Raw genomic sequence first — 110,118 nt, 5'->3', positions numbered from 1 at the left:
ACTTCCCTCCATTTGCTGATTTTATGTTTTTTCTTCCTCATGTTAACATTTTACTAAATTTTAATGGGAAATGTTAAGCTCTTATCACAGCTACCCTTACAGGAGGGAATGTGTTATAAAAAAAAACAATCAACTTTCTAAATTGGAGAGAGGATCTTCCCCAGAGACTGTATTTATTTATTTAAACTCATGGTTCAATTTTTTCTAAATTTTACAGTGTGAGGTTATGGTATAAAAATATTTACTATATATATTTATTATTTATTAAATATTTGTATTTTTTTATTATTGAAAACCTGTTACATTTTTAGCAACAGCACTAAATATGGAGGGAACTGAGTTGTTGATTTTTTTTCATTTTTAAAGGAAAATAGGGGTGAAACTAGATATTAATACACTTTATAAAATGATGCATGATCGTTTCCTTTCTAACATTAAATCAGTTTCTGATATTATATCCGGTAGGGTCACTAAAACTATTGATATTTGCTAAATGCCCGCATAATTATATATATTTTACTGATAATTCTTGTTACTTTATTCAAATCTAACTTTGCTGTTTCTTTAAACTATTTGGGAAAGCTCTGGTTATGATGTCATTGCTTCCTAAGCTCCTGATTGGTTCAATCATATCATTTATGTTAAATGGTGGCGCAGCAGTGAATGTGTCTAAAGGCAACACATTGAATCCACTGCTTCCTTGTGTGACATCATGGAAAATGAGTAGAGATGATCTCTTTGGGTATTTTTTTTATAAGTAAGTTTAAACCATCATGTGGTCCAGAAAGATGTTAGCGTGAGAGGTGCAATCAACTCTAGAACAAAAGCTACAAACTTTGTGAAAATGCTGGCAGAAGCCAGTAAGGAAGTGACATTATCCACAGTGACATGAGTCATTTCCTACCATGGCCACTCAGGGAGGAAGAAGCCATTATCCCTAAAGCAGTAAATGAAACAAACAAACAAGCAAAAACAAATATCTAAAGACTTTGTTTCCTGTCATCAAATTCTAAAATATGGCTCAGTGCTAATTTTTGCAACCATAACTCACTCAAAACAATGTAACAAATAACTATTATTTTACCTTTCACAAGTAAATTAAAACTTATTAAAAAAAAATAAAATCCAGAGCCAAATCAATGAAACTTGAGTCTTTTTAATTACATTTTACTGTCATGACATACTACAAAACATCACTTGCATCATCACTCTGTTGAACCAAATTTCCTCTCAAATTCATCTCCTCTAAAATATTTAACGCATTTTAAGACATTCAATTGCGTAAGCAGCACATAAAATGAAATAACTATACCCTCATGCATTTTCAGTTTTGTAAAAGCAAATAAGTAGCTCAGCGGAAAAAGATTGGCAGCATGTACTGTAACTGGCCCAAATATGCAACAGGAGAAAACAGCAGAGGAAAAAGGTATACAAAATCTGATATGGACCTCACGGAGTTTTATGAAAATATATAAAAACACTTGTTGCTGGGAAATCCAATAAAAAGAGTTGTAAAAACAAAAGCAGAAGTTTTCCAGTTTAATCAATGTTTCTACAAATGTTATCAATTAAAATGGTGTCTTGAACCACCCAAAAGTTTTACACGTTTCTATATAAAAGATATTGGAAAAAAGGTAGAGTTGTGATTCCTCAGGGTGCTTTTCATTATGCAGTTTCCTTGGTTCTTAAATGTTACTTCGTCTTATTACAGATATCAAAAGAAAAAGACGTGTAATATTGGAGACATTTGCTCCAGATACCTACACCTATGAGTAGTTGTAGCGAGAATACAAGGAAAAGAAGGTCTGGATGAGGAAAAGCACCCTGAGTGTTCAAACAGAGGTAGCTTCTAACCTGCTGTGCCCAAGTTTAGTGACATTCGCATACCAAATTGTACCTTGTCCAAAGCTTACCCTTTTAGATGGGTAAGCTTCATGCCTGCCAGGCCAGAAATGCAGTTAATATTGAGATTCCTGTTTGAAATAAACCAAAGATTCTTGGTATTCAGCTATTCAGCATGTATTGTATGTGCTGTTTATCTCTTAACAAAGCTGCTTGCAAAGGCGCTCCAAGGTCCAGCAGACCAAAATCATTCATAAATGTTCAATTAAGACACAATCCGGAGAGGAGCTTTTGGTGGAACCAAAAACAAAAACCCCAAAAAACACATGGGTTTAAACAAATTTCCCAAGTTAGGATTTCAGATTTGCACACAGCAGATTTGATCAGATGTAAGCTCAATCGTTTTTTTTTAGTGATGTTTAAGTATCTAAGAAGCTTCCGGATTGAGGCTTTAGTTTTTAAAGCTCAATAAAAACTGCCTTTTTCTGGCGAGGCTAGTGGAAGTAGGACTCCAGGTTACCACGGCGGCGGACATCGGTTGTCCAGCAGTGGAAGCCACCGCCAAGTGAGTTGGCATGGCGAATGTTCACCTTTATGGTCTTGATACCTACTCGAAACAAAAACAATATATTTAGGTTTTAAAATAAAACACACCAGAATAATTTAAAAGTGTCGCACTCACCGAGGTTTTCAAACATTTTATGAATTGTGCCTTCATTGGCGTCAACCATGACGCGCTTCTCATCCAGCATCAGCACATTCATGGACAGCCATTTGGAGGACATCCACAGTGGATGATCTGCAGAAAGGTTTGGGTTTTTTTTCAGTAATAAAAACAAACAAAAAAAACAACAACTTTTTTTCAATTCAAACCAAGCTTTAGCTGAAGTACACACCATCAGGAATCAAAGGTGTCGGAGGTTTCACAACAGTCCAGCCGGCTTTCTTGAACATGTCAACCTGAGGTGCAGATAAAAAATTAAAATAGCAATGGTCAACATCGAGAACTGTCATGAAGAGTTTATTTTCACATCCACAAGAGGGCAGCAGAGTATTCTCTCTGAAAATACCTGGCGACATGGGCGATCAGGGTTTGACAACACCAATCCGGGGCCGATGATGTTAAAAGTGGCATCAATGTGCATGGGGTTGGGATCCTTGAATGAGATGATGTGCACCTTGTAATCTGGGGCCAGATGGCGCCTCATCCACTCGATTCCCATGTAATTTGTAACCTGCGTCGGGGCAGTATGCAGAGAAAAAGCCTCATGACCTACCCCAACCGTGCATTCAGTTCTGATTCCCTGTGGATTGAATCAGTGCTGCTTGGCACGAGAGCAATGCTTCGAACCTGACTCCTCTGGACGAAAAGGTCCCTCCCGGCTCGAATGAAGTCAGCAGCATCGAAGCAGGGCTCGTGCTCCGTGGTCACAAACTTCCCCTGGGCAGCCAGCTTGTGTCTGTCCTCCACAGTGCGGATGGGGTAGTCCTGGTTGACAGGAGAAAAGAATGATTTACACCAGAGCAATTAAACTGTGGGGCTTGGTCTCTCTTCACGTACGACGACTATAAACGTCACGGGGCAAAGAGTTCAGAGGCGATATGAAGAACCTGATCCAACAGCCTTGCTGCTGCTGTTTGAGTGCCTCACCTGGTCATACAGGTCATCAGCCATGGTTGGCTTAGGAGCTGTGGTCCACTTTGCACCTTTTCTAAAGTACTCCTTGATCAGAGGCCTATAGGCACGGTACTCAAAGAACCGAGCCCTCCAGGCCATTGGAGCTTCTATAATTTCATTTCCGACAACCATGAGGATGTCTCTTGGCATGGCAGCATACATTCCTGCAACATGTTCAACAATGCACACTCGTTATAATAATAGCTATTAAGATAATAATAACAGTCAGATCACGACAGCAGCACCTGTCAATGTTACACGACGCCTTTTTCACCTGTGGACTTGAAGTCTGGAGTTTTGTATTCGACGGACCAGTCGATGGGTTCTGGCCTCTTGACAATGACGCCCTCGTGACGCAGGATATTGCACATTTCTTCAATCTCAGCAACGGCTTTTTTCAAGTGGTCCGCAGGAAAAGACTGGCCCCCATGCTTCTGGTAGAAGGGCCAGTACTTCTCGTATGTGTTGGCCTGATCAGACGGTCACGACGGGACAGTTAACATCACCGTCACACTTTTACAATTTGCACTTTGTTGGACGGGTCAGAGGAGACGCTTACTTTCACTTCCACAGTAAACGGAGGGACGTGGGCGTTTTCGGCTCGCCCCACGATCACCTCCTCAAGAGGGTCCCATTCATTGTAGCTGCAGACGGGGCACTCCTGCTGAATGGGCTCAGTAACAGGTTCCTCTTCAGCTGCTTGGCGTTGAGCAGCAGCTGCTGCACTTGAAGTGCTCTGGAAGGTCCTCTGCACCCAACCTGCAACTGACCGGCCAAGCTGAGCGAGAAGAAAACGGATCAGCTTTGAGCTCAGGCTTCGGATTACATAATTTGTGAGAAAATATTTGCAAATAAATAAATAAATAGCCTTTTTTTGTGGAAAATGCATCAACTGTTTGATTTTAAAATACAGTCGTTGGTCATCAGCGCAGAGCAGTAAGCTGTTTCAAAATGAGCATATTTATCAATGAACTTGGTTTGATTTTGGTGCAAGACAAATGTAAACAATTGGAAGAAAATTTTAAAACAACATAGCTTAAAGCAAAAAAAAAAAAAAAAGAGGATCAAAGAAACACAGCAAAGATGAAACTGCTCCAAGACGCCGAAGAAAACTGATCTCAGTGGGATAGATTGGTTGGGTGCCAAAGTACACGTGTTATTAAGAAGCCTTATCTCTTAGAGATAGAGGTTACAGTATTGGCCCCGCTGGCTCCAGACCAGCTCCGGAGTCACAGAGTTTGAGAGCCATCTGCTGTGAAACAGCTGTTCGCTGTCGCTCAGGCACTAAACAAAATAGAGGGAAGAAAACATCCTGCGCCGTTAGGAAAAATCCAATCTTTCTTGTTTTACTTTCTTTGAAGTGATCAGTGCATTTCTTGTTTTAGTTTTGCACTTCCAGACATCTAAAGGGTTGAGCAGACAACCAACACATCCATAAATCAATTAACCTGAGTTTAACCCAATCAGCTCAGATGTCATGAAGAAAAAAGTCAAACAAAATGTCTTTATTCACCTTTAAAGACTTGTGTTTTCATTGAAACAAAAGATCAGTGAGACGAAATAAAAGCATGATTTCTCTTTCTTGCTGAAAAACAAAACAAAACAAAACAAAGAAACAACAAAAAAAAGAAAAAAAAATAAAACCACCAGAATACAAACCATGGCTCCGATCAGATGGGCAGCCTCGGCCCCCCTGCTACCTCCTCTCAGACATCTGACTCGCAGCATTGTCCACAGAAATAATGAGCGAAACCAAAGGGCAGCACCGGATCCAACTTTCTCTCTCTCTGTTTGCTATTGAAAGGAGACGCTTCAGCTCACAGCCAACTTTATAGGAGCAGAGACTACGTGTCTCTGAGGTCATTGGTCGTTTTTCATGTTGTGAGGCAACGTGACTTGAGAAAAAGCATTTCTGAAACACAATCCCTTACGCCAGCAAATTCTTATCAACTGGGCTTTTGGCGTCCGAAGCTTCAAAGACATCTGAAAATGGATGAAGAACCGGTTCGGTTCGGCTGGCTGTTTCTGGATGCGCACGTGGAGCGCTCAAGGATGTTTTGCAAGCAACAACGTTTTTATAAGTTTGATGGCAGTCTTTGAGTTTAGCTTTAAAGAGTTGCCTTCAGGGCTTCGTGTATCAGACTACGAATAGTGCTAAAAAGCACAAATCCCAAATGAAATAACTTGACAAATGACAAAAATCAATCAAACATAATACATATTTTGAGTATTATATTTAATCTAATACACAGCAGCTGGTTTAAGGTGATCTGCTTGTGTTTCTTTAGGACTGATGACGTCCTGTATTCTTTGTTGTGTGTTTTGCATGAACGCAGCTTCGTGAAAATCTTTAATCAGTTCTGTTAGGAGCGGTGTGGAAGTCAGAAAGGTTTGAGCAGAGCTGATACAATTGGAGCGATAGAGAGAGCTGTGCACAGGCTCCCACAGCACATGCTTCACTGGACTGTGCTCACATGAGTTTCACAACCGCCCCCTCCCACCCGCAGACCTCAGTGACTTCTGATATGCTCTTGCCCTATAAAGAAATCTTTGACTGATTCCTGCGTTTCAAGGGCTACATGGTGAAGAAGATAGATTTTCATCTCCTAGTGAACTTTTAGGATTTGTGTAACCTTTTTATTATGCTCATAAGTAAATGTGGGAAAGGTAGAAAATGTGCATTTTGTCGATTGTGTTGTTGTTTGCTACAACAATGCTTAACAGCAACCAATCAACAATGTTGGAAAGCCTCATTATTTTTCCCAATTGTAAGGAAAAATGCCAAGCAGCATTTTCTGCTACTGACTACTTTGTTGTTTTTATTGTATCAAATGATTGATAAATGACTGATATTTGACAAAAAAAAAAAAAATCGGTCAAGTACAGCATCCTTAACAGATTGCTTTATGGCACCATTCCTGCTTTTCTGCACCATTCCTGCACCATAGCCTGCTTTACCAGGCTAAACATAGCCTGGTAAAAAAAACAGTACCGAGCTGGCTCTCGGCTATTGAGAAATGATTTCACTAAATTGCTAATGAGCTTACCATAAATTCTGTGTGCTGTAAACAACTATGTCCCACTGAGAAGAGAGACGTGCTGAGCTGAATGAGGCGGCCATTCATGTTAATTCAATATTCGGAGGCGTCACCAACATAGACTGGACTGGCTTTGTTCGCCTCCTCTGACCACTGCCAAACTATACAGGCAGTCTACAGCTCTAAAACAGCGCTTACAACTGATGTCGCCGTTCACAACTTCTCCTTCTGTTTCCTGATTGGCCCAGTTGAATTTCTACCCGAGAAATCAAGGTCGACGGGAGAAATCCCAGACAGAGCACTGAAGTGAGAAGAGAATCAAGCGGAATTGCATAACAGAAATTCCCAGGCAAAACAAGCGACGTATAAAGCAGATAAGCGTGTAGCTTATCTAAACAGTGTAGTGACTTATGCAGGTGTTGTGCTTTGCAGGTTGATGGGTACATCGGCATCTGTCGGGGTGTACGTGATTCATCGCCATCCCAGGGGAGTTTCAGGGACAAAGGGAACGGTAATGCCACATCCACAGAAAGAGGCTGAAACTTTCCATTTGTCTCAGAATTATGCATGTTTTTTTTCTCTCTCTCTCAACTTTCATGAGTTCAACTTTTCTACAATAAGCATGCAGGATTCGTTCTCATCTAACACAGCACAATTTGAGATACCAAGCCACTAAAAGAGTTCTTAGGTCAGAGCAAGACCTTAAACAGGACAGTCTCTTTTGTAATCGTTGTGGGTTGTTGAATTTGTTGCTTAATATTTGACTGTTGCGCCACTACCTAAGTTTTTTGATAAGAATAACATTGGAGACCAACATGCCTCACTGTGTGAAAGTGTTACATTAAGCTTATGTGTTTACCACATGTCACCATCTGTGTAACTGGAATGTACTTTTTATATCTTTGTGAAATTGAAGGACAGCAGGAACTGTTTGAGATAACCTTGGTACAAAGTGGCTCAGAGTGGCTGATAAGAGACGGGATGAAGGAACCAGAGGAGGAAATGTGGCAGGTAATGTGTAGTTATGAAATATAGAAGTCTGTGATAAAATACAGCAATAAAGTGCTATTAATGAAACAAGGGAAGGAGATGCCCTTTTTATGTCTAAATGGAAGTTCCAGTGAAGTTTGTCACTCAGTTCTAAGATTACCTCCCTGCATTGTCCTGCCTGTATAATTCGCTGTATAAATGCACCTCCGTGTTATTTTAGTCTTCTCCCTCAATTTGTACCACAAATGTAGCTGAAAAGCTCTTTTAAAACTTTGGTTTTAAGCTGCTTCTGAAGCCAGGAGAACTGAGGTGACCAAGAGTTACTAGAGAAGCATCTTCACCCCTTTTGTTGAGCAAATCTGAACGAACCTAACACTACCCACTACCTACCAGCCTAAGCTGAGTCCAGCCTAAGCTGGACTCAAAAAGGGGAAGAAAAGAAGAAAAACCTCAATTTGAAGCAGACTGCTTGAGGCCAAAAGGGCATTTGAAAAAGATTTCCCACAAACACACTAGCATAATCTATACTGCAATGCTTCTGAAATGTATTCATGCCTGTGGATGTTTCATGATTCTTGCTGCTTTTACAAATCAGTCATGAGCAACAAGATCTGGCTAATTGGCAGAGTTACACGTAGTGCACCTCCTCATTCCATACATTCTTTAGGTTGTGCGTGGATATGGGGGAGGATCTCTGTGAAGAATTGTGTCTGCAACCAATTATAAAAAGATTGGTGAGCCCATCAATGAGAATATGCTCTTCAAGTGTGGCTCGTATCGCATCAGAAGCTCACTGCCATCCTTGGCCTCTTCCGTCCACTGGGGTTAGGGTTCTCTTCCTCTTCTCTCTGACAGCACAATTCAAATGAGAAAAAAAACCTCACTGCAGAACGTTCTCAAAGGGGCACAAACTAGAGTGCCTTAACGTGTGTGTGTGCGCGTGTGTGTGTGTGTGTGCGTGTGTATGTGGGGGGGGGGGTACCTAATCAGTATTGTGCCTCTGTTATTGATATTATTTACACAGGCACAAACAGCTGTAAAAAACAGAAATTGCCGACTAGAAATGTTTTTTCCACCGTCTAGCGTGGTGCCCCTTATGTGTCGCTTATGACACTTTTTGCGCCAGTGTTGACCCAATCTAACTCCATGTTCTTCCATCGTCAGAAATGTTACATTTCATACTTCCCAGTTGATAATTTATGAAATGTACCTTTGAGCTATTTCAGAAAATCTGTTTGATTATTGATTGAGCTAATATTTCACACATTAACCTTCACTGACAAAAGTCAGGATTAATTTTGGAACAATTTAACCAACTTAGGACAGTCTTGGAAAAACAAAGTCTAACAGAAATACATAGAAATATGACAACTTGTTCAACCATTTTGCATATGAAGTCTTATATGGCAAACTAATTCTTAAATGCTTTGGGGTTGGGGCTATTCAACAGAGACCCACGTAATACATTTAATCAACGTAACACAAGAAATTGATAATGTAAGAAACAAAAAATTGTACATGGTCATTCGTGTGGACGTACCTAAGCACTTGCAATGACATGAGGAATTGCTGTTGTGATGTGCACAAGTGACAGACTGGAGATCGAATAAGTAGCTTTGAGAATTTTAATTCTGATCTGAGAAATGTACCACAGCAGCTGAGCATTTATTCTATTACACTCATCCTGTTAGTTTTTTTTGTAAGTCTGTTTTCATTGTGAAAACTATTCCTGTTTGTTTGCATTTGAGTCCCACCAAGCCGTATATGTAGATGTATTCCAGAAAAGCATGCAGGCTGTTTTAAACTGCATAACTTTTTAATTTTTACCTGACTCAATAGTGAAACAGAATACACAATAAAGGAGGCCCTCATCTGCAGAGCGGCTGGAATCGCATTTAAAGGTGGAATGTTAAAACCTTCCATCCAGCACCATGGTCACTCCTTAAAACCAAAAGCTGGAATGATTCAAGTATATCTTGATGTACTCATAGTCTAAGGGATTAAAATTAAAGATTACAATGCTGGAAATAAGTATGTACCCATTCTAGATTCGTTCTGCTTTTTTAATTTCCTTTGATACATCTACATTTTTCAAATGATCAAACCTTATGTTTCAATGTTTGGGCTAACAAAGATGTTTTTCTCACCATATTTCTTTAAGGTGAATGTATGTATCAAATTAAGAATCCCTGTGATGCCATTACATTATTAAGTAAAGGCTGCCCTGTTTTCTTTTTCTTTTTTTTTCTTTTTTTTTGGTCCTATCCCGTCCTACTGGCAGCACGTAGCAAAAAATAATAAAAATGTTCGACAGAGGCTGTGGTGTGAAAAGGATGGGGGCCCTGGACAGTGTCCAGGGTTAGGACAACAGTGGTGGGAAATAACGAAGAACAAGTACTTTGTTACTGTACTTAAGTACATTTTTCGTGTATCTGTACTTTACTTAAGTAGATATAATAATGGGTACTTTCTACTTTTACTCCACTATATTTTACAGTAAGTATCTGTACTTTCTACTTCACTACATTTCTACAAAACTGTCGCGTTACTCGTTACATCCAAGTCCCGTTGCGCTTTTTTTTCTGTTAAAATGTGAAGTTCAGGGGCTTAAGGTGGCGCCGTAAAATCCAACCAATAACGTGACTTACGTGTCTGCTTGTAACCCATCGCCTCCCCATTTACTCGCACGCGGTGCTCCAAGACATGCGCAGTGGTTTCCTCTGAGCGGGAGAAGATGTCTGTCTAATCGTCAGTAATATAATAGCGCTGCATAAACCATAATATATGGCGACATGTAAAATCAGCAGCGCTTCGCTTTCACAGACGGTGGGGATTTAGTCCAGCTTTTAGCGTCACTTGGAAGGAAAGCTTAAAGAAAGGTAAGATCTGTGGACGTGATGCTAGCAAAGCTAGCTGTACTGAGGCACATGTTGCATCTGCGATGAAAAAAGTTGTCACTCATGCGCTGAATTATTGTGTGGAGCTGTTGACTGACCTGTCACATATATGGGACAACGCTGTGACCAAAGTGCAATATAGTAATATGACATTCAGGAACGATCCGATTCTTCTGGACGGATCTTTACTAAGGTTGATAGGACTGAAGCCTCACTGAGAGCCATTCTTTGTTCTTGTAATTCTCTGTGTACACTGCAGTAACTATTATTTTATTTCATATATATATATGAAATATATATATATATATATATATATATAGATATATATAATTGGGGGAATAAATAAAACAATGTAGGAACACAGAGCATGCTCATTGCTCTTTGTTTTCGTCTCCTGTCATGGTGGCAGACATTGCAGCAGGAGGGAGGATGAGAACAGTCAAGGTGCTCCTTCTGCTTGGTTACTTCTTGCTTATTGCGCCTTGGACAGTGTTCATAGTTGAGCGTTGCTTACCATTAATTGCTATGTTTAATGGTGCAGTTTAATAGTCCAGACAGTTGTGGTTTCTGACATTGGCAATATGGGCAACCGCCCAGGGCATTATGGTTTTTTAGGGATGGCATGAGACCACTGTGGATTGTGGCACAGAGATGAAAGCAAAACAGAATGAAGAAGAGTTTGAATTGATACTGGTTCAATTTATTTCAGCTCTAAGTATTTTATATCTAGGTGTTTTTATGGGAATGTGGATCTATCAGATCAATTTGAGAAGCAATTTTGATAGGTGCACTTAATTTTATTGTGTCATGTAGCATGGGGTGCTGGTCTTGGTCTTGATTTGGTCTCGGGTTTGGTGGTCTAGACTACATCTCTGCTACGTGGCTCCTTGGTTTCATGTCCTCTCCTGCCTATCCTTTCAGTTGGATTTCTTTCAAAATAAATGCTACTAGTGGCAACAAAAAGTGAAGTTCATGCTGTATTAGGACAGGAGACAAGATGTTTCCATCCCTGAAATTATGATGCATAGAATCCTAAGTCTAAACTATGTTACGGAGTAAACGCAATAAAAACATGGTTTATCTGTGGCATTGTTAATTAAAATGGGACATTTCTGATGTATTAAAATTAAATACGATCGGTACACTTAATGATATTAGCGATTAAGTATTTTTAAAAGTCAGTACTTTTTTACTTTTACTTAAGTAAAATGTTAATGTGGTACTTTTACTTTTACTTGAGTACATTTTTGTCTGTGTATTTGTACTTTTACTTAAGTACATTTTTTGAGTACTTTCTCCACCACTGGGCAGCCCCCTCTCAAACCAAGTACTTTCCCAGGAAAACAATAACAATAAATCAACCAAAAACACACACCCTAACTCATAATATATTGCAAATTTCATTCACCAACTCCGAGCTGGACCAAAAGCAGCTTGGAGTGTCTCCATGTGATTTTCTTTTCTAAACTTTTTGACCTTAAGTTCTTTGCATTATGTCTACTCCATATGACTGTGTTCATTCAAAACATAAAGCGTTGTACTCTCTTATTCTCTTTTAATAATACTGATCACCTAAATGTTGTTTTTTCAAAGAAAAAAAAAGATATATTGATGTTATAATGCCTAGTCAAGTCAGCTGATCCCCGACAAGCTGCAGATTGATGCATCAACTTAAGTAGATTGACCTGTTTTCCTCTGAGTGCCCTTAAATGCCTCACGCTGGGGGATTTGGAGGTTTATAAATAAAACTAACTATCCTCGCTGAAAATCTGTGGATCTGTTACATGTATCCAATGTCTTTGTGTCTACAAATACATTTCCATTTCATTCCGCTCATTTCAGGAACTTCTTGGAAATGCTCCGCCCCACTTGTCCGCCTTTTCGCCCTCGTTTTGAATGTTTTTCCCAGTCAGGACTGGACATTAGAACTTGTGGAGAAAGTTCACCATGGAGTTGTTTTTCCTCTCTACCATTTTAGCGAGCGCTTTCATCGTCCCCTTCGTGCTGAAAACCCTTTTCCCCTATTTATGGTTGGATCTCCGATACGCCGGAGTTCTGGTGCGGATTTTAGTCAGCTACGTAGCGAACCGAAGAAGGAGACCTCCGTCCTTCGCGTTGGAGCGCTTCTTGGAGCAAGCCGCTGCGCTGTCAGACAAGCCCTTCGTCAAGTTTGGAGACGAGACCTACACGTACGCGGACACGGACAGAGAGAGCAACAAGATTGCCAACGCGCTCCGGTTTCATCCCGGGTTCGAGGCTGGAGCTACCGCCGCACTCTTCATGGGAAACGAGCCCAGGTTTTTGTTTACTTGGCTGGCTCTGGCTAAACTTGGCTCTCCCGTCGCTCTCCTGAACTACAACATCCGGAGCAAGTCTCTGCTGCACTGCTTCAACTGCTGCAAGGCCAAGGTGCTGGTTGCAGCTGCAGGTAAGGGGAGCTGCTGGGAGAAGTGGTTTTTAGCGGCTCGGTCAGGATTATGTGACAGAAAATTAAACCACTGAACAAAGCAAATCTTGATAGAGTTAAAAGAAAAAGAGAGAAAGAAATTGCATCAGTCACCATAGCTATTTCTATGATGGTGCATGATGGTGCAAGATAACAGTGTTGTTGTTTACGTTTATAATCTTATCAGTCAAATGAAATTCGTATTATGCCAAATTGCATTAATGTGAAAAGATGTTGCATATAGTTTGAGAAAAATACTGTAATATTTTAGTAGTTTAATACCTAGTTTTATTAAGACTCTCTGCCACAACTGGCCCTTTGAGGAAATTCATGATTGTGATGTATTCTTTTCTTTTGTATTCTGTTGTTGCAAAGTTGTTGTGGTTATTTATTTGTACATCAGTTGTTTGGCTTTTATCTGTGTGTTTTGGGGTATTTTGTATGTTAAGTACTTATGGGGATCTGTAAAGTAAAAAAAAAATATCACTGCAATCTGCTAAAAATGTGATAAACACAACCTTCTCTTGAGAAATCATCATCATATTGCTCATCTTTTGGGAGCTGAGGGTTTGATTTGTTTGAAATAAACTAAAAGGCATTATTATACTGCTGTCTTTACCTTAGATGTAAGGTTACAATAAATCATAATTTCTTAATACATTTTAATCTTTACATTTTCATTTTATTATCTGTATGCACAGAAAGTTTTAAAAACAAACAATGCAAATTTTTCTTTACCATATTTATTCACTGGGGAGAGAAATCCTACACTAATAAATAATTGTCTTTAACTAAAATTAGCTGTAACACAGCTGAAGGCGGCTGCGTTGTTGAATTTGTGAATAACGGAAATGCACCTTCATGTCGCATCATGTTTCTGCCTAATGAAACCAAGAAGTCATTGACTCATAATTTAAAGCTACCAGAGGCTCTGAGTTATTAATAATTTGGTATACAACAATTAAATAAAGCAATTTTAGGTATTTCTTTCAATAAATTTGTAGGCTGCTGTTAAAATAGATTGCAGCTAGAAACTAATGCTTGTAACTTAAGATCTTTCAAATAAATGTTTAGTAATTTGTCTGTGCCTTCTATGAATATTAGTGCTCTTTCTTTTTTTTTTTTTTTTTTTTTTTACAGAGCTGAAAGAGGCAGTTGAGGACGTGCTGCCCTCACTGATGGACCAGGGTGTCACGGTCCTCCTCTTGGTCAAATCTTGCGACACTCCAGGAATCGTGAGCTTCTCTGATAAGGTGGAAGAAGCCGCCGACACACCGCTACCTCGATCCATCAGATCACACGTCACATTCAAAAGCCCTGCCGTCTACATTTACACCTCTGGCACTACCGGTATTTCAGCATTTGTTTTGGTATCTTGTGGTAACCTGTTCCTACAAGTCGTGGAGTGAATCCTTTGGTTTTCAAACACCACTTATGTGCGTGTTGCTGTATTTCAGGTCTTCCCAAGGCAGCTTTGGTCGATCAGAATCGCCTACTATCAGCTCTGGCTGTTATAACTGCATACGGTGTAAAATCCGAGGATGTCATGTACGTCAACCTGCCGCTGTACCACACAGCAGGGTTTCTCGTTGGATTTCTCGGTTGCATTGAAACAGGTGGGAACACAAAAAATGTTGTTAACATGGGTTGTATTTTATTTAACTGGCTATTATTCGGATTATTTTAATCATTTGTCACATTTGGTGAAAAATAATAACATTAAACATAACATTAAAGAGTGCTAAAGTGGTCATGTGGCGTTTGTTCAGTCATGTGACTATCAGTGACGCAGTGCAGGATGTTTATCTGAACCAATGTAAGCAGTGTGGACACTTTTACACTGTGTCTAAATTGCAGGGAAATAAACATATGAGATATTGATCAATTTTAATAAAACTGCCCAAATTTACTCTGTTAACAATCTGAATTGAAACACAAAGTTAATAATTTTGAAATCTTCGAAACTGCTTCTAAGAGGTTTCTTTAGGATTTCAACAAGTATACTTAGCAAAATAATAATAATTTTCTCAGAAATTTATGGTTTTTGTCTTTTTTTGTCTGCTTTGGCTCTGCAGACTTGTTTCTACTTTTCATAGATAATTTTTAAAATAATCTTTTATTTTTTTAGCCCACCCACCATAATCTTTCTTGTCTTTTTTTAACCTGTTTGCTCAAGGCCGAAAATACAAGGACCCCGGTCCCTGAAGCCATTTTTGGTGCCCTATCCACTAAGGAGAAATTCTTCTACTAATGCAATAAACAGTATATTAACACACAGTCGTTTACATCAGCAGGTATGAATTGAAGCATGGTACGCTTAATGTGTCCCACAGCTAATAAGTCCATGTTGGTCCCAAAGAAATCAACTACAACTTCATAAATTTCAAATACCTGAATGTTGTTTATATTCATAAAAATCCCCAAAATATTAATGCAACTCACCTAATTTGGGCCTATGAGTTTTAAAGTACAATGTTTGCTAAACACACAATCAGTAAAAATAAATAAAAGTCTTTGGGACCGGCTGCTGGCCCTGTCAGGCCTTTCTGACGTCTGCCCCAGCGCACGCTGACCTGGCAGCTTGACACACAGATTGATGGTTCTGGCTAGTTTCACAATCTTCAAAGTATTATAAAAAATTCTACCCATTCAATTTGCAAATAAAGAAATTTACCTAAACCTAAGGATCATATCAATTATTTCTCTGCAATTTGTGCGATGTCTTAACTTAAGACAGGTAAACCTGACAAATCTTCTCTGTTACACAAAGATGAGATTTTTCACATGTGATGTAAAGCTTTAGTTGTATAACCCAGGATATAATCACTCATCAGTGTCGATAAACAATCAGAGTTGTGGTTATTTATGACCAGAGCAATTCCAGATCTTCTAAAGTCTTCTTTAAACTCAGGTTATTGCTATGAATTTGCAAACTGCAGATGGATTCTGTTTCTTTGCACACTGCACAGACCCTGATTATCCTGCTCCTATTCAGTCCCAGTGAAAGAGTCTTTTGTCACAAGGAACCAATAATCTGTTCTGATCCTTCTCTGGCTGCGCTTTCTCTAAATAGGCAAAAGGTCATGCAGAGAGTGCATGTGTGTGTGCAAGCATTGTGCGTATTTGATGAAGTTTGACGCTGTGCAGAATTATCACAGATTTGTTGTCTGAATCATTCATTTATTTGCCGCACAGTTTAAAAATATTAAAATTCAGGTGCTGTGGTGGCACAGGGGCAAAGCACAACCTATGTATTGAGGCCTTGGTCCTCATGCCGGTGGTCCCAGGTTCAATTCCCAGCCTGGTTACATTTGCTGCATGTCTTCCCCCTCTCTCAAAATGTGATAGTTCTTCTATTAAATTAACTGAAGATGAATGGTTAAACTAAAAACTCGAGTACTCGCTGCATTGTTATTTTTATTTTCATTATTAAATTGAATATAATATCATATTTTTCAAAAGGTGAGCTGTTATTGTTGCAGGTTAATTTTCTAAGCAACAGGAAAGTATTTGTTAACGATGCACAAACTTTTCATTTATCAGGTTGTAATGTTTGTGCTCTGTGATGTTTTATTTTGAAGGGTCAACTCTAGTTCTGAAAAGAAAGTTTTCTGCCTCTCAGTTCTGGGACGACTGCAGGAAGTACAATGTGACTGTCGTTCAGTATATCGGAGAAGTAATGCGCTACCTCTGTTGCACACCAAAGGTAAAATTTAAATGATGACAATATTTGTAATACACTCAAAGGTAAACCATTACTGCTTTGCATACTGTGTCCGAGGAGCCAGGCCTCCTTTAAAGCAGGAAGCGTGGGTCATTTTCATTTTGGGCCAAATCAAACATCTGAATGTTCTTAAAGGGCCGGTTGCGCCAGATTGTATTGATTAAAACCCATTAAACTGTTAAAATATCAACACATCTGTTTGTTTCAGCATTCAGTAAGTGTTTCTTAAATTTAGACAATATTGAACATCTCTTCACACTGGTCAGTCCATCCAGGATTTTGTATCACAGATTTTGTGGTGCTAATTTAGAAATATTTGTAAGGATTTTTATTTGATTTTATTATTTTTTTTACAATATTTGCACTAACGTATGATGTTAAATGAGACTTTTTAATAATCGCTGCATCAATCACGGACTATAGTGTGACATCAACTAATCCTGAGGCAGCAGTCACTTAAACCCAATGTTTTTGGCCAATTTTAAGAAAGAAATGTCAGTAAAATCAGAAAAAAATTTGGGGATCTGTTGATTTTGTGTGAATTTTGCAGATTTGTTAAAAAACTGGAAGCACTTATTGATGTAATTTAGAGTCCGGAGGCCCACATGAAAAGCTTCGGTGTGCCAGATTTGGCCCCAGATTTGTTTTTCACTTAGTTTGAGTTTCATACCTTGACCAGGTTCAGGGGATTATTTTTGCTTCATGGGCTGAATGACTAATAGCATGAAAGGCTCCTAACCAAGTCTTGTGTTGACATTTAACAAACATCTTAGCAAAACAACCCATTTTAACTTGGATCAGAGATGCAACCATTAGGCTTTTATGGGCTGATACTGGTTTCTGGCTTTACATGCAGGGACAGAGTAATAATCTCTCAGAATTTAACTTGTGGATCCCAAGTCAGAGCCAATTCAGAAAAAAAAAATGTCTGATTGATTGGTGCATAAATCCACTCAATCTCTAGGCTATTTCCTATCAGGATCCAGTCTCAAAGATACAACTTTTCCCTGAGTTTTTAGTTAAATCTAGGGAAACTAACAAAAATCTCAAAGTATCAGGGTGACGTTATTGTTCTCCAGACTGGTCTTGGTTTGGACTACGTTTTTCCTGAGCTTGTTTTAGGATTTTCTCCTAAAGTCCACTTCCGTAACATCCTTTTTCTTAAAGTACTTTTTTACTGAAAATCTTTGTGAAACTCAAATGCAACAAATTTTGTCATGTTGGTGTAACAAATTGACCAAACCTTTCATTTTTAATGGCTTTAACACTCATTTTACTTACTGGTGCAGCTGCAACAAAAAAACAAGATTACCCAGGAGCTTTTAGCAGGATATTCTAGACACTCCCCTCCTCTTGGCAACCTTAATCACTGTAAAAAAAAATAAATAAATAAATTAAAGCTGTAAGCAGCCTCGAATGGCCCTCGCAGCTCAGCGCCGCTCCGGCCTATTAGCCACCGCGGGGGTTCCAGCACCACCACCCACCAGCCCTGCTGATGCTCTTGCCCAGTTCCTGCACCTGTCCACCAGGCAATACACATCTATGAGTTCTGCAGTGCTCCTTGACGACTCACCAAAAATCTGGTGCAGATTGGCCGATGTAGCGAGGAGATCTAGCTGATGGAATAACCTAGGGGCCGCATTGGAGTCAAATTACAATTCAATGGTGTTGGGGTCTTTAGCAGTGAATAAAGGTCATGCGTATCCAGTTTGGTGCCATGACGTGTGTGATTTAGAGACAATCGTATGTATATAGCAAGGGACTGCAACTCACCATTTGGCCACGCCCACACGGTTCAGCCAGCATTGACAGAGTTCATCAAAACATGACACTTCCTGTTTCCTAGGAAATGTAACCGTTTCATATCTCTTGGCAAGTAGGTGAACTTTGACCCCAGGTATCACCCCTTCAGCATGCACGAAAAGTCCCTGTTTTGATAACTTTTAATCGGGCATGCCTTTTGAACCAACTGACCACGTTTGAAGCCGATCGATCGAAATTCCTAGGAGGAATTCGATCAAATGCGAAAGCTGTAAATGGCCAAATTGGGTCAAAATTGGAACTTAAATCCAAAATGGCCGACTTCCTGTCATACTTGCACATTAATTGTATTTTTTGTGCATCTTGGAGAGCTCTACAAGTGTGCCAAATTTGATGTCTCTCACCGATAAACTAAGGTGAATGGGAGAGTGTTTTGAAATTTTCTAGGGGGCGCTGTTGAGCCATTTCTTTTGCGATTTTTGCATCAACCATGAAATACGTAAATTTTACACAGGATGTATGTGTCTGCCAAGTTTGGTGAGTTTTTGAATATGATAAAGCCCCCAAAAAGTCAATTCATTTGCGCCAAGAAAAATAAAAATAAGAAACAGGTGAAAAACAATAGGTCTTTGCAGCGCTTTCGCTGCTCGGGGCTAATAATAATCAACATTTGAAAAACAATACGCCTTCGCAGCGCTTTCGCTGCTCTGGCCTAAAAAATCAGGCAGAGGCAGAGCGCTGCGGAGCGGCTGCAACAAGTAGCCACACAGGCAGGTCTTGTCAGAGGGAACTTTCCAAATCTGTACATTCCCAACGCAGAGCACAACTGGCTCTCCAAAATAGAAATCATTAAATCTTCACTATCGTGTTCCAGTCTTCACCCACTTCACCTACCTCGTTCGAGGCAGCATAAAAATAAGACCTTTTTTTTTATATTTATTTATTTAAATGTCTGAACTGACATCATCGTAGTTACATGTCACATACGCTTATTTGTATTTGGTAGTACTGCATACATAGTTTGTGCCTGTATGCCATTCAGAGCATCTTATTACATCACATGGAGCGGAGTGTCAGTTTGCAGCGCGCACGAGTCGCAGGAGTCACCAGATTTCTTTATCTGGTCATCTCTCGGAATAGATGCTGGCCTTTACTTTGGAAGACATATCAAGTAGCCAAGTGGCCACATCTTCCTGTGCTAGTTTACAGTTCAAGTCGATGGTCATTCTATTTAAGCCACATGGGACAAAGGTCAGGGGATGGACATATTTCCACTTGTTTCAATTAGTCTTGATTCTTATATTTAAGGAGTAACAACATGTCCAAAAATTGTGTCAATTTTAGCTAAAACTGATCACATCAGTTTGCAAAAAGTCAAGCTTTTCTGCAGTGTTGCAGAAAAGCGAGCCTGTGTTTGATTCTGTCTGAAAATGTAGCTGATAGACCCACAGCTTCTGTTTTTCATTGTTAAAATCTGTTGCAGTCACGCTCCCACGCAGCGTCACAAAGCGTAGAAAAGCATTGAAGTTCCAGATCTAGATAAGTACGAGAAAAAGATCAAACCGAGTATTACAAAAGGTTTTACAGACTTTTTTTTAACTCTCAAATTTCAAAAGTAACAAAATCAAATAATTTCAAAATAATCTTAAAATAACACACACACACACACACACACACACACACACACACACACACACACACACACATATATAATATATATTAGGGCTGTAGTGATACAATAATCTCACGATACATGATATTCTGCTCATGATACGATATATATTGCGATATTCAGCAAACGATACAATTCAATGCACTTTTCCGATTTTCTGAAAGATTTTAGAGGGACAGAGTGATTTTGGTGACATTTTGTGACTGTTATAGAGTTGGATTGAATTAATTTAACTGAAAACTGATTAAAAGCACCAACTACACAATACCTGGCTCTGGTTGGACATGGATGTAGACTTAAAGTCGACAGCTGGACAAAATGAATCAAAGAAGTAGTGAGAAAACATGTTTCTTTTAATTGAAACAGTACAAACTGTAGCTTACATGCCTTTGTAAAGTAAATAAAGTGCACCAAGTACCCTGCTCTGAATAGTTTGATACCTTTTTAACCTTGACACTTAACATCTGAAGGAATCACTCTAAGCCTGAATCACTCTAAGTGATTCTAAGCCTGAATCACTCTCCTGGCGAAGCAAGCAGTGAGTGAGCAAGGTGACAGTTGGATGTTACGATACTTGCGGATGAATATCGATTTTTTTCTAGGAAAGAAAATATCAATATATATATTGCAAAATTAATATTATTACACAGCCCTAGTAAATATATATATATATATATATATATATATATATATATATATATATATATATATATATATATATATATATATATATATACATTAATTTGTATTCATAAAAACATTCTTTTTGCTGCTGGCTTTACTCAATAAATGCACATATGATGGAAAAACGTTCTAGTTTACAACTTTTTGGATGTTTCTCAACTTCAAGTTGTGGTTTAACTGGATATAAATTAGGACAGATTAAAGTGCTAAGCACTAAAATTGACTCTATTTTTATTTTTAAAAATAAAAGTGACTGCAATAAATATTAGTTAACTATTTTAACCATAAGCACAGCATTTAGGCAATGCTAAGCTTGTAATATATTTGAAACACAAGAGAAGGTTGCCCATGTTGGTGAAACTTATTAAATCCAGCATCAGGTGGTCAATTCATTTGGGAAACTGCAACTAAGTTGTCTGATAAGCAACAAATCAGATGTCGGCCTGAAACAAATATTTCAATAAAATCTTGTTGAGATGGAAATAATAAATTTCACTTCTTGCTTTAGTTGTGTAGACTACTCATTTTCTGGACTCTGTTTGCTATGACTCAAACCAGACAGACATTTGATCGATTTATTATTAATTTGAAGTCGCAACATTCACCAGTGTTACTGTACATCACACATTTTACTAACATTTCCTTGTCAGGCAAAGGAAAAAAAAATATAGATTTTGTATTAGACTTGGTCTGTGTCAGTACAGATGCTAACAAAGCTGTAAAATAGTTTATAAATCAAAAGCCTGTTTCAACATCCTGCTGTTTTGTGTTTGTCAAACCTGCAGATAAAACTACTATTTCATAAAAATGTCAATAGAGAATAAACACTTGGAGCCTGTAAATTAGTGTTGCATTTACATTTTACAAACTGCTCAATGTTTCCTTTTTTTGTTTTGCATGAATCCGTAGAGGGACAATGACAAAGACCATAAAGTCAGACTGGCCATTGGCAACGGACTCCGAGCAGAAGTCTGGAAAGAGTTCCTGAGTCGCTTTGGAAACATCCACGTTTTCGAGTTTTATGCCTCCACGGAGGGAAATATAGGATTCCTGAACTACACAGGGAAAATAGGAGCAGTTGGACGAGTTCACTTTTTGCACAAGGTAAGGGTGAGAATATGCATCGCATAGCTGAACTGTGCACACACGGCTTTATGTGCTCAAATGAGTTTTTAACACATAAAGCCACGTTTGAAGTGTTAAATCCATCAAACATAGTTTTTACTGGGGGGAATGTTTACAAAGGCAGCACATTAAAAGCAATTTTTCTAACTGGACTCTAATTTCAATACTCTTTGCAGAGATTGTTTCCCTACACACTTGTGAAGTACGACACAGAGCGCGACGAACCGGTACGAGATGCTAACGGTCTCTGCATTGAGACCTCGAAAGGTGAAGAGTAATTACAGCAGTGACAGATTTTTTTCTTTCTTTTTTTTTTTGGTCTTTTTATTCTGAACTTGGTCTTTTCGTCCCAGGTAAGACGGGACTGCTGGTGTCGAAGATTACAGACATCGCACCTTTTGTTGGATACGCTCAAAACGAAGAGCAGACGGAGAGGAAAAAGCTGCGCAATGTCCTGAAAAAAGGAGACCTTTACTTCAACACCGGTGACCTAATGAGGATCGATAAAGACAATTTCATTTACTTCCAGGATCGTGTCGGGGACACCTTCAGGTATACTGCCCTTCTCCTCACAGTGGACTTGTTGATTAGATAAAACAGCAGAGAGGACACGCTTTTCTTTTACTTCTACCTATAATGAACCAGAATTTCTTTTTTACCAAATCCTTAATTGGCTTTTATTTTATGTTTTACTAGATGTCTAAACCAGAAAAAAATAAATAAATAAATACAGACTTCAACTGATTGCAAGTTATTTTGAGGACATAGGTGGAAAGGTGAGAACGTTGCGACAACTGAGGTCTCCGACATCCTTTCGATGAGTGACTGTCTGCAAGAGGCCAATGTTTACGGAGTGCAAGTGCCAGGTAATACTCACTTAGCAAATATCGTTTAGCATAATTTTCTTATTACAGCTGAATTTTTGTTTGAATTTATGTTATTTTATTTTCATTCAGGGCACGAGGGGCGCGCGGGAATGGCAGCTGCCACTCTGAAGAACGACGCACAGTTTGACGGAAGTAAACTTTATGACCACGTTGTTAGCTACCTGCCCTCATACGCACGGCCTCGCTTCATAAGACTGCAGGTAAAATTCAGTCGAAACGAGCGCAAACAGACGGGCTTTGTTCTGCTGTGAACGCGCGGCTGTGATCAGTCCCTTTCCTCTCGTTCCAGAGTGCAGTGGAAGTCACAGCCACTTTTAAGCAGATGAAAGTGAAGCTAGTGAATCAGGGGTTTGATCCGGAAAACATCCAGGAGCCTCTTTACGTCCTCGACGACAGAGCGAAAAGCTACGTACCGCTGACGGCTGAGGTCTACCGCTCCATCCTGTCAGGAAGCGTCAAGCTGTAACGAGCTCCACTGGCCGAGCGAGAGACGAAAATCATTTGTTGTTTTTTGTTTTTTAACGAATGATTTACAGCTCAGGGAGACAAATGTCATTTTAAATATCCTCATGTTTTTTCTTTTTAAACATACACAGTAATCAGTGTTGTATTCCGACAAGCACATTCACAAGGTAATCATAAGACTACGTTGCTCTAAATAGCATAATAACTGCTTGCCATGCTGCATTAACTGCTTAGACCTTTTTTTTTTTAACTCGGTGTCATATTTGCATTTAGATTTATCTTTTCAGAGATGGAATGTGGTAAATCCTGTTACAGCTAAAACATGGCATGGATAATGTTTCATAATTTCTTACAAAATGTGACCTTTTTTCCATAAGTATTGCTTTTATATATATGCCTTGAAGGGCTCAGTTGAAGTAATAATCTGTAAGCTATAAAAAACATATAGATAACATCCTTATTTGAAATTGATGTTATCAGCCAGTGTCTGTGAAAATAAGTCAAACTGCCAAAACTTAAAGTTACTGTTGCAGTAAATTGTGTAGGTTTTCAGTATTTTTGCCCATCAGGAGCCTGATGTTACGAGTCCAGATGTCAAAAGAGAAGGAGAACACAAGGTGGCGCCAACGCCCCTGTTCACGCTTTGACTCTTCTCTTACTGCTGACATTTTTTTATTTTGGTGAACGAGACCAAGAAGTATTTTAAAAGTGTTTAGTTGACTGACAATAAAGGTACAGTTGCTAGCAAAAAACACATCTAATCAAACCTTTATTACTTGATTTGAACTTTGCTTCACAACTAGAGTCTGAAAATATCGTGATATGTTTAAAAAAAGTCAAGTTATGTTTGTTTTTTTAATATACATTTACTTGAACTTTTAATTTAAACAGTGATAATGAAGCTATTTGTATCACTTCCTACTTTTATATCATATACGTTATTAATATGACGTGCATCTCAAAAACAGTATTTTCGGAAACATTTCTGGTTGAGAAATTTAGACAAGATGTAGTTAAAATATTAAAATGCTTTTTAAAGAAATAGTGGAAGAGATTTGCATATTTATCTCTGCAGTGACTATGATGTTTGTAAAGAGTCTAAGGGATTGATAAGTTATTCAGTTTATTTATAAAGCGTCAATTCACACAAATGTCAGATTTTGGTATTTCTAAAGACAAACGGACAATTCATTTTGTAGACATACGAAATGAATTGTCTACATAATTACCAGAAATCTCAAATAAACCCAAAACAGTGGAGTCCAATTCCATATATGGGGTGAGAACGACAGTCTGCGACTTTGTCCTGGAAAGAGACAGAGATAAAATCAGAACTTCTGTCTTGTCTAAGGACATAATCAGAAACATGAAAGGTTTTAGAGAGTTAGTATATCGGTTTATAAAAACAGGAATTGACCCTGTTTTTAGGGTCAATTCCTGCCCAATACAAACAGGTTAAACCTGAGTCCAGTTGAGTGGACTCAGGTGAGTCCAGTTGGACTCACGTCATTTCATTCCATGACGTGCTTTCATTTCATGGAGGCATGTCATTCTTCCGTTCTTTTTTTAGGTATTATATCATTTGTTACTCCTTTATGGACAGTTTGATTAGTTAGATAATGAATATATAGAGCAATGAAAGTTAATCTTTGATTTCCTTTTTTTCCACATGTAGGGTTACTCAACAGACTATTAAGATTCATAAAAATGTTTCTCATACCCTCTAAAAAGAAAATAGTTGAACCAACTTAATCGAATTGCTTCTGTGGGTAACAAGCAATTCAATTAAGTTTATCCAACTTAATTTATTAAGTTTAACCAATTCAATATATCATAATCATCCAACTCAATTTGTTAATTTTTTAAACAAATTTATTAAGTATGTTTAAGATAACAGATTTAAGTCAGTCTTACTCAAATCATTTAGTTTACTTCAAAATACGGTAAATGGACTGAACTTACATAGCGCTTTTCCCGTCATTTTGACCACTCAAAGTGCTTTACACTACAATCACATTCACCCATTTGCACTCACATTTATACACAGATACGCAGATCAGTAGGCAATTCGGGGTTTCAGTTGACTTTCTGTAGAATTAAGTCGAAGAGATTTTAAATGTTTATTAGAACAAAATAAATGATTTGAGTAAGAGTGACTTAAATTTGTCATGTTAACCCCCCTTATGAATTAAGTTATAAAATCTTAGCAAATTGAGTTGGAAGGACTTAGTGAATTGAGTTGGATGATCATAATAAATTGAGTTGGTCAGACGTGGGATACGAAACTGGCATTGAACTCAACTGTTTCAAGTAAAGTCAAAGTGAAAAGTTCCTTCAGGTTCAAGATTTGTAAGTTTTGAGTTAAATGAACACAAAAAAACCAAGTTGTCATAGCAAAAGCAAAAGAATTAAGTGAAATTAAAGTCCATAAGATGAACTGCAGCCCAAATACAGTTTTTAGAGTGTAGCCAATCTCAACTACAGTTTTATTTATTTTAATTTATTTCAAACTGTTTAAAAAACAGAGAGAGAGAGAGAGAAAACAAGTAGCCAGTAGGACAAGAGAAAATATGTGCATACAAAACCAAGAACAAAATAATTAGCTCACCGCTACTTTTCTCTTTGAAAAAAAAAAGTTTACATTTGATGCGTTTTAAAGGCACTGGTTGCTATAACAATGCACACATGAGCATTTTCATATGACTGTCTCAATGTGTTTGCACCGTACGAAATGAATTGTCTATATTGCAATGTTCGGATACATTAAAAATGTTTCAGCTGTTATTTTTAAATCTTCTTTTCTATAAAAATGCTACAACTAACAGTGTTTAAGAAATGTGAGGTCACTGTGAATTTAGCTGCTACACCAGATGTTTGCATACATTGTTAGATGAAAAAGTTAAATGAAAATAAACCTCTGGGTGTATGTTAGCACATCTTTCTTGTTTATCAAACGTCGGGAAAATTAAAAGAAATTTGCCTGTATTGCAGAAACAAATTGTGGGTATCAACAGATCCGGCTCATTTTGTAAATGGATTTCCAGAAGCCTGCAGCTCATCCGTTCTTTAAGCATATGCGAGTGTGTGGAGAGGAGACATTTTCTGTATTTTGAAGCTGTGCCAATGTTTTTGAGCGAAATGCGAGGATCGAATCCAGAACGAAAACATAAGACAAGTCCTGTATCGATGTGGGGCTGAAATACCAACTCAGGTTGTCATTTAAAAAGCAACTCAGCAAATGCTTCCAGATGTACAATGTAACTTCAGACAACGACTAAGTTTTGGAGTGGCCATCAAAAGCCCTGAGCTAAGTGTCATGGTGAGAATTTAAACTCAGAAATGCATGAATACATTTCTGAGTTTAAAATATGTAATAAAAATGCCAACAAAACCACTGTTAGTCAGGCATTTAACGTGTAGAAACTATGTTGTTAATTATAATTAAATTAGTTATATATAACTGATTTAAAACAGGATCAGCTATAAGATTGGTCTGAATTAGAAAACCACACTGAATTAGTTACTATGTGATGATTTCAGTGTTAAATATTTAAAAAAACTGATGATTGATCTCAGTCAGTGATCATAACTATAAATGGGAAACATGCACATCATCCCACTGACTACTTTTTCAACAAACTTCCTTTGCTCATTGTCATGTTTTAAACAATGATCTGACGTTTTAAGCCCAAATGATTGCGCTGCACCCCTGAAAAATAGGACCCTGGGACCACATGCTTTCCCTTTCATCAGTGGTTGGTCAGTGAAAACGTGTGTGGACCCTTTTTTTCTTCTTTTACAACCAGAAGAGGTGGGAGTTGGGCAAAGTTCAGGAGGCGTAAGCGAATCAAAGCTTTTCACCGCAGTGGTTGAGGCTCTCTTAACCCTCAGGACTGAGTCTGCAACCCGGAGCACAATGATTGCATACATCCTATTTGCCGTTTTGGCAATTTTGCCAATTTTGCCATTGTTCATCTATTTGCGAAATCCCTATGTTCTGGGGGATCTAAGATACACGGTCACTGTAATTCGCATCGGCATCCGAATGAGCAAAATGAAGAAGAACTTTTCCAGCCTGCTGGACTGCTTCTTGGATAGAGTGGAGAAGCATCCAGAAAAGACCTTTCTGATCTATGAGGAGAGCTCCTACACGTACAGCCAGGCCGACAGGGAGAGCAACAAAGTAGCCAGAGCTCTGTCGATGCACGCCCAGCTGAAGGAGGGGGACACAGTCGCTGTGTTTCTGGGCAACGAGCCCCACTTTGTGTGGCTCTGGCTGGGTTTGGCCAAGCTGGGCTGCGTGGCGGCGCTCCTCAACTCCAACATCAGGTCCAAGTCTCTGGTCCACTGCTTCTCCTGCTGCGAAGCCAAGGTCCTCATCGCCGGTGCTGGTAAGCTGGAGCCACTTTTCAGAGGGGGTCCATTTGTAGAATTTTTTCAGGTTTTTTTTTTTTTTGTTTGTTTTTTTTTCTGTATCCCATCTTTCCGAGACCGTTTTTTTTACTGTCACGTGACTTGCTGAGAAATGAATGATTTTGTCCAATGAGCTTTTTTTGTTCCTGTTTTTGAATGTCTATTGAAGCCAGTGCTAATGTTATAACTCATTTGTGTTTATTTTGAGACAAACAGAACATGAACTAATCATTGGGTAGATGAAATTAGTTAGACTATGGTTCTCAAACTGTGGTTCGAGTTCCTCATGTGGTACGTGCTTCCTGTTGAGCTGGATCTCAGGTCTGGGAATAACATTAAGCCCAACCTAATCTTGCTCCAGTTTGATGCTGGAAAAACGGTGGGCTTTGATAAGCTAACAACAGTGTATTTCTCTGAATTTTGACCTTTCAATCACTAACATAATGTTCACTAAAGGATCTTGTAGAATATGTGTGATTTGCGACACGAATAATTAGAAAACAAGATAAGCCATTTTTTTTTATCTTTATTTGAGCATTGAATTATATTCAAGGTGGCCATGTTGGATTTTCAAGTCTCCACTTGAAATTTTGACTTCTGACTTGTCATACAAGCCTGTACATTTAAATTGTCAGGAAAACAATGGAATACAGAGTTTGACTGCATTGTTCAATCAAATATGCAATGGCAATAAACATGATTTTTTTTTCTTCGTAGCAACACAGCAAAACAGTCCAGTCTGACTTTTAAAATATGCACTTAATTTATTTTTGGTGGTTCTTGCAACAAAAAATTTGTTTTCAAAAGGTGTGACTTTCATCACAGAAACCAAAAGCCAGAACAGAATTTAATTATTTTTATATTTCTACTGCTATATACAGATTCACGGGCTGCAGAAAAGGGAATTAAGGTTAATTTCACCCTCTTTTTGTTTTTTCAGAAATAGAAAAATGAACCCATCATATCCAAACTGACCACTTTATTCTGTTTGAAAACCAGCTTAGCAGTGAACTGTTAGCAATGCAAGCGGATAAAGATAGACATTTTACAGCACCATGTGTGAAAAGTGCTATAAAATAGCTTACAGTGTCATGCAGTTTCCTGTTTGCTCTCCCCTGCCCCGTTGTGTCACAGACAATAAATCAAACAGCTTTAGATTAAACTACACGTGCAATATTTGGATTTATTTGTAACTTCCTTGAGAACTACCGTTCATATTTGCACAGACCTCTAATGCCACTTTTCTTCTCGCTTTCTCTCAGACTTGCAAGGAGCCGTAGAAGAGGTTTTGCCAGCTCTGAGAGAGCAGGGCATACGCGTGTTTATCCTCAGCGACCGCAGTGATGTTGAAGGCATTGAAAGCCTCTCCGATAAGATCGAGTGGACCTGTGACGAGCCTCTGTCGCCAGAGCTGAGGGCAAACGTCAGCCTCAAAACTCCCGCTGTCTACATCTACACATCAGGGACCACGGGTAATCAGCCGTCCTGGTCTGACCTTGACCTGTTCCTTCCGTAGTGTTTCTTGGTGGCTGTGGCCTTGAACTGCACCCAAAAGGCTTTTAATAGCAATGTTATCTTTTAGGACTTCCCAAGGCAGCTGTAGTTAACCACGAGAGGGTATGGATGTCAGCTTTTCTCCTGGCTATAATTGGTGTGCACTCCGGCGATGTTCTCTATTTGTACCTGCCCCTCTATCACTCCTCTGGATTTCTGATGGGACTCTGCGGAGCCATAGAGCGAGGTAATCCATGAGAGACTTCAATCAGACATGTCGCCTACGACTATGAAAGAAAGAGTCGATGAGTGAACCATGAGTAGCTAGAGCGATGGTGAGTGTTAGGAGAAATGTGGAGAAGAACCTAAAAGAAAGTGAATGAACTCAATATCTTAAAAATGTGACGATGTCCAGTAGCTATTTAGTCATTGTCTGTCTGCTGCTTTGTGTCAATAATGATATCAAGATTATGTAAGGTTAAACCTCAAGTAACAGGTAATCTGGTTCTGGTTTCCAGTGTTTGTGTCTGAAAGACTCAAAGCTCAGTTTACAAACCTGTAAACACTACTGAGCCCTCAGCTAGCCTCGTGTCTCGTTTTCTGCTGTTATCTGTGCGTCTTCCTTTTTCAGGCATCACTGTGGTTTTGAGACAAAAATTCTCGGCTTCCAACTTCTGGAACGACTGCAGAAAGCACAATGTGACCGTCATTCAGTACATTGGAGAGATCATGCGTTACCTGTGCAACACACCCAAGGTGAACATTAGTTTGAAATCACACGATCCCAAAAGACCTTTATTAACCCTGCTGAATTTAGAGCACATTTTGATCAAGCAGCAGACCTAACCTTCCTTAAAAAGTTTAGTCATTGCTTAAATATCCAAGAACTTGGAGCACATCAAAATGTGCTCTAAATTCAGCAGGGTTAACAATCCAAGAACTTGGATAATTTAATAACCTCCTCAACAGTGGAGAAGAATGACTCTCTTTTAACAGGAAGAAACCTCCAGCTAACCAGACAAACATCACGGCTGTTCTGCACAGAATAACATTAAAGATATTTGCCATTTCTCAGATTTCTTCTACCTGAGAAATGGCAAAAAAAAAAAGGCTTTTTGTTCAATTTAAAGGCTTCAGTCAATCATGTGAATTTGAATGCTAGATAAAGAAAAGGTTATTTCTCTTAAATATAATGACGATGTGATTAACCCCCTTTTTAGGAAGCTGATTTCACTTCTTTTAGCCATCTACAGGTCTGATTATTGTAAGACTCATTAAATAAAATAAAAAAATTAAAAACACCGAACCTGTCTGACATGAAGGAGGCTAAAAACGTTCAGAAAGCAACACAGTTTGGAAGGCAATACAGACGAGAAGCAAAGCTGAGTCACAAGCAGCTGTTATGCTTCATACTTTAGTATTAGATTATTAGTTACTTTTTCACTGGATGGTTTGGACGTTTCTTTTTTCCTTAATAAATGAGATCATAATTTCAAAACCTCTATCTATCTAGTCAGCTATCTCTCTAGCTAGCTAGAGTGTTTGTGTGAAATTAAGATTTGTTTGATAACCTGAAAACATTTAAATTACATTTAAAAACCTATAGAAATATGAAAGGAGCTGGCCTACACATACAGGAGCTCTGTGTTAAGAGTGCCGTGTGGTTGAGGTCCCAGTGGGAAAGGCTTGTGTACACTGATATATTGGGAGGGATGTGAAAAGCAGGGAGAGTTTATGACTGTAGCAGCCTGGTGTGAGAAGCTTGTCCTCAGCCTGGTGGAGCCAGTCTGTGGGTACATTTGTGACTGAGATCAGGAGGCCAGACAGAGGCAGGTTGTGTTGTTTATGAGGTCGGCTGCTTTCCTGTTGATTTCACTCTCTGTATTCTCTGTACAACACAGGGTCTTTCTTTTCCTTCCAGTGTAGCAGTGCAGCTAGACAGGATGGATTCAATAGGGACGTCGAATCAGTGCTGATAATTTCTTTGCCTTTGGGCCATTAGTTGTTGCTATGTGAAAGTTTTGCTTTTTATGTTTAATTATTATAATGTTTCTTTTTCTTAATGTTTTTCCCGGACATTTTACACGTTCGAAATAAAGATTTGCTTTCATTTTATTTAATATATGTTACAATCAATCAATCAATCAATCAATCAATCAATCAATCAATCAATCAATCAATCAATCAATCAATCCTATTTATTCAGACACAATTATGGTCCATAAAAAAAAACAAGAAACAGACAGAACTACAACAAGAACAATAAAAATAAAATAGTCATCCACTGCCATGTAAACTCAGTGATTCCTGAGTTTTGAACAGGATTGGTCAAAGTGTGAATGATGCTGTTCATCACGGAGTCTGTTAACCTACACATACATCTGTACATAATGTTCTGAAGCACTGCAGCACAAGTTGGTACTGCACTGACATTTACTAACATCTGACTGGCACTACTCCATCGCGGCACCCCGAGCAGCATCCTCAGGCCGTCATCGTAAGCGACCTGAAATTTATGCATACTGCTTTTTCTTTATGCATAAAGATTGAAGAGCCAGATTGGAGAAACACAAACGTCTTTTTAAAATTCCAGGAAAAAAGCACAAATAAGCTATTTAAACTGGGCAGCACTAAATAGCTAAGTAGCAAATATGCATTAGTGACTTTTGAACCAAATCGCACGTGCCAAAAGTGTAAGAACAAAATAAAATCCCCATTTTTTCTCTATTCAAAAAATGTATTCGACTTCTGTTCAGCCCAGTTCATCTAAATTACCTTAATTGAATTACTTTAATTACTTTAAAAACAGCTATTAAAATTCCAGATGCTGTGTTTACTATGCTGCATTCTTGTTCACATGCTGTCCGATTTCTCATTTTTATTTGTCCAACTATATGGCGATACATTTTAAAAGCCACTAAAATGACGTTACCTAACTCTGCTCTTGCATCATTGTGCAACATTGCTCATAAAGATGCTTTATTTGTGTCTGACCTCTCCTTCACCCTCCCCTCAGAAAGACAATGAGAAGGATCATAAAGTGAGACTGGCTCTGGGGAATGGGATAAGGCCGGACACCTGGGTTGACTTCCTGCAGCGGTTTGGGAACGTTCGCATCTGCGAATGCTATGGAGCGACAGAATCCAATATTGGATTTATCAACGACGTGGGAAAAGTTGGAGCCGTCGGCAGAGAGCATTTACTCTACAAGGTGAGAATCGTAATTAGCATAATATGTGTACGTGTATATTGTTTGTGCTTGTCAAATTTTTATCTGTACAGGATATTCAAATTGCTCTCAAATGATTTCTTATTTTTCGTTTATCGTAATCTCCCAGATGTCATGTCCATACGCCCTCATAAGGTATGACACAGAAAAAGAGGAGCCAGTCAGAAACTCCAGAGGATTTTGCATTGAAGTCCCTAAAGGTGAGTTCGTTCAGATGCAAATCTAACATCCTTCCTTGTTTTTTTTTCAAAACTTACCGTGGTTTTTGCTTCTCTAACGTAAAGGCGAAACCGGTCTGCTGGTGGGGAAGATAGGACAGAAAACCCCTTTCTATGGCTACGCCAAGAACAAACAGCAGACGGAGAAGAAGAAGCTGCGAGACGTCTTCGTGCAGGGAGACCTCTACTTTAACAGCGGCGACCTGTTAAGGATAGACGAGGAGGGATTTGTTTACTTTCAGGACCGCATTGGAGACACTTTCAGGTCAGTGGCTGGGACAAAATGGAAAAATCTATACAGATGGACACTTGGAGAAGACTATGAGCCTATGAAGGCAGAAGGAAAGTTGGTTTACCACCAATAAGTAGTTGCCCTTTTTGGTTAAATCATATTTCAAGCTCTTGTAACACTGATTGTATCATAATTTCAGTCAGAACATATAGATGTATATTTCTAATGATCTCGATACAGAGATAATCTGCATCCTAGGCTGGCCTATTGATTATACTTATAGTAGACAGACTGAAAATGCTATAATGGACACATAAGATCATCATTCGTCATTATTTTTCCAGATCTGAAGATCATTAAGGAACAAAAAAGCTCCAATGTAAAAGTGGTATCAGCTGGTATAAATGTTTGCAAGCTAGTTTTCCCTTAAAATACAACAATGTTCTGAGATCTGAGTTGTCTCAGGTAGAATATATCAATGTTGGAACTGGAAGTGTTTTCAGTAATCTATGTGAGACATTAACTGTTGAGAAACTTAAATATTTGACTTTTTGCTTTATTGATGTCTCTCTAGGTGTAATAGTTTTCACAATATTGGATTTTTTTTATTTTATTATTATTATTCTACCAACCTGCAGCTAACCTCTCCATGTGCTCCGGCTGTGTTTTTGTCTTGTGCAGGTGGAAAGGAGAAAACGTGGCGACCACTGAGGTGACTGATCATTTACTGACCGTGGATTTCATTGAGGAGGCTAATGTTTACGGTGTGAAGGTTCCAGGTAACTTTTACGTCATTACTACCCGTTTCACAACTTTGTAAATAGAAATATAGATTTCTACTTTTAACTGGGCAAGAATGTATATTTTTCCTTTCTCATTGTAGCACATCAAGTAGAAAGTAATGATAAAAACTGAATATGACTTCTGAGGAGAACCTTTTCTACCATTGTTGGAAAAGTTAAAGACTTGTGATTTAATAAAGTTGTCTTTTAACATTGACTGGGACTGATTAGGGCACGAAGGAAGGATTGGAATGGCGGCTCTGAAGCTGAAAGAAAACACAGACTTTGATGGCGCAGCCGTGTATGAGCATGTCAAAAACTTCCTGCCCAGCTATGCCAGGCCACGTTTCTTACGGATCCAGGTGACCCGATGTAGAAAGAAAGATGCAAAATGTTGGTAAAATCAACACAAAAATTCTCATAGTGACAAGAAATTGTTCCTGGGACAGGATGCTGTAGCGGTGACTGGGACGTACAAGCAGCTGAAGGCGAAACTGGCTGAGGAGGGTTTCGACCCCACCGTCATCCAAGACCCTTTGTTTTTCCTGGAGAACGGTAAAGGCTACGTACCCATGACTCAGGAGATTCTTGCCGCCATCACCAAGGGAACGCTCAAGCTCTGAACGAGTCGAGCGATGCATCTGATTTTAAACGTTTTAGGCAATGATAGGCTGCAAAGTGATGCAAAATGACCAATATGCATTCAGCATGTTTACAAAGGGTGAGAGGGAAAATATGTCATTTAGGAATATTTAATAGATTATTGTTGTTTTTGTTTACATATGTATAATTCAAGTGTAAATAAAACAAATTTTAAATAAATCCAGTTCATATTTCATTTATAATATTGTATTATTTATTTCACCAATTTACAACGAATATCTGGAGGCAATTTGCAAAACAAGGGATTCAAACAAACTTCCAGCAGAGCATCCATTTTCAGCAACTGAGTGTTGAGAGGACAGGAGGGAGACACCGAAGCCCTGAGCCTGGAGTTTATTTACATATGGGAAAATGAAGCAAGAAAAAAAAAAAAACACACACACACACACACACATAGCAGTTCCTCCCTAAATGATTCTGTTCAGGAAAGGCTGGACACAAAATCACCTAGCCAGGAGAACTTTTTGTGTTAAAGAAAAAAGTAAAAGGTACATTCAGTTTTTAGCAGCAATCATCCATCAACAACTTAGTCAAAAAAAATAAATAAATAGATAAATTTCCACACAACTAAACAGAACTGTAAAACCAGGGTTACCTTCTACAGTAATAAAAATTAGAGTATCTATATTTAGTTGTTGGTAGCAATAGCTTTGTCAGTAAAAAACAGACTAGACACAAAAAACTGAACTAGAAATACTTTCTTTGATGCAGTAAAAGTAAAAGTATAGAAGGTACATGTCAGCTTTCTGGCTCAGTTAAAAATAAATAAAAGGTTGATAGCAGTGGCATTGATCCAGGAGTCCTTTCTATGATAATGAAACACAAAGCGTTATGGTATATAGTTAATGGCATTTGAAGTTTGAACTGTGACTCAATTCAGACAACTCAAACAACCAAACAAAAAAATAACTGGCTAAACTCAGATAACCTAAGTCTGAAGTACTTTGTATTGTATAAAGAAATAAACAAAGTACTCTCTATAATAACTGAGAAACAAAAGAACATGTATGCTTGCAGTTAGTGCAGTAATAGCTCCATCTACGACTCGGTGAGGAAGAAAACCAGAGTGAAACACAGAAACGGTGAGCGGGGTGTACTTTTATTGGAAATAAAAACAAAGAAGACACAAAGTGTACAAAAAATGTATTTTTGTTGACATTATTGAAGGTTGCGAGCTGACTGAACTGCCGTTCGTTGATTTGAGAGTTATTGAGGTTCGGCACCATTGGCACTTTCCAGCGGAGAGGTAGGAGGCGAGTTTCCAGCAGGAGAAGAGAGCATGAGGTTCACCCTCCTGCAGCTGGAGGAGAGGGCTTTCTGACCGGCGTGCGCCACCTTCAGAGGGCAGTTTAGCGGGTGTCTGCTGCACTGGGCCCACTGGTTGCAGAAACTGGGAACACTGTAGAACTTTGTCAGCTTTTTCAGGACCTGTTTCCCCGGAAGACTCGAAGGCATCTCGGCGATCGTCGACATAGGGCCGGATTCTGTGGCTGACGGTACGGGGAGGCCGTGCGCTCCGTCCTGCAGACCAGGTGTCGTTTCACAGTCAAAGCTAAACAGCGCCCAGTAGGGCAGGGGCTCGCTGCTGCAGCTGAGGGAGCGCATCGGCCTCCTGGGTCGATTCCAAGCTTTGTCGATCCACAGATCTATCTGAGCCTTCTCCAGCTGGGTGACCACGTCTTCCTTTTCGTCAGCCATGGCGTCCAGGTGGGGATCTGGATTCCCTTCTTTCCCTGGCGCCTTTTGCACGCCGGATCTCAGCTGGCCAGCTTTGTTGAAGCTGAGCTTCTCAGTGAGCAGAGTGTCAGCAGTTTTAGAAATAAAGGCCCAGTCCTTGAGGATGTCTTCCGCCGTGGTGAACTGTGACGTCACCGTGAACCGAATGATGCGTTTCGTGTGGATTTCTGCTGGGATGAGGTACATGGTGCCAGAACGGGTCAGTCTCCTCAGCAGCTCCTGGGTCAAAGCGTTTCCTCCCTGGAATAAAAAAATATTTAAAAAAAATAAATACCAGCATGTATAAAAATAGTTGAAGAGCTAAATCTGTTTCAAACCTATCTTGTTAAGCATCATTGCTTGTCCCTTTGACCAAGGTGTGATGAGGACATTCATGCAATTTGGCAGTAATTGATCAAAGGGCATGTTGCCTCATACAAAAGATAAAGCTTTTCTTAGCACATCTTTATTGTTTAATGTCATGTTTGCGTACTTTCAGACAGAAAACCACCAAGCCGAGATGTCTCTCAGCAGGAACCTCAAAATTTGGGTCACTCCTTATGTGAGACTCCAAGAGTTTCGCCATCTCAATCCCCTAAAACAGAAAAAAATAATAATATGTTCCTGAACCTCCACTAAGTGGATAGTTTCACATTTATTTTGTTCAATATAAGATATTTGTTCTGTGATTGTTCACAACGGAAGAGCATAAAGCCACTTGCATGTCTGACATGAGCCTGGAGGTTTTTCAGCCCAAAGGAGCGCATGACGAACCAGAGCTTCAGAGATCGGAAACGCCGGCTGAGGGGAATTTGCCAGTGCTGGACGTCAGGAGGAAAAGAAGTGTTACTGGGCGACGAAGCTACTGAAGGTTTGACTTTGTGAAAAACACGATGATTCTGGTACCATAAAGTCTGTGGCTCCCCGCGAGTTTTCATGTCTGAGGTAGACGGGATCCACACTGAAGGTCTGCTGGAGTTTATGTTTGTCCTTTACCCTAAAAAACAACAACAACAACAACAACAACAACAAAAAACGCAATTGAGTCCATCATCTTCACTCAAAACATCTGATTGATTCCCCCCCCTCTCACCCGGCCCCCTTTGAAATGTAAAATGTTAATTTGATTCAGAGGGTGAGACAATGTGTTCTGACTCACCAGAAAGCTGTGCAGTCAAAGTGAACCATCATCCACTTCGAAGGGTTGAAAACAAAAGACTGTGCGAAGTCGATGCCCTCCAGGGACCAGCGAAGCTCTGGACAGAAGTAGGCTGAGCCGGCATAGGCAGCATCAACATGAAGCCACAGTCCCTCTTCTTCACCTGTGTTCAAAAAAAAAAAAGCTATTATTTCCATCACTGCAAATGAAGCAGAAAACACAGATTTTGTCTCATCGATGACATATTTTGAAGTGAAGCTTGGAGACTCACAGATTGGTCCCAGTTCGGAGAGCTTGTCGAATGCACACACTCCTGTCGTTCCTAGAGTTGAACACAGCTGAACAGGAGGGAAACCAGATCACAGAGAGATGTGTCAGGAAATGCTAGTGCAATTAATCCACCTAATTATTAACATTAGATCCCTGTCTATTTGTGTCTCTTGTATTTTTTTAGAAATTTGCTTTTCTTAGTGACGGATGCTTCCAATGCCTCTCTAGGTTTTGATCTTTTATATTCTAAGAGGTGAAATGTTCTATCCTCTTTTTTTTTCTTAGTGTTTTGGGCTAACGATCCAAAGCAGATCTTGCTTTTGACATGCCTGATCAAACATACATGAAGCTAACTAATTCGTGTTATTTATTTGCTGCGTCGTGGTTTCACACTTTAAAGAAACCATAGACATTAAAGAAGATATATGAGAAACTTATTAATACAAGCAATGAATTCTTTGCTAAAAACTCTGCCAAAATTAACATTTTCTGACTTTTCTTCACTCCATGTGATTGTGCTCAATACGGAATAATTAACAGGCTTTAAATTGTTTTAAATAACTACAAAGTGTACACTGTGACTCACTACTTTAAAGAGCTCAAAATGCTCTAAATATGTCAAAAACATAAAACACCAGTGACTTTTCCTCATCAAAACATCAACAAAACGTTTAAACTATACCATAAAGGGAACGAGGCCCCTTCTCCTGTCCTCCTGAATGGCTTGCTTCAGAGTTTCTCCTCTCAGTGACAGTTTCTCGTCTGGGGGAAGAAACCTGATCTTCACCAGAGCGATCAGACCTGCCTTCTCGACCGACGAATGGGCCTGCAAGGGCAGCCACAAAACAAGTCCTGGTTTGTCTCAACGGATCAATGGCGGGGCAGTCGCTGACAGAGAGGAGGCAACGTGGACCTGGTCTGAAGCGTAGGCCACCAGCGTTGAGTTGAGAACCGAGTCGTCCACTTCCTGGTCCAGCTCGGCCTTCAGCTGCAGGATTTTGTCCTTCCTGGCCGCCAGAAGAGCAACTAGCGTCCCCTCACTGACGGTGCTCTAAGAGTTGTTAGGCCGAAGGGGGACGGAGGGGAGAAATCGTGAGGTCCAGGCAAAAGCAGAGGATTCAAAATGGAAAATGCAGTTTGCAAACCTGCAGCAGACCTCCACCCATGCTGTCAGGATGATGATGCAGGAAGAAAAAGGGAAGCCCCAGCGCTTTGCACAACCAGTCCATCACATTCATTTCCAGCTCTGTGCAGGCTGGGCTGGAGGCCTGTGTTAAGTCAAGAATCAGAATTACGTTAAGACACACAGCCTCCACTTTTTGGGGGGTTGTGTGCCGTGCTGGGCTCTTACCCAGCTGAATCCCACACAATTGATGGCGTCGGCCAACATGTCCCCCAGCATGGAGGGCCATGAGGTCAGACTGGGGTAGTAGGCGTGCATGTGAGGGCTCTGCCAGTGAACCACCTGGACAAAAACAGAAGAAAACACTCAAGCTGCTGCATTAAGTGTAGAATCCTTTTTTTTTTTTTTAACATTTGTTGACATGACAGGCATTGACAGAAATTTCACCCCGGGCATGATGACTTTCTCAACGTCGTTGAAGATGTCCTCCCAGTCCTCCGGTTCGGTCGGCGCGGCTTCGGGAAGCAGCTCCCGCATGTAGCCGGGTTTCACGTCTGGGATGACTCTCCTCTCCCTGATCGAGCTCAGGTACTTTGTGATGTAGTCCACCAGCTCCTTACCTGCACAGTAACATACACTGAAATCACTCCGATGTCCCCAGTTGTTGTTTAATTTAATTAAATTTTTTTTTACAAATTTAAAGCTGACTTTGCATGTTTATCTGTCATGAAATGGAGTAAATGCAGTAAAAAGAGAGCCTGTAGTTACCTCTGCGGTTGTATTCCTCAACCTGCATTTTTGGAGAAGAGTCCTGTCTTTAACTGAGCAGAGCTGCAACTGGCTGCAGAGATGTGCTGTGCACTTGGCATCAGGGATCACAGGACTATATAGACGTCGTTGTGAGGAACACGCCCTGAGTAAGTGACGCGGCTGAACCATCGAGCAGATGCTTTTCATGTGTTATTCTAGTCATCTACCTTTATGCGCCTTTGGTCTGTGAGCGTTGAAGCATTCATGAGTCCTAGTTTGGAAATGTAAACTCAGACAAAATATTTGGTACATTACAATAACAGTATCTCTGCAATGAATTATAATTTTTTTTTTACGTGGAAAGCATTTGTCTTCATAAAAATGTTCTCCATTTTCATTTATTTTTCCCCCACCAAACAAGATTTATCCCCAAAGATCATTATCTTATGAAGAAAAAAAAAATTTAAAAAGGGAAAGAAAACTATCCAAATTAACCTGGCCCTGTGTGGAGATGTAACCTCTTGTTAACTTATATTAACTATTGTTGAGTACATGTTTTGAAAAGTTAGGTTTAATTGCATTAGGCATTACCAGATCTAATTTTATTCAGTAGAAAAGTAGGCAGCAAAATCTCAAAAAACATCACATTATCTCCAGATATTACTACACGCAGCAGTGGTTCATCTTTATTAAAAAACCCCCATAAGTTTTAAGTTGCTTAATTCACAGTGTTTCATCCTAACCTGCTTTAGATTCTTCCTCCAACTCCCAGGTTACCTTTGTTTTTCCTCAAACCTTTTTACCGTACCCTCCTGGATTTTGTCTCTTCATTCCCTGGTCATTCATTGTTACGCCCCCATACCCAGATAATGCTGAGACTCCATTGAATCCCAGTGAGAAGCGTTATTCATAAACGGAGAGAAGGGGAGACATTCCAGGACCATCAACAACCCATCCAGAAAATCACAAAGGATCCCAGACAAGATCTGGAGCTCATTTGAGGCCTCCCTTGCCCCAGTTAGGTCAGAGTTTGTAACGCAACAGGAGTATGGGCGTGTTAGGTTTCCAAGTTTTAAACCATAAAGCCCATAAATGCACTCCTCTAAAACATTTTGATGATTCCCAAAACTTTTACGAAAATATTCTCTGTACATTTGTCTGACACAAAACTGACAAAGCATTTTAGAAAATGCGATTCCGTCAGCTGTGAAGGTGTGACGGTCTGGGTGTGCTCTGGTGCTTCAGGACCTGGGGTGAATTTTACACCAAAACAGAAGAAAAGAAAATACAGTAGGACCCACGTTTTCACATCATCGCCTGAACGCAGCTCCAAAACATTGTTTGAGCATTTATAAGGACCGGCGAATATACAAACCAGACAAAAGTGAGATGCAGGTGACATTATGCAAAATAAATGAACAAAGAGCAAACAGTACAAAGATGACATGAGGCCAAAACCATCACATGTCGCAACTTATCGCTGGCTTTTAAACGGCATGACAAAAGCTGCAGCATCACCTGGACTGTTCACACACCGGGCCGTTTCCTGGGCTTTGTGCTCGACATGTGATACCACTTACATGATCTCACTAGTGTTTAATCAGGGAGCTCATTCAGTTTCAAGCAAACAGTACTTTGGAAAAAAAGACACTCAGGAAAATATTTGAGGCATTAACTCCTGCATCTTCATTCATCAGGACAGAAAGTGCTGGTCTGATAAACACACAATGTTATCAGGAACCTTTTTTATACAGAAGCTTTTTCTCTCTCTCATCTGAAAGCAATAGGATTTTTAGTTTTTTACATATTAAAATAATGATATATTTTTTCTTTAGCTTATCTCATTGACAGGACCATGTACTGTATTTTTAACTTGCCCCAACTTTTCATTTGCCCTATATTTAAATTTCTTATAGCTTTTTTGGTTCTATAAATGAATTGTCAATTTAACACACATGAACATGGATGAAGTCTGAGTTTGTCTCAAACTTCATTACAGAAATAATTATAAAAAAAACCCCCGTCTCTATAACAGAAATGTTTTTTTTATTTCATTGCCTAGTCGCTGCTTGCTCATAAATATTCAAACAACCGTTACGTGAAATCGAAAACAGTGCGACTATTGTGCCTTTACCCTTTTGTTGCTTCACGTCTGAGAGCCTGATGAAAGCAGGCTGAATTATAATTGCGCAATTGAGGACGGACTGCTACTTGGTGACATCAAAGACAAAGTGCTTTACGTTCTGTCCTACTTTGGTTGTTTTATTCAAATGAGCTGATAAGACCTGATTGACATCTGCCTTTATTACAAAGAAAAAGTCCATGATTCAGAAGACATGAAATATAATTATTTTCATTTTTAAGTCAACTTTAATGGCAATTAAGACAAAATATAAAAGAAAACAGGAACTGTTCATTATGTGAATGCAATGTAGTATTTAAATTTAAACAAAATACATTTACACAACACTGTAGGTGCTTAAGTCACATTGTAAGCCAAATTATCCTATACATGTACTTCAAGAAAAATATCCACCTGAAAATATTAATGTTAGCAAAACTTAAATTGAAAGGTGAGCAGGAAAATATTAACTTAGGATAAATTCTTAAGGGGTCATTTTGTTAAAGCGACATAAATTTCATTAAGTTTCTAAACTGAATAATGTTGATTAGGAAAGTATTTAATTTGTTTGATCTGTCAGGATATTTTTTCCCAAACAGTTTAGATAGATCTTTAAATAACATCTCATTTTCAATGAATTTCTGAATGAAATAATGAAATAAAATACATTATTTAATTAATAGGGTTTACCTTATAAATGTTACCTCATGAATATGGGGACAAGAAAAAAAAAAACCCAAATACCGTTAGCTAAAAAGTTTATTTTAAGTTTTACTCCTATTGTTCAAAGGCTTAAAAATCAATTGGATTACAATATTTTGGTATGCTTTTCCTTTTGTAAATGGCTAAGTGCAGATATGCAGCTGGAATATGGTTATAAAATAATGACTGGAAAAACTGTCTAAACATGATGGTATTGTTAAAAAAATTATTTCAAACTACAAAGTGAAAGAATTTCACTAAGTGGGAAAAAATAAATTAAAATATATTGAAATGCAAATTAATTAACAGTTAATAACTGCTCCGGTTGCATTATTGGAATTACATCATATCACCTTTTTCTTTCAATAATTTGGTTATTCTTGCTTTATTGAGTTTAAATTGTAGGTTTTAAAAGACAAAGTGCAAGTGTCTGTGAGACTTGTCTGTTCTGCGGGGTGAGCAGTACTACACAGTACTTTAGTTGATATCAATTTTTCGTTTCGATGGAAGTTGTAAGATTTTTATTATTTTTTATAAGGTGATGGTTCAGAAAACTGGGAGTCTTTTTTTCTTTCTTTTTACGCTCCAGTCCAGTTGGTGGCGGTATTGAGCTGCCGACCTGATTCTAAACAATAACAGCCTAATAATAGGAAGAAGAAGAAAGAGGAGGAGGAAGCGGAACAAGAAATCAGAAATCAGCTGTCAAAAAAGTAGCTTAAATGTAACCAGCAGGTTGGAGAAAAGATAATGTTGTGTTGAGGTAAATTTTAGTAAACAGCTCTTGCTACGTATTTTATTGTAAAACAAACGGAAAAACCTGTAGGCGTCGTGTTGAATTCAGTTGTAGCTGTGAATGTCAGAGCAGTAATAGTTGTGTAGTGCGCTATTCCAAAACGCAACATGCTAACGCAGCTAGGCAGCTAACTAGGAAGACAACAAAAACAAGTTCACATTTTATGTCCTAAACGGTTCATTTATGAATAAAGGAGTTGGTGTTTACAATTTACAGGGCAAACCCTCTTTAGTACTCCGTCAGCTTAGGTTTGACCATATTATTAGAAGAAGTCGTCCTAGCTAACGTTAGCGAAAACAACTTGATATTGTTGTCTACAGCTAACTAAAGCTAGCTAACATGATGATAGTGAAAGTAACATTTACTGTTGTTTAAAATGACTTTTAAGCACTAAATGGAAACCGAGTTGAATATGTTTCGCCTGAATTGTGTTTTATCGTAATGACATTTTTTTATGTAAGCAATTTTTTTCTTATCTTCACACGAATACTGGTTTTTGTGTCCTTTTAATTTTGCTTCTAATGTGTTTAGAGATGTCCAGAGGTTGTGTAAGACACTGACTGGTCATCAGCTTGTGAGCTCTGTACTCATCGCCTACAAAGATGCCTGCAGTCTCCACAGGGGCCAAGGAGTTGTATTTATCCACATCTCTTGGCGACCTCAACAAAAAAGCTGAAATTAAGCCCGACAAAACGAGCACCAGAAGGTAATCATGTTTACATTCATCAACCAAGTGTGAAAAAAGAAATACTAACTTGCAAAAGTTGTCAGTTGTTTATATTTATTCATATTTACTGTCAATCATTTATAAAAGTGAATGTAATTGAGTAGTTTAATTGAAAAAGTAAAATAAATATATAGATACATTACACACAGATTGACATATTTGAAGTATTTATTTCTTTAGCAAAAACCCATGTACCTTTTTTGTGTCTGGAATAAAGATATGATGATGATGACTAAATTCTCCTTGAGTATAGATTGGCACATAAATGCAGCATAGACTGAAGGCGATCCGGCAGTGACTGATGAGGTGTTGAGGAACCTCATCAGCTTGCTTGCCTTTTTTTTTTTTTTTTTTGTCTGATGTCTCGTGGTTTTAAATCTACCGAATAGATTCTACACAGGCTTTAGGTCAGGCAATTTGCCAGCCAACCAGGCAAAGTAATGCCATTATCATTAAACGGAAATGGTTCTTGTAGCAGTGCGGGTAGGTGCCAAGGAGAATGAAATCAGCATCTCCATAAAGTTTGCGAGCAGAGGGAAGCAGGAAGTGCTCTGAAATTTCCGGGCTGAATTTGAAGCTGACAGGACCTACTGGTGAACCAACAGCAGCAGATGACACGGCTCCTTCATCATCATTGGCTAGCTTCACAGTTAGCTTAGATTCTGTTCAGTCTTCTTTCAGATTCTGAGACCTTGATTTCAAAATGAAAGGCAAAATTTTACTTTCATTAAAAAAAAGATTAGAACCACTATATTCAAACTAAGGTGCTTCAGTTCTCACATTTCCTGTTTCAGGAGTGGCATGACGAATGCAACAGTCACAGCTCACGTTTTGTATGCGTCTGTGTTTGATAACTCTTGAGGCTGATTGCAGTGGCAGCTCAAGACTTGTGGAGTGCCACCAAATTCCTGAGTGGGCTTTGCTACACATTACTAGATGTGGTTTCTTCTTCTGCTTGTGCAGCTTTTTCTGCCATAGTTTTTTCTTTCCTCTCACCTTTGTTTATTCTTGGGTAGTTCACTTTTTGAAGTCAGCTGCTTTGGCAATGATGTTTTGTGTCTTTTGATGTCAGATTATCCAGTCTGTAGTCTTGTCATGATTGTGTTGGCAATAACACAAAATAAAATTTCTGTATGAAAAAAAATAATTTTCTTAAATATATGAAATCAGAATAATGGATATCACCTTGTAAAAAACATCTATATATTCTGTTTTACTATTTTCTTTATTTAATTTGTAAAATATTTATAAGTTAAATCAGTTTCACCCCTTAAATTGAATTAGTTAAGTAATTGAATTATACTGAAATAAACAAACTTTTTGATGATGTTTTAATTTAATATGCTTTACCTGTAAGGAGGGAATTTAAAAAATGAAACAAAGTTTCTCTGTCTTCTTTTCTCTGCTGCAGCTATGTCCAGAGTGCCTGCAAACTGTTCAAGGCGGCAGAGGAGTGCCGTCTTGACAGGGATGAGGAGAAAGCTTATGTGCTGTACATGAAGTACTTGACGGTTTATGACATTATAAAGAAAAGGCCAGATTTCAAGCAGCAACCGGTATGACAACTTTGATTTGAAGTGACTAATTTAATAACGTTATCTCGATTAATACTTTTTTTTTCTGTCTCGAATTGTTTAGGATTACTACGTGACTATGCTTGGAGTAAATAGCTTTAAGAAAGCCATTGAAGAAGCCGAGAAGCTGTCTGAAAGCCTTAAACTCAGGTTAGAGGCTGTGCTCAGACACAGTCTGGTCATGCTTTAAGATTGCACGCAAGGAGTTGTATTTTATTATTTCAAGTTAATTTTCTATTTCACTCAGGTATGAGGAAGTGGAGGTGCGGAAAAAGCTTGAGGAGAAGGAGCGATTGGAGGAGAAGAAGAAAAGGGAGGAAGTAACGGAGAAAGATGGTCGAAATTCTCCAAAAGCCTCAACGATAAACAAGAAGGACAACAAAAAGGTGATCAAATCAACTACTCAGCATTTTGCATCGGAAAGTGAAAACTCAATACAAAAATGTTTAAAATCCTGTTCTGGTACTAATGAGAGAATTGATTTTGTGTGTAAGGTGAAAGGAGAGCAGAATGAACTGAAAAGTGTCATCACTAAAGGTAAATTACACAAAAGAAAAATCACAAAGATTACTGTGAAATTTTGCTGGTTATAGTTCTTGGAGACGTTATAGTTCAATCAGACGTTTTCGTGCTGATTGAGCTTCTCTGGGTTTTGAAAACGTTTGCACAGCCTGATTAAATATGGTTTGCTTTTCATTTTAGCTGCACAACCAGCAGGTGGCATCACAGCTGAGAAACTTTTTAACATGATGAAGGATCAGACCATATCAGTTCTGGTGATGGACGCCCGCAGCCACAGGGACTACGAGGAGTCTCACATTCAGGTCCCGACTCAGACCTGCATCAGTGTGCCGGAGGAGGCCGTCAGCCCAGGGTGAGAGACGACACTCTGCTTTATTTATGCAGCGTCAAGCCACAAAAGAGCCATATTGGGGGAAGAAAGACGGGTCCACTTCATAAATATACAATAAAATAATTGTACATAAATGAGATCAATTTGGGAAAATATTTAAATGTTCTGCATGTCTCAGTTCAGTGTGCCTCCTTAATCTGTTTTGTTGCAACTTTTCAGGATCACTGTGAATCTGATTGAGGCGAAGTTGCCCGACGCGTCTAAAGATCACTGGAGAAGGCGAGGAGTTGTTGACTATGTGGTTCTGCTCGACTGGTTTAGTTCTGCATCTGACCTTAAACTAGGCACCACCTTGATGAGTCTAAAAGACGCCATTTATAAGGTAATTGTGTCTTTCCTGCCTTGTGTATTTTCTCTGTGTTATGTCTGAAAGAGGAGGTTAATTTTATAGCGATGCCAATGATTTTCAAACACTTTTTCACAGTGGGACAGCCTGACCATTATGCGTAGTGAGCCACTGGTGCTGGAGGGGGGCTATGAGAACTGGCTGCTGTTTTATCCAATGTATACGACCAACGCTAAAGTCCGACCGCCGAGGCAAACGTTCACCAACAGCCTACCACAGCGTGAGTATCACCAGCCCTGCGTTTTTACAGAAACAACTAAACTTCAGCGTTGATTCTGACAATGTTCGTTCGATGATCGTTTTTACAAAATCTGGGTTGTGTTGTCAAAATTGGTTTTGACGTCTGACGTCAAAAACTGGGTCAGAGGAAATGAGTGCTTTGTCATGAGCTAGGGTCATGTTCATGGAGATCAACATTCGTTCAAAGAGCGTCATGTTTGGAAATCAGTGTTCTTGTTTTTGGTCTTCCTTATTTGAGATAACAGGCAGTAAAAACAGATAACGTCAGAATGAATCATGGTAGTTTGGCCTTGGAACAACGGCTGGCTGTTCCTGCTTGTCCCCCCTTTTATTTTTATATCAGTAATCACTTAGATTAAGGGCACGCTTATGTGCCTATGGTTGAGATTTACTGCTGAACCCATAAACACCATTTCCAGTCTTAAACCAGAATGACTGTTCTGGATGTTTCCACACAGCTGGATTAATGACATAGTTATCTCCTTGGCTTGACATAAACTTCAGAATGAACCATTCATTTGGCTCAGATATGTCTAGAACAGTAGAAAGATAAAACCATGTAGATAGATCAAAGTATCAACCGATTGAGATCTTTAAGGGTAGACAAACATAGTTTGTTTAAACACAGTTTGTTTAAAGCAGCATAAACAAATAAAGCTCGTCTTATCAGGATGCCTGTTTGGAGGGATACAAAGATAAATATTGAAACGTGTGTAGTTAAAATATCTCCTTGCAACATGAGCAACAAAATAGAAAGTTAAAGGATCAAACATCTACTGGATGAGACTTTTACAGTGGCGTATTAACAAGTCTCTGGCAGAGACCGAGCTAATCACTGCAACAACGTTGCCACACATCAATCAGGGCCAACATTATTTAATCACAATGATTTATTAGAATTGCAACGCTTATGTTTGTTATCTGCCATGTTTTGAACAGTGAACTTCAGCTACCCGTCTTTGGAGGAACCGAAGCCTCCGACTCCAACTCCTCCTGAGCGAGACGTTTCACCTGAGCCTCAGGAACCAGCAGCTCCCACTCTGGTGAACGGCGTCTCACCCGCTGAGCCGCCAGCATCCAAAACCTCCCTGGTTGCCGATAGGTTGCCAGATGCCATTGACCTCCCGATTACTGGACCTACTAATGCTGGGTTGGACCTGAGTAAGAAGGATCCTGCAGTCAGCCAGTCGCCTACAACAGCCAGAGTTTTCCCCCAGGTAATTCATCCATCCTGGAAACTTACATTTTACTAAGTATTCATTCAACTGTTACTCATCAGATGTTTTCTTCTCCATGGTTCAGTTTGACAGAACCAAGAAACCGGCCGATCAAACCAAGAGCGGCCAGAGCCGGTCTGCGATAGATTCAGCCCAGAACGGCCCCATCATCCCTGACCGCTCAGCTAAACCTCCACTCAGCTCTGGCGGTTCTCTGTCCAAAGACGAGCAACAGCAGATACACTCCGAGGCGGTGGCCGTGATGGAGAAGGCCAAACAGGAACAGGAAAAACGCAACCAGGAGCGCCGCTTGGAAGAGGAGCGGCGGGAGAAGGAACAGAAGGAGAGGGAGGAAAGTGAAAAGAGGAAGAAGGAGGAAGAGGAGAAAAGACATCAGGAGAAGAAGAGACTCGAAAGGCAGACGGCAGAGGAAGAGGAAGACAAAGAGAAGAAAGTGTGGGACGACAGAGAGCGGAGGGGGAAAGAACAAAACCCTGACACGCCTTCGAAGAGCATGTCTCTGGATTCTCCTGCTCCCAACCACATTGTGAGTGAGATCAAGGTGAGACACTTTTGCTTTGTTTGATGATTTATTTTTAAGGGCAAAGCTAGAGAAACAGAACAAATTTTTAAGTTTTGGATTTGATTATGGTGGGGAATCTACCTTATAGCCCACGTTGATTGCAGCCTTTATGTGAATGTCTGTTTGGCTCACAGAGGGAGCCTCTGACTAGAGCAAGGAGTGAGGAGATGGGTAGGAGTGTGCCAGGCCTCCCTGACGGTTGGATGAAGGTATCTCTTTAAATCTTGTCAATTAAAATTTCTATTTATTTGACCATAAGTGTTGCCTATTTCACCTCAGAAACTCTCTTCCCTCCTGTTTGTGGTTAGTTCTTGGACACAGTGACTGGGACCTACAGATACTACCACTCCCCTACAAACCGAGTCCACCTCTACCCTCCTGAGGTCACCGTCCCCCAGACCCCACCGTCCACCCCGCCGACCGCCAAACCTCGGTCCCAGAAGCCCGCCGAGCCCGACACGAGCCACGAGCGAGAGCGGGAGCAGTCCAAGCTGAAACGCTCCTACTCTTCTCCGGACATTAGCCAGGAAGTGAGTGAGGAGGCGCAGAAAAAGACGACCGCTCCAACCGCTGCTGCTGTCATACCCACCATCAACAGAGAGACCAAGTAAGGAACACTTTTGTTGTTTAGTTTTTCTCTGTTTGGTATTTCTTAGAGCTAAATTGATCTGTGATGGATATTTTTAACAGGCAATTTTTCATCATTTAGTTCAGTTTTAATATACATATACTTTTCATTTAGTCTCTTTTTTTAGCCTTTTGCTTTTGATTCTGTGGAACAGATGTACTACTGTACACGTCAGAGTGAGAACCTGTTTGCATGATGTAGCATCATGCAAATCTTGTTTAGTTGGAAAGTTTTAAACTCCTTCATTTGCATCCTCCTGTACTTGTTTCTGCCCGTTTGTGCTTAACTTAGCTTTTAATAAAGGAAACTTAAGAGTTTGTAACATAATTTTTGCTGAAAGAGGTTAATTTATCTAGGATTTAATTTATCTAACTTCTATGTATGTAGAAGTACCGTTATTATTTTTTTTATTGAATAAGGTTTTGTGCTTTTGCAACACAGCAAAAACAAATATTCAGTGATTTTGTAAATTTTGAAGGAGTCCTAAGTGACATTTGTGGCCCTGCAGATCAAAAAGGACCTTGAATGCATCACTTTAAAGTGGTGAGTTACTCTTTGGATCAAATTGGGCTCAATTGACTTTAGAATTATTAATGCAATGGATTCTTACACTGGAAATTTATGCAGTAGGTGTGCTATAATAGTCTGTTGTGGAAAAGTCCCAAAGTGTTTTTCATCAGCTTTTTCTGCATCTTTGTCTTGCTGTTCCAGGACAGTAAAAGGTCTTCTCTTTCTTTCTCTCCCAGACCTGCCAGTGTAAAGGTTTACTCTAAAGTGGAGAGCGTGCGGCTGTCTGCGGCTAAGCTTCGCAACCTGAATCCCTCCTTCGGAGGTCTGGGCGCATCGCTGACTGGCCTTCGAAACCTAGGAAACACCTGCTATATGAACTCCATCCTGCAGTGTCTCTGTAACACTCCTCGCATGGCCGATTACTTCAATAACAACCTTTACCTTGAGGACATCAACAGGTGAGGTCCTCGTCGGGCGGAGCCCGATGGTTCGGTGTGAAACGGTTTGACTGCATCTCCGTTACCTCTGTCTGCCAGGTCCAACATTCTTGGCCATAAAGGGGAGGTTGCAGAGGAGTTTGGAGTGATAATGAAAGCCCTGTGGGCCGGTCTGTACAAGTGCATCAGTCCCCGGGACTTCAAGAGCACCATAGGAAAGATCAATGATCAGTTTGCAGGCTATGACCAGCAGGACTCCCAGGAGCTGCTCCTGTTCCTGATGGACGGCCTGCATGAAGACCTCAACAAGGTGGGACACATACTTTCATTTAATACCAGCACGGAGCTTCCTGTTTATGTAACAGATTCATGGCAGGATGTGAGTTGACATTTGTTTTTAAGAATATTCATTTAAATTAGCGCTGAAGCAATTAGTCAGATTAATCGACTATTGAAAGAATCAACTAATTTAGAAATCAATCATTAATTGGAGTAAAACGTCTTAAAAATAAAAGCCTCTTCCTGAAAAAACACTGAGCAGTAATTAAGTCAAAACTGTACAAAAAATAAATACATTTTGCTTTTGAGATGAAAAATCTTATTTGTAAATATGTTCTGCCCAGAATTCCCCAAATTCTGTGAAATTCTCCAATTAAGCATCTTTTGCCATCCAGGTACTAATTGGTTAATTAAAAAAATAGTCAGCAGTTCAGCCCTACACTGAATTTACAAGTAAAGCAGAAAGGGTTTATGTAAGTATTTTAGTATTTATTTAGCTGCAGATGCATCCTTTGCTACACTGTTACATTTTAGGGAATAAATGTTTTTCTTACTTCTTTCTTTCTTTGTTTCTTTCTTTATTCTTTCTATGTTTTTTTTCTTTATTTCTTTTTTCTTTCTTTTTCTTTCTTTTTCTATTTCTTCCTTTTTTCTTTGTTTTTTTCTTTCTTTGTTTCTTTCTTTCTTTTTTCTTTCTTTTTTCTTTGTTTCTTTCTTTCTTTCTTTCTTTTTTTCTTTCTTTGTTTCTTTCTTTTTCTTTGTTTGTTTGTTTCTTTCTTTCTTCCTTTGTTTTTTTCTTTCTTTCTTTCTTTCCCCATTTGTTTATTTTTCACCGAGTATCATTTTGATGGAAATTTAGAGAGTAAGTAAAGAGCTGTGTGTTTCTGGTCCTCCTGCAGGAGTGTGAATGTGCTGTGTCTGTCCGGTCCGATGCTCTTTCAGAACCTCTGTGCATGTAGACCCAAAACATGTTCATTGCCTGCATCTGATTGTTTTTTGGGGTTTTTTTGCCAGCTTCATGTGCATCTAGAGATCTAGATAAAATACTGAGAGAGCAAACTAAAGTTCTTTGGGGCTTTTTTTTCTTGAACTTCATAATTAACTCAAGACCAAATATTTCCAAACAATTCTTCTCAAAGCCAGTTTTTAATCAGATCTGTTCATTAGAAGCTCAGTCTGGTACTGTGACGACAGTGAATCCCGACATTAGGTTGGTATGTCTGGTTTGATTTGGAAGATAACGTAGTGAAAACTTTGGATCAGTCGGTAAAGTGCATCTCTCATAACCCAATCTCCATTCCATCACATTCCTCTTGTGTGATGTCCAGACCATCTGCCATCAGGGTGGCCCAGTTCAGGGTCCATTTGACCTTTTCTGAGATTTTAAGTAATTCAACAACAATTTTTGATGATATTCGTGACCTGCCACTTGAACCGCCTTGCAAAAGTACTAGTATTCATTCAACTTCAGCCAGAAACTTCAATGTATTTTATTGTAACTTTGTGATAAACCAACTCAAAATGGTGCGTACTGCAGTTGTGAAGTGGAAGGAAGGAGATTCAATAAATGTCCTGGAGTCCTGAGATGAGTGTTTACTAATTAGGTGACTTTTTGATTTCATTTACAGATGGCAGTAAAATGAAAAATAGAAACACATACTACACATTTGTTAAAAAAAAAAAAGTGAAGTTAAGTATTTTCCTTATGATTCAGTTACTTTGTGTTCATTATTCATATGAAATCAGAATAAAATAAATTGAAGTTTGTGGCTATGCAACAAAACGTAAAAAGTTCAAGGGGTGTGATTACTTTTGCAAGGCACTGAATGTTTTCCTGCCCTTTCATGGTTGGATTGATCTGAGCTGCTTACTGATACAGCTTACAACACTGCCTGACCAAAATTTAAACTATACATTTACATTGTCCTAAAACTACCACATATATAATTACAAGATAAATTGATCACGTTAATATACCTTGGTTTTTTTTAAAAGTTATGATTATGGCATGCTGACAAAATGGAGTAGCTTCACTAAGCTTGCATTTATTTATTTTCCAGCAGATGTTGGATTGTTGATGTTAGTTCATTAGTAGTGAAGGAATCCTAAAAGTCCTAAATCATGTTGTTTAGGACTTTATCTGTGAAAATGATCTCTCATATCCCTTTGATCAATCTTTTAACATTTCACTCAAAAATTCACTCATTTTCATCTCATAAGATGTTTCAACACTCATTAATTTGAGAAATCAACACTTTGCAGCACAAGCACAACAACATGTTTGTTTTAAGTAGATGTGATGGCTCTTTATTTTTGGCCAGGCAGTGTGTAATATATATAAGCAGGAAGTTCTCTGAGTCTTTTCTGACAGCTTTAGATGAACCATGAAGGCATGTGCTACTAACGCGACATGCAGCGGTTTGCCGTGTGCCACTGAGTTTTTCTCTCTTGCCTCTCTGTTGTCAGGCCGACAACAGGAAGCGGTACAAGGAGGAAGAAAACGACCACCTGGACGACCAGAACGCGGCCAACGTGGCCTGGAACAAGCACAAGCTGCTGAACGAGTCCATCATCGTGGCGCTGTTCCAGGGTCAGTTCAAGTCCACGGTCCAGTGTCTGACCTGCCATCGCAAGTCACGCACCTTTGAGACCTTCATGTACCTGTCGCTGCCTCTGGCCTCCACCAGCAAGTGCTCCCTGCAGGTCAGTCACGGCCTGAACGCAGCGCTGGGAGTTTTCTCTCCAACAACTGCAAAAATGTATTGTTTACTGGTAATGACTGCCTACTTGTGTTCCTCTGCAAGTTTCACTCAGGTTATCATAACAAAGATTTGAAACTTTTCCCAAAATATTGCACTTTGTTTTGAAGCACCTTTTAGCATTTTTCAGCATTCTGTCTTCTTTGGTTTGATCAAATTTGCTAAGTTCTCCATTTTTTTTGATCTCACAGTAAAAACATGTCTTGTCCCTAATTTTTTAATCTGAGCCCCCAGATTTTCTGTTGGGTCTATCTTCATTCCAGCTTTAATTTTCTTCCCAAGAAGTCATCCTTTGAAGATTTTAGATTTATGATCATACTCGTCTCAAAGCTTGGGGTTAAACTCACTGGTATTTCAAGCGTCATTCACATTAACATAAAACTTCAGTTCAGTCTAAAGAATAGTAACCACGGATCGTTCTGCTGCCATCTGGTGTTCATTCATGTACCAAACACAACTTCTTAGAACAAGAGCCTGTATTTAGTTTAATTTAACTCGCATCCCACCAGAAGGTTTGGGGAGATTATTGCCAGGTCTGGATGCTTGTCTTTTGGACCAGAAAATAGCTCCAGTGGTTTAAACTTGAGAATAAATCAATTAAATGTAAAGAAAATCCTACTGGAAAACTTCAAGTCCATCAGATTTATTATTACTGATGGCAGGTAAGACAAAGAGACTAAATGTTGGGACTAAATCACAAAGTGTCAAGAGTGTATACAAGTGTGTTATTTTTAATACTTTTTTCTTCTATTCTCTATTGTGACATGCTGAAAACTCTTTAAAACAATTTTTTTGTTATGTTCTTTGCAATATAAAAATCCGTGTATTTTAGCTGACAGGCTCATACCCGGTTTTCCAAACCAGAATTTACAGTCGAGTTAAATTAAATGTGATATTTGAGTATTTTTCATAACTATTTATGTTAATTATTCCAGAATACACCTTAAAACGCAATCACCTGAAGCTCTATGGATACATGGATATGACATGGTTTGCTCACATGTACAAAATGAACATATGGAGGGACAAAAAGACGAGCAGCGCTAAAAGTCTTACTTGATGACATTTCTCCGGTATTTTTCTGCTCTCTTGTTGGCAGGATTGTCTGAGGTTGTTCTCTAAAGAGGAAAAGCTCACCGACAACAACAAGGTGTTCTGCAGACACTGCAAAGCCCACAGAGATTCCACCAAGAAGCTGGAGATCTGGAAGGTTCCTCCTATTGTCCTGGTTCACTTAAAACGGTCCGTCGTCGTTGCAGGAGTTCAGCGTTATGAGCACATACAGACTTTTAACTCGTCTAACCTCCTTCTGCAGGTTCTCCTACGAAGGCCGATGGAGGCAAAAACTACAAACATCTGTTGATTTCCCTCTGGACAGTTTGGACCTGGCCCAGTATGTTATCGGGCCCAAGCAGAACCTGAGGAGATACAACCTTTATGCCGTGTCTGTGAGTAGGGACGAGGCCAAACTGCTTCAGGGTGAGAAATAAATCTCAATCTAACCTTTTGTCTCTTTACCACTGCAGAATCACTACGGGGGCTTAGACGGCGGCCACTACACGGCGTACTGTAAGAACTCCCTCAAGCAGCGCTGGTACAAGTTCGATGACCACGAAGTGACGGAAATCTCCTCATCTTCTGTCAAGTCGTCCGCAGCCTACATCCTGTTTTACTCCACCCTGTGATGCCGCCGCGAGACACGAGGAGCAACCCGCACAGCAGCCACGCTTAAGCCTAGAGGTTATCTTCTTCTGCTCCGTGAAGAGCCTGGCTCGACGTTAGTTGTGGTTAATCGATCATGTATGGAGGACAAGGGAGGTCGCGGTCGAGCGAGCCACTTTGGGATCATGACGAGCGAACGGTGGAGGCACTCTGTGCAGCGCTTCAGCTACTAGAGGACCCGTTAGCTGTTCAAACGATGCCACCTGTATACATCACTGATCATCCAGAAGCTAAACTGATGCTCATGCTAATCTGACTTCTTTACCATAGTTGTGTTTTAGGGCCGACTGTCGATTCAGTCATTTCTGTTGCAGATAGCAGTGACTGCGTGCGCAGGATTAACAGTTAGATGCCATGTACATTCTTAGCAATGCCAAGGATGCACTTAAAGATGATTCTGTGTAAATAATTTTGTCTCTTGACCAAATTGTTTTTTTTTTTCTTTAAGAGTAGCAGCCAGTGAAACAAGACCATATAAGTGAGGACAAGACCGTTGGCTTCTGGGCTCTAGCTGTATAACCTTCTGCTGTTTGAAGGCAACAGGAGCGGCTGTGTGATCTTTTATTGAGATTAAGAGGAGGCCGGTTGTTGCTTTGTTCATCTTAACCACATTGTTGCACATCCAATATGCAATCGCTTTAAGTTGTTAACCTAAAACACATTATTTGGACGGCAGACCTTTATTTCCACCCCAGAATGCTTTAAATCGATGCCGATGCTGGGATTTCATCTGTCTGTCTCACTCCAGCAGCCAGTGGCAGAACACTCAACATGTTCCTGTAATGTTATATTTACCTTCAGATTTATCATATTCAAACACTATTAAGAATGTGACGTAATGGGATGGATTATCTAGATCGTATTCATACATTATATATATTATTTTTTGCATTATTTTGTTTTTGTTTACTGAGCCTGACGATATGAAGAACTGAGTGAATTTTCAGTGTTGGCTGCGTGACTCTTTGACCAAACGATTATGTGAGAAACAACGAACGAGACTGATGTTGCTTCTTAATGGAGCCAAGATTTAGAGTTACAAGGATTTAACTACTTCTGAGTAAACTTTTATGGCCTAGCATGAAATTATAATCAGTTTTTTTTCTTCATTCAATCTTTTATTCTCTAAATACAAATTGTTTAACATGATTATATTAACCTCAAAACAACTTGTATGACTATTTATTAAAACTGCTTCAAATGAATTGTCTGTGCTTTTTCTTTTTCCAATTTGATCCGGAACAAGAATATACACTGAATTTAAGCTGGTCTTTTTAAGTTTTTTTGTTTTTTGTCGTTCTATAGAGTAGCCAGCTGGAGAACAAGCAACAAGTTTTGCGTTCGTGTGGCAATGCATTTTATTGTCTGTGGCTGTGGATGGAGATTTCAGAGCTCTTGGATCTAGAAAGGCTTGCAGCTGTAGAACAGAACGTAAGCGTCTGGAGACTGCACAACGCTCCCGTGCACTTCCCTGACGAGAGAATCGTCAAACCAATGCCATGTCTCCAGCACCGAGTTGTAGCACAGAGCCGTGTAGTGACCCATGTCCAGGTTACCTCTGTGGATCTGGAGAAAGAAAATGGTTCATTTGACAGTTTTTTAAATTTATTTTATTTTGCTTTCCTTATTTAGTTTCCAAACCAACTTGAAAGGACGTAGAACATGGGTTCCAATTTTTAAAATCAGATTAAAAGTACCTTTTAAAAAAATCTTTAAGCAGGTATTAAGCTTATCATTAAACCCACATTTCTGCTTTAAGATTTTTTTTTTATATTGGTCTGATGTAATTTTAATCTTAAATGTCATCTTTCCATCAGCTGCAAGTAAGAAATCTTCATCAAAAGAAATAAAAGCTTAAAACATCAACCTGTGTGGAATCTGCATCATGTTTCTCCTGTGAAGCGAGTTACTGAAATATATAAACTTTTCATTAATTTATTAAATATGACCAATGACTGGGATAAAACTAAAATATAAACAATTGTTTTCCTACAACAGTGTTTAGGGTCATTTTACAGTCCTGAAAAATCTAGTAGTTTGTGGTATTTGACAGATTTCCAAGTTTTGATAGGTTTGGGGGAAAATGGAAAATGTTTGCATGTTGACTTTTCAAGTTAAAATTTTTAGGGTTGATGGCAAAGGATGGCACCTAGATAGGTGCCATCCTTTCTTTGATGTAGCACATCAAAGTGTTCTGTCAAAGTCATTGATCCGTGATCTTGCATGTAGATGCATAATTCTAAGGACTATTTCAGAACTTCTTTTTTGGCTCCAAATCTTGGATGTGGTATAGATTACAAAGGGATATTTTAGAATTTATTTTAGCAATTTAGAAATTAACCAAAAGACATCACAGTGAAAGTGAATTTGTGTAACGCTCAATTGAAAGTTTTGTAAACTTCATTTCCTCAAAGCCCCTCCTTGGAGCTGCAGCCTCCAGCCAAGCCCCCATCTCACAGCGAACCCCTCCAGACTAGCGGCAGCAGCAATACGCAAATGGTGGTAATGTATGCTGAACTTTCACAAGCTGCTTCTCAGTCCAGCGCTTCTAAGAATATTTATTAACGGCATAATGAGGAGCCATGTTGTGACGACATGCTGAAGGAGGAGAGTCAGAAAGAGCTGGAGCTTCTTAAAGAGACAGATGCTCAATTTAAAGGCGTCAAATTGTAAAGTCTAGTTTATTTTAAGTTACGTTTTATATATTTACAGCATTTTTATAACAAATGAAGTAAACATAGTTACTATTTTGTGCTATAAAATGTCACCACATAATACCGCCCCTTCTTTGATATATTCTCTCTAATTATTGAGCCATTTAGCAAATGGAAATAATTTTGGTAATTCTAACCGACCTAAAACAATAGAAGTTTGGTCTGATTTGACTTCAGACGGTAATAAAGAAGACATATGTAAACAATGGGTTTCAACTGCATTTGTAATGTAGTTTATATGAAATTGACTTTCTATTTGTTAAGCTGCATTACGCAATGAGTCCCAAATATGACGTAAGCCTCGAGGTCCTGCGTGTTTTATCTCTCTCCCTTTATTACACCCTGCATTATCTCCACTTCATCTTAATGATCCTGGTGATGAACCAGGAAGAGAACTGAAACATGCAGGATACAGACCCTTGAAGACGGACTTTGAACACCAAGATAACATCAATGATCATTGCAGTCTGTCGTCTGATCACTCACCACGACAGCATACAGGTGGTAAGATGACCGTCTCCGCACCGAGCTGGACAGAAACGGAGTGATGTCGAGCTCCATGGAGAACGACACATTGGCTGACAGCTTGACCTGTTTCCTCCCCTTACAGCCAAACCTTTAAAGAAGATAATTATGTTGGATAAATAAAGAAAGTTACATTCCGCCTACATGGTGCTTGAGGCACTTTGCACAACACTTAAAAGGGCAGCATTATGTGCTCTCCACTCACATGCTATCATTTTACAGCATAATCAAGTAACTGTGTTACCTAGCTTGGTGTATAAATGCTATATACCAAATATGACTTAACAGAAATTTAACTGTGTCATTTAACGCCTTAAAATTGGGCCTCTGTCTCTTAAAAATGCTCCTCTATTAACCCTTTAACAACGTTTTCACCAGCTGAGAAGCAGCGTCTATAATGAGCTCAGCACATGCGCAGTTCCTCCAGGTGTTTGCTAATTGCTGCCGACTAGTCTGAAGCAGCTGAGTGGGGAAGTGGCGTCGCTCGGTCCCACCAGGCGTTCAGCTCAGCTGAATGGTTGCCACGGGAGACCAAAGGACTCCAGGTATGTTTTTGACCGAGGGAATAACATCATAACATGATGTAAAGCTGAAAAAAAGAGTTGACTTCACATAATACTGCCCCTTTAACTAATGTCAGTACACTAGCCATGTTTACAGTCAAGGCCAATTCCCAAGCCTGCATTTATTGTCACCTTTTAAGAGATTACCGTAAATGCAAAAAAGACTCAACATTTTTCTTTGAAACCAGGCTATTCCTTCGCTCTGGTGAAAGCAAACATGTTGCTGAATGTTTGCTGAATAATGAATAAGGCAAAAAACGATCACTGAAGCTAATTATTTAAGTGGACAGTCCAACTATATACAAGTACTGTGTGAAGATTTCAATCCCCATTAGCTGCTGTTCTTCATTGGTCAGTAGGTGAGATATTATATCCAATTTAACAAATTCAATAAGAACTTAAGAATTACAGCTATAGCATATTCTTTGATGATGTTCTTACCCACCGTTTCAGGTGCAAAATGAGAATCTCTGGAGGTTTGTTTAAGTAAGTTTGCACTGTTGCTTCTCTTCTTCTGCCGCAGTCTGAGCAGTCGCTCTGCTCGGCCCCAGTCAGGACAGTCTCCTCGAAGAACAGGGATAAGCAATCCTGCACAGACACACAAACTGGGTGAAGGTGAGGACGAACCACTAGGACCCAGAAGAGCACCTGGCGACGAATCCGGTAAAACGTACCTGAATGGAGCACTTCTTGTTGTCATTTGGGATGGGAAGTGACAGTATAGTGAAGGTTTGATTGTTGCGCGCCTCGTGACCACAGTGGAGGAAGCTGGTCAGGTAGTTTAGCTGGCCTTCAAACAGATCCGAGACAATGGTGGACTCAGTTTTGGAGCTTCTGCTCTGATTCTTTCCTGGCTGTTTTCTTGACAAATGCATCTGACGTTTTGCAACCAAATGAACACAAATATGAACTGGGAAAAGGAGTGCAAACTTGAAAAGTTGAGATGTTTTCTTAAAATGCAACCGAAACTCAAATCTATACTACTACTACTATTTATAATAATAATAATAATAATAATAATAATAATAATACATTTTATTTGCATACCACTTTTCTAAAAACTCAGACACTTTACAGGAATCAAGCAAAATTGCAAACAGAACATCAAACCAAATCATAAAAGCAAATAAAAACCCTTAAATACACCACATTAGACTCACAAACGCATAAAACATGACATTAATCATACATTAAAAGCTGTGCTAATCAATTATTGATTGTTTAATTGGATCATCTGTTTCAACGTTTAACGGAGACGTGCAGAAAACAGTGTTTGCAGATCAGAGATTTTGATGCACCTTTTTTAAGTCTTCGTGCAGAGCGTCCAGAAGGTGGAGCAGCAGTTCTTGTGCGTCTTGCTGGGTGTAGCTGCCAAACTGGGGGAAGATGGAGGGCAGCGCAGCCATGACTTGCACAGGGGAACAGCTGGGGCTGCTCCCCTGCCACATCCGCTCCAGAAGCTGGACGAAAACCTGCGCGATCCTGCACTCGCACCTGCACGAACAGAGAGGTCAGATCGCTGGGGAAAGCTCGTCCGGTCTGGATCTAGGGGTGGTGGGTGGGCCGCCGCGTACTTTGCCAGCTCTCTGCGCGTTTCCTGACTGAGGAGGTCTTCCACGAAGGGCATGGTTGAACAGAGACACTGCATCACAGCATTGAAGTAGCACGAGTTGCCGATGTTATCTAACCCAACAACTCCTGGTTTGCCCTGCGTGTTCGATGGCGTGCATGGCCTGCTCCTCAAGTTGTAGCTCGTGCCCTCCATCATCTGAAAACAGCCATTTGTGTTTGACCTGCAGCATCACAGACATAACATGCATCAGCCTTTTGCTTTGTATTGTTAATCATGATCAACTAATTTCCAAACTGGGAGGGAACAAACAAATAAAAGCCTTTGTTTACCAGGCCAGACTATTTTGGTTCCTGCCAGATCGAATGGTAGCCTGGTAACTGAGACATTACACCAGTTCTCAGCATTCTGCAGCCACTCAGTTCAAAAGAAAACAAGCAGAATGCCACAAACCAGTTCGTCTCAATCGTGACAATGCTCTCATTTGAATGTGGTTCGCTTGAAAACAGAAGATAAGATTTGATAGTGCTGTTTTTTGATTTAGCTCATTATGATGGCACTTTTATTACTAGTTTATCATAGAAACGTTCAAGTGTAATGAGATATTTGCACTCAAAACTAGACAAAAACACTTGGTAAGATTTGATGTTTTTTGCAGTGTTCTTTAAAATCTGAAAGCGAAACTAATGATACAGTTAATGGCAGCAAAAACAAAAAATCTTACGTTCCAACTATAGAGCCATTTTCTTGGGTAAATGTCTAACCAGGTAAACAGAGAAGTCCAACTGAGAAAGTAACCTGGTTCTGGTAAAGACAGGAGAAGACATGAAAATAGTCTTGAGGTTCCCAAGATGTTTGACATTTCTCTTGGAAAAAAACCATCTCAGATCTAGACTTTTTAGGAAGAGATCATTTGAATGTATTGCTGACTGTAATGGACAGGATTCTGCTGCAGTAAATTCCTCACTAATACAAACGTCATAGAGATACAATTACTGAAAAAAGAAAGGTTTTTCCTCCTCTCGTGTAGCAAAGACTGCAGTCAAACAAACGTGACTGACCTTTGCTTTGAAAGACTCGTGGTTTCCTGGTTGGAGCAGCTGTTCAGTCGTGGCAGGACGGGCACGGCCATGCTGTCGTCTGCGGCCAGCTGAGAGGCCAGAGTCCTGGTGAACTCCGGCAGAGGAACCGTCCTGCCTGAGGCCTGTCTCTGCAGAGTGTGGAGCACAAACGTGTTGATGCAGACGGTGTGAAGGGCCGCCCAAAAGCCCGGCATGAACGCATCTGGCCCGGATCCTCTCAGGTCCGGCAGAGTGAGCAGAGCAGGTCCAGTCCAGCCCTGAAGGTGGGCTGTGAGTTCTGACTTTGACTCCTCTGAAGTTTTAGATGGAGATGAAGATGATGCCGGGGGTATAGTTTGCTTTTTTTCTGATGGTGGCAATCGAATGTTAACCTGTAATTCAGAGAGGATTATTTTGAGTCTGCCCTCCATCCTCGCCGAGTTGTCCAGCTGAACAATCCGCCCTTGGCCGCAGAAAGGTTCTACCAATCGTTTGACCACTTGCGCAACTACAGGCGTGTTACTCTGAGTCTGCAGCTGCTCTGGAGAGTACAGGTACATGTTGCAGATGAAGCCGGAGTTTGAGTCACAGAGGAGGGCCAGATGGAGGGAGCAAAGACCATGCTGGTGGGAGAGTGTGTACTTTTTCACCGCCAGTTTGGGACCAGGGTTGTGTAGAGTCTGGTAGCGGCGGAATAAATGCTTGCAGAAAGCAGAGAGAGCCTCCAGCTTGTCTTCATGCTTCAGCCTGGTCAGAGACAGCAGGTGGGTGTGGATGCTGTTCCTCTTCAGGAGACCGTGCTGTCTGTCCAGTTTCAGGGCTAACTCAGACGCAAAGGTGCAGCTGTCCCCAAGAGACAAACCACTCTGCAGAACAATGGAGAACAACGTTAAAGCCTCACCGTACTCCCCGTCAGAGACAGAGGAGCTCCGCTCCTTACTCAGGCTGTGTGGAAGTCTCTGAGCTCCAGCCCTCGTTCCTGCAGATCTCCTAATCAGCTCCTGGATGGCTTCTACGTCCAGCACTTCCAGGAAAAGCTCCCTGGCCGTGTAGTAAACTTGAAAACTGGGGCTCGTTCCCGTCTTTATGAGTGACTTCCATTTTTTGGGCCTGAAGATGTTTGGTAAGCAAACTCTGTCCCTCTGTAAATCTCCTTGCAGCTCTCCATCCACTAGATGGCACTCCTTGGATGTCCAAACGCACTCCTTTACTGACAAACTGCTGGCCTTCATTTTTAGCCTCCTGATCCAAAATCACCTTAGCATTACGAAGCAGAAAGAGCTTTCCTGTTTTATAAAATTCTCAACCATCCTCTGTTTGCATTGAGATCAAAATATGAAGCCAACACTGACTAGATCTCTGACAAATACGAGCCAGAGTGTGTGCACTGCTAATGTACATGACAGCTACATCGTCTCAGTTAAAACACATGAGAATCTGCTGTTAAGGTGAATCATCTGGGATCAACAGTAACCAGACAACACAGTCTTGGCAACATGCAAACAGGAGACTTTAGCTGCAGTGTAACTCTTTAAGATCGGTTTGTTCCCATCGACTTCATGGTTCAGTTTAAGACACTCATCTTGAAGCAGTGCCGCTTTCCCAATGTGCAAACTCTGTCAAACACAGCAAAGATCAGCTTCAATCTGTCAAACAATTGCTTTTAAAAGTTTACACATCCCTGCAACTTTTCAGACAGAAATAATTTCAACTCCCTCCACCTTTAATGTCAGTTTTTGTGTAAAATACAATTCATCAACAAACATATATGCTGGGAGGGAAATACAAAAATAAAATAAGCTGCAAAAACCAGGTTGAATACGTTGTCAAACCTACAAACTACTGCTTAGTTGAAACACCTTCAACTAAGTCTTTATGAATGTTTAGTATGTTGCTAAAAAGTGGAGACAACATGAAACTCTAGCAGCTTAACCGCTTTATTTTTATGGATTCATAATAGGGCTTTGGCGCCTCCTACAGGCAGAGAAAAGGAAAAGCTACAACTAAGAAAGTTTGGAGTGGTTCAATAAAATAGGAAGTTTTATTTAAAAAAAGCAACTATTAAAAACGATTCCCACATGTGACATATCTTGTACTATTAAATAGAAAAAAACACATTTAATGGAGGGTAAAGTATAAAAAATAAAGAGCTACAATAATTTGATTTTACAAATCAAGAGTCACATAACTTAATTCATACGACATAAATGTCTTGTTATTTTTAGATACAGTTTTAAAAAAAGAGTTTTTTACATAATGTTTTTTTTTTTGCATAACTTTTGAGAGCTGCAGTAAATATCCAATGTTCATTCATGAACTTATTTTGGATTTTTTTCAGTTAAGTTTTTTTAGCTGCATCATTGTAAGTCTTCACATTTAAATTCATGATAAGCATGAAGAAAGGTCAATAAATTACTGAGGAAAAAGATAAGTCACCAAGGTGTGAACTCTCATGCAGACCTTCACGTCTTCAGGTCTCATCTGCATTTCTTCTCTCCTTGTCACTGAATACGGTCAAGTTAAACGTTCTCTGGCTTGAAATTTGACTGAAGTCCTTGAAAAGTTAACCACGCAGACACAAGCGCAGTAAGACGAACAGTGGTGTTAGTATCTCTTTGATGTGGATCTAGTCGCTCTGCATGTTTGCAGAAAATACTGGCCTGTGTGGTTTGGAAATGTACTTAGTCTTAGGAGCTGTAAGTTAGACTGAAGGTCCAAAATCAAAGCTGTAAATGTGACCTTACCAGAGGTTTTCCTTTTGCCTGAAGTCATAAGTTTTCTTCATACATTTTCCTAAAATTACTTTAACTAGTTAACAATTATAGTAATTAAACTGGTATATTAAGGATATTAAATTAATATTTTTTTAATTTCATCTATCACTTGCTGTGACTATGAATAAATATATTTTTTCTTCTATGAATCCGATTTAAATGCGACTAAATGTGGGCAGAACTTTTAGTACAGCCCAATTTTATTATTCATATCCCTGACAGATTGGGATTTAAACCTTTCTTAAAGTTAATTAAATAATTGTTTGATTCTTTTACAGCAGGAAAAATAAATAAATAATATCACACTCTTCTGAATTACAGCATTTATTTAAACGTGCAAACATATATTTGTCTCTTCAAATGTTCTACTTTCTGCAGTGCAATTTGCATTTCCGTCGTCTGCGAGCAGGATTACACAAATGAAAGAGCAACACTTTCTCAGATGAACTCTGTTGCTGTTTCCTCTCCATTAATATTCAGCTTGTTGAAGCTTCAAAATGTTGTGATAAATCCCAGCTTTCTGTCACCGTTGGCGACAGAGTCACACAATTACCCCTAAGGGCTCCGTAACTTCTGCTGCATAAAAATCAAATCTGCATTCAATCCGAAAATACGTTGATCCGTTTAAATCAGAGGTCGTCTTTTCCCCACGCTCAGCACATCCTTTCAGATCCGAGTCGTTTCTAATCTCGGCGGCCGTTCGTTTTACTGATGGAAACATAATTGAGCGTCCGCTGAAGCCGGATGAGCTGCAGTCTGAAGAGGCCGGTTCAGGTCACCCACACGACGCGCGAGAAAGCAAACTGGTGGTAATTTTATCCCATGTGGGAGTCTGATGTAACAAGTGTAGGTGATATTTAGCTTAGTAATACCACACAGACTCTCAAATTAACTTCTATGAGCCAAGTGGTAGAGAAGGCTTGTTTACTCTGTTCTCTCCGCATGCTTTTATTCTCTAATAATCATCTGTAACAAAACGCACTCCTTGCATTATGTACAACCTGTTCAGCAAAGTCTCAGGAATGTTCCTTGGAGATTTTGGTCAGTATCTATGTGTTAATGTCCAGACGGACGCTCGCTGAATTTTTAGCCGCACAGCCATGATGCTAATCTCTCATTCCTAAGATGCTCTGTTGGGTTGAGTCATGGTGACCTTGCAGGCCGCTGGGTTACGGTGAACTCACTGGCGTGTTTAAAAAACCACTTTGAGAAGATTTTTGCTTGCAACATGGTGGTGATGATGATGATGGATGTTATCGTAAGAAGCTGGGTACACTTTGCTCGTAAAGTGATGGACATGACCAGCAGCTGTGTACTCTGGTACGCTGAGGCGTCTCAACCTGGGATGTCCAAAGGGCGGCCCAGGGGCCACTTGTGGCCGTCTGGAGGATTTTGTTTGGCCCCATTCAAGAATGGAGCAAATTCGCTGTTAAATCAAGATTTTTAAAGAAAAATACAATTTTGTAAACATTTATTTATGTACAAGGCAAAGTTATTTTTCTTTTTTTAACAATGTTTCTGTTTTCATAGATATCGCTTCAATAAAACCAGCAAGCGATGGCCAACCTTTGTTACCAAAATAACAAAAAGAGGAAAAATTGAGGACTAGAAGTTTTCAAAAGTGTTTACCCATTATTTAATATGGAAACTGTGCAAGAAGCTGTTTATATTTTTGGATCAAGAATAATTCACAGATTCATTTTCTGCCAAATTTTGCCTACATTTCTATTTTAAAATATTGTTTATTTAGTACCTTATTGAGGAGATAACAACAACATTATGTCTTAGGGAGTAAATCTTTTCAGTTTAAGTTTGAAAAAAATGTGGCTCTGGATTTTGCTCAACTTAACAATTTTGACTGTAATGGCTAACAGTGTGGACTCCGCTGCCCAATTGGTAACAAGTAGCGAGCCAAGAAAGGTTCCCCACACCATTATACTTCCACTACCAGCTTGAGCTGTTGATGCAAAACAGGATTTATCCATACATTTTGTTTACAGCACATTGTGAAATTTCACAGCTGAAATAGAACCAGGCAATGTTTTTCCAATCTGTTATTGTCCTGTTTTGTGAGCCTGTGGAAACTGAAGCCTCGGCTTCCTCTGGACTAAAGCAGCTCTTGCAGCCCGTCTTCTGCAAGGTTTTGCTTTCAGAGACTGGATTCTGCTCTTCTTGGTTGTAGATGGATAATTGAGTTTCTTCTGTTTTTGTATCTTCTTACAATTTTTCTCTCACCTCCAGCTACAAAACAAAATGGTTGTGGGTGAAAATCCCCCATAAATAGTTTTATTCATGTTTTTAAACACAATATGGAGGAGCTCTCAAAATTGTTCTGCTTCAGAGATTTTGGTGCGGAACAAATTCAACAAACAAATTCAGAAATCCATCATATAATCCAGCATATAATCTAATTAAGTTCACTGAGTGGGAAAATATCGCAGATTTTGTCTAATCAGTCCTACAACATAATTGTAACCAAAGTATCTTTACATATCATGAGAGCTCATTGATTTCATAGTACAAATATGAAGTGGCGTACTAACCTTCGCTTATTCACCCTTAAAAACGGGAAACCCAGGAGAACTTACCATTCAACTAAGGCTTAATGTGCTTAGATCTCGATGGAAATGAGGACAACAAATTACATGGTTGCTGCTCATCAATAGTCACCCAAATCTGCTGTTAGATCAATAATAAAACGTTTAAAACATCTTGGACTCCAGCGAGGCTGGAAGACGGTGCATGATGGTAAAAGAGCAGCAAATAGTGACGTCTGCCACCAGGTCTCCCAACACCAAAACGTATTCTGATGTTTTTATTCACATCTTTCCCAGCAGATGTGGCGGTAACTGTCAACATGCCGGTGGAAGAAAACAACCTTTACTTGTTGTCCCTGCTAATGACATATTTACATGAGCCAGCACACTTGAAATAAAGTCCCCTCATGTCTCTTACTGTCTGAGTAAGAGTCTCATAAAACCACTTGTTATCTGCTTACTGAGCGGACGCGCACACACACACACGCAAACGCAGGTAGTAATTAGCACCTCAAAATTTGTTTTGAAATATCTGCAAGAACAGAGTGATCTGCCGTGAAAGTGCTGATGCTGCGGCAGCCGCTGCACTCTGGTGGGTTTAATAAGGCATGTGCTCATCTGTGTTCTTCTGAGAAGAACAAATTGTCTTAACCTCACTCTTACTGAACTCTGATCCAGGATATTTACTAATTTATGAGCAGGGTGAGCAGCCACGGACGAAGGCAAAGTGCAGAAACGAGTGAAGCAGGGTGTATAATCATTGCTGCGATACTGCCTGGAAAATTTCTTTGACACCGAAACCAGACGTGTGTTTTTAACCTGCAGTGGAAAGTCCACGTCCCGAGGAAGGCCGGCTTTGTTTGGAAGAAGTAAGGGATTGTTGCTGAGGTTCAGATGTCTTGTGACCTTGGGATGAGTGGAAACTGAGTAACGAGAAGTCCAGGTTTTGTTTTAACACCTGACCTGGCCTCACCTGTCTCAGTCAGCTCTTTGTAACTCACCTGACAGTTAATCTGGAAAATTATACCATGAGATTACAGTCTGCATTACTCAGTCTCAGTTTTAAACAATTGGGACTGCACCATGCTTACTGGTGTTGCAACACTGATATTTCTTATAAAACCAGCATAAGATTTAATTTACTCAACGGTTTTGGACGTCTAGTTGTCAACGTTAAATTGACAACTAGACGATTTCCTAAATGTGATTTCCTAATTAAGAAATCACATTTGTCTGACGTGTAGGCATGTCAGCACCAGAACCCATTCTGTTGTGATACAATTAGAAAACATTATCTAAGATTAAATGGTTCTGACCTTCCCTAAACGAATCTTAAATCTGAATGGAAGTACGTGTCACACATTTTTAATATGTTGTAATTCTCTTCTCGCTCTTTAATTCGCCCTGATGGATGTTTGCGTTGCCCTGCCTCCACTTCGCCTCTGTCCAGTCACTGCTGTTGACTTTCCACTGTGGTGCTTGTGAGATGATGCCTCTCCACTTTGCGCTGCAAGGCAGTTTAATCATTCCCAAAGAAAAAAACAAACAAACTACAAAGCAAGTTTGAGTTGTGCTTTGTCATCTGACAGGACCGTTTTCAAAGGGACAGCTCAGACTGCTGAAAGCGGGGTTCTGTTGAAGGAACGTCTGATTTATAGAAACCGATTAGTTTTAGAGCTAACGGGCTTGTCAAATTTTCTGCATTACAGAAGCAGATTCATGCAAATCCCGTCACACACTTTAAACAATCGACATGTTGCATTAGTCAGTTATTACAATAAAAACAGCATTAACTCATAACTATAATGACATAGCCTACAATGCATAGAACATGACATGCAAGAGTTAGGATGTTAATTATATCTTCATCACCTTTGACACTTTGTTTACATCTGTTCAATTCTCTCCTGTTTTCTTTGCTCATAAGTTGTTTTTTTTATCCTCATTGTTATTAAACAGTGAGGATTAAGCAAAAGTCCTCACTCACATGACATGAAGATAACATCAAATACTTTGTAACTTCTGCTTTCTGTCCTTACTGTACTGGTGAACTCCCACTTCCTGCCGGCATCGGACTGTTGTGTTTGCAGTAACACAAACACAGCAGTCACCAGGGCCTCACCTTTAGAGGTAAATGTTAAAACTGTTCAGCATAAAAAAAAGCTGAAATTTGTTTTACATTCAGTTTGCATGTCTCGTTCACTTCCAAATACAACTCCATTTAATGAGGTCACGAGAGCTGTGCTCAGGGTTTTGTCATGTAAAAACAATACAGGCTTAAAAAGATTAACACCACATGCGCAAAACACTGTCAGTAATAATTACTTTCCCAATTGAAACAAATACTGCAAGGCAGATTGCTGTAACTGCAGCTGGTGTAAATGTGAGTCAGTCATCATCACATTCACTGGGATTTTTATTATGTTTGTTGTTTTGTTTTTGTTTTGTTTTTTTACACCATTTTAAAGCATTTTCTCATCGTACCCTTTGCACATTTCATTTTCCAGCACACTTCAGAGTCATCTAATGAAAAAAGAGAGAGTCTTTAAAAGTTTATGAAACAGCAGCAGCACATCAAACATTGTGACATTTTAGAAATTAATATCGATTTAAAAACAATGAAATCTTGTTTTGTCTCGGCCCCACTATCACTGACAGGGAAACTCATCATTGTTTTATAAAAGGGAAGATGTTTTTGACTGCAGATAAAATATTGCCTGCTCACAACCCCTTCATGAGATAAATATCCCTTTAAGCACAACCGAACCCAGAGAAGGACGCCTGATTTGCTGGGAAGCTAATTTTCTCAGTGTGAGACGTTTTCTCTGAAAAAGGCTAACCTTCAAAAAATATAACACTCACAAAACGACTTTGCTTTCACTGCTATTTTTAAACACATTTGGCATGGAAAACAGGACTTTGATTTCAAAATGGCAGACACCTTTGATGGAACGTTTCTCCCAGCACTCTTTCTCCTACTAAGTCATATAAACCACCCAGTTTCCTCCTGGGGACTTTTCTAAAACTAAAATATTAGTCATTTGTCCCGTGTGAAAAAAAGCTGTGTGATTATAGTTGGTTTGATTATAAAGTCAAGAATAAAATTAATTATATCACATGACCACCTAAATACTTTAAGCTGGTCAAAACACGGTGAAAGATGAATCGAAACGAGATTTGATTACAACTTCTATAAGATACATTCATGAAACTGAACTTGCGTTTTAGAGTTTTTTCTTTTAAAAAAAAAATCATTAATCCCACTGATGAGCTCAGTTTACACATAGGCCTCTAAACACTCCTATATTTTTGTTTTTCAGAGCAAAAAAAAAAAAAAAATGTGTTTACTTGAAGCCAGAGCAGCAGTATAGTAATTATCCCTTCTTTGCGAGCGAGCTGCTCAGTTGGGGCCGCCGCTCAGCAAAATGTCATATTTTGTGGCTTTTATTTGTTATGCAAACAAACGAAAAAATGTTCTGTTTTGGAAAGTCTACAGCTAACCGGCACGGCCCTGAGAAATAAACGTGCTTGATCAGGAACAGCTGTGGCCACTTCAGACGGAGGGAACATGGCGTTATTATGAGGACGTTGAATATTAAAAAGCTCTTATGATTTTTTTTTTTTTTAATATATTGAGCAAGGCACAAATTACCGTCGGCTCTGCCGTTTGCCACGTCAGCTCCAGTACTTGAGCCTAATCAAGAGATGACTCATTTCGCTCGCTGGCTGCAGCTCTTTTAAATTCATAGGTTATCGAAGTTCAGGATGTTAGCCTGTAACTTCAGCTGTTTTAGAGATTGTCTGCGTTAATGGTCCCCAGTTTGGGAAAGCAGTGAAGGATTTATAAAGTAATGTTAAAACTCAGGCTGCTTAGAGGTGTAAAAAGTGATACGCTGATCTGATATCAGTGGTCAGGAGGCTGCGTAACTCTGTCAGGGGCCAAAGCTTTTAAAGTGCAGGACCCTGAGGGCTGAGCTCTATTTATGAAGGCACTTTGTGTTCTAACTTTAGCACCTGGAGCTCTGCTATGAATAAGGGTACATGGTCTGACACTGAGGAGCCATCTCAGGTTTTGGTGAATAACCAGGTCGTCTTCCTTCTGATTCATCTCAGAAATCAGTTTATCCACTTATTTTCACATATTTGCTTGGATAAAACTCAGTGGTTTGTTATTTTTGACATGTCTGAACTGATTTTTTTTTTTTATCATCCCTCCATTAGTGAGAGAGAACGCCACTCATCATGGCCTCCATTAAACGAGTGTCGTCAACGGATTGATGGTGAAGGGAAACTGCACAGAAAAGCTTATGCATTCGCAAAGACGGTGAATGTCACATTCATTTTGGACTTTTAGCGACTTACTTAAACTGTTTCCTTCGCTGGACGAAATAATTACACCTCAGTCCGCTTCAGCTAACTTTAAAAATGGATACAGTTGTTTTTACTTTATTGTGATTCACACTGTTAAAGTCATGTTTCAGGTTTCATCTCCTGGTGACAGCTTGGATTTTCTTTTAGGACTAAGCAAAGCGGTGAAATATTAAAATCTCTACATACTGACATAGAGTAGCTTGAACCAACAATCTAGGAATGACACCAAAAGCCAAAGGCAACCAATTCTTGTTTTTAAAATCAATTACAGCCTCATCGGAGCCGTTTAGAGTGTTTCAAATAAATCAATAAAAGCCTCAAATTAATATGACTTCCATGATTACGATTAGTTGTTGCTAGAACTGTTGGTAGTTGCAAGACTCTACTAACAATATATTTGCTTCACTTTAGTAAACAAAAGCTTCTCAGGTGGATGGATTGATGTTGTGAGCAGAGGAAACAAAGTGGCATGTAGAGGAAAGAGAAGAGGACAGACGACACTGAGTTGGTTAAGGAGAAAACAACGTGTCTGACCTACATTTTTATTTTAGTCACTCGTTCTATCATTAGATACAAACATTGCACCTCAGTTTTCATCAGTGTTTTGGAGGGTAAGTCAGTGAGAAACGCGTGGTTGGAAAAGACGGGGAAACGTTGCAGACAGTAGACGGCCTGATTTGTCCCGGCAGGAAGTGGCAGCAGAGAGAAAAAGCCAGCTGCAGCTGGTTAGAGGGAGAAAAGCAGATCCAACCTTTGTACCACAACTTCTGTTTTCCTGTCCTGTTTATGTTGCAGTCAGACTCGGCCAGTAGAAATCTGTAATACAGATTCCAGCGAAATAGGTTCTTGCTTAGTAAAAGGCTTGTGGGAGATTAACGTGGTTAAATATAGAGAATGTATTCTACCCACTAAGAAGCAGCAACATACGTACCATATCTGAGTTTGAAAAAGAAAAAAAAGCCAAACTCACAAAAACTCTGGATTTTTTTAAATTTATTTATTTTTTATCCTCACTGGCCCAAAACATAAAACGTTTTAATCTGATTTCATGTCAGATAGTTAAGGGGAATTTTTTTTTGTATACTGTATGTAAATGTGAAGTTAGGGTAGGAAATAATACCTTCAAATAATCCTGAAAATTGCTTGAATCTCGACTCAAGAGTACAAACACACTCAACAGATTCCACAAAGAAATATTGTCTAGAAAACAAGAACAGTCCACAATTCAGTTGTTTCTTGATTCATCTTTAGCTTCCCTCTAAATATTTATTTTCTGTCTGACTTTCTCCAGCATCATTGTGAAGCAATTTCAGTTATTCTTTTTCGGTAAGTGTTGCTCCCAGGACCTATTTTTGGCCAATATTTAGCTGCCCTCACAGTTGACTCTGGAGTATTTCACATTATGGAGGAGTTCTTGGTTTACTAAACGACTCCAGTCACCACCATACACCACCTGATTTACTGTGGTTAGTTTTCACCAAACATGGCGCTGCACATTACGACCAGACTTGTCTACTGTGGTCTGTCTCATCTGTCCAAAGGACGTTGTTGTAGAAGTTTTGCAGTTCGTTCAAACGTACATTTGCAAGCCTAGGCCAAAACACTGACATGTTTGTTTTTCAAGAGGAGAGAACTCTTCCTCACAAACCATTATTGAGCGGTCCTGTGCAACCTGAGACAGTGTTTTTTTTTTTAAGTTTCTCTTAGGATTGTGCAGTATGAATTAGAAAGGCAACCCATTCCTGAGACTGAAAGCTGTCATCCAAAATGTGTCCTTCTTGTGAATGATCACACAATAATATGAAAATATTAAAATATTCTTGTTTAAAGAAACGAGGTCCAATTTCAAAGTGTCAAATTGCAGAGACACATTTCTTTTGTGTTGTTTGACAAATACATTTCCATAACAACTGAAGGGAACAGTTACTTCATTGTGCTATAAATTGGCACTATGTGTCTGAAAGATACGTAATGGCACCTCTGTAAATTATCTCAGGTAGTGGAAAAGTTTAAAAAATAAATGTAAAAAAATCTAATCGCGATAGTAACATTTTATGTGAATATTTGATTTTCCCCATTACTGTTCCGTTAAAAATAGATTGTTTCATTTAGTCTATATCTGTGCAAGGTCAAGACAGCCAATGAGAACTTGATGCCATTACAATTCATCATCCATTGTTCATTAATAATCTGAAAAGTTTTAACTACAGTTATAGTTCCTAACCCTCTGTAAAATTACTTATTTCTGCAGAAATGACTAAAGTAGCCCTGTAGAGTCACATGCGACTCTTGGCAGAAACAGGAAATTGCAACTTGGATCAGTCCAGTACGGTGACTAAGCAGATCTCTTCAGGTATTTTCACATCTTTGTTCAGATTGAGAAAAGGTTTGAGTGGGAAAGTCAAACTAAACTGAGCAGATGACTGAAGCCAAATGCCAAGCGCTCACTAGTCTAATAATTAAACTACGAAGCTAAACAAGAGAACAGACATGTTTCAACGTTTGTCCTTTCTGGAACAAGAGCATGTCTGTAAATGAAACAAAGAGTCGGTGACATTTTATTTGCCAGTAATTTTTATTTTGAGATATTTTGTAGAACAGGGGAACCGATAATTACAAAAAAAAGTCCTTAAGTGTTCTACATGCTACACCTTAACCTATTTCATCATGCTTGCCTGGAAAAAGTACATAGAAATTTAACAAAAACATCCCAGCCCACCCCAAAAAAACAAACATACAATTAAAACCGACGTACTTTAAACCCACCGTTAGCTTTGCTTTTTAATGTACCTTTCCGTTGCCTCCATGGCCTTTTTTTTTAACATTTAGAATTTCTTAAAATAAAAATAAGACTTTTAGGTGCTTCTTCAAATGAGACAGGAGGTTTTCACAAAAAAAAAGACAGAATGCACCTATACGTAAAAAAAAACAAACAAAAAAGACAATACCCAGTAGAACAAAAGAATGGAAAGCCTCAACTTCATAAAAATAAAAAAAACAACAACATGAATTTGCATCCTACGTTAAAAACAAAAAGGAACACCTGCACATCCTTATAGTGCCGAAATGAGAATGGAAGTCTGTTTAGCTCTTCAAACCTTCAAGAATCACATTTGACATAACAAAGTTTCATAAAATAAATATCGCACATCTGCTAGAAATAAATAACGATTACTGAAACACCTCACTATGTTAAATGCCGAAGTGAGACAGATTTCATCTTTGCGACCACTTCATTTCATGGTATGACGATGGTCATGTGTGTAAAGCACTAGTGTGGCTTCGAGTGTCTCTCACTGCTGTTACCTTGAGGTAGATAACACGTTTACATTTTAACGCCTACGATAATGGTTGCTGCTGGCATCATGTGTCAGATTTACAGTATGAAAGGATTGTTACGGAAGCTTTCTTCAGGGAAACATGTTAGAAAGTCGAATAAGAAGAAAAAGAAAAAGACAAAAAGAACCCACCCAACCCGCTTTCCTTTACCCAAATGTATACACCCAACCCAGGAAAGGCCGTTTGAAAGCACTTTAAAAGCCTACAGCAATGTTTGTTCACCGATCTTTCCTTCAAAATCTCCTTTCTTAAATCCTTTCCTTCCGTTTTTTCCACCTCTCTCCTCCCTCCATCCCTTCCATCTACAGTACTTACATGTGCAATGACATGCCGGTTTAGCAATGAAGGCGTAGACAATGACCCATGAAGGCCAGGTGATCAAGGCTCAGAGTGATGATGAAACTCTTCAAATATAATAAATCAGCCCCCATCAACTCCTCAAAATAAAACTACAATAAAAAAAATGGTATGAAATGATTCAAGTACAATAACACCATATTAAAATAAAAATAAAACTGCCTAGATTTTGCACTGTGAGGGAAGATGCATTTAATTAAGATGCTTGAAGATGCTGCTGTAGGTTTTGTGGGCTATCTGAGGGGAACATTTGACGGCACAAGGGGAGAGGGACGCCTGGATGGACTTTAGAGGCAAGTCGTCGGGGCCGTCAAACACGGGCAAGGCCAGAGAGTCCAGTTGCATATTGAGCACGATCTCCGCGCTAGTGTCCAGGAAGCTGTCGTCTAGCTCCTTCACCACCGAGGGCTCCATCTCCAGGCCGGTCACGGCCTCGGCGACGCTGTCGTCTTTCCGGCTGAAGAAGCGGTCCAGGTAGCTGGTGTAGGAGCTCTCCTTCTGGAGTTGGTCCGCCTTGCGGAGGTCCCAGCACGCTTCGTCTATCAGACAGCCGCCGTCGCCGAGGCTCTCCCCGGGTCCGAAGCTCTCCCAGGGCTCGGCGGGCCAGACGCAGTCCCCGGCCACCACTCCCAGACCCCCGCCGCCCAACTGGGCGAGGTTCACCAGGCACTTCTCCTCTTTCTCCTGACTAATAGTCTTTGACATGGAAGTAGAGCGGGGCGCCTCCAGCTGGGAGACGGAGAAGTTGAGCTCGTTGAGGAGGCCCACCTCGCTGAGCAGGGTCACCTCCGGACACGGCTCCGGCTGCAGGCTCAGCTTGATGGTGCTGGCGATGAAGGAGTCGAAGTCGAAGCCTTGGTTCTGCTGCCTCTCCGCCTGGTGTTTCTCCTGCTCGCTATCCTTCTCGGCTGGACTCTGGGTCTTCTCAGCCTCCTTCAGGGCGATCTGCGCCTTCACCAGCCCGTTCTTCTCGCACTTGCTCTTGGCCTTGCGGTCGGCCTTCTCCTTGCTCTGCTGCTCCTTCCAGTTGGACAGGTCGATGATGAGCTTGGGTTCGTAGTAGTGGTTGACTTCGCTGTCCCTCCAGATGAGGTTGTCCAGGTAGGAGGGGGACACGGCCTTGTAGTTGCAAGTGTGACTACACTGCACGTCACAGTACTTGTTCTCGTGGTGGTCTTCCTGCCAAGACCGCTCTGACGGGAGCAGGGGCGAGTAGTCAAAGGACGGCTCGTCCCGGAACTTCTCCCGATCGCCGTCGGCGTATTTACGAGGATCGACCTGGAGAGAAATGGAGAATGTTCAGCTTTTGTTGCTCTTTAAATCTCATCTTACTTCTTCATCCTCTCATCAAGTCCAAGTTACATACCTGGACCTCCTCTTCATCTGTAACGTCAGAGAGCCCCCTCGGGTCAACCTGAACTTCATCTGGGTCATGAGTGCTGTGCAACTGCCAATCAGCTTCTGAGAACTGGCTCTCATGATACCTAAAACAATAAACACACACGGTTTAGTACAGAAATAAAAAGATGGCTATCATGGCTATCAGATCTTTTTAGTAAGTTTGCCAGCACACCTTTCCCAGGTGTGGCTGTGGCTCTGGTCCATGAGCACGATGTCATCTACTTCGTCTTCAATGTGAAAGGGGTGCAGAGAGATCGGCTCATCCAGGGGGAAGGAGTAGTCGGCCATATAGGGGTGGGCCAGGGCCTCTTCGGCAGTAAGACGGTCCATGGGGTTAAAGGTGAGGATCTTCTCCAGAAAATCCATGGCTAGAGAGGAACGGGGAAAATTAAGACCGTCAATCAGGGAACTGGAGTAGCGACACACGAGCAACCTGACCCTGAACACAAGAGTGCTGGGTGACTCACCCTGTGGGCTGACACCAGGCAGCAGGTTGACCAGCGGAGTGTGAGGCTTCGACATGTCGCTGCGGATGAAGACGGGGATGACGCTGTGAAGCTCTTGCCGGTCTTCCTCCCGCAGCACGGGGATGGACTCAAGGATCAGCTGCATCTGCTCCAGTTCGTGTGCTCCTGAAACGGATGGACAAACGTCGGTTTGTTCCCAGGGTTACACAACAGCCACCATCTGCATGACTGAGGGGTAAATGTGGAAGATCATGGGAACAACTTTTGTTTGCCTTGTGCCCAGCTTAAGGCGGTTCTTACACAGGCGCACGGTTTCATTCGGCCCCAGCTGGAATTAGAGCCGCCTCTACCTTTATCCCCCACCGCTCCTAAATTTATCTCCTCAGCCACTTTCCCTCTGGTTCTACGGAAAGTTCAACAATTCAAACAGAGCCACTAATTACCTGCAAAAAGAGTTTTCCCAGTGAGCATCTCGGAAAAGATGCAGCCAGCAGCCCACATGTCAATGGCTTTGGTGTAGTTGTTCGGCGAGAGCAGCAGGCGAGGAGATCGGTACCACTTTGTGACGAGGCCTTCAGAGAGATGGCCCTGTGCAGACAAAAACATCAAACCTTCAGAGGACAGCGCAGCAGGACCCAAACTGATTCGATGTGAATGGGAAGAAACCAGTACGTAGACATCAACGGCCACTTTAGCAGCGAATATTGGAAATGTCTGATAAACGTTTTTGATATTCTGCTAAAGTTGAAAAACAATTCCAATTGCCGTGTTTCCATTTAATAAGAAGCAATTAAAATCACACATGGTGAGGTATTGAAAATCATGGTGACGTTGTGAGACATTTAGTGGAACCCGTTGTGCATTTTCCAAGGAGACAAACTGGTGTGATGCGAAAACAGTGTTTGCATTACAGATTTGAAGAAAAAAAAAAAAAGTCTATTTTGACACGACTGAAAAACCAACCTCATCCCAGCACAAAATGTGAGTTTTTTTTTTTTTTTTTTTTTCAAATCGACGTATTTCCATTAATAAAATTTGTTCTCATAATTCCAATTTGTGTAATTCTAAGGTCAATGGAAATGTTTAGTGGAACTTCCCAAACAGAGCTGCTCTGTTCTGGTTCGGTACACAGACCCCACAGAGGGGGTGGGGGGAATAAATGAAAAGAGGGGCAGACGAGGCACGTGTAAGGCCATGTCAGCAATCTGAGAGCAGGATAATCCCCCTGCTGCCACAGTGGTGACACCAACCTGCCCTCCATAGTCGGTTCGACAAATCACAACCCACTGAGCACAAAGGAAAGCGAACTGTCCATCTCCTCCTCGTGTGTGTGTGTGTTGGGGGAATATAGTCTGGGGGAGAGGGGGTTGTAGTAAAACGACACCCTTGCTTCCCCCACCTGCAGCTGTAGTTCATGGCATGACAAAATTGGTCGGCTCACCACTAAGCAGGGCTCCTCTTTCTTGCCTAATTTAGCTGCAGATAGTTGATGTCACATTATCCTCAAGTGTATCGACGCTCTGCAAGCCCTTGTTTGACGGATCTATAAATGGCACAAAGTGCAGACATATCTCCTACCTCCAGGTAACCAGCTAATCGGTTTGTCGAATAGCGGCTTGAGAAAGAGGCCGGACATAATTAGAACGCAGTACAGAGGACAGACGGGTTGCACCCGATTATTGACTCCAAGTTGGAGCTGGCTAGTTGCTAGTAAAGCCAACTTAAACAACATTAGATGTGTTTCCACTACAAAACTGTTGATAATCTGCTGTTGGGGAAAAAAAAAACCCACAATTTTATAATTGCTGCGTTTTTATCAAATAAACGCACTTAAAACACCACAAGAATAACTTTGTGTAATATTAAAAACCATTGTCACCCTTCTCTCATCTTCTTCATCTTTTCTGCCAGTAATAACATCCAGTTGTTGATCATGTGACTTGTGTGATGCGGAAACAAATTTTTTTTCCATTGTAGTGTTGCAAATTACAGTAATTGATGCAGCTGAACAACCTCCTCAACCTAGTCCACACACTTTAATCGAAAAATGTGTTGGTCCCCCCCCTAAAAAATAAGCATGAATTCCAATAATTAAATGTAATTCCAGTATGTGCAATTAAATGGTCGATGGAAATGCAGCTGCAGCTGACTACTCCAATGAAGAAAACCATATAACCAGTTTTCAGAAAAAGGGATGCAAATTAGGTTAGCATTCATAGTTGTGCAAAGATGATTCACTGTGGAAACAGAACTGAACGAAGAGGAGCAAATTAAAAGGTCGCCAATAACTGAAAGCATAAAGTGGGCCGGTAAACATTTGACTCTTTTAATGAAGTGGCCCATTTACCATAAACAGGCCAAGTCAACGCATTAACAATTCAAATGCCTTTGGCAACAGTTGGTGAATAAGTCAACCACTTGATCAAGATCAGAGCAGGCCGACTTTTATGACTCATAACCGGCTCGCTCAGTGCGTCTAAGTGCGTTAGTCTAAACTTCCTGAATCTGGTCAAACAAGATGTTAAAAAAAAAAACACACACAGTACAAATACATCTTAATTTCTTGGACAATACTGGAAACTTATGACTAAAATCATTCAGCTCCTTTTAATTTCATTTCATTTAATTCAGCTCAGTTTTTTCTGACGTCCAATGAGTCTCAACCCCACGAAACACTTTCCGGTTGTACAATGTGACTTTTAGGGGGATAACCAGAGCAAACCTCACTACAGTGCCATGACACACAGCATAACAGACATATTCAATACACATAACAGGTTACAGTTAAACTGCTCTGAACAGAAAGCCGGTATGCGTTGACTTCTTGCTGCATATTTCTCTCTGCCAGACCAGCCTGTTGCTGGCACACACACACACACAAAAACTGGGTCAAATGAGTGCTTGAGTGTTGCTGTGCTTGTGGTTTGGAGTTTCAGGAAGCTCATGCAGCAGAAAAGACCTCGGTGAACTCTACTTAAAGGATCACTGAAAACTGAAGTCATTCCTCCAGCATCTCAAATTACTGCCTCTTTCACCAAGCATCAAGCAAGCACATGATTCTAATAATCATGAGCTTACTCTGGTGGAGCTAACCCTGACTAAATGGAAAACCCTCAAAGACTAAAGAATGAACCCCGCGGGTTTCATTCCAAGAGATTTTTGATCGCAGTTGAAACAAATGAGTGTTCACAAGAAGGGACAACTCTGAACGGGTTAAGTAGAAGAAGAACATGCAAGAACTCACTATACAGAACTTATTTAACACGTAGAAGCTTAGAGCGTTAAACAACACACACAAAAAAGCTTGATTAAGCAGAGGTAGTGGAGGACTTTCTGAAGTCTAGCTCTTGTTGAAGGGCAGGCCACAACTGGAAATTTTAAATAAAGCCCTGAGCGACTCCCCCTCCTTGTCCCCCCCTACTCCCAAAACAAGACAAAGAGCTGGCTTGGGAAAGGAGGAGGGCATGGGTTGAAAAAACTGGATGAGTGCACGTGAATTTTTGTCATTCTTGAGCCTTGGCCAGTAAGGGACAATTTTTAAGCTCACACTGGAAGAAAAACAGCCATCCTTTTCAGAACACTTCAAACCAGCACAAAAACACACCAGAAAGTCACAAGGGATTAAAAATGGGGTGAAAAAGGTGAGAAAAAAAAAAAAAAATAAGACTGAAGCATGGTCGCCTGATCACACGACTCAAAGCAAACCAGGAACTGAGGTTCCCTAGAAAAAAACAGCGCTTCTGTTTTTAGCGATGCTATTTAAATACGCTCCCAGTCACTGTCTCGCTATGACGTGGATGGAGCTTATGAAAGCATATTTGCTCCAAGGAATTCTAAAACAACATTCCAGGCTTTCACCATCTCTGTGGATGGGAGTCTTCAAAACAAGGTAGGCATCAAACAATGATCAATTTACAGGAACTGCAATGAATCACCTTCAACTCCCCTGCCACAATAGCAATACCGATATGACTAAATATGTACAAAGACCAGAGGAGGTTCAAACCGTCTACACACAAAAACTGTAGAGGCTACAATGAAACAAAAGACCAACCCCGCCTCCACCATGCAGCTGTAGAATACCAACTTGCATGCATGTTTCTCATTAGAAATCTGCCTATACAGAGAGAAAACACCCATAATGCAAACCTCACACTCCACTCTACAGTCTGAATCATGTGAAAACCTCACTTCTTCCCATCAACAATGAGCTTCCACCTTCCCTTTCCTATTGCTCAGTGATGGAGTCTCTAAAGACATGACTCATAAGCGCACACACACACACACACACACACACACACACACGCGCGCGCGCGCACACACACACAAGTCAGAAGTGAACATGTGAACCGACTAGACGACTGCAGTATAGGTGTTTGCTTGAAAACGTGGTGAACCAGTGTGTGTCAGACGTCTTGTATGAGGTGGCAGAGTCCTGGCTGAGGATGAAGCCATAGCAGTCGAACAGATCACACCACGTGAGCTCACTCTAAACCTACCAATGACTAATCTGAGACACGTGTAAGCATCTGACTCCATCTACACTTAACGGAGGTCCAGACCCAACCATAGAGAGAGAGAGAGAGAGAGAGGGGTAGAGAGAAAAAAGGGGCCGGCCAACCTAGATTTCCTCACCTCACACCACCATATGGCCATGAACAGGCATTTCCTCATCCTTTTGATAAAGTGTCAACAACACAGCAAAGCTACAGAAGACTATCACCTGGTTGCAATCAACGGGGTGAACCTTGATCTTTACATTCAAAGGAAAAAGCAACAAATGCAGATTGTATACAGAGCTATAAAACATGCATTTGACATGTGGTACATAAACATGTAGCCTTTAATGCCAAGTTCCTTTTTTTTACCAACATTATGAAACTCAATTCCTGGATTCTGTCAATTAGTTGCATAAAAACAAAACAAAAAAAAACCTTTGGCAAAAACATGGGTCACCCATGATCCAGTCTAAACCAATTTAACATCTAAATTTAGAGGTTTTGCTTTGCATGCAACCGGCCAAGGAAAATTCTCAGCGCTTGGTGTTTCCAGCCCCACTTGTGCTGAGAAAGGAAGCTGAGGCGTCACCTCAAGGAACCACATCCTGTCTTATTTACTTCCTGCTATAAAACTGCGTCACCCAGGGGAGCACCACGCTACCGGCCAATAAACATGTTGAGTTGGGGCAACAACACCCTCATCTCATGGCAGAAAGTGCAGAACCAACCAGGGTACAGATAACAACAGTGTTTTATGTATTTTTTTCTAAGCTAGAAATAAGTGTCCCTTACCTTGTGGGAGTAGTGAGGATCCATAATGCGAGCCAGCCCAAAGTCTCCAATCTTGAGTACCAGATCCTCCGTGTTGACAAACAGGTTAGCAGGCTTGAGGTCACGGTGAAGCACATTGGCTGAGTGGATGTACTTGAGGCCCCTTAAGAGCTGGTACATGAAGAGCCGTGCGTGGCCCTCAGACATGGGGCCCCTCTCCAGCAGCTGACAGAGGTCAGTCTCCATGTACTCTTGCACAATGTAGACCGAGTTCACCTCTGTGAGCGACGCCACGTCCTCCGTTAGTCTGCGGCCACAGGGGCCTAGGGTCTCAAAAACCTGTTGGCACAGACCAAAAGGTCAGGGTTAGCGCGGCCACGTGTCGTCTTATAAAAACACCCTTCCCGTCGTTCAGACGCTCCATCGGATTTTCTGTTTGACGTTGAACCATACCTTGACAATGTTGTCGTGATCAAGTCTTCGGATAATCTTGATTTCCCGCAGGGCGTGCTTCACACTTTGAGGATCGGTCAAGATAATTTTCTTTACTGCCACGCGCTTGTCACAGTCGGTATCGACCGCCGAGAACACCAGGCCATTCCCACCGTAGCCCAGAGGTTTCAAGTCCATGTAGCGAGAGCCCAGGTCGAACCCATGGATATTCATGAGCGACTCGAACTTCTCCGCCATGACGACTGGTTTTAGGATTTTACGCCAAACTTCTGCCTATTTCCTGGCTTGATCCTAGCCCAACTTTAACACCACCAGAGGAATTATCAAATAATTCCCCCTTTGCCTCAGAGGCTGAACTAACTAACCCCCGTACAGACGACTACCAAGTCCCCCCTGGCTAGCCGTCACTCTCAGATATAGGACTCTAGTACATCATATTTTCTTTCCATGTTTAATGTTGGGAGAAATTTTAAATTTTAATCCTCCTCAACCCTTTTGGTACAAGGATATCTTTAGCTGATAAGGTCTACGATTTATAGATTACAATGGAATGGACTTTGAGGCCAATTGGAAAAGGAAAAAAAAAAGCACTGGGGTTATATTAAACTATAAAAGCATGTAGTTGCATCCTCACAGTGCAGATACATTCAGTGTATGACTGGTCCTGAGCAGCTTCATAAGAAATGCAAAATTTTTCTTCCTGTTTTAGTATTTTTTTTTCCTGGTCAAGTCTCCTGATATATAAAAATGAAATGTGTCTGGCCTTATTAAATCTTCAAAATAAATTTTTACTCAGTGATCAGGTGGCTCAAGCTCACCACAGTCACAATCAAAACTATCCTCCATTTTACTTGGATATAACCTGGAAGACAAGAGAAGGATGGGGGGGAGATAAAGGAAAACACAGCTGAGAACTTTACCAAATCAAAAAGTTTTCAGAGACACGCATTCATTTGACTTCAAGTGTAGGTCTAGTTAGAGTTTTTACCTGGACAAAATGGAACCATAAAATCAGAATATTAAGGAAAATTGACCACAGCACTAGAAAAACGTGGACCACATTGTAACAGTGAAAAAAGTTTTATCCTATAATATTTTTATTAAAATACTCAAGATAAATATTCCAATCTCTACCAATGATTGAGTAGAAGGAATTCCTCCTTAAGCTCCTCAATCATTGGAGTTTTCATTTTGTATCCAAATCCATATAAATGTGATTTCTGAATTGTGTGATTCATTTGGTATTCACATTCAATTTTAACATTTTTCCATATCAAATCTAGTGCAACATACAAGCCTCTCAACACTACATCTACTAAGTAACATGTAAACTATGTAACTTTCGTTTTTATTAAGACAGTTCTAAATATGTTTCATATGTGTGGTTTTAAATTTTCCGTTCTATTTCATTAGTATTTCTGCTCTCTAATACTTTAGTGATTAATGCTGCGCCTTTTTCTATCATGTCTATTGAACCGCTTGCACTGGTAGTTTGCCTGAGGCTTTTGTAAAGTATTTGTTCTCCCTTATTAATAAACTATTTATGAATCTGGAATATTTTGGCTATTTAGGAACCAACAGAACCGGTTCCTTTAGGCGAGTAGAGTCCCACGACTCGGAAAAGAGCCGTAATTTCCTTCTCTACTGTCGTAACAGGCTCTTGCCCCTCCCCTACCCGGCAAAAGGCGCTTGCCAGTCCGGTTTCTGGGTATCGATCCATGTCAGGAAATAAAAAAACAAGACTTAATAAATACGAATAAAATAACACTATGTAAAATCATTATGTGTTTTAAGACACAAACGAGTTTATATGCTGAGTTACTAACGGCTTTATTAGCCTTTAGCGGATCAGGTAGCGGGTGGCGGAAAAAACGACAAGAACGCTACCATAACGACAAGCCGCTCCGGCTCGGTGTAAATTTATCACAATACCGCATCTATAAGCAACATCTACGCGGCCGAAACATTAGATATAAGACATTTTATTTCGACACTGTTTTTATAAGTAATTAAAAACAGCGTTAAAACGGAGCCCTGCAACAACACGAACAAAGGAACCGTTGTTGGCGGAGGCTTTTGACTACGTGGTCCAGCTCTCACAGTGCTAAGCAACACAAAGCCGAGCTCCGTAAAACGGCTCAAAACGATACAAACCCAGCACTGAAACCACACAAGGTGGACGTAATAACGATGAGGATCAACATGGGAAACGTTACTTACAGTCTTTATTCGTTGCATTAGCTGGGTTATTGTTAAAACCAAACCCGGACGAGGTTTGCGTGCGCTTCGCTCCCCGAGCTCTGCGGATCTGCTGCAAACGCCATTTAGGCTGGCTATGAAGGGAAGGCGTGACGTAACGAGGCTACTTCACGGATTGTCGGAAATACTCCAATTATGGTGAGAGCGCGTTATGGACGATTTATTGAATCAGGCCAAATCAAATATTTTTATTATTTCCAAAAATAACTTACTTATTTACTTTAAATAAATAATAACAAACTTAATCAATTAATTTAGAGGGTTTAAATTAGATATTTTTAATGCACTTTTATTTGACAAATTATGAATCTCACAAAATATGCATTCCTTTAGCTGTAGTAGGTAAATATTCATAACAATATTTTTTTATTAGCCATATCATTTATTTCCTCAAAAGCATTCATTGCTAAGTCTTGTCAAATTTTAATCTTTAACTGTATTTAATTGACTACAACACATTATTGTGTGGGGTTAAAAGGTTTTTTTTTGTTGTTGTTTTTTGTTGTTGTTGTTGTTTCTTTCTCTCTCTCTTTCTCTCTCTCTCTCTCCCCCTCTCTCTCTCTCTCTCTCTCTCTCTCTATCTATCTCTTTTTTTATTTATTTATTAGCAATTAACTAATTTAACAACAGTGCACTAAGTGTATACACTTGCGTCAGGATCTTGGATCTTGGAGCTTCGAGCAGTACGTGAAAGCAGCAGAAGTCATTCAAAACTCGAGAAACCTACACGGTTTAAATCCAGTTAAGTGACCACGAATTTGATACTATATATCTTCATCAACACGTTTCGTTACAGATATAGAGGAAAAAGAAATGTGTGGCTAATCACTCAAGCTCCAAAGTAAGAATGTTTTTTAAAACGAGAATTCCCCACTGCACCTGTATTTTCTGAATAGTCTGAAGCACTTAAAAAAAAAGAAGTATAAAATACATACTGACCTATGGTATCCAGTGCTGTTACCGTGACTGGTCTTTGACTTTGTCATCCATGCGATCACAGTTGTTTTTGTTTATTTGTTTGTTTGTTTTTTCGGTGCAATTAAGCCCTTGTTTTCAGCATCTCTTAATCCCATTCATCTGTCTGTTTGTTTTTGCATGTAATATGATTTAATGTTGTTTTCTCAGCAGCATTAGGCCACATTTGCTCTGCAGTGAAAAAATCCTGCGGCCATGTCATTCAATGCAGTTTGCGGATTTGGAAAGCCCATCTGGCACTGAGATGAGCTGGGTAACCCCCCCACCTCCCTGGATCTCACATCATATCCGCCACGAGGAGGAAAATAAAAATAAAAAAGCCGAGAAAAACAAGATATGAATCCTCGAGTTACTTTTCGGTATATTTACAATCCGCACTGGAGATCCTGATCGCCAGTCATCCAGACTGTGGATACTGTGAATGGATGAGCATGCAGGTGGGCGTGTGCAGGCAGGCATGGCAGCATCACAGCCGCAGCAGCCTACATCAGCATCCGCAACCAGACCATGTGAGAATCCATGTGTCCCTGAATGCAGATGCTCCTCACCGGCCGGGATGGGCTCTCCGATGGAGTAAGCTGCATGCGGACTGAAGCGTGGTGCGGACCGGAGCGCGCAGAAATTTTTAACAAAAAGCGAGAAAGACTTTGTGCTTCCTCTGGTGGCGTTCTGAGTCGACTTTCATATTGCTTTTTCCCAAGCACAGTTTCCAGATTCATATTATAAGTGTCAACACCTCATAATGCATTTGTTGGCTGTTTAAGACCGGGGAATACAAGAAACGCAGGACTGTCTTTTTAAGCTTATATAATTTACCTCATTTCATTTTAAAGAAAGAAAGAAATGTTTGCGGCTATATTTTTTTTTATTCAGTGCAACAGAAATACATAGTTCATCCTTACATCCTTAATAGACTACAACATTTTATCTCATGGTGTTTTTTTTTATCTTTAGGAGGATCCAGACAAATTCCATGAGCAGAAACTAACTTGAAATTAGTGAACTGACTCCATTGTGTCTGACCTCTACTGGACTTTGATTGTTTCTGATAAAAGTTTCATTGATGACTAAGACTCAGATCAGGGGCAATTCTTGCCCTGTTGCTGCTCTATGCCCTACTTAAGAGCCACAAACTCCACCTTACACAAGTCAACCGTCTCTTCTTTGGATCATTTTGTGACTTTCTCCTAAACGCTAACAATGTGTCCCCGTGCCGACATCATTTCAATCCATTCTGCTGGCCTCTCCTGTTACATCATGAGACAAACAGTTGACATCAAGTCCTACCGACATCTAAGAGCTCTCTATTTTTACCACTCACAGTTAGTGTGTTATAATCTGTGAACCCAAAACAAACGCAGTTGCAGTCATGCTGCTTTGTTCGTAGAGCCATCTGGTTATCAAGATGCCTCTTTAATGCAAATATGCATGAAGTTTTACCGCTTACAAAGTGTCTGAGTACATTGAACAGTGAGTTTTCCTGACTCCTCTTTTGCCCTTAACTGTTCCATTTGAGTTTTTGACTAAATGTACAGAAAAATAACTAAACACCCCAAAGTGTTCACTTACCAAGGCTGAAATTCTCCTGGATTAACCGGAGCAACATGGTGAAAAAAAAAATAGCTATAAATCCAACGAGAGGGATTAGTCATACATCAAAAATAAAAACAAAACACGTGCATCCAAAACAGCAGGAGGAAAAAGTTCAGAGCAGTCCAGATTTCTACATCTGTGTAGATATGTGCATGTATTCTCAGTGCCTTGATGGTGCCTTCTCCCACTCCATGTGGCTTTAGTTGTGAGGTGGAGCTCCATGGAAAGTTAATATAGGCCAGGCCAGGAAGGGGAGGAGACTGTTCTGTGTTTGGTTTGGTCTGTCAGCGTGTCGGATCCATAAAAGCCCATCACCGCCGCCTTTTCCTACTCTGAGAGTAAACTGGAATATTTAATGTTTTGTGAAGGGAAAAAAAAAATCAGTGTTTCTTCTGAGCAATGCTGTCTGAGAAGGAAAAGATAATATTTTGTAGCCTGCAATGATCAAATACTCCTGATTAATGTCCATTCATCCTTTTTAATCAATCAATTCAAATCTAGGGATGATGTTTTTTTTCTCGCTCTGGACAAGATTAAATATTTAAATTCTATTTTTAAAAAAGACAAAATCATGTCTACATTCAGAAGCACTACATAGCAGGAGAAGCTGAAATTATTTTACTACTGCACATGCTTGACAGTATTTTTTTCTTCTTCTTCTCACAGAACAGTGTGAAGAAGACAACACAAAAACCTTGAAGTGTTTGTCCATGGGCAGGGAAGTCCTGCTGCTTCCCAGCTCTCTTTTATCTTCGGTAAGGCTAACAGCATCAGCAGGAGGTTCATGAAGCTGTGAATTCACAAATGCCAGTTCTCAGTATCTGCCTGCTTTTCTATCTGCTTTCTAATAAAACCGGAGTCTGCAGCCTCGCACTCATTATTGGGTCCGCTGGCAGCGCTCCTCAGTCTTGATCAGCTGGTCATACGGCCGTTTCCTGGCATCGGCGTGTTTGATCTATGAGAACGTGTGTTTGCTTGCCCGTTTGTTTGATATCCAAACCGGACGGCTGCCGGGTCTAAGCGTGTTGTGTTTTCTCAAAAATATTTGTGTGTGGACGAACGAGGACATGTGGGCAAGCTGAAGTTTTGTCTGGCGACTGTTTTGCCTTTTCATGTCCCAAATATATTATTAATGATCTGCAATGGATCAAGCGTAGGCTTGGGATTCGATATGCAAGATGCCTTTAGTAAATTAATCATTGCTTGCCCAGAGTGCAGAAAGGAGATCCTGATGCAACACAACCTTAAAGAATTCTGCCTACAGATCAGCAAACAGCGATGCTTCGTCTGCGTTCCCCCACAGCGCTTCTGGTTGTATAACATTCTGCCAAGGAGCAGAAATATCCAGTACAAGCAACAGTTCTTGCACTCTAGTGAGAAACCTCTTCACATACACATAGGCAATGCTATCTATACATACACTGCTCATGTTAAATAGCAGTGTATGTATAGATACACTCCGGTATTTCGGAGTTGTGTGAACAATGCCTCCACTTTCCCGAGCATAGTTGAATCTCCACTGCAGAGGGCAAACAGGTTGATGTATTTATGCAAAACAGTGTTACTTATTATCTTGGGAAGACTTGTGTTTTTGTGTTCATCGTCTTAGAGCTTTGCACCGACATTCATACCCAATGAACCTTTTCAGTTTCTTCCCACACAGCGTGATCCTGATGTGGCCACATCCCACTGTGGACATGGTGTCTTCAGGCTGATGAGCAGTGTTAGCTTATGCAGCAGTTCTAGTTGACTGCCATGTGTTTTGTAGGTGTGCAGCTATGTCATACTCATTCTACTTTCAGATGATGGATTGAACGGCGAGTCATGAGATGTTCAAAGCCTGGGATTTTTGTTTTATAACCTACATAACTTATATTACTTACCCCACGGCTTTATGACACGCCAGCCTTGATGTTCACCGTGCTACTTGTTCACTATTGTTATAACAAAAAAACAACTTTCAGAGGACAGCTGGATTTATACACATGTGGGTTATATTTACTATTTAGTTGACTTTTGAAGACAGCTGCTTTTACTGGATTTTAGTTAGGGGTGTTGTTATAGGAGGCTGGAATGAAAATGCACACCACACTTTTCAGATGTTTAGTTGTAAAAAAACAAACCAAAAAAAACAACAACAAAACAACAATGTGTAATCTTTATTTTAATTCACATGTGATCAACAAGTAGACCATTTAATTTATTGGTGGAATTGTGATCTCATGATTAATCTGGATGTTTCTTCCTGCACCATGTTGTTCGTTGAACACCTGCAAAACCGACACGCACAAAATGTCAAAATTCAGAAAGAAATACATTTGCATGCACTACTTCTTTACTCTCATGTTTGTTTCAGTAAGCTAGTTCACTGGTTTACGCTGCCACTGTCACTGTGTTAGAAATATTATGCAATGCACATTGCTTCCAGCACTGACCTGGAAACTGGGTGTTAGATCGAGATTTTAGTTATTGGGTGCCAGTGTTGTGTTCAAGACCACCCAACCCGAGACCAAGACAAGACCAAGACCAGAGTGTATCGAGACCGAGACGAGACCAAGACTTTTGGGGTCCGAGACCAAGTCAAGACCAAGACCGAGGGGAGTCGAGACCGAGTCAAGACCAAGACCAGCGGCCCGTGCTACATGACACAATAAAATGTAAAATATGATCGAAATTGCTTCTCAAAATAATATGAAAGATCCATATTACCATAAAACACCTAGATATTAAATACTTAATACATTTTACCAATATTAAATATTCCATTTATGTGCTAAAAAGTGTGGTCTCGTGCCATCCCTAAAAACATAACACCCTGGGCATTTGCCCATATTGCTCATATAAGAAGCCACCACTGTCTGCACTATTAAACATAGCAATTGAGGCAATGCCCTGACGGTAAATAACGCTCAACCATGAACACTGACCAAGGAGCAACAAGCAAGAAGTAACCAAACAGAAGGGGCTCATTGTGACTGTTTTCACTCTCTATCCCAGTACATGAAGCCAGGTAGTCTGACACCATGGCAGACATTACTGCTGCCACTTTGAACAAAAACAATCAAAGAGCAATGTGCATGCTCTGCGTGCTCTTTGATTCTTGTGTTTTAGTTATTTGTTAATTTAAATATTAACGTACATAATAAAATAAAATAATGATGCAGTGTACACAGAGCATTACAAGAACAAAGAACGGGTGTTCTGTCAGGTCAGATCACGGTGTTCTGTCAGATCAGGATACGTTGTCAGATAGTCGTACGCTTAGCTCAGACATGCATACGCTGTCATTACCATATGATTTTATTTAATCAGCAACATAGAATCATGACGTAGATCATCATACACTTGGTTATTAACAGTTGTATGGCATCCAGCTGCAGCCAGACCTGCTTTAAACACCCTTTGAAACCACGACAACGCATGTATATCCATCTAGTTATCACATTATGTCATATTATGACAATTTAATTACTTATTTTCGTCATAACTTGTTGCGTATACTGACAACTACACTGACGGTCGGACTTAATGTGCATGCGCTGGCATGGTACTCACTGCATGTATGCTATTCTGACAGCGTATGGCTATGTGATAGAAAACCGGCTATATCTGTCAGACACGTCATTACCATAAGATTTCATTTAATCAACAACATAGAATCATGACGTAGATCATCATACACTTTGTTATTAACAGTTGTATGGCATCCTGACTTAGCGGTTAAGTGAGTTTTACACGGGCGCGTGTTGTAGCTGACTCCAGCTGCAGCCAGACCCTGCTTTAAATACACTTTGAAACCATGACAACACATGTATATCTATATAGTTATCATTGAAAACAATTTAATGACTTATGTTCATCATAACTTGCTGCGTATGGTGAACTGACAACTCCTCTGACGGTCGGACTTCTTAATTCTTAATGCATGTATGCTATCCTGACAGCATATGGCTATCTGATAGAATGGCTCTCAGTGAGTGACACTCCAGTCCTATCTAATAAGTAAAGAGCTGTGGAGAAGAATCGACTGTTTCTGAATGTCACCTCACTATATTGCAGACTTTTGCACATAGCGTTGTCCCATATATGCGACAAGTCAGTCAACACCTCCGCACAATAATTCAGCACAGTGAGTGATAACATTTTTCATCACAATGCTTATGTGTCTCTGTACAGCTAGCTTTGCTAACATCACGTTAACGGAGCTTACCTTCTTTGAGTTACTTTTCTAAGTGACGAAAAAAGTTAGACGTTGTCCCCACCGTCTGTGAAAGCGAAGCACTGCTGAGTTAGCTGTGGCCATCGGATTTCTTACTATTTATGCAGCGCTATTATATTACTGACGATTAGACAAACATTTTCTGCTGCTGAGAGGAAACCACTACGCATGTCCTGGAGCGCCGCGCGCGAGTGAAAGGTGGGGAGGGGTGGAGGAGGGAGAGTGAAAGGTGGGGAGGGTGGGGGGAGTAACAGAAACACGTAATTGCTTGGATTTTAATCGGTGCGTTTTGCATCCACTGAAAACAAAGATGTTAAATAAACTGGACAGTATGCTGTACGTTTAGTGATATTTTCACAGTTGCGGTCTTGACTGGTCTTGAAATAAAATGCCGAGTCCTCAGCGCCCGAGACCGAGACAAGACCGAGACCAAATGCGGTCGAGTCCGAGACGAGACCGAGACCATCAAAAAATGGTCTTAAGACCGGTCTTAAGACCAAGACCAACTTCGAGTACCACAACACTGTTGGGTGCTGTACACTTTGATCCTGACGCAGGATTAGCTCAGCACTACGCTGTAAATACGCTTATCATTAATTCTTATCAATCACGAGAGGGCAGAAAAAAGGAAATTGCCCTTCATTGCTGATTGATGGGATGTTGACAGAGAGGTGCCGCAAAAAAAAAAAAAAAAAAAAGAAAAAATTGCAATCTCATCAATAAAATGACTAAGACGTACGTCAGGGTTAAAAACGTTCACGTTTGGAGGGAAAACAAAAAAAAATCAACTCGCAGAGCTGCAGCAGATCTTACATCTTTGATGCGACTTGACAGCAACTTTGCATCAGAGGGTTTTTGAAATCGGGAATAATCAGAGGGGGAGCAGGAGAAGATGACCATCTGCCTTCGCTCTCCTCTCACCATCTGTGAGCAGAGCATCCCGAGGCCCACAGCCCACTGTGGATGCTTCTCAGCTTGATGTTGTTTACCCCCTTTCTGTTATGTAACTGGCAAAATGTATTTGTAATTTTACTGGTGTTTTGCACTTACTGTCATAAAAAAATACACTTGGTAATGTACCTTATTAGGGAAGGTTTTTGGCATTACTAAAACACCAAAAAATATTCCATAGTTCATGACAGATTTTCTAAAAGTCTAGTAAAAGTCTGTCAGAAACGTGCAGAAAAAAAATTCATAATGTATGTTTCATGACTGGTTAGGTTTGTTTATGTAGTTTGAGCTTCTCTTCTTTTACCTCTCAGATATTTACAAGCAATTATCAGCAGATTAATCTGCACAAAAGCTAATCTTTAGTTGCAGTCAATGATGTTTGGGTGCAGAGTCTCTAATGTAGAGCTTTAATGTTTCTTAACTTATTCTTTCCATTTTTTTCCCAAGCAGCACTTTCTCAAGCTGACTTTTCCCCTAATTAAGTATATCTACAGCTCCCTCCTCTGAGATGTGATGTAACCTGTCTGGTCCGCTCTTTGCCATAGGATTAGAAGAAAGAAAGAAAAAAAAGATCAAATTCTCAGGCTATTTTGAAAAGAAACTATGAAATAATCTGGCAGGTACATGGGAGGCGTTGTGTGCATATGTGTGCGTTCATGCTGACGCAGTGTGTGTGTTTGATGTGACTGGATTTGTACGTATGGGGTCAGAGATAAAACTGCTGGTGATGTAAGAGGATCAGAGGCCCTGGGACCAGGCGCTCTCCTAACAGGACTAAAGCAGAAAACCTTTTTACCGTTCACAGAAACAGTGTTTCGGTCTTCCTGGCAGGCTGAGATAATGCAGCAGCTATCTTCACTCCTCTCCTTGTCTGAGGATCTGTTGAGTCAACACAAGAGATAATTGACTAATTAAAAGTGAAATAAAAATCGCCGCCATCTTTTGCAACTTTGATTCTATTGTCTTTCTGATAGCAACCCTCCGATTCTTCCAGAACATCTGATGACACGCATGAGTGGAAACCTTTCAGCTGCAATATACTCATAAAGATTGGGAGAAAGAGATCAAAGTTACAAGTTCTCTGACTTTTTTTTTATTTTTGATTTTTACTTAGAATGTTAAGGCAGGGGGACTGAACACTGTCTGGAAGCAGCCATAAAAAAACCTGAATAATTACTCCTGGAGCAATATGAGCTCACTTAGCAACAGACACATTGTAATTAATTCCCTGAGAAAATAAATCAGAGTCTCAAAGAGACACTTTTAATTTAAAGCACTTTGTGTGTTATCTGCCATCAGGTCATATCACAGCGGCACCTCGGTCATAATATTTAGGTTCCAAATAAGATCAAGGACATGTTATGTCGTTGTTATCAGCAAGCTGATGTCCGGGCGTTCATAACTCCTGCTTACATCTTCCTCTGTCCATTTCTGCTCCTGAATCAGATGCTTTCCTGTCCTTTTGTGTGTGACAGTCACTGTACGTTTGCATTTTGCACATCGCCTCTCTCAATTTTAGTGAATAAAAAGGAGGCATGAATTAATTTTTGACAATTATCCCAGTTTCTTCCTCTCAGGCTTTCCTTCACACTAACACATTTCCATTTGCAGGATCGAGCAGCTCACCTTCTTGCCCAGCTGCTGCCACATCAAGCCTCTTATCGCACTCTGGGTCTTTTGCAGCTGCATGCGAAGGATTGATTGGCCTCTTCGTTTTGAGTGTGTGACACAGCAGCAACTCCCGATTAATCTTAGCTAAACCCGAAACCCTCACAGACTACCCAGCAGGTTGGCATGCTGCCATCTCCAGCTTCCTATCGGCTAAACTCAGGAGAACTCTAGAGGGGGTAACACGCTGACGAGGGGCTTCTGAAGATTGTTTTTTTGGGGGCTGGGGGTAGGGTGGGATTGCCAGCATGAGATTGGTCCTGCCTTGTCGTCGTTGTCAGAAGTTAACGAATACTACTGCGGCTGCTCTTACTGCCCTGCTTTGGCTCTGTCTGTCACTGCAGATCGATGCGGCACTCGGGTTGAGGAAAAAAAGCACACAGTGTTCGCTCCTATCAGCAGAGCAGTAGCTCTAAATGGGGAGCCTGTCTGGTTCTGACCACACCAACCTGTCAAGGACAGCTGCCCACCTGCGACAGAGGAAACGGAAAGATCCACTTTGACTTTCACATCTTCATCTGTGGGGAGATATCACAGTTACCGTATGAATCGTTCAAAGTTTTAATAGTCGACACACATCTCCTCTCAAGTGGGATTTTCCAGTCACTCACACACACACGCACACACCCACGCACACACACACACACACACACACACACACACACACACACACACACACACACACACACACATACACACACACACAGACGCAAACAGGCTGTCACCTGGTTCGAGCAAATCAATAATCATTAACTTGTGCCACTAACACATGATGTGACAGGAAGGTGGAAAAACACCTGGCTCCAAATCTGCTGCCCTCCATCCTTCCTCTAACAGAGGACACTGAACCCAGATTTGTTTCGCAATAGCATGTGATCCTGTGCAGTGCCAGCGCTCTTGGACTCACTGAGGAGTGTGTTCGTTGGGTAATCTGGAGAAGTGTCTGCGTTGTTGATGTTCGTACGTGTTTCCTCAGCTGCTGCTCCACGGTACAGCTGGCCGGCTGGAGGGCTGGTGCGGGGTTCCTCGTTGGATAGGTCACTGGAGTTCAGCTCATTTTCACTCCTCTGCAACAGCAGAGGAACACGTTGCATAATGGACGAAATGCAAATGAAATGGCATCCAGGTCTGCCTCTGCTTCTTTTGAGCACTTCTCTGCTCCCCCAGCATAGCTAATATGAGAATGGATACGACTGGATGGAGTTAATCTGTAGCACTTGAGGAGTGAATCAAGCCTTTAGGTTTGGAGGTATATCCCACAGTGGCGGTTATATAACAGCAGCAAAGAAGGGCCTACAGGCCTGCTGAACCAGTTCTCTGCCCAAATGAACCCCTGTTATGTCAGAACGTAGATGCTCAGCTAATGATAGAAAAAAATCAATAGACATGGACTGCTGCAATTATGTGCCGTGTGTGTGTGCCTGGACCTGCTCTATTTATAGCTGCCAGTGACAGGGTGTCTGCATGCTTTCAGACAAATCAAATGCAAGGCAGCAGGTCAGGACTGAGTGCGTCTGCCTCTGGTCCCTCAGCGAGCGACTTCATTAAATTTAGTTTGACCAGTTTTCCTCTTCAACTTTATTCCTGCGACAAGAATTTGTCTTTTGATTTAAAGCCACTTTCAGAATGATGATCTAGAAATCTCGATTCATCTAGAGGGAATTTCTAACAATATAGACTCAAAGGCACCGCCGTCTCTTAGCTACCTCTACAAAATGTGCGTCCGTGCAAATTCTTGTCCTCTGTACCAGTTTAGGGTGGTCTCCCAGGCTTCTTCCAGGTCTTGCTTTAATTTTGTGCTTAAATATTGTCTGTACTCACCTATTGCCGCATGGTTGCAGTGGGCTATTGCCTCACTCCAACAATCATTAGGCGAGAGGCAGGGTATGTTCTGAATGGGCCTGATCGCAGTCCTTTGCAAAAATAAATTAGAACGCTTTAACTTTTGTCCATTTTGTGACATTACATCTATAGTTTTAAGCTTATTTTAATATACAAACACACACCACGCGCATCATGAAGACCAACAACCCACAGAGTACTGATCTGACCATCATCTGAAACTGGAAAAAACGATCGTCCACCTAAACCAAGAGGCTGGACTAGGAGAGCATTAATCAGAAAAGCAGACAGGAAGTCACTCTGGAGGAGCTTCAGGGATCAAACTGCTCTGGTGGGAGATTCTGTTGCCAGCTATTAGTCGTCCACCCTACAAACACGGCATTTGTGGAGGAGCTGGCAAAGTTGCAGAACTGCTGCATGTTGTTTCCTGTTCGAGACAAGCAAAGCAAACCTTTTAGTCTACATGCAAAAGGAGTGGAAAAACTGAAACTGCAAGCTATGATGCAACTAATCGGGTATGAATACCCTACCTGGTGTAGGGCAGCTATAGCGTAATCAGAGATGGCCTTAGGAATTACCACCAAAAATGTAAAAAAAAAAAAAAAAAAAAGATCATCATTGCACTCTGAGCTAAAAAACCTTTCTGATGAGAAGAAGTGGAAGACATTTTAAAACGTTTTCCTTACTTTACTAAAATACAACCCAAGTAGCTTGATGTGAAATAAGTACGTTTGATTTTGACTGCAGGTTCTAGCACACACTATTATAATGCAACATTTGAGCATCAACAACTCAAATCACCTGGGCGTTGTTTGCTATGTGAATCTATCCTCTGGTGTATCAATAAGGACACGAGATCCGGCAAAAGCAAACAGCAGCAAGTCAGCAGAGACGCCTGTGAGCACATGGAGTTCACGAGCTGCTGTTTGCTGCTGCGTCTTTCTCTAATAGGCAACCCACTTATTTCAGAATTGACTGGTTGTAAAATTGCTGGCCACGGCCAGCAATTTTACAACTTCGGGGGTAAACACAGCCGAAATGACTCGATGGATGTCATGTACTCTCTGATAAGTAAACAGACTCAGAGGCCACTGTCGCAGAACTCAGAGATTTCACCACATAAAGTGAAATGCGTCACACATGCGAACAACAGAGCGAGATAGCCAGTATGCATGAGTGGGAACTGTGACCGTTGTTGACCCAAATCAGCTTTGAAAGCACGTTGTTTGGAACAAAAAATACCATTAAAAAAAAAAAAAAAAAAAAACTCAACACAGCCGTCCGAAGCCGCCTTCAGTTATCAGTTATATTATTTCATTCAAACATGTTATGAAATATCTGGTACCTTCCTGACATTTCCAAGCATTATGTCAAGCTGATAAATATCTTGTGTCACATTCGTCATTGTGAGGCTCCGTCCAAAGGTCAGTAACCAATGACAGCGTAGGTTTTCCCCAGAAAAACTGCTAAGCTCGGTGGTGGGGGCGTCGAGGCAGTCCACCGGTGGTCCACCGTATTTTTGTATTAAAAGATGTTAAGTTAACAGGAAATGTGAAAGTATTACTTGTGTAATTATATGTTATGGGAAAAGATCTCCAGTGAAATGCTATTTAAACCCACAACTAGTATTAAAACAACAAATTTGCACTTCTGTTTTATCCAAATTAAGTCAGCGGCTCCATCAGGCCCCCAAGGGCTTCAGGGGCCCCATAAATGCAAATATTTTAAAACAGACCACAGATACATAAATGTAACACTTTTTTATTGTGATTATCAATGCTGTTAAATTTTATTCAATTGTTTAGGCATACATAAATTAAATGTTTTTAAATTGTTTAACATTTAAAAAGAAGATTTTAAGGAGTTGGCAAGTTTACTTTGTAAAACTTCAAAGAACAATATTCATAGTTAGATTGTTTTGTTACCATAGCAACAATCTGATGCTGTGAGTTTAATCTTTGAATTTACAAATACAAATTAGTAAACTGCGATTATAACTTATTGCTTTTTAGGCTGGCCAATTAAACTACTCCCTTCTCCCATATTTCACTAAATCTAACACAGAAGCTGTTAGAGCTGCTGATATTTTTAGCAACAAAAGGAGCCCCTAAGTCAGATTCTCCACAAGGCCTCATGCAGCCTTGGACCGGCCCTGCATGATGAGGCAATCTGCTGCACTGCGCAGAGATGCGCAACAAAGGGGAGATTTAATTCAATGCTGCTAATGTGGCTTTAGTAGCTCTTCCATTTCATGTCTGTTGAGTTTTTAATAAGCGTCACAGAAACTATTCTGGTTGGTCGAGTTTATGGGACAAGTTTCTCAGATCTCCGTGCGGCCGCGCTATTAACTCTAAGTAGACAATGCATTTGATATGGTTTGATGCATCGTGTAACCGGAAAAATAATAATAAAAATAATAATAAAATAATATAAAATCGGCGTGATGGTGACTCCGAGGAGAGCGTTAAAGCTCCTCATCAGGCTGAACCTGCATGATGAGGTTAGCGCTGCTCGTTATCCACAAACGCTCCGGCCAACCGGGACCACAGACATAAACTTTACAGGAAAGACAGACACAGAGCCACACGCTGGGCAGCGTGTTGAGATGTAAACGCCACATATAATTGTTCGTTCACAAAGATAAATCATTCTCACCGCTCCACAACGCACCTCTGAATTCGTTACAAGTTATTCCTGCGGTTCACAATGAGCTGCGCAACCAGAGCTAATGCGGCGGGTTTTAAACTCTTACCTAGAGTTCTCCAAAGGATCATAATTCCTCACAATAGGTTGATGTAAATATCCATACAGGTCAGTCTGTGTCCAGTTTGAGTGGAAGGAGGCGCGCGCAATCCCACTGAGGTAAAGCAGCGGCAGCGCGCGAGGCAAAGCGCAGAGGCGCCAGCGGTGTGATTGGTCCGCTCGCTGTCGGGTTTAAATGCATAAACTATAAACCTATCTATTATAAACCTATCCTTTAGAAATAAATCTGCTCTGCTAGTGAAATGCTAAGAGCAACAGAGACGCTTGCAGCCTGGCTTTTAAATTAAAAAAAGAAGATTTTTTTATTTTATTTTTCCCTAGAAACGGGGCTAGTAAAGCATGGCGGGCCGCCAGGCTTATAATACACTGGGGGGAAACCCTGCAGCGGTGTGGACACCCTAGCCGCTGCGCTGCATCAAACACCCGATGTCATTAATCGGACACATTTCCAGACTTAGTTAGAGAAGGTATTTATTGCTGTCAAATAAATTTTTAACTCTTATACTTGTGTTTCTTTTAAATGATAAGCCTTATCTAATCTATCCCAAGATAGATAAGTCTAAGAAGAGATTATGCATAAATACTGAAGCATTTTTCTTAGAAAGCAATTTAGATATGTTGAATTTGCGTCACTTTCCGATTAAGTAATAAAGCTCTCACTGGATTGTCTTCTTTCCATGAGTTTGTGGGCTCATATGGAGCAATTTGCTCTTCAGTTGATCTCGCTAGAATAATTTCCTTTGATCTCTGAAGGACGCAAGGTTTTAACGGTAAATGGTATGACCTTTCCTCATAAATCTCCTTCATTAGAAACATTTGCATTTGTTGGTGTGACACAGAGGCTGAATTCAAAACTGCAGACTAAATAGTTTGCCGTTCGCACAATGCGCTGTTTTCCACAGCTGATGTTTTCTAAAGATCAACATTTACTACATAGATAGATAGATAACAATTTCTGTTGCAAAATCAAGAACTGGAGCAAGTTTTTTTTTTTTTCCATTTTATTTCCATTTTTGCTTTTGTTGCTATGGTGGCGTACCATCTTTTATATCTCTCATAATGATAAATAGTAACTTTGAGGTGTTACTTTTTCTCTTAATATTTATTGTTTTAGACAAACATGACTTTCAAGAACACCAGCCTTTTTAAATATTTTTTATGCAGTTTCTTGATAATGTATCATTTTTTTTTGGGTCAAAATGTGGTGGAATAGTTAGTAGTTCAAGTTTGGTTTGGCTATAAAAGTTTAAAAAATTGTGTAACTTATGGAGCTTTAATATATCACTAAACCCAAGTATGTATAAAGCTATAGTTTTTTTATGTTTGTACATGTTGTGGGAAACAAAACTGTGTCAGTTCCAAAAATAAGAGACTGTATTTAATGCAACATGATTTTTGAAAGAAGAAAACATATCAGGACATTGTGCCTTCTCAAAAGATGCAGATCATTTTATTTATTTCTGACCAACATTAACATCCACATCCACTGGAACAGAAGTCGGTAAATGCCATCAACGTCTGCTGAGATTTGACCAGGACGACATTGTGACCTTTTGTGCTAAAGACAAACAACAGATTGCAGAGAGTTTTACTTATTTTCTGGTTAGAAGTTTATGATCATCACAATTATCATGTTAACTTTAGCTTTCTAAAGCTTTATCGAAGCCGTTTCCTTTCCGGGGTGGATTTGGTTTAAAGGTGACAATCAGTCCCAGAAGTTTAGATTAAATGTTGAGACAGGATTAAAATTATACATGCAGACTAATATAATTACACACTCACATTGATATTTTGATGAAAGCTCTCATAAAGCTGCAGAAAAACATATCTTCTTAGTCGCAATCAACAAGATTCTTTCTTGATTGGTGGTTTTCACTATCATGACTTCAGTTTCAGCTTTTATGCTCTACAGCAATGTTGAGCCTTGTGGGTAACTGAGTCGTTTCCTAACACCCTAACCAATGTCCAGTTCAGGTCAAACGGTTGAAACTTGGCTAATTATGGGTGTTTTAACAAGAAAGTGATTTATAATATCATCCATAAGGATCATATTATACTATTGATAAAGTAGGTTAACGTTACGTTTCAATTGTTCTACAAAAGTTAATCATCCAGCCAGAATTTTGGCAAAAGGATGTATTAAAACTAAAATCTGTAATAAAATAATGCAGAGTAATCTAAAAAATAAAATAACATTGTGCTGCTCCTGAGACATTTAAATGCCCGGTCTCCCATAGATGTATAGGCCTCTCATCTCCTATAGCAGAGCCTTTCCTTTCAAGGCAGACTCGGTCAACCTTTTAACTATGTCATGCCATGAAGACTTGGAGAGACAAGTTATTCAGAGACAGGGAAGCATAATTACCAACCAGCTGTCAGACAGAGTGGGACAAAAGAAATCCAGACACCAAGGCAATGAAATGAGGAGAACAAATGAGTTGAAGAAGCTAATGAGGGACCATCAAGGGGGGGTTCACCAAGGAGACATGCCACAGTGGGCAAGAACGCAGCCAATCTGATTAATCTAGTCACAAATCATGCGGTGGAAGTGGTGGAGAACAACTCTGTAAAGTGTTAGCAACAGATGCATTTGAAATAATAATAGTAAAGTTAATAATCAAAAAGAAAATGGACAGATTTACAATGTTATCAAAGGGGATTTCACAAAATGAGTTCAGCTACACCGTGCTGTGAAAAAGATATTTCAGATTTTTGTTTGCTTTTTGCCCATGCAGTAACTAACTCTTCAGGCTATTTACATCTGTCAAATTTTATTTGATCATCTGACACACCGAGGTGAGGCAAAGAAAACAAAAATAGAACAAATCTGTTGGTGGGTGTGGGAGTTTTTCAAAGCACCACATTTAGTGCAGCCTATTTTTAAAAATGTTCTACTTTTAAATCTATGTCAGTTCATCTAAGGTTACCAAGGTTTCCTGGGTAAGTGACCTGCAACTTATCACCTTGCCTGTATACCTTCGTATTCACTGATATAAAGATAATAGTAAAAATATACAGACAGATGGATGTCTTACAGTCTGAAGCAGCTGCAGCCGTTTTCTCAGCGTTCTCCCTTTACACTGTTTTTGCTTCTGCTGGCCATTATTGAAAATAAACACAAGTGAAATTCTTGGTTGTAAATGAGGTGGGTGTGACGGCCTGGGTTCAGTGGGTTCGCAGTGAGGAAGTCTTTGACTCTGGGGAAGAATTTGAGTTCTCAACAGAATGCCCTACTGTTCCCCTTTGGGATTGTCATGGAGATTACTCTGCAAAGACAGAGGAAATACCTCCCAGCATGCAACGGGGCCTACTTACAGTTGTTGCTCATTTCTACATTTGCATTTCATGTGGAAAGATATTAATCCCTTGTTTTCTGTCAAACAAATGAGTGTCAAATTGTTTATTTGTTTATTTATTTCAAGACAAACAATTTTGTCTTGAAAGATTTTTTTTAAGTATTGCATCTTTTTTGAATTTCTGGCAGTGGTAAACACATTGCTCTGCAAAACACATTGTTCAATGAACATTTTGATAATGGGCTTTAATATTTATTTTAACAATGATTCTTGAGAATAGGGACAAAATGGGTTTTAATTTTCCCATAATTTTTTTTTGCTATTTCTCAACCTTATGTATGCAAATATGACAAATAATGTTTAGGAAATGTAAAGATGCTAAGGTACAGGCTCCCAGTTGCAACATTTTTTTTTAAAAATTACATTTTTAATCAACCTGACCTAGAACGTTGTCATCACCATCTGACAAAAATAAATAAAAAATCATTTTTAATTCAATAAGAAGAGGGTTTGCCAGGAGTTTTTTTCTTTTTCTTTTTCTCGCCATTTAGCATGTTAATGTCGATTCAAAAACCAATAATAATAATAATAAAAACCAAAAGCTGAATCTATCTTAGGCAAAAACCACTCAAATTGTTTATTTGTTGGCCAGTTCTATTACAATAAAGTAAAATATCATTTTGGTTATAATCAGGGCAAACCACTATGCTGTTCTTAGCCCAGCTCAATCCATTAAACAATTTGTGTTTGTTATAATTATGAATTTTTGACCACACTAGCTTGTTGTTTTAGCAAAAAATCGCAATATGGCAGCCTGCATTCTGTTTGTCTCACATGGTTTTAGTCTCGGCTATCTGTGCGATCGGTAGTGTAGAGCAGAGGGCAAGAGTGAGTCCCAAAGAAAATAACTTCCAGTCCTCTTTGAGAAAGAAACGGGATTAAAAAAAAAAGGCTCACGAATTGGATGGATTAGTCCATTTAGGACAAAAAGTCAGCAAGTACATAAGAAAGAACACTAGAATGGTTGTGGTTGAGTAGGCACAATATTAGTGAAAAATAAAAACAGAAAATGAGGCATTTGGAAACAAAACAGAACAGCAGGGAAGCGGCGCAGGCAGCATTGTGGCATGGTGGTTAGCCGTAACACAGGAAGTAGATACTAAGTTCAAGTCTTAGCTCCTTGTTAAGTTTTCAAGGTTTTTCTATGTATGTGTGGCTTTTCTACAAGTATTAGAGTTGGTCCATGAAGTCCATATACATTCATGCTAGAATAAATGGAGATTTTAGTTGACCTTAGGTTTAAAAACACCTGTTTGGACTGTTCTTACTATGGCACACTCACAGTCTACTCGTCTTATTGGTCAAAAATTAAAAAAAAAAACTACCAGCCTTTCATTAAAAATTTAAAGGGTTAAAAGGTTTAAGTGAGTTTATTTGATTATCTTATTTTATGTAAGAGAACAATGAAGCAGCTGCAGAAGAGTAGAGTTGCAAATATCAGTATAAAACTCATAAAGCTCACATTTAAAATGTGGGCATTGTGCTACATCAGTTTAAAATGAGTTTTTACTCAAAATATCACTCAGTTTTTCTTTCCCCATGTTGTGTTCCTTGTGAAATGTCTGAGTGTTTAATCTTCGGCCCTGATTATTAATATGATGTGGAAAGAGAAAATCCCTACATGAAGGTATTTGGCCTTGCAAATCAATCCTCTTAACTGATTAAGGTTTTACGGGAGGTTGCAATCCTTGCATTCACGCTGTTCATCTGGCCGGAATTGTGGAACAAACTTGGATCAATGCAGATTAGGATTGTCATCAGCTGTTAGATTTGTGGAAGCGGCATTACAAAAAAAATGAATGTGACCAACTAAAAAAATCGATGCAAAGAAGTGAGGCAGGTTTGGCTTGCAGTGCTTGGAAGAATCCAAAACATCTCAAGTGAATGATTCTGTTCTCTTCAGGTCAAAGGTGGCGTGAACTTTGACACGCCGTAATGGTTTTTTCCAATGTCACGGCAGTCTTTTCCCGGTATGATCATGTAAATCATTCAACCTTCCTTTTTCTGCTCTTATCTCCTCCTTGTCATCTAAAGAAAGTGGGGCAGACAAAACGCCCAAGGTGGACAGAGCAGAAATCAGTCTGCACAGCAGGGTAAATCATTTTCCAAGGAAATAAAAAACAGTAAAATAAAAAAAAAAGAAATTGGGAAAGACAAATGTAAGTCCACATTAACCAAATTCAAATTGTCTCCATTAATCATGGAAAAATGACTGAGTGGGTGTACTTGCATGCATATGTGAGTATGTTTGACTTCTCACTAATGCACAAGGTGTTCTTATTCAACTCATGCTCTATTTGTGGAAGTATCCATGGTGATAGTGATTTGCAGGCATGGAAAAAGGTCGAATGGACATGGGGATATGTCTATTTGGCACACGTGGTGACATCTCTGCTCTCGCTGCCAGCCTATTTACCTAATCAAACAACTGCGGGGGGCAGTGGGTTGAACTCGATATGGGTTACAAAAGTAAGGATGACGGTGAACATTCTGGAAAACTCAAGACGACTGAATTATGAGGTGACCGCGAATAGCTGTCGTGGAGTTAAGCGTGAGAGCCTGAGGTTGTAGAAATGCATTCACAAAATAACTAAAATGTACGTGTTTTGCTTTATTTGCTCCTCTGGAGTACAGATTGCATAACCGTTCTACCTAAGGCAATGACAATCCTGTCTCGTGGGTCATTTAGTCTAAAGTGATCTTTGTGCAACAAAACACTATGCACAAATCTACAGATTGAAAATGTGTCTTAAATATATGCCTTTATGTCAGATGGTAGCTAAAGATAGATGTCAAGGCCAACATACTGCACCTGTGGAGCTTCATTTTAAATTTTAACCCGACTAAATGTGCAAACTTCACCCAAAACCATCTTGCAACAAGCCAGGTTCTGTTTGTGCTGCCGCATTCCAAGAAAGATAGAGACAGTAGGCAGTTTATCTTCAAGTGACAAAGATAAAGAAAAGAGTTAATAGATTATCGTCCATTTTAATGTAGTGTGTCAATAGTAGTAAATAACGACTTGTCCTGATGCTAAATCAGATTGCAGATGTGAGGAATTTTAAGGTCAAGCTGAAGCCAGGCATTTTGAACTGTTCCACGGCACATCATCATGTGCCATAGCATTATTTTCGAATTCTTGTCTTGGGCTGGCAAAAGAAAGGACAAAAAATAGCCAGTTGGTCATAATTTTATGCCTGATTTGTTGGTCTATAGGCTTCTTCAGTAGATTTGTAAAATAGACGAGCTAAAGGTCTATAGCAAGAGTTTTTACACATCTTTCATGTAAAAAAAAACCCAGACTTAACTTCTAAGGAAGGAAGGATGAAAGGAAGAAAATTTGAATTAAAGGTTGCAAGGAAAGATGGACAAAAGAGAGAAACAAACAAAAAAAGAAAGAAGAAAGAGAGAAACAAACAAAGAATGTAATGCAAAGAGGGAGGAAAGGAGAGAAGAAGGTATACAAGGAAAAATGGGCGAACAGAGAAGGAAGGACATCAGGAAGTATATGAGGAGGATTAAATGACGAATAGAATGAAGGAAGGATCTGAAAAGGACAAAACTTTTATCTCTTGCAAAGAACTTATTTTTTGCTACCCCCTGCACAAAAAAAAGACTTATAGATAAAGAATGGATTGACTGCTTGGTTTAAACAGTGGGGTGGCAATCTGAAACCCAAAAATACAAATGTCTTGCCTTTTATTTTTCTTCTATATTGACCCAGACCATAAAATACTGAAACTAAGTTACACTCTTATCCAAGACTCTGACAACTTGTCTACCCCTGCAGCAGAAGCTCTTCCTCATTCTTATTTGTCATTTTGTTTCAGGTTCATGAGAACTATGAGGCTACAGATTTTATTTTCATGTCTGCACCAAGCTTCAAATCAACAAGTTTTTGTCTGCAGGTTTAATTTGGTGGAGACCAGAATAAAAGTGATTAGATTCTTCTTTTTTCTTTTAAATGATGACTTTCTATTTAGAAAAATAAATAAATAAATAAATTGCGTGTTTCTAATTTGCGATTATCTAATGATGCTTGTTGTTAGGTTGTGTCCGTTCAAAGAAGTTAAATAAGCCTTGAGCAGACAAAATGAAGAATCACTATAGAACATGATTTGAGCATAATTTATCTTTATTTGTTTTATATATATTTATTTATACACACAATATATAATGGCCTAGATAAGCCACTCTAGTCTCCAACTATACTTCTGTATGTCACTTTGCTTATCTAACCAAAACGATAAGACAGAGGGTGGACAATAGATGAGTCAAGAGAGAAAGACAGGGACTTGGCATGGTGCAGGCAGGGTGGTTAGATAAGTGAAGGTCAGAAGCAGAGAGCGCCGTGGCTGTTGAGTTGCAGCGAGCTCTGAAATACCGCAGGCCGGAGAGACTGGGCGTGCTCTCTGCCCACACCTGACCTCAGCACCTTTTTCTCATACCCCTCTTTCTTCCACACTATGCTATTTCTATCGCTCCACAGCAACCACCAAACCTCTCACTCTTCACCTCCTGACTAAAACCTGCACTCTTTGGTCTGCTAGCATGTGGTCGATTTTTCTTCTTCCTCTTCTTCTTCCTCTTCTTCTTCTTGGTTCTCAAACATCACAGATCTGCTAATGTGTGAGTGTGAGTTAACACACTGAAACAAGCGGCGACTTTGTACTGTTTGATCCTGTTTTGAACAGGATAAAATTAGATTTTACAAATTCTGAGACCTGGTTATGTCAAAACTATTTCTTCACTGAAAATACATGAAAGCTACAGCAACTTTTTCCAAGAATGAAATGTAAATAATTCCAACAACATTTTCAAATATATGATTATTTGTGAATTATGACACACGTTGCTCCAAGTGACTTTAAGAGATTAAATATCTGCCTTTGGCGCTGCATGCTTGGATTCAACAATCTAAACAATAGACTATCATGAGGTCGTTAAGATTTAAAAGTTATCATGACTTTAAAGGAGACGTGCCAAATCGGCGGCCATGGAAATCGCTTTCCTGCAAGTTTTAGATATTCAACTCTGCTACCGAAGGCGTGTCAAACTTTGGCCCCAGAGGGCCGGTGCCCTGCAGCTTTTGGCTGTGACCCAAGTTCAACACATCTGAATTAAATGGCTGAATGATCTCCTCAAGCTCTCAGGCTTCAGAGTCCTACTAATGACTTCATTATGTGATTTAGACGTGTTGACGCAAAGACAAATCTAAAAGGTTGCAGGCTTTGGGTACTGAAGTTACACACCTCTGTCTTAAAGGGACAGTTTTGTTTTTCCTGTTAGATGAAGGGTTACCTGTCATACTTATGGGTAGTCAGTATCTAACCTTCAGTAGAAAATGTAGAAATTGATTTGTTTGAAAAATCAGAGAGGAATTCACTTGGGGGCACCAAGTTCAGCAGTTGCAAAGCTTTTTAAGCACTTAAGAAGTATTTCTTTCACCCTGACAGTTTTGCACAAGCCACGTTCATTTTGCCTAACTGTGCACACTGTGTTAAAGCAAGTTGGAGATTTTTGGACCCACACTGAAGAAAAAGCTGGTGGGCCTTTGTTGAAATAACTCTGGTGTGTGAGGAAGCAGAGACTTTTCGTTTTTGCATCCCGATGCTTTGAAAGTTGCCGAACTTTCAAAATAAAGAATGAAGAATCGTTTTCTATCTCCACAAAAAAGCAATTTCATCTCTACCTTACAGTGCAGCATGAGACCAGCAATAAAGAGCATTTCATATTTTCCCCTCAAAATTAAAATATTTAGTGTCAGTAAAACAAGCCTGAAGAAGGATGCTGACCCCATCCGAAGGCTCCAGGTCTTCCAGGCTGAAGCTAATTTACCACCATCAGAGCCTCATTGCAAAATGGAAGAGGACATTTTACAATTACAAACTTTTTCATGGCCCATAACTCCTGTACTGCATGGAGCTCACCCATGTAGGTCTTTGTTATGCCCAAACCTCATATCCCATGACTGCCCTCATCTAAAGATGTTTGCATAACATGCAGGCACAGCATGAACTCGGACACATCAACTTCCGCTGGGTATTGGTGTGTCTCCTTCTGCGTGCACATGTACATGTCCCTTGACAAATGTTTCGCTCAGAGCAATATTCCAGATGTTTGTTGATAAAATTGTTATGGTAAAGTTAAATATCCTACAATTTAAATGAATTTTGCAAGCTGAAATGTGCAGTGGGGCTAGCAAGTAGAAACAGACTGAAGTCTCCAATAAGAACATTTACTGTGTAGAAAGCTTATCTTCTACACAGTGCTCAGTGCAAAAATACTAAACCCCATAAACCAGTGATCTGATCTGAGCCTCACTTGGGAACAAAGTTAAATGGTACCTACATTTCTGGTTCCCCAAAACAGACAGACAGCAGTTGTGCTGTGCTAAAACATTTCAGCTCTCCAGACACATTAACATTCTGGAGAGCTGGAGAGCCTTTACAGCACCGATGGAGATGACTTGATGTGTGCGGTGCCTCCATGTACCCAAAGGCAAAGGTACCAGCATCTGAGGCTCAGTGAGACCACCCAGTCTCATGTAAACTCTTACTGTAGCCCCTATCAAACGCTATCAGCTGGCAGTGCTGCCTAATGCATCTGTGACGCATTAGACAGCTTTATCTACTGTTTCTGGCTGACTGCTGAATCCTTATAGGGGCAGTATTATGCATTTTCCAGGCTTAAAGTCCCACTTTATAGCAAAATCAAGTAACTATGTTATCTTTACTTGCTATAAAAAATGCTATTTATATTAAGCATGACTTAAAAGAAATTTTACTGCCTGATTTAACACCTTGAAATTGGTCCTCTCTCTCTTTAAAAACTCCTGCTCTTTCTGAAACTCTGCCTTCAGGAAGTTGTTGCTTCTCTATTAGTCTGTTAAAAACATTTTTACGGAGCGTTTCACTGAGAAGTAGTTCCTATAATGAGCTCAGCAGTTTCCCAGTTTCACCAGGTGTTTGCTAATTTGCTGCTGGCTAGTCTGAAGGAGCTGAGCAGGGGAGCTGTGGGAAAAGGCAGAAGCTCCGAGAAGGAGCTGCATTTCAAAGGCGATGCTGATCCAACCAGGCGTTTTGCATAGCTGAATGGTTGTCATGGAGATTAAACAATTTCTTAAACATGCATGAAACAATCAAGGCAACACTGCAGGTATGAGGGAATAACACTAAAACATGATGCATAGGTCCAAAAAGTTAATTTTACATAATACCGCCCCTTTAATAAAACTGTAACATTACAATCCCTTAAAAAAAGGTATGGCTACCCCTTGGTCTCTGCAGATTGTGTTATAATTTCAAATTTCTATATATCTTGTCAGTATTTTCTTTGATAGGCCAACGTAAAGTAGAAGAGCAAATAAATCATGATTCTTTATATATGAATTTAACTTTATTTATCCTGATACCGCTAAAGAAACTCCAGTCCAGTTCAGTGTCTTTAACCTTTACTTTTATGAAAACACAGAGATGCACAAACATGCATGCACACACATGCAGACTATTTAAAGATTAACTCAACATGCATGTTTTTATGTGCTGGGAGGGAACTGGAAAGAGCCAACTCATGCACTCACTTGGTGCTGGTGCAGAGTCCGTCTGTGGGTGACGGTCTTCTGAAACACGGTGGCAAGAGAGGGGAAATTATTTGGAAGTTTTATTCCTTAAAGCTCACCTCTTTTTTAAATATCACCAAGTTCTTTTTAAAAGGTTAATTAGATGAGACCAATTGGGGCAATGACTGAGGCCAAACAGCGTATCGTCCACACAGACTCATAATACATTAAAACACTTAGGGAGACTCGCCGGTTTGCGCTTTGGGCTTTCCATGCACCAGCTTTGCTCAGGGCCACGTTGAAACCCCACGTTGCTTCTGATGTACTGCCAGCTGGTTGCATGGCAGCACTGTTGTCTAAAGCAATGAGTGGGGATTTCATTGTAAAGTTGAAAAAGAGTTGCTTCTGAGTAGACATCTTACCGTTTCGCCAAAAAATAAAAAAATAAAAAGTTTCTGTCTTTGAAGGAACTGCAGCACAAGAGGTCACCTTCTGTTCCTGTTTGCTTTGTTTTTCCTCTTCTTTCTCAAAAAGCTCAAGTGTAATCTTCTGCTCTGAGCTGCTCACAGTTGAAGGTAGCCTGTTGTTTACAGATTAGGCTCTGTTCCTTCAACAGAACACGCTGACCCAAATTGCTGAGGTCACAAGGAACAGAAAAAACTCCAGATGATACTGAATTGGCTTGTTTTCCGGGAGGTGTGTGCACACGTGTGTGATTG

At 40.0% G+C, this 110,118-nt stretch overlaps 7 protein-coding genes and 1 long non-coding RNA gene across 13 annotated transcripts; 3 read left to right on the top strand and 5 right to left on the bottom strand.

Annotated features, from left to right (window-relative positions):
• Positions 1-1,140: 1,140 nt before the first annotated feature.
• Positions 1,141-5,514, bottom strand: gatm (glycine amidinotransferase (L-arginine:glycine amidinotransferase)). The gene is made up of 9 exons (XM_014990232.2): positions 5,180-5,514; positions 4,080-4,298; positions 3,795-3,990; positions 3,494-3,684; positions 3,194-3,331; positions 2,913-3,077; positions 2,739-2,802; positions 2,525-2,641; positions 1,141-2,449 (listed from the first exon to the last, which is right to left on the bottom strand). Exons 1-9 carry the CDS (start codon positions 5,246-5,248, stop codon positions 2,337-2,339), a joined length of 1,272 nt encoding a protein of 423 aa, XP_014845718.1. The 5' UTR covers positions 5,249-5,514; the 3' UTR covers positions 1,141-2,336.
• A 6,773-nt stretch (positions 5,515-12,287) lies between these two features.
• Positions 12,288-23,961, top strand: LOC106919693 (long-chain fatty acid transport protein 2-like). The gene is made up of 10 exons (XM_014990234.2): positions 12,288-12,873; positions 14,032-14,241; positions 14,349-14,507; positions 16,473-16,597; positions 21,642-21,836; positions 22,034-22,124; positions 22,211-22,409; positions 22,626-22,723; positions 22,814-22,944; positions 23,034-23,961. The coding sequence occupies exons 1-10, from the start codon at positions 12,393-12,395 to the stop codon at positions 23,208-23,210; spliced, it is 1,866 nt and encodes a 621-aa protein (XP_014845720.2). The 5' UTR covers positions 12,288-12,392; the 3' UTR covers positions 23,211-23,961.
• A 3,040-nt stretch (positions 23,962-27,001) lies between these two features.
• On the top strand, positions 27,002-34,399 carry LOC106919694 (long-chain fatty acid transport protein 2-like). Its single transcript, XM_014990235.2, has 10 exons — positions 27,002-27,600; positions 28,885-29,094; positions 29,205-29,363; positions 29,748-29,872; positions 32,133-32,327; positions 32,455-32,545; positions 32,630-32,828; positions 33,477-33,574; positions 33,809-33,939; positions 34,027-34,399. Exons 1-10 carry the CDS (start codon positions 27,126-27,128, stop codon positions 34,198-34,200), a joined length of 1,857 nt encoding a protein of 618 aa, XP_014845721.2. The 5' UTR covers positions 27,002-27,125; the 3' UTR covers positions 34,201-34,399.
• Positions 34,400-35,318: 919 nt separating this feature from the next.
• Positions 35,319-39,948, bottom strand: hdc (histidine decarboxylase). Of its 2 annotated transcripts, XM_014990220.2 has the most exons (12): positions 39,277-39,947; positions 38,956-39,128; positions 38,737-38,850; positions 38,531-38,653; positions 38,299-38,436; positions 38,068-38,211; positions 37,387-37,453; positions 37,116-37,278; positions 36,863-36,953; positions 36,679-36,777; positions 36,450-36,551; positions 35,319-36,217 (listed from the first exon to the last, which is right to left on the bottom strand). In XM_014990220.2, the coding sequence occupies exons 1-12, from the start codon at positions 39,302-39,304 to the stop codon at positions 35,447-35,449; spliced, it is 2,013 nt and encodes a 670-aa protein (XP_014845706.2). In that variant the 5' UTR covers positions 39,305-39,947; the 3' UTR covers positions 35,319-35,446. The 2 variants fall into 2 exon arrangements, with proteins under 2 accessions (XP_014845706.2, XP_087860320.1); XM_088004194.1 differs by having other exon boundaries at positions 37,116-37,453; positions 39,277-39,948.
• Positions 39,949-42,711: 2,763 nt separating this feature from the next.
• Positions 42,712-56,015, top strand: usp8 (ubiquitin specific peptidase 8). 2 transcript variants are annotated; one of them, XM_088004193.1, is made up of 19 exons: positions 42,712-42,842; positions 43,407-43,581; positions 45,014-45,158; positions 45,241-45,326; positions 45,424-45,562; positions 45,671-45,713; positions 45,879-46,050; positions 46,249-46,411; positions 46,514-46,655; positions 47,615-47,892; positions 47,978-48,439; positions 48,610-48,684; positions 48,784-49,082; positions 49,850-50,071; positions 50,150-50,360; positions 52,796-53,032; positions 54,188-54,330; positions 54,404-54,536; positions 54,615-56,015. In XM_088004193.1, exons 2-19 carry the CDS (start codon positions 43,478-43,480, stop codon positions 54,771-54,773), a joined length of 3,213 nt encoding a protein of 1,070 aa, XP_087860319.1. In that variant the 5' UTR covers positions 42,712-42,842; positions 43,407-43,477; the 3' UTR covers positions 54,774-56,015. The 2 variants fall into 2 exon arrangements, with proteins under 2 accessions (XP_087860319.1, XP_014845724.2); XM_014990238.2 differs by having other exon boundaries at positions 42,713-42,842; positions 47,978-48,454.
• A 196-nt stretch (positions 56,016-56,211) lies between these two features.
• On the bottom strand, positions 56,212-62,475 carry LOC106919696 (uncharacterized). Its single transcript, XM_014990240.2, has 7 exons — positions 61,244-62,475; positions 60,187-60,405; positions 59,911-60,106; positions 59,287-59,487; positions 59,058-59,200; positions 58,011-58,140; positions 56,212-56,376 (listed from the first exon to the last, which is right to left on the bottom strand). The coding sequence occupies exons 1-7, from the start codon at positions 62,473-62,475 to the stop codon at positions 56,212-56,214; spliced, it is 2,286 nt and encodes a 761-aa protein (XP_014845726.2).
• An 11,006-nt stretch (positions 62,476-73,481) lies between these two features.
• On the bottom strand, positions 73,482-87,246 carry mapk6 (mitogen-activated protein kinase 6). 2 transcript variants are annotated; one of them, XM_014990242.2, is made up of 8 exons: positions 87,016-87,246; positions 82,213-83,074; positions 81,781-82,098; positions 76,933-77,077; positions 76,490-76,654; positions 76,195-76,390; positions 75,988-76,105; positions 73,482-75,899 (listed from the first exon to the last, which is right to left on the bottom strand). In XM_014990242.2, the coding sequence occupies exons 2-8, from the start codon at positions 82,447-82,449 to the stop codon at positions 74,814-74,816; spliced, it is 2,265 nt and encodes a 754-aa protein (XP_014845728.1). In that variant the 5' UTR covers positions 82,450-83,074; positions 87,016-87,246; the 3' UTR covers positions 73,482-74,813. The 2 variants fall into 2 exon arrangements, with proteins under 2 accessions (XP_014845728.1, XP_014845727.1); XM_014990241.2 differs by lacking the exon at positions 87,016-87,246 and adding an exon at positions 84,433-84,571.
• Positions 87,247-89,183: 1,937 nt separating this feature from the next.
• LOC148160184 (uncharacterized) lies at positions 89,184-94,493 on the bottom strand. Of its 3 annotated transcripts, none has more exons than XR_015762488.1 (3): positions 94,327-94,493; positions 93,006-93,088; positions 89,184-89,309 (listed from the first exon to the last, which is right to left on the bottom strand). It is a non-coding gene; the product is annotated as an uncharacterized LOC148160184 (long non-coding RNA). The 3 variants fall into 3 exon arrangements; XR_015762489.1 differs by having other exon boundaries at positions 94,348-94,493; XR_015762487.1 differs by lacking the exon at positions 94,327-94,493 and adding an exon at positions 93,836-94,274.
• Between the last annotated feature and the right edge of the window lie 15,625 nt (positions 94,494-110,118).

Source organism: Poecilia mexicana, unplaced genomic scaffold, assembly GCF_051168715.1.
Source record: "Poecilia mexicana isolate PSO_F unplaced genomic scaffold, ASM5116871v1 scaffold_3, whole genome shotgun sequence".
Classification (NCBI taxonomy): Eukaryota; Metazoa; Chordata; class Actinopteri; order Cyprinodontiformes; family Poeciliidae; genus Poecilia; species Poecilia mexicana.
This window is presented reverse-complemented; position numbering and strand designations above follow the sequence as displayed.

Excerpts from the sequence above, each read along its gene's own strand:
- gatm (XM_014990232.2), bottom strand. The coding sequence starts at position 5,248 with ATGCTGCGAGTCAGATGTCTGAGAGGAGGTAGCAGGGGGGCCGAGGCT. Across the intron at positions 4,299-5,179 it reads CCCATCTGATCGGAGCCATG|CTTGGCCGGTCAGTTGCAGG; the intron begins GTTTGTATTCTG and ends CTTCTCGCTCAG. Across the intron at positions 3,685-3,794 it reads TCCAGACTTCAAGTCCACAG|GAATGTATGCTGCCATGCCA; the intron begins GTGAAAAAGGCG and ends AACATGTTGCAG.
- LOC106919693 (XM_014990234.2), top strand. The coding sequence starts at position 12,393 with ATGGAGTTGTTTTTCCTCTCTACCATTTTAGCGAGCGCTTTCATCGTC. Across the intron at positions 22,724-22,813 it reads TTACGGAGTGCAAGTGCCAG|GGCACGAGGGGCGCGCGGGA; the intron begins GTAATACTCACT and ends ATTTTCATTCAG. Across the intron at positions 22,945-23,033 it reads CTCGCTTCATAAGACTGCAG|AGTGCAGTGGAAGTCACAGC; the intron begins GTAAAATTCAGT and ends CTCTCGTTCCAG.
- LOC106919694 (XM_014990235.2), top strand. The coding sequence starts at position 27,126 with ATGATTGCATACATCCTATTTGCCGTTTTGGCAATTTTGCCAATTTTG. Across the intron at positions 27,601-28,884 it reads GGTCCTCATCGCCGGTGCTG|ACTTGCAAGGAGCCGTAGAA; the intron begins GTAAGCTGGAGC and ends GCTTTCTCTCAG. Across the intron at positions 32,546-32,629 it reads TTGCATTGAAGTCCCTAAAG|GCGAAACCGGTCTGCTGGTG; the intron begins GTGAGTTCGTTC and ends TCTAACGTAAAG.
- hdc (XM_088004194.1), bottom strand. The coding sequence starts at position 39,304 with ATGCAGGTTGAGGAATACAACCGCAGAG. Across the intron at positions 38,654-38,736 it reads ATTGTGTGGGATTCAGCTGG|GCCTCCAGCCCAGCCTGCAC; the intron begins GTAAGAGCCCAG and ends GACTTAACACAG. Across the intron at positions 38,437-38,530 it reads TGGGTGGAGGTCTGCTGCAG|AGCACCGTCAGTGAGGGGAC; the intron begins GTTTGCAAACTG and ends AACAACTCTTAG.
- usp8 (XM_014990238.2), top strand. The coding sequence starts at position 43,478 with ATGCCTGCAGTCTCCACAGGGGCCAAGGAGTTGTATTTATCCACATCT. Across the intron at positions 45,327-45,423 it reads TCTGAAAGCCTTAAACTCAG|GTATGAGGAAGTGGAGGTGC; the intron begins GTTAGAGGCTGT and ends TATTTCACTCAG. Across the intron at positions 47,893-47,977 it reads CAGCCAGAGTTTTCCCCCAG|TTTGACAGAACCAAGAAACC; the intron begins GTAATTCATCCA and ends TCCATGGTTCAG.
- LOC106919696 (XM_014990240.2), bottom strand. The coding sequence starts at position 62,475 with ATGAAGGCCAGCAGTTTGTCAGTAAAGGAGTGCGTTTGGACATCCAAG. Across the intron at positions 58,141-59,057 it reads CTCATTTTGCACCTGAAACG|GTTTGGCTGTAAGGGGAGGA; the intron begins GTGGGTAAGAAC and ends TCTTCTTTAAAG. Across the intron at positions 56,377-58,010 it reads ACCACCTGTATGCTGTCGTG|ATCCACAGAGGTAACCTGGA; the intron begins GTGAGTGATCAG and ends TTCTTTCTCCAG.
- mapk6 (XM_014990242.2), bottom strand. The coding sequence starts at position 82,449 with ATGGCGGAGAAGTTCGAGTCGCTCATGAATATCCATGGGTTCGACCTG. Across the intron at positions 77,078-81,780 it reads ATCCTCACTACTCCCACAAG|GGCCATCTCTCTGAAGGCCT; the intron begins GTAAGGGACACT and ends TTGTCTGCACAG. Across the intron at positions 76,391-76,489 it reads GCCTGGTGTCAGCCCACAGG|CCATGGATTTTCTGGAGAAG; the intron begins GTGAGTCACCCA and ends GTTCCTCTCTAG.